General features: G+C 38.4%; 8 protein-coding genes and 1 non-coding gene across 10 annotated transcripts; 7 read left to right on the forward strand and 2 right to left on the reverse strand.

Moving 5' to 3' along the window:
- The first annotated feature begins 7,246 nt into the window (after nucleotides 1-7,246).
- Nucleotides 7,247-12,799, forward strand: LOC117391622 (rho GTPase-activating protein 8-like). The gene is made up of 13 exons (XM_033989472.2): nucleotides 7,247-7,298; nucleotides 7,693-7,737; nucleotides 9,400-9,534; nucleotides 9,623-9,710; nucleotides 9,786-9,917; nucleotides 10,063-10,149; nucleotides 10,213-10,311; nucleotides 10,392-10,502; nucleotides 10,582-10,655; nucleotides 10,764-10,841; nucleotides 10,907-11,035; nucleotides 11,276-11,379; nucleotides 11,457-12,799. Exons 2-13 carry the CDS (start codon nucleotides 7,695-7,697, stop codon nucleotides 11,652-11,654), a joined length of 1,278 nt encoding a protein of 425 aa, XP_033845363.1. The 5' UTR covers nucleotides 7,247-7,298; nucleotides 7,693-7,694; the 3' UTR covers nucleotides 11,655-12,799.
- A 1,743-nt stretch (nucleotides 12,800-14,542) lies between these two features.
- phf21b (PHD finger protein 21B) lies at nucleotides 14,543-53,593 on the reverse strand. Its single transcript, XM_055231856.1, has 14 exons — nucleotides 53,281-53,593; nucleotides 35,054-35,098; nucleotides 21,667-21,927; nucleotides 18,064-18,156; nucleotides 17,422-17,766; nucleotides 17,139-17,267; nucleotides 17,012-17,063; nucleotides 16,803-16,879; nucleotides 16,673-16,727; nucleotides 16,446-16,468; nucleotides 16,147-16,305; nucleotides 15,871-15,937; nucleotides 15,695-15,798; nucleotides 14,543-15,603 (listed from the first exon to the last, which is right to left on the reverse strand). The coding sequence occupies exons 1-14, from the start codon at nucleotides 53,332-53,334 to the stop codon at nucleotides 15,361-15,363; spliced, it is 1,707 nt and encodes a 568-aa protein (XP_055087831.1). The 5' UTR covers nucleotides 53,335-53,593; the 3' UTR covers nucleotides 14,543-15,360.
- Nucleotides 53,594-57,145: 3,552 nt separating this feature from the next.
- On the forward strand, nucleotides 57,146-60,855 carry nup50 (nucleoporin 50). 2 transcript variants are annotated; one of them, XM_033990379.2, is made up of 8 exons: nucleotides 57,146-57,298; nucleotides 57,817-57,887; nucleotides 58,083-58,166; nucleotides 58,296-58,494; nucleotides 58,645-59,259; nucleotides 59,378-59,462; nucleotides 59,547-59,665; nucleotides 59,967-60,855. In XM_033990379.2, the coding sequence occupies exons 2-8, from the start codon at nucleotides 57,819-57,821 to the stop codon at nucleotides 60,164-60,166; spliced, it is 1,371 nt and encodes a 456-aa protein (XP_033846270.1). In that variant the 5' UTR covers nucleotides 57,146-57,298; nucleotides 57,817-57,818; the 3' UTR covers nucleotides 60,167-60,855. The 2 variants fall into 2 exon arrangements, with proteins under 2 accessions (XP_033846270.1, XP_055087714.1); XM_055231739.1 differs by having other exon boundaries at nucleotides 57,153-57,298; nucleotides 58,083-58,177; nucleotides 58,313-58,494.
- A 338-nt stretch (nucleotides 60,856-61,193) lies between these two features.
- On the forward strand, nucleotides 61,194-73,296 carry xpot (exportin, tRNA (nuclear export receptor for tRNAs)). Its single transcript, XM_033990376.2, has 24 exons — nucleotides 61,194-61,339; nucleotides 62,581-62,734; nucleotides 63,559-63,641; nucleotides 63,714-63,770; nucleotides 65,174-65,243; nucleotides 65,604-65,822; nucleotides 66,317-66,501; nucleotides 66,578-66,746; nucleotides 67,753-67,989; nucleotides 68,201-68,243; nucleotides 68,322-68,505; nucleotides 68,800-68,944; nucleotides 69,029-69,148; nucleotides 69,212-69,306; nucleotides 69,388-69,457; nucleotides 69,549-69,787; nucleotides 69,860-70,145; nucleotides 70,224-70,413; nucleotides 70,644-70,760; nucleotides 70,839-70,954; nucleotides 71,023-71,070; nucleotides 71,144-71,215; nucleotides 71,310-71,366; nucleotides 71,453-73,296. The coding sequence occupies exons 2-24, from the start codon at nucleotides 62,648-62,650 to the stop codon at nucleotides 71,477-71,479; spliced, it is 2,916 nt and encodes a 971-aa protein (XP_033846267.1). The 5' UTR covers nucleotides 61,194-61,339; nucleotides 62,581-62,647; the 3' UTR covers nucleotides 71,480-73,296.
- Nucleotides 73,297-73,314: 18 nt separating this feature from the next.
- Nucleotides 73,315-77,584, reverse strand: rtcb (RNA 2',3'-cyclic phosphate and 5'-OH ligase). Its single transcript, XM_033989002.2, has 12 exons — nucleotides 77,391-77,584; nucleotides 77,190-77,268; nucleotides 76,828-76,895; nucleotides 76,562-76,661; nucleotides 76,256-76,412; nucleotides 76,018-76,174; nucleotides 75,788-75,947; nucleotides 75,524-75,699; nucleotides 75,256-75,444; nucleotides 75,074-75,184; nucleotides 73,723-73,842; nucleotides 73,315-73,638 (listed from the first exon to the last, which is right to left on the reverse strand). The coding sequence occupies exons 1-12, from the start codon at nucleotides 77,481-77,483 to the stop codon at nucleotides 73,531-73,533; spliced, it is 1,518 nt and encodes a 505-aa protein (XP_033844893.1). The 5' UTR covers nucleotides 77,484-77,584; the 3' UTR covers nucleotides 73,315-73,530.
- A 405-nt stretch (nucleotides 77,585-77,989) lies between these two features.
- fbxo7 (F-box protein 7) lies at nucleotides 77,990-80,878 on the forward strand. The gene is made up of 10 exons (XM_033989004.2): nucleotides 77,990-78,093; nucleotides 78,574-78,696; nucleotides 78,772-78,991; nucleotides 79,085-79,297; nucleotides 79,411-79,555; nucleotides 79,620-79,703; nucleotides 79,849-79,944; nucleotides 80,018-80,194; nucleotides 80,434-80,477; nucleotides 80,581-80,878. Exons 2-10 carry the CDS (start codon nucleotides 78,575-78,577, stop codon nucleotides 80,836-80,838), a joined length of 1,359 nt encoding a protein of 452 aa, XP_033844895.1. The 5' UTR covers nucleotides 77,990-78,093; nucleotide 78,574; the 3' UTR covers nucleotides 80,839-80,878.
- Nucleotides 80,879-81,866: 988 nt separating this feature from the next.
- kiaa0930 lies at nucleotides 81,867-92,406 on the forward strand. The gene is made up of 10 exons (XM_033989005.2): nucleotides 81,867-82,277; nucleotides 86,457-86,605; nucleotides 86,742-86,846; nucleotides 86,952-87,029; nucleotides 87,110-87,211; nucleotides 87,521-87,661; nucleotides 87,803-87,991; nucleotides 88,601-88,760; nucleotides 89,960-90,115; nucleotides 90,665-92,406. The coding sequence occupies exons 1-10, from the start codon at nucleotides 82,130-82,132 to the stop codon at nucleotides 90,703-90,705; spliced, it is 1,269 nt and encodes a 422-aa protein (XP_033844896.1). The 5' UTR covers nucleotides 81,867-82,129; the 3' UTR covers nucleotides 90,706-92,406.
- Nucleotides 92,407-92,759: 353 nt separating this feature from the next.
- On the forward strand, nucleotides 92,760-94,967 carry rpl18a (ribosomal protein L18a). Its single transcript, XM_033989998.2, has 5 exons — nucleotides 92,760-92,847; nucleotides 93,522-93,701; nucleotides 93,778-93,907; nucleotides 94,107-94,216; nucleotides 94,826-94,967. Exons 1-5 carry the CDS (start codon nucleotides 92,830-92,832, stop codon nucleotides 94,916-94,918), a joined length of 531 nt encoding a protein of 176 aa, XP_033845889.1. The 5' UTR covers nucleotides 92,760-92,829; the 3' UTR covers nucleotides 94,919-94,967.
- Nucleotides 93,317-93,451, forward strand: LOC117392346 (small nucleolar RNA SNORA68). Its single transcript, XR_004543047.1, has one exon. It is a non-coding gene; the product is annotated as a small nucleolar RNA SNORA68 (small nucleolar RNA).
- Nucleotides 94,968-144,179: the final 49,212 nt, after the last annotated feature.

Here is a 144,179-nt window from a genome sequence, read left to right on the forward strand (position 1 = left end):
GGTCAGATACTGAGCGTTTTAAATGGAGAATTGTCAGCAGAGCACAGGCTGCAGGGGGGAGATAAGGCACGATGGAAGCTGTCTTTTTAACATTTAGCGCATGTCATTTATCACGATGGAGGAGCAACACAAAGCATGGTGGTTCTTAAAATCAGTGCTCCCATGAGTACAACAAATAACACTGCCACTACTATCAGTAATACTGATGTAGTATGTTTTCTATAGGACTATTGTGCATGTCGCTGGATTTTTGTCACATTTATTTAATTTTTATACTACAGTTACCACTGTTCCACTATAATTGATACTGTATTATACAAAATAACAACCAAAGTTAAAACCACCAACCACCTAGTTCTAGTAATGATTCTACTGTGATTCTGTTAAAGATGCACTGACAACACCACCTGCTTGGGAGATTGCTTTGTCTTGAATATTCCCTAATGTGTCATTAAATGTATCTATCTCCTTGTAAACAGGTGGCACCTGGCTAACTTACAGGTCACAGGAGTGGAGAGGCAACAGTAATTTATATTAGTTCCTTTGCAATATAAGTGCAAAAGAACTAATGCAAGATAGATACTTTGAATGTTATAATGTGGAAAATTCCGGTAAAAGTAAAAACTCTCTATGATGAAAAGCATGTGGCAGACCCCTCAATAGAAAAGTGCACCTTTAATTAAAATTTGTTCATAATTTTCAGGAATTGCAGGGGCCTGAAGCCCAACAACAATGTATGTTATGGTAAGGTGTACCTGAAGCAACAGGCCAGAGGGGTTTTATTACAGCGGCATGTAGCGCCTCATGTGGCACAGGTATCCATCACTTCTTTAGAAGAAAAACATGGAATTATGGGTGGACTAAAACATGCTTGTGAATATCTTTTTGAGGTTTAGATATCACACAAAACACGAATAGGCTGTTCTTTTGTGTATCTTTACTAGCCAACACTTTGTGGAAGCTAAAGGGGTCTCAAATAAATGAATAAACAAACAAACACATTAAAGAATTAGTATCTACAAAACGACTTTCTGACAATGTGCATTTTTCAGTATAGTTCCCACTTCCACCCGTGATGCTCAAAACAGTTTGACCCCATTCAACCTGAACTTTCAACACAAGTGAGTCAGAAATTACTCAAAACTATTGTTGCTCCGATAAAAATCATAATGCCCTTTTTCTTGTTTTCTAGATGAAATAGTTTTGTATTTGTCACAACACAAGCTGCCCTACAGCCTCAAATAAAGTCATTTTGGTAGACTGTTCACAATGTCTTTAACAGAGACAGTGACCTTTTCAAGCGTCACAACAGAGACCAGAGTTTTTCACCAAAATAAATGAAGGTTAAAGAGGGATAACAGAATCAGGGGAAGTATCTAAATAACTCAATCTGACATAAATGTCCTAAAACATGTCTTGAAATGTAGAAGTTTAGTTTAAGTATCAGACAAATGTGAAATTACTCTAAAATACACACAAACGTGCAGCAACATCACTTTATATTCTATATTGGATGTTTTTATTTTAAACAATATACTCAATATTCAAAATGTTCATATAACAAAACAACATTCACAATATTCGTTTTTTGATAATCTGTGATTGTCCATCTGTAAACTGAATCACTCCATGTGGCTCGATGGCTAATGTTCCCACTGACATTCAGTACATTAAAATGCGGGTAAAGTCATGGATCATAGTGAGGAGAAGTAACCCCACCCATCTCATCACTGCTGGAGGGGACACCTAAAAAACTATCAGTGCCCACTCTCTATCAACACAATGTCTTTGCTATTCAGAGATGTCCCTGTCCCAATGCACCATTGAGCACATGCATCACAGTGGAAATGTGGGATTTACAACCGTCACATCTGCCCCTCACAATAAGCAGACATGCGTGCAGCAGACTTTAGTTGGTTATATTCAATGTCTCAAGGTTAGCAGACTGCTAGACCGGTCATGTGTGTCCTCTGGCTATTTTCGCTCTCTATGTTGGGGAAATACTTCTTTAATAGGACAAAATCATTTCCTCCAGCTACAAATTATAAACTATACCTCCTCTAATGCAGAGTTTCTTCCTGGCAGTATCACCTTGATGTCTGAGGGCACAGCTTGCATGATTAAACATATGGTGTCTACATGACAAAGAATCACCTTGTTGTAACAATAGCTATAGGTGTGAAAGACAATGCCCATAGGCTCCACTCAGTACACGACATTAAAACTGCATTACCTAAGTGACTCCACTGATAGTTTAATTCAATAAGAAGCAACCCATTGACTTAATATCAGATCTGAATGAGCAGATTAGGAGCATTAAAGGTGTTGTGTTTCCATTGATCCTTTTTGGTGATGCAGACTGCTGGCTCTTCTCGGGGTACACATTAAATATTTACATGGTCAGACCTGCTGCGACATTGACTAATGGATTTCAAGTTTCCACAAACATTGACCAGAGTTTATCTCCAAACAGAATCAGCCATTACTTAAGGCAAAGGTGTCCCAAGCCAATTTAGAAACTTTATTGTAGCAAGTAAAAGGTCAGAGGTGAAACAACGAATTTCCAGATTATACACTGCAGCATGTACAGTTCTTGGTGTAACTGGGAATTGGATAGTAGGTCTGTACAAAAATTAGCCTCGCTCATGTTACATTGGATAATTACAGGTCACAGTATAGGCTTCAATGCTGTTTTGATACAAAGAGGTAGGACAATCTTTTGCGTGTGTCTAAAACATGTAAAGGCTAACAAAGGTCCACCAAACATTGCATAAATACCTAGCTTTACCTGGAATGTTCCACAGTAGCATTAAATCTGTAGCATTGATTTCACTATGGGTATTTTTATTGCTTGCAAGACACACAAGCTTGCTGTGAATGGGCTCGCCTCTTCACAGATCAGACCTAAAACTTCACATTTTGGGCGCCAACCTGTGAAGCAGGTGACTTCTTCTCTGCATGGAAACAGATATGTTTAATGGCATACTGTGGAACATTCCAGGCAATGCAATAACATCTCCAAGAAAACAAGTCGTTGCCATACCAGCCATCAGAAAAGTTGCATAGTGCACCAAACCGTGTGCACCCTGACCAGTAAAGGACAAAGACACTAAGTAATAAATGTGGACCGAGAGAAACGCGCGAGGAGGGCTGTGTCTCAGTGCGGAATGTCATCAAGACCTTGAGATTTCAACAGAAAATCAATTAGGGCCGTAATGCGGAGCGGCGGGCCCGGTTCTAAATTGGCTGAGGGGCCAGCTGCTTGACTCTCTCCCTGATTGTCCCTGGCAGAGGTCAGAGGGGCTCTCCAAACATTTAATACCAAACAAAACAATATCCACTTAACGCAACTGATGATTGTTTCCAGTCAGTCAATGCCATCTGCTCAGAATCTCCTATGTGAAAAATGTTTGGCTATTTAAATATATCTTGAAAGAATAAAGAGACACCGTTTGACATTGGTCCATATAACAGTCCGTGCTGATTGTGACAGTGTCCAGTAGCCTCCTCGCGCTCGGATTTACGCGCCTGATGCAAAGCGCGTGCAGCAGCAGCCTCCTGTGTGTGAACCAGTCAAGCCAGACGATCCGCTGCAAGGATGACATCTACAGGCGGCACAGGTGAAGTGCAAGCCAGTGTGAGCCAAACAAAAACATTCACCAAGAGGAAAGAAAATAGGGATTAGTAATGGTTGCATGAAGAAGCGGGTGTGTAAATGCTGTGTAAGCCTGTGGTTAGATATTTGGGAAAACAACACATGCAAAAGGACTGGGCAGGTATAGGCTTATTACATCTTAAAAAGAGAAGTATAATCCCATAATTGGTGTGGAACTATATTGAAATTAAAGGGCTACCTAGATTTGAGGTGTTATTTTTCAAGCAGTAAATGAAAGAACAGTGTATGTTTCAGTCATTCAGTGAGTTTAACATATTCCTGTACTTTGTCCTTTTAGTTTTGACTGTTGCTGCCACCACTGCTTATAGCCTGCTCCTGCTTAATAGTTTTTTTTTCTGGTATTTTGAGTAGAATGCACTGAAAATAGATTATGTTCATTTCTCCACCAAATCCCACGATGATGTAAAATGTGTGTGTTGTTCCGTCTGGAAGTCTCCTGCAGTGTTTACTTTGAGTGAGTTTGGTTTTCCCTCTCAGACCCCCACTGACTCCCACATCTCTCCCCAATGTAGCTATTTATGGAACAGATTGGAAACAGGCAGTAATCAGCGTGAATCCCATCTCACCCATCTTATAGCTGCCTAAGCAGCATCAGCTACAATGAATACAGAACACAAAAGACTCCAAAACTGAAATATGTATGAACCAAAACCATGTTTTGTTTTGTTTTTCAAAAGTTGAAAGCTTTTCATCTTGCTGATTATTAAGTTTTGATTAAATTTTCATTCCCAGTCTCTTTTGACTGCTGACACATTATTATGAAGGAGCTTTTCAAACGGCAGCATGCAGGAACTAGAATGCTCCTTTAGCTCAAAGCCACCACTCTTTGAGTTATATTTTATAACCTAGCTTGATCCTGTACAAGGAATACATTCATAATAGGTTTGTAATTCTCTCTCAATAGTCACTGCCCATTTTACAGGTGCATATGCAAGTGAGGGGTTATGCAATGTTGTAATAACATGCCTCTACATGTTATTACATGTAAAATATAAAAAAAAATTCAGGAAAAACCTATTTTGCTGAGTTGAAATACAGAATACATTTGAACAGACAAGTAGCCTATCCAAATCTGGACCATTTCTTTTCGAACCCCCAGTGTATAATTAACTGTTATGTTATCATTTATTGGGTATGTATGTATTTATATTACATAAAATTGACTCCTGTGAGCTTTAAGACGAGCTATAGTGCTATAGAAGGTGCTAACCCTAAGAAGTGCTATAATGTTGTTACCTCATCAAAAACATACCTATGTTGTTTCATTCACACATGTTTATTCCTTTATTATTACTCTGTCTACATCTCTAAAGCTCAAAATGCTCTATTCCACCTTGCAATGTCATATAGTGGTAGTTTTTGGGGTAACAGCTACCTTTTATGTTTAGTTCAGTAGAGACTTCCAATTCCATGGCTAAAATCATCCAATGATTCTAGTGAAGGTGCATGGAGTTTAAGAACACAGTGCAGCACGTCCTGTATTACACATGACATCATGAGGTGGAAAAGAGTGTTTTCCATTTAAGAGAAGAACTCAGCCTAAATATACAGGATTTGTGTGTTAAATATGCTTGAATGAAACAAAACACAACTCCAGGTGTGTTTTTGATGAAGAAGAAATAACATTAAAACATAGATCAGAAAATAGCATAATATGGGACCTTTAATGGAGTACTGTATTCCTCCAAGCATACATACAAGGCAGTTAAATTCTATGACGTATACGTTTAAAAAAAAAAAAAAAAAAAATCCCACCGGCGCTATGGGATGGTGATATGAGTCCAATTAAAAAGCACCAGTTACGACAGATTCTATCGTTCTATCTATCGTTGTTGATCTAATCCTCTTTCTAATTTTTACACACGTTTCTCTCTTTTGTGTTGAGGGTTGTTTTTTTTTTACTGTGTTTGTTTAAAAAAAAGAATCCACAGTGTCAGAATCCAGAGCCTGTGATTAAACTCATCATTATTCTGCCCCATATTTGGGTCACATGGTCCCAGTGTTCTCCGCTCATTTGCATAATCTCAGAATACCATATCAGAACCCTGGTTGTTTCATTTCCTCAGCGCTCATTGCCTCTGCGCTCGAGTGAATGTTGTGTGTTCGGTGATGAGACCAGCATTTTCATTCATGAGTTGATCATTTTCCCAGTGCTCTTGTGTCACTTAAACAGAATACATAGTATAGTACAAGAGTGCTTTTAACTGGGAAAATATATTTACATTTTATTGTTTTAACTGTATTATGTGGCTGCGCATCTATATAATAATTAACAATAAACCTATATACCATGTACTGTTTAAGTACCAAATATGATTCAGTTTAAATATTTCCCATTATATTTGAGTCATCTCTTGAGTCTCTATCCCATATACAGCTGTTTGAATACATTTGGTATTTACATGACTGCGTAAACAAAGAGAACAGTACTGTGTAGAGCTGTAAATATGAGCTACATGAAGAATATCTGAATATCAAGCCAACTCCAGCAGCGCTTGGCATCTGCCTCAAGCTGCTGAAACAATTTACCATGCTGACAACCAGAAGAAGAACAGCCCAGTGGTATAGTCTAGGCCTAGAGGCAAATAAAAACAATTATTTATGTGTTAATTGAAGCTGATAACATTAATAATATGATTGTTATCTGAAAAGGATTCTGCTATGATGTGGAAATTATTAAAAAAAAAAAAAAAAGAGAGAGAGAGACAGAAAAGAAAAAAGAAAAATACTGCATCTTTTAAAGCCTCCTTAATTGAAGCAAGGCAAATAGTTTTTCCTTACATAGTTACATTCTGCCTTAATAATGTTGGGATACTGAATTTACATTATGGAAAGAAAAATCAGATTTAGCAAAAGTGACAATTTTTCAGTTTTAATTTTTGTTTTATGCTGCTGAATCTCTTCCAATTCCATTTTGTTTTTGTTTTTTTTAATCCTTTATCTTTTTTCCAGCCTCTGTGCAGCCACTGAGGCAAAAGACCAAGCGCTGCTGTTTTCACGGAGCCTGGGACAGCTTTGCATATTTGTCCATAAACCCCTCACAGCAAAATTCAGAACACCAGTAGAGCTTTGTTTATATTAAAACAACTTCATACCAAGGAGCAACATGACATTAAAAACTATTAAAAATGTTGGCACAGTAAATAACAAGTCATTCAAAATAATGGCCTGTCATTTTAATGTGGATCTATTTATTTGCCTGAAGTCTACTAACCTCAAACCTATTACTCTTTATTTCCAGCAGGGGACAGGCTTTCAACACTTTGAGGACAGCGTGACACGGCACACAGACGCCTAAGGACCAAAAGAAATGCATCTTCAAATTGAATGGCCAAGTTTATGTTATGTTGTATGATTTACGTATAAAGTTGTCAAAATGTGAACTGGGACCAAATATGTGTCTACAAACGAATAGCTCAATAATCACTCAAATACAGACTAACTCTATCAAAGTCGTAATTGCCAAAGTTGTCAAAAGTCGCAAGTTGAAACATGTTTTTTTTTTTTTTATTGTGCCCAAATAAAGATCTGAAGCTGTACTGAGCATGCGCAGTAGGTGCTCGTGCCATTGGTGGTACATTTGAGGAAGTCACTTTTGTACCTGAAAAGCGCCGTGCTACAGGTGAGTGTGGAGTATCAATAGTTTACATTTATTTACAATTATCGTGTAAATACGGCTTTACGTTTAGCAAGAGTGTCTTTTTGAATGAAACCTTTCCTGTTGGTAGCGTTTAATACCGTGTCCTCGTGATTGACTTTGAATAGGCGTGTATAACTTGAAAAACATCATAATATATCTTTTTCCATTCCTCATTCTATTAAAAATACATTTGCTTTCCTTATTTGGAAACAGTCAGTAGTCAATTTTTTATTTATTTATTTATTTATTTATTTTTGTAACCTCACATTTAATTCTATGTTTTGTTTATGTGCTTGGAATGGAACATTAATTGATTTGATTATAATTATATTTCAATCTAATGGTAATCCCATATGGTGTTTTGTGTTTGAAACAGAAATGACATCACTACCTCCGGACCTGGAGCAGCTGGCAGAGATAGGTGAGTTTATGACATGTATCTTCTGTATGATAGCTACTGACAGAGTGAAGAAACAATAACTAAAGCACTGAAATATTTCTATAAAGACACTTATCCTGATGTTGTGGGTTTACTCCGCAGGTCCAGTTTACTTTCTGGTCTATATTGAGCCTTTTGTACACCCCAGTTTCCTCCCTGTTATCAGAAACCGTGTGTTTACAGAAACTCCCCGCAGGGCAGCAGAATAAACTTCCACAGGACAGGCTCGTCTGCATCAGCATTTCCCTTGCACTGCACCGAACATCAAAACTAAAGCAGACACAGCCATGATTCAGGGAAAACTCACCACAGTTTGGCAGGCTGGTCATGCGCTGCTGTGGCTTTCACTTTTGTTCTCTGCCCAGACACAACTTTAACTCAAATTTGATTTCATCTAGTCAGGAAATAATTTGATTTGACATCAAATATATTTTTTTAACAAATACATTTTTAAGTAATCTTTCATTGTAAAATTTTTATATTCAGAGATGGGGAAGAAATTGTACTTTGAAAAATGTATTTAGTTACAGAATACTAGATTAAAATAGATTTTTTAAAGTATTCGATTACATGGTCCAATCAGAGTACTGTTTTCTGAATATTTAGAATACTTTCACCTTTGACTTAATTTCTGTGTAATCCCCAGTCAGCCAGGTATGATCCATAGTAAAAGAAAAAGAAAATCTGTCAACTGGACAAAAAGTTGTAGGAGTGAAGATGTTTTGCTGCTCAGGAGTGGCTTGGATGAGCAGCGAAACATCTACACTTCTACAAATTTTGTCCAGTTGACAGAATTGATATTACTTCTTTTACTGTCACGTTGAGTTGCATTAATATATAGTGTTTATGTAGTTTCATCTCTTTTTGCACCGTTTGTTATCACTAATTATAGAAGGAAAAATCACACGCACTCACACCACACAACAGTTGCGTTATCTTTTTTTCTGACTAATACTGATCATTTTGAGGCCTTACTTGTGTGATGCTACAGTGTTTCCTTTTGATTCTATGAAAATAACACCTCTGCATACCATTTAATAAAAGAGTAATTGTACAGTTACTCAAAATCAGTATTCTGAATACTAGTATCTTTCTCTAATTGTTTATAAACTCAAGTGGGATCTTGAAAAAAAAAAAAAATTGCCTTAAATGCTTATTCCAAATCTTTCCAAACCAAATGTGCAAAACTATAAATTGCCCACTAGGGGGCACAATATTTGTTATAGTAGTGTGGTGGTTGTCAAACACACAAAGTACCAAGTATGAAAATATTTAGCCTTCTCAGTACCACCAGACTTAAGCCAGGTCTGTAACAGGATATATCAGTCTATATATCAGGCTAAACTAGGGCTAAACCAAGTCTAAAATGGGGCTACAATTGCTACAGAAGTTTTAAATAAGGACTAACCTAAAGGAGAAGGAAATGTAAATTGATTCTAAAGTGGGTATTCACACTGGTCCATGTTTGCTTCTGGTTTGGGCCATGTTTATGGTCGAATGTAAATTTGGTTTCGTCCTGTTCTAGTTAGTCCTGGTCTAGTCTTGGTTAAGTCCCAGGTTTAATTCAACACAAGAACTGAACTGGTAGTAGTTTGAGATACCACTGCAGTGAATCAGTTTTCTTGAACTTGTTTTTATGTTCAGAGCTTCAACGGGAGGAGGAGGAGGATGAAGAGGATCCGGTGTCCAGCACAGATGGCCCTCCCAGCAGCAGATGCAGCGTTGACCTCTCTCACCCATACTACGACATCGCCCGACATGGGATCATTCAGGTCTCTGGTTAGTGGCTTGTAGCTCACAGAAACCGAAAATAGTTAATAGTGTTTAGAAATTAAATTAAATAAACTATACATATTTCTATTTCCAGGAGATGACAAATATGGAAGGAAGTTAATCATCTTTAGTAGTTGTTGTCTGCCTCCGGTCCACCAGCTGGATCACCGCCGACTTCTACAGTACTACAATTAACTAAGTCAAAGATATTACCTTTTAAACGATACCTGCCTAAAGTATTGTGTTGCCCTCTGTAGATACCTGAAGTACACACTGGATCAATATGTAGAGATGGACTATATCCTGGTGTATTTTCATTATGGCCTGAGAAGCACCAACAAACCCTCTCTGAAATGGTTAAGACAAGCCTACAACGAGTTTGACAGGAAGTAAGTTTTTATTTTGTGATTTTTAGATCAAAGATACTTCTTGTAAGTGCTTGGTTCCATGCACACTTTACAGACTTAATGTTAAAATAGCTATCCTGGCATATCTTCGCATACTTTCCATGACTCATTGAATCAATATTTTCAGATACAAAAAGAACTTGAAGGCGCTCTATGTGGTCCACCCAACAAACTTCATCAGAATAGTGTGGAACCTATTCAAACCTCTGATCAGGTAAACCAACCTGTCACATTTTGCCACTGAAATTTGCATTACTATGTTTTGTTTTTTCCCTAGTCACAAGTTTGGAAAGAAGCTTACGTATGTGAATTATCTGGCTGAGTTGAAAGATTATTTGAACTACGAGCAGTTAATGATTCCTCCGGATGTGATTAAGTAGGTTACGTGAAGAATTTTAAATCAAATTTCACTCACACAACTTGTTTCTGATACTTCTGCTGTGCATATTGTAACAGGCATGATGAGAAGTTGTGCGCAGCTCAGAAAGATGGACCACCCCCTTCAGTGAAAAAGCCCCCTCCTCGCCCCCCTCTGCCCACGCAGCAGTTTGGTGTCAGTCTGCAGTAGTAAGTCTTTGCTTCTTGCTATTTACTATAACCACTATGATCTTCTGTTATTAATATACACTGTATGTTTGTTTTCCAGTATACGAGAGAAGAATGCGGGGGCCATAATCCCACCAGTGATGTCTCAGACCATTGTATACTTGAAAGAGAAAGGTGACTGCTAATAATAATAGTGAGCAGTGCCATAGGAAACGTATTGTGTGTGTGTATGTGTGTGTATATCTATACAGTATATCGATATCTATTTACATTTATACAAAGGTTTAAAGACAGAGGGGATCTTCAGACGCTCTGCTCGTGTTCAGCTGATAAAGGACATCCAGAAACTCTATAATCTGGGTAAATAAACATTTCCTAAAGGGAACTGGAAAAGTATCTTGATAGTTTTTATGTTATTGTTCCAGGTAAACCTGTAAACTTTGAGCAGTACAATGATGTCCATGTTCCTGCTGTTATCCTAAAAACATTTATCCGAGAGCTGCCTGAACCATTGCTCACTTTCAGAGTCTACAATCAAGTGCTGGAGCTCATGAGTGAGTTTCAGTTGTTCTTTTATGTAGTTTATTATTAACAGTGTTATAAATTCAAACAAATGTACGCTGTGCACATTATGTGTTCTATTCCAAGTATATATTTAGATTTAATTAAATGAGATATTTGGTCTAAAACTTTTATCCCAAATTTCTAATATTCACAATTTCAATTACAGAATATTTGTTGTTGTTAACAGACAATGTCCATTAAATTACAATATGACCTGTTTTGTGTTGTAGAAGTTGAGAGCAGCCTCCGTGTGACTCGCTGTAAACAGATAATCGAGAGTCTTCCTGAGTATAATTTCATCGTGGTCAAATACCTGTTGTATTTTCTTCACATGGTAAATCTCCACCTGTTGCCTCTTATTTTAATATTTATCACTTTTCTATTAGTATATTTGAATGTGGTCTTTCACAGGTGTCTCAGGAGAGCATCAGTAACAAGATGAGCCCTTCAAACCTGGCATGTGTCTTTGGGGTGAACCTGGTCTGGCCTCGGCACGGCTCTGTCTCTCTCACCGCTCTGATGCCCATCAACATCTTCACCGAGATCCTCGTCGAACACTGCCACAGGGTGTTCAACTCGCACCATTGCACTAATGAAGTACTACCTTGAACTAGAGGCTGATACAGGGACACATCCTCCTGACTGAAGCTGTAGGCTGCTCCCTGGTACTCGGAAGAGGGGAAATCAAAAATTGTGTTTGAAGAGGCATCCCCAGATACCTTTCCACCAGCAAAAAGGGTAGATTAATAGGTCAATTAAAAGTTCACCATATAAATTTCTGGTGCAGGGTGGTACCGCCGACTTAACTCAGTGGAGATGGTATTACTTTACCTGGACTGTTCCATAATGTGGCATTAAACTTATCCATCTTTATAGAGACAAGCAGGTGATGCTACTAGGCCAAGGTCAGATCTGGGGAGTGGCAACCCTGCTTTTTCAAGGTGTTTTTGAGCAATAAAAACCCATAATTGAATAAATGTGAGATTTTAATGCCATTTTGTGTAGCTTGCTAAAACTTTGTCACGAGAGACAAGCAGGTGGTTAATACATCTACTGAATTTACTACTACGACTACTACTATAATCACAATTTATATGAGTAAAATGTTTCATATTTTGTATATATTGGTGTAATATCTACTGTGCGCTGTCTTTTATGCAAACTGAATAGTAACCAAACTGTTGAAACTATGACTTATTTTAACACTGGATAATATTTTTATCACATATCAATTTTATATGCAGTTTGTCTGTTATTATTAAACTTTAACCACACTGACTGATGAGAGGCTTCTTGACAACCTATTGTCAGTTATTTTTGTAATGTTCTTTTTAATAGTTTGAATTAAAACAAAGTGAATTGAACCAGTTGCTCTTTAAACCTGTTTATTATTATTGATTCATTTTTTAAGAACTTGGTACAAAACTTGATACTACTCTTTACCATTTATCAACTTCCATTGATCAACTTTCAATGCATCATAAAGAAGAAAAAACTACATTGGCATATGTAAGACAAACACTTTCCTATACACACTATCCACTGGACGGTTCCCTTAATGACAAAGAAAAAACTTACTACAGCCAAAAGACACTTTAAATTCCATCCAAACCTCTTTGTGTTGTCTTCTTATGGCAAAGTAATACATCAGACATTGCAAGCTAGAAGTCAGAATGCAGAATTGGCAAATCCATAAAAAAATCCTCGATGTTCTTGCTTCATTTTTTTTGCTTGATAAAAGAATATAAAATGTTCTACGTCTTTTTTATTTTATTTGTTCAAATGTTGTGTTGTGTATTAAAATATATCTGTTTAAGCACTGCACAGTTTCTCCCGGAGAAGATTGATAGAAACGAATGAAGAGGAGGTTTTGGGGATTTGATGGGTGGACAAAGATATGATCCATCTTATATTATTCTCGCACCTGGGTTCTCAGGTGAGACATTTGATATGCATCACATGGTACATTCTGACAGCTTTTTAACCCAAAAAATGATAATGATACTGTTTGTTTAAAGGCAAGTCGGGTGCAGTGTTAATGCATATGTCTATCCGGCAGATATATAGAGCCCTACTGTTTTGTTGATAAATAAAAACAGAGTGTGCTTAGGTTCAGCAGTGTCATAGAGATTGACGATCCACAAATAGTACTACAAAGTGATTTTAACTTGGAAACTAAGGTCAAATAAACTAAACAGCTTGATATTGCAGTGTTACAAGTTGATACAACAATGAAATAAGGCATGTTTCTAATTTTTGTTGTTCCGGTGGGGCGTCTACCAAAGTTGCTTTATACCTTGTTTTAGAATAAAGCATATTTTTATTTTAACATTGACTTGAATAAATGTCTTTGTAATAAAGGCAAATCTTGTGTACTAGAACTTCACCTGTTGATGATATGTTGAGTTTTAATACGGAAAATAATATGTTTGTTCTTCTGAATAATGTTTTATTGCAAGTGCAGCACAGGTTTTAAAAGCTGCCCAACACAATTTGATCACTTGCTCTTGCTAAATTAAATGTGTTATTTCTACTTAGATAATGTACACATGAGTTATATTAACAGCATTTTAAGAACGCAATCTATTGAAAGCCACGTTGCTTGATTTTGATTTGTGTTTGCAGCTGCTAACTGAAAAAAGTATATAACGGTGGTTCGAGGGTTTAATAATATTGCTTGTTGCGTATACCACTCTATTTTTTCCTCACTCGTTTTAAAGCCTTTGATGAAGAGCCTTACAAGCTGCACATTGAACAAAATACATCAAATGAATAATGTAAACAAAAATAAAATACATCTAGTGATTTCCATCCCATAAAGGCATTTTCTCAGAACTGAAAAAATCGTATTTGTACGTTTGTGCATTTTGTCTGATAGGTCTGGTATAGCTAGAAAATCACAAAAAAAAAATTATGCTGGACTAAGGAAGACTAGCAAGACGTAGATGAGCATGAGACAAAGGCGGCCCCTGGTTTAAACTTTGAGACAAACCAGGAAGTGACCGTCTGTGCCATGTGCATCCATCAAAAGCCAAAGGTCGCAGTTAAACAAGTTTGTCACATTTTGATTCACGTTTATAAAAGAATCAAAGGCAAACCGCTGCAGTACGGGTTTGCACTTGAGGCAGTGTTGATCTGTAACAAGCATGTCACTGGTAACGCTCAAAAAACACAAGTAAAAAATGTTTTGAATAGAAAAGGCAGGGAAAGAAAAAGCACTGTATGTATTATTGTACGATGACTCCAGTAAACAAAAGTTTTTGGCATATTTGATACTCGTTTAAGAACTGAAGTAATGCATGACACATCTGTTTGATGTGTTTGTGATGAGTTGAAAAAGGTTATGTTAATCCCTGCTGGTGAATGCTCCTTTCTCTGCACAAACAATAGGAATTTGGCATTATGACAAAGAACATATAGAAGAAGATATAAGAGTGAAGCTATCAATCTATAAATTCAATGGGGTGGTATTAGGATACAAAATAAATCATGTATATTGATGCCATTGGTTAAACATATACAGTAATCAAATTGGTGTTAAATACAAAATCCAAATGCTTTGACTAGTAAAGTATGTATATGTATGTTGCTCAACTTTTTTATTTCTTTGTCAGTACTTCCTATTTGCGTTTGTGTTTCATTTCAAGCAAACAGCCCAGCAGGGACCCTGTGACTTTATCGCCAGAAAAATCTCTGAAACAAAGCCCGATGACGATGTTTTAAAACATATGTACAGTGATCGCCTTGAATACTCCAAACATTTGTATCAATAGGCAAGCGTGAAAATGCTAACATTTTCACTAGAAATGCTAATTTATGTAGTCTTCTCTTAAATACTTTTCTTTAACTATATTTAATACTGAAAAAGTTATTTCTTTGTTTTGTTTGAAGGCTCATATGCATTTATAAACATAATGAAATCCTGAACTTGTATGGCAAAAACCTTCATAGGAGAATGAGAACATCTACTTGAATATAGCACTGTACAGTCCTTCATTGCTCCTTTGTTTCTGGCACTATAACTAACTCTACGGTTCTCTCTCACTATATTCAACAGTAACAGTAATTAGACCTGTGTTTTAAAAAAGGGACATATCTTTAGGCCGCGCAGAAGCCTCTCTAGAACTCTGCTGCAGCATTCAAATCTATCTTCTGATATTAATTACATTAAGGCCAAGAACATTAATAAATACAAAATAACTTAAAAAAGAAATCTCATAAGCACTGTAGGTGACTGTTTTAAAAAATACTTCGAATCCAAGCTATCGTCAGTTTTTGTCGCTTTTATGATCTGGACAAAGCTCCTCAGGAGGGGCTAGTTGTTGTCCTGGCTCTGAGCGTGGCTCTTCTGGGTAGCCAAAGGGCTGGTCATGGCGGTGCTGGTGGGTTTCATCCAGGCCTGGGACAGCAGCGAGGCTCCAAGGGTGGTGGTGGTTGTCATGGTGACCTGGATGACCTGGTCGCGCTGGATGAGTCTGAGGAGAGACTTGATGCGATCCAGAGAAGCCCGAGTGTCCCTCTGCTGCTCCAGCAGCCGCTCCCTCATGTCCATGCATTTCTGTAACACAAACAGGTTGTAGTGATGGAGTGTTATGACACAATGTGATCAAAAACACTGTGATTTCCACCTTTCTAGACAGGGGTCCTACCTCGAGGGTCTTGTTGAGCTTCTTGTCTTCCTCCTCCAGATGAGCACACTCTTTCTTCAGCTCATTGTTCCTCCTCAGCAGTCTCCTCTTCTCCTCCTGCCTCACTGTGAGCGCATAAATACAGTGTGAACACTAATATCCCTGTGAAACTCATTTTATTAGCACACATTACTCACCTGTTTTGTGTGTAACGTACGACTGGACAAAGTTTTGCGGCCATGATAAGTTTTCTTTGTTCAGTACCTGCGGTAAAGACACATGAAAAAAATATTTTAATATTCTGATTTATATGGAAAAATGCTCTATAGCAGTACTGTATATAGTATTACAGATTTAACCTACAGCTGTAAATTGAAAACTGGACTTTGGTCAGTAACACTATAGAAGAAAATCCACTTTAAACTGTGATCTATGTTGGTTAATAAGCAAGCAAACAAACTATAACCAGATACCTTCTTTTGGCACTTGGGGCAGTACCAGGGGCCTCTGGGAGGGGTTTTCAGTGGAGGGTGGAGACAGTTAGGGTGAAAAACTCGGGGGCAGTTATGGCAGGGCTGCATCTCGCCGTCTTCTTTACAGACAGCACACAGTTCATCATGCTCCAAGTCATCCTGCAACGCAAACAACAATAAATAAACACGATAAGATGTTTATGTTTCTGGCATTTCAGTGGTTTAATAAACAGTGACATAAAGCATTTAGGTTTGTCATATATGGTAGCAGTCATGTTTTTGTCAGTAATGTGACGTACCTTCCAGCAGAAGTCCTCAGAGTCTAGCGTGTGGATGGAAGCAAAGCACAGGTTAGTCACACACATGTGGATTAAAAGGGAAGCCATGCAACAGATGCAGTGTATCAGTGTAAGCATTAGTTATTTTAGGGGGTTGACAAAAATTCTAACAAATACAAGGACAATGGTCAGACAAAAGTAACAAGAAGCTGATGCCACATTTAATATTGTTAGTGCTCTTTTTTTACCTCGTGCCGTCAGGTAGAGAGAGCTGTTCAGGTAATGGGACGCCAGTCGCTTACGCTGCAATTATAAGAAGTTCAGAATTAGATGACAGCAGACGTTTGGGGCTCAAATGAATGGTGGAGTTTGTTTAACCTCTGGTTCAAACAAGCCACTGTATGCTGGGTTTGCTGTGCTTCGTCTCTTCCTCTCTTGCCTCTTCAACTGGATTTCTGCAAAACAATTAATGAAGAAGATGAATACACATAATGACATATTGTCGTACAATATATACTAGACAGAAATTGATATTTTAAATTAATAAAGAGATTTATAAAAAATTTAAACAAATCTATGGCAATTACCTTCCAGGTGATCTGTGGTAACAAGGCCAAGAGCCACCATGAAGGCAACTTTCTGTAAAACGAGTTTATTCATAAATGTTTCCAATGCAACAACTTTATTGCAATAATAGCACTGAATAATTCTTACTTCTGGATCCTCATCTTTCTTTTTGGAAGGGGACTTGGGGGAGGGCACATCGTCCTGTGAGGGAAACTCAGCTTGGTCTCTGGGGGACCCCTCAGTGCTGTTGGGCACCTGTGACTGTATTATTATGACCTGGTAAGACAAAAAAACAAAGGTAACTATTTGGTTACCATACTATTTTTACTAATCTATATGTGTGTCTCTCCTAATCCATCATATGAACATTTCTCTGACCACAGCAGTGGACACTAGCCTTGTTTTCGGCGCTGAAGATCAGTGGCTGCACTTTGACGGCCTCGTTGACACCTGACACTCCGTTGGTGGCGGCAGGAGATGCAGCTATGATGGCATACGCTACACCAGGACCTGCTGAAGCATGCTGCACAGGACTGCTGGACTCCAGTGCCCCGGTGAGGCAGTGGACAGTAGGCCGAGGGGGGGAGGCGGCCCCCTGCCTCTCTGGCTGCTGGTCTGGGCTCAGCGTGCTGTTGGCGGTGGGGAGTGTGGGGAGCGTAGGGCCCTGGCTCCTGGGACTGACCACTGCGGTTGCCTTCTGCAGGCTGAGTGGTTGTAGCTCCTGGCAGGGACCACTGTGAGGAAGGCTGTCTGGGATCTGGGTCTTTGGCCTGACCTGTAAGATCAACAAGTCAGAATCATCAGAATCATCACAAATTACAGCTACTAATCACAGTATGATGGAGTTGCAACATTATAGTTAGAGAAATCACTCTGATTCACATTCAGTCTCACCACATTCTTTTTGGTCACATTTAGGACAGTTAGTACAGTACAGTCCCTCCTTACATGTGCTGCCATCTTGTGTATGATACAGCTGTTTACACAGCCAAAGCAGATTAGTAATTCATCATTTAGTAAAACCACTAGATCAAAACTGTAATAAAAATGACAAACAGTAAGTGATATTTACCTGAGGTAACACTGTAGTGGCTTGTCCTGCCAGCCGATGCAAAGAGCTGACTTGAGGCACCTTGATAGGCACAGCAGTGAGAGTCCCCAACATCTGCACAAAAACAGTTGTCATAGTTACCACAAGCAAATGTTACTCACAACTGCACATGTGTATAGAGATTACACTCAATATGCATTTACAGAAAACATGGCTACTAATATCACAGTACATTTATTTAAACTTATTATAAATTAATAAGTAATAATAATAACTGTTTACAATATTTATTCCATGATTTAGAGGAAATGATGCTTCAGCTAGAATGTTATAATCTAAACAAAGACAACTTTAATCACTGATTTCCCATTTCCTTATCCTGCTGCGACTGCAAATATGACCATGCGAGCTCAACTGTTTACACTGTAAACTTTGTGTCTGTGTTTAAGTGGTCATCTCATTAAAGGATTGCCCTGCCACAGAATGCTGCACTTTCTCCTCTTGTTAGTCACAAAAATACCTCTCTCCCACTGTTCCTCAGCATTAAGTGGGAAAAGAGCAGCCGACTAACAAGGACCACAGCATCTGTCTGAATAAATATGGGACAACATGTTGTTAAGGAGCAGCCTCCTCGAAGCTGTGGACACAACTAACTATGTCATTCACAGATCTCACTTTAATTCATAGTTAAATAAATAGTCTAGCTGAGAGGTTCTCAAACTTTTCACACCAAGTACCATCTAAGATGATGTTTTCTTTTCCAAGTGCACCACCAGTTGAGAAAAAAAATGATTTTTCTTGTTTAGAACAGGCTCATAATAAATCGACTCAAACCCAAAAAATACGTGTGATTTGTGCACACATCTTTGGCACTTCCTGTTTCCTGCCAAATTCCAAGAAAAGGGAGAAAAAAGGAAACTTTTCACCTTCTTCCCCCACCCTCTCCTCCCCCCGTTCTTGTTCAGTGAAAATCTCTTCCTTGCTTTGTATTGTGCTGCAGAACAGGCTGCACGGCGAGGAGGGGGAGGAGGCAGCCAAGGCCTGTTCCTATGGCAACTGCAGAGATGAAAATTCTTGCAGTGCAAGGCTTTCATTTTCGTAATTGTTGCCTCTTTTCTCCAAAGCTAAGCACATTCGTTGAGGGGGGCTGCTCCCCTTTCTCTGAGCACAACCTTGGAAGAGACATTTTCTGTTTTTGAAATAATTTCCTTTTCTCAGAGCTGAGTGGAGCATAGCTAAGACAGATGACAGTCTGCAGTAAAGGCTGGCAGCCCACCTCCATCCTCATAAGTCTATAAAGCAGCACCCATAAATCAGGGTGTCACTGTGTCATCCAGAGGGGACTCAAACAGAGCGACCTGAGCTACACATGTCCAACTAAACATTTATATTTACTGCTAAAATGGATACAGATGACTCAACTCAAGTGGTTTGATGCAAGACCCGTCTAAACTAAGCTATAATATTCTCTACAAGTTACTTGCACAGCAAAATACTTTTAAGTTAAATATAAGTATAAAAGGTAAACTGGAGAGAATGTTTAACCAGGACATACACATAAGACGTCAATGTGGAATCAACAATATCTATCAAAGAAATATCGTAACACATTTACCTATAGTATACAGTAAATGTATAAATACTAATAAATCATGTTATATAAATAATGTTATGAATTATTCTGAACTTCCAGTATGTTAGAGAAGTGCAAACATCAGTCAAGACCATGTAGTTCAGATTGGAGTCATTAGAGGGTGCTGTCTTGAGTTTACTTTGCTCCATATAAGCATGTTGATGTTTCTATTGAGTCTCATTATCATATGGAACAGAACAACACACAGTATTCAAATTATTCAATTATTGCCTTATAGTCAATATCTTCATTGATTCTATTGAATTTTGACTTGTGCCAAGTCCATCCTCTAAGACTAAAATAACTCTCTCAATCACATGTCAATGATCAGAGCAAATGCCTGTGCTGAATTTGAAGGAAGAAGTATTTTCTAAATGAGGGGAAACTTCAGATGTACAGTATTCTCTGGCTGCCTCACTCAGACTGGACAAGGAACCACTTAAAGGAATATCCTTGGTCAGGACTTTGTTACTCTTGAATGATGAGAAGAATCACAAAAGAAGAAGATATTACGTACAACAATGATCCACTTCCATAATCCTCTGATCCATTTTAACATGGATCATTACATTTCTTGACTAAGTTTGGGATAAGTGACTAAGTGAAACGTGGCAGAGGATTGGGTGACATAATGAAAGCCCTCCTGAGCTGACTGAAACAATGTGGCTCTAACGTGTGCACTCATGCAATGCAGCAATCCCATTACATCTCATTATTGATCTTCAAATTAGTGGCCAGGTGGTCTGTGGGACACCCCCCCTCTTCAATGAACACTGCAGCCTTGCTGTTTGCTCTCTGATTGACTGGAGTATTATACAATTGTGGATGGATGGAGGAGTGTTTAAGTAGTGTATTATAAGTGCACAAAACACACAGTTGTCTGCTCTGACCCATCACCTCTGTGTGACTAGGGCTGAGTACCAGTAGCTGAATAGAATGTTTTGACAACTTATTCTGTATTAATCATTAACAAGAATAACACATTGTGTTCATAAATTCCATGTATATTTTTAATGAAAACTGTAGTTTTCATTTTTCATTTGTGGTCACACTGCCTAGCAACTTTATGTAGTGTTCTCCCACCACCCACCAGGCAAAACTAATTATCAAAAGAAAAAAAAAATCTGCATAATTTTTTTTAGCACTGTACTGGTACCTTAAAATGGTACCCATTTTTGCGTTACTAAGTAAGGCACAACGCAATTATTATTACTTTATTCTCAAACATATCAGTATGCAATATTGAGATACCGCTTTTTGATGACAGACAGGTGATGGACAGACAGTGGGGCTAATAGACAGTGTGATCATAAAAGTGGAGCCTGAGGCCTGAGGCTCGGCCCCTCTCTCTCTGAGGGGCTGTGCAATTACTGCAGGAGTGTGAGGCTGCCAGGCCCAGCCCAGCCTGCTCCTGCTGTGGTGCTGAATACAGAGTGGAGATGCTGCACTGTGCTATGAATCCTAACAGACTTCTTTAACAAGCCCAGCTCAAACTGCTCCTAATGTTTTAACAACAAAGTCTGTTCAGTCACTTCAATGGAGAAACATCTGGTCACAACATTAGGTCTACATTAGACTATGACCTTCATGTAGAATGTCATTCCTCTGTTTAGACAGAAGCACTGTGAGGTTGCATTTAAACGATGTACTACCAGTGCTGAAGGAGATTTCACTCTGCTTGGAGAGCTTCCCTCATGCTGGATTATTATGATTAACACTGACAATGAAACACTTATGAACTCAAGGCAAAGGACAATATACACCAACATTTCATCTATAATTGTTCTTTCTGAATTTGAAGTGGAAATAATAAAGTCAAGAAATTGTTTGGGATGTGGATGTGAACCTTTTTAACCTTTCCGTTGCCATAGAAACAACTTAAATCACTGCCATAGAAACTGGCCACATATACATGAGAGGATATTTATGGATCTAATGTAATGAATATAGTTGCTAATGCACCATCATATTTACATTTGCTGTATGGTTACCTGGGATGGAGGCAGCTCTGTGGCTCTCCTGCTGCTCAGCGAGTGGACACTTGCAGCCACCACTCGGCTACTGGTTTGGAGGTTGATGGGGGATGTCTGCAGTGATTCAGAACTTGGCACTTTTTGTCCGTTTATGTGTGCTGTAACCATAGAGACAGGGGTTTTGGCTGGCACCACAGAGATGGCGATGCCCTGGCCGGAGCTCTTGATGAGGGACAGGGGCTTGGTTGTCCCAACAGGACAGGTCCGGACCGCCAGCTTCTGTGAGGAGACAAAAGGCGAGCTATGTGACTTCAAGCACATATGAAAGTTTTGGTGATTCTCAAATTTTGACTTAATTTGGTGCAATAATACCTGTTATAACTATTAATGATAATTTTGCACTAATCAAGAGACAGTATTGCAAAGATATGTTTGAAAAAGGTCTGAAAAATATGTTTATAAATGACAGGAGGTAGAGTAGATACATATTGATGACTATCCAAAAGTTTGGCACAATTCTCATGTAAGAAACAACTCTTTTTACAACATTATTTCAACACAATAAAGGTGTTTTCTTGTATTTTAATCACCAAATAATACTGTCCGTGTACATTACAGGAGTTTCGGCCCAATATACTACATGGTTGCTAGGTAACAGTTATGGAATTCCCGAGCGTAATGTCAGGATTTCCAAACAGGAAATAAAATTTGAAACCTAAAAAGTGTCCAAACTGGCAAAAAAAAAAGCTAACATTTTTAGCTAAATCTTAAATATAATGGTCTTGACTGTGCTTTAGTAAAATGAGTAGTCTACCCTGTCATATGCACTTTAACTGAGCAGAGAGCCTGTGCTGTACAACAAAGTGACACTACTCATACATTATAGCTGGAAACTAGAGAAACTGGTTTCTCCTTAGCTTCTATATTGCAACCTTAGCTTCTATATTGCTTCTAGCACAGCGTCTAACGTCCTGGTTAAGCCCATACAGCTCTGAAAGCAGCTACCTTCTACAGCTGCACATCAAAATGATTATGTAAACAAGCAATAAAGGCTGATGTGTTGTGGAATTGTTTATTATAGTATACTATATACAGAATATTGTCCTCTGGTTACATGACTATAAAAGGAGCTGTGTGAGAAATGGCGCTTTAAAGTTGTATATTTTTGAAGAAAAACACTTAATTTAATAAGGGCTGTGTAAGAGTCAGCATTATAATTTGCTTAATATTATTTTATACTATATCTCTGTAAATAAAAATCATGACACTTTTGCTTTTTGCCACCTTTTATCATCTATTGATCACCTTTTATTAAACTGATGCATTTTGTCAACCAAAAACTCCCTGAAAAATGAATGAACAACTGATCGACCCAGTGTTGTGATGATGAAGTCATCAAGTAAGACATGCTCTGTGGAACCAATTCATCGACTAAAAGGGGTCACAGCGCAGCTCTCAAAATGATTAGGATCTTGTGCTAAAACTTATATGTACGCAGAGAAGTACTACAAAACAACCTCTTTAAGTGACTGTCCAGTCACTTCCAAAACTCCTGCTAACTCACTCCATATTTTCTCCTTTCTGCTGTGGTCCATAAAAATCTGTATAATCCCAATAAAATAATTAGTCGACCAATAAAACATTTGGTCATTTAAGACACTATCGACCACAAAATGGACTTAATGACTTTAAGAACTACAGCCTCATTCTCCCTGAATATTCAGAGTTTAATCAGAGTTCATTTGAACAGGACCCAGGTGTTTTGAGCTTTAGCATGTTTTGTGAGCAGAACAGGCCTGGCAGCAGATCACTTTAGTTCAGGGGCTCAGAGCTGCTACGGCAGACTGGCCTCACACCAACCACACTCTCCCCTCCCCCACATGTCCACTGCCTCCTCCTCTTTAGGACAAGAAAGACAAATACATCTTCCAAAGCACAGATAAGTACACGTCAGTGCCCCTCCGCTGCAACCGCACAACTGAACACAGTCAGTGTAAATATTTTATAGTGGCCCGAGCCCTGTATGCTTCACATCTGCACATATGCTTTGTGCTCTGCTTTGTGGGCGTGGGCAAGACAGACGTGAGGGATTTCTTATGCTCTGACAGCAGCAGGCTGCACTGTGTGATTTTGGTCCAAGCAACGCAGCTCACAGTTTGAAAGCTTTTGCAGGCCTGACTAGCTACACAGGATTCTGTAATTAGACAGAGAATGCATTTCGGTGAAGAGGAACAATAGCAAATGCCAAGAAAAATACAATTGTACCTGTCATTTGCACAGCTGATTTACTCAAAGTTTGAATTAGAAAACTGAAAAATCTTTTGTGTTTGGAAAATGCTGCTGTGTAAGGAAACAATACTGTTCAATAATGAAGACTTGAGGACAAAATAATGCAGTTCTTTAGGGAGGCTCCAGTAGCATCTGACATTTAGAGCGCTCCAGTAAAAACTTCAATAACCACATTTGCTACACTGTGCATATTCCACTAATCTCACACACTGAGACTGAGACATTGAGGTACAGCTGTATATATCAAATAGAATATTAATTCTTTGAACGCTGATTTAAGAACTGATTTTGGGAAAACTATTATTATTGTAATTAGACCAGAATATATCATATTTTGTAGGTGTGGTTATTTTTAAATGAAAATACGCAATGATTGTAGAAGGCCTCATTGTTTCATGTAATCAATGTTCTCCGTGGGGGGTAAGTAGTGGTGCCCGGGGGCCAGCGGAGTCCATTCATGGTTGTTCAGACCGGCCCACCTCTGATTGTATCAAAGGTCACACATTCAAAGCCCCGCAGCTAAGGAGCCAGAGGAGCCCCTCCTGTGGAGAGCTCACACAAACCTGAATGAGAGAGCAGTCAGCAGGTACCACTCACATGTACTTGCTGCATAAGCATCAGGGGCCTGTTCTCATGCAGCAACAATACAACAGGTGCAAGAACATGCCCTGTTTAGCAAATCTAGCCCAAAAGGTGATTACATTCACAGTCATTCTGTTCTAAATTTGATTATTGAATACGGGAACGTTAAAGTATTAAATATTCCCCACATGGGTTTTGATGACATATTGCATTAGGGCTGTCATGTGATTCTGTGTTAAGCATTGCTACTGTAACTTATTATAATTTAAAATCAGAATTGCGTTTAGAGGCACATTTTAACACATCGAGCAGAGTTTAATTATACAAAAATCCAATACAATTCAGAATAAGATTAGCAAGGAAATGTTGTTGTTCAATTGCGAGACTTGCAATAATGCTCTGTTGTTCTGCCCAGACTGTACATTTTGTATTCGTATATTAAAGTCTATTTTTTATTGACCTTATTTCAATGCAGGCCCTTATTTTTATTTGATCATAGCTTATATTATTATTCTTTGTTTAATGTGGCAACATGACCACAGTGAATTTTTCACTGACATTGGCAATAAAACAATTGTGATTCTGTAAAAACGTTCTATTTACTTTCTTTTTTTTTTTTTTTTTTGCCAAATTCATTACGGCCATGATTTCCTCATCCTTCTAACTGCACCGCACATTTAACCACAGAGCAGAGCCCAGAGCAGCAGGTGCAGAGTGTTGGGCTTTGTCTGGACTTTTCTAAACAATCTATTCTGCACTTGCATCACACACAGAGCTTCTGACTGAGGTAGTTCCATCAGCGAGGGTCCAGAGGGCAGAGCCACACTGACAGAGGAGCACTTTCCTGACACTTGTGGTGTTAAGTTACAGCTCACAGGACACAGCTGAGAGGGGCTGATGACACAGGTCTCTCTGCACTGGACTTTAGCCTCCCACATAATGTACAACCAGCACTAAAATAAAAACACATCATGTACAACAGGTGCTAAAGAAAACACCCAAGACAGAAAAGGTGTGTGTCTAATTGTGTGACATGCTTGTATTGACATTTGAAATGTGTTTTTTGTGGATTGAAATAAACAGTCCACATTTAGAGCGTAACTTGCGATTCCTCCTGAGAGCCATGTCTTACACCTCGAACAGAGAGAAGTGGTGTTGACAAATTGATCGGCAAAGTCAAGTACTTTAAATGACACAAAGACTGTTGGGAGAGCACTTTGCGTAACCCCAAAGTCATATAAAACGTGTGATGTGTTGTTTTACCGCAGTCCATATTAGGGAAGGGCTGTTTGTGAATGGTTCAGCTCAAAGAAAAAAATCTTTGTAGTGAATCCAAAGAGCCACTGAACTCAAACCACTCTGGTTCAGATCTGCTCAAACACTAGCAGAGCAGAATCAGTTTTAATAGGCACACCTGGTGGTCAATCGCATGTGAGGACATGATTTATAAAAACCTTTAAAATCATCATAAATAAGTGCAATGGGCTCTGAAGAGAGCAAGAGTGGATTAGGCCAGTGAACTAATGACAAAATCATGATGACTATATATTAGAAAACAATTATTTACAAACACAAAATATGAACAACATCGCTATTAAAAACAGGCCCTCTCATTACTGCAGACTGCATTTTTACTCCAACTACATATGAAGGTCTACTATTAAATATGAGCTAAAATTATGAGAACATTAGCAAAAGGCACAAAGTCACAGACTTGAAAATCTTAAGCCTTTTTTCCACTGGCACGGCTCACTTGGGGCCACCTTGGTGCAGGCCAGTTAGGGGAGGGAACCCCAACCAGGGGAGAGTTTCCATTAGAATTGTCCCAGGCCACGACACAGGTCCAGCAAGACACACCCAATGGCGTGATGTAGGCTTATGCTGACATGAAGCGCTGGACAGTTGTAAAAAGACAGGTGCTTAAGGAGCATCAACACTGATCGACAGCAGCACAACAATGAGCAGAGTTTATGCACAACATGCTTCAGTTCATGAACATCACCAACAGCAACAGAAGACGCTGTTTTCTGTCACTGAGTGCCAGAAGCTGTGGCAGCTACAAAGACACAAGCAAATGCGCAAAGTGTTCCTGCAAAGCAGCGATACACAAACATTACCGTAGAGGGACACTTTTGTCTGTTTTCCACTGGCAAAATCATATTTGAATTACACTTGTATTCATAAGGCCGATTTGAGCAATTCACAGAAAGACGTTTAGTTTGTGTCACTGTGAGACAAGAATAAAGCTAGCATAAACACAAAACCACTTTTGGTTTATCGTCAGTTTTTTTCTACACAGCATTTTACCCTCTCTGTGTAATACTGTGGGTTTTGACTCATGCTAGATGCATTATGCACTGGAAATATTATATTATATTATATATATAACATATACGCGAGTGCTGTACATGCATAAACAGGAAACAGCTGCTGCATCCGTCCTCTGTTTTGCAACACATATCTGCTCAACATATAAAGTTGCCATAACTAGAAATACGGCATCAAGTCAGTGCTTGGTGAGACATTGTTATTTTCTATTTATACCGGCTTTTTCAGCATGTGATGGTCATGGAAATGACAACTGTCAGACTCATATTTTATAACAAGTCATAGTTTACAGTTAATAGCAGCAGTTTCCCATCAATACCGAAGAGAAAGTGGTCAAATGTTAACTATCTGAGTTGAATTCTAACAGCTCTAGTAATAGCTCTAGAAATATGTGGTCCAAAAGAACCCAGCTCTGTGTCTGCATCATGATACGAGAGGCTTCTCTCAGCCGACGTTTAATTGTGGGACTGGCGCAGCTCTCTGGACATGGTTAAGGTCGTCCTTGTGTCCTGCGCGCACAGGATTATGCACACTCATTATGTACTCCAGTTTGATACTGTGTCTTTGTGATAACAGGCTGCTGAAAAGCACATTAGGAGCTGTTCAGATTCCCATCAGCACAGCTGCTCGACGTTTTCTTTGTTTACACTCCATTTACTCTCAGGCCTTCGGTCCTCAGAGGTAAGACACACAGCTCAGTCTGCCCTTTACTTGGAGAAAGATGCTCAGCTCCTTCACTTCAGAAACAAGCACAAATGCAATTATGTCATCAATTGCAAGTATAAAATAATTTATACAAACAGGTAAAACATGAGTTCAAAATTAAACTAACGTCCTTTATGTTTGCATTACGAAGCCTTGCGCAGTGAGCAGAGAAGTGGGGCCATGGGACTGGCAGTGAAGGAGCTTATCAACATGGACACACACAGAGTTTGGCACCAGGGACCAGGCGCCCACTGGTCCAGATGTGCAGGTCAAGCTTCAGCCAAAAACCAACACACCCAAGAGGCTCTAGATTATACTGGCCATTATGTCACATTGTAAGAAAAGATTAATAATGACACACAAGTGAAAGTAGTTATCAACCAAAATCCAAACTTAATCAAAGAGTCCCGGATCCTTTCATGAAATAAATTAATTTACCTCTTATGGCAGTTTTCTTAGTGGCAAAAGCAATGAAGTAACTATCAATTTTCTGAAGACTCTACCAAATACACCTGGGGCATTCAGTTCAACAGCATTAATGTCTGTTTGTGCAGCAGAATCCAATTTTCCTGCTTCTTTCACTCTGTAAAATCTGATCATGTGGTCAGACCCTGTACCACAATAACAGACAATAAATCTATTTAAATGCAAATGGTAGAGTCAATGTGGTTCATTTGACACAGACCTGTACTGAGTCTCTCACAAAAGCTGCTGCAGCCCAAGTATTTACAACCAGCTCGGAGATGGTCAGTCCTTCTATCGACCACTTCATGTGCTGGTAATTAAACTTTAGGGATGTTGAACAGGATATTTCTATGGGAGGAAGGTTTCTGTGCCATTGTGTGCTGTCTAGATGTGGTTTAACCAAGAATTTAACAACTCTGTCTTCAGTAATAGCAAAGATTCACGTACTGGAATAACAGTAACAAGATTGCTTCTTCCACAACTATAGCAAATAATAAAGATGATTTATTATTCTTTGGCAAATCACCCACTTCTAGTTTGCCCTCAGTGACCCAATACATCTATTTGGGTGAATTTAAAGCTTTTGTGACATCTATGTGCTTCATCTTATTCAATGTGACCCCCAAATCTTGTCTTCTATCAAATCTCAGTCTGTAAGCTGCAAGGACTTCAAAGTTATTTTTCTTCAAACTTTTCAGAAAGAAGGAAGAGAAAATGATTAGGCAGAAACTGTGCTGGCGGAAAGTGAATGCTTGAGCGACTGAGATGGACACAGCGCTTTGGAAAAACAGATCGAAGGAGAGCTGGCCCAAATGACTGTTTTTCTGTTTGTGAGAGAGGGGAATAACAAAGAGCTCACAGCATCGGCTTCAAAATCTGCTCTGAACATTTCATTTGAGTAGATAAACAAAACAAAAGATGCTGAGAAGATATTTGACGAAGTAAAAGCTAGAACTGAAAGAGAGGCCCTGCTGGCAGCTTCTGACTGTGGTCATTAGAGCGAGTGCTATTGCGGGTTTAACTGAAGTCATTTCACAAGTGACACATGAATAAAGTGTTGGCAAAGGACATTTGAAAAGACATGTTTGGAGGATATATTAGTCTGCTTCTGTTTATGCCAGCTCTCAAATGCCAATTCTACATAATAAATAAAGCAAAGAGTAAACTTATAGTCAAGAAAAATCTGTCATACAAATGTACTGCTGACTTCAGAGGCACAATGTAATGATAGATGGACTGGATTGTACACAAATGGTGGCATATTAGCTTTTATATGAGTGGTTGATGCACAAATAAGAGTGTTTTAGATTATGAAAATATAAACGACAGCTTGTATATAAGTAGTACTAATGTCTGTGCATGATGATCAGAAAACACAACATCATATGGTGATTAGGAGCTAATACTAAAAACATCAGAATAACTGCCGCCAGTTTCCTAGACCAGTGTTTTTCAACCACTGTGCCGTGGCACACTAGTGTGCCGTGAGATATTGTCTGGTGTGCCGTAGGAAATTATCCAATTACACCTAACTGGTCTAAAAAATATCAGGTTTCACACTGAGTGAGTAGAAATATTTTATTTTATTATAAAATGCTTTTTTTGTGTGTTTATTTGATTCCTGTTCAAAATAATCTGATGAGAATTACTTTATATTGTAAATATAGGATGCAGAGTTTCATTTTTTTTTTACATTTTCTGCTTATGGTGTGCCTCTTGATTTTTTCAATGAAAAAAATGTGCCTTGGCTCAAAAAAAGTTGAAATACACTGTCCTAGACTCTCATTGTTTGAAATGCAACAGTCCTGGCCAGATGAGGTGGGGTATATCCTGTTTTTGCCCCTTTAGTGTCAATTTCATCAACCTGCTCAGGCTGAATATGTTTAGATACAGCTTTTAGTATAGGCACAATTAAAGTAAACAGTCAGAAAACTGAAGTTGAGTCCGCCCTCGTATGTAACATTATAGCAGTGGAGGACATATGTTCAAATGATAGACATGTTGCTATAGAGACTCAATCAGCCCACACGGCAGGGGAGCTGCTATGTAAATGAAAACTATAATAAAAGATCAGAAGAAGAGTGGCACATGTGTGGGAATCCTCTGGGTGATTTACATTTCCTCTGTATTAAACATTGTTGGTATAGGACTACAGCACAAAATGAACTATTTAGAAACAAGAGGGAGAGAGCTGGGGACAGAAGAAGCCATTATTGACTTGAGGGTAACTCTTGATTTACAGAGTACATGAACAAAAAGCAGTTTTATCAACTCACAGAGAAGTATGTCAAATCCACACTGAGTTTGACGAAAGACTATGATTCTGTACTACTAATTAGTGCTGGGTACCCTGAAAAAGTACCTCTGTAGGTTAAAAGAAAATACTCTTACCAAAAAAAACAATACCTTAAGAATTGATGACAAGCTTTACTCTGTTTTCTGTTCAAGATAATGATAAATGATCTTTTATTATTTTATTATTATAAACAAGGTGTTGCAAGTGCTGGTACCATAAACTGAAATGGTTGCAGTTGTAAATAATCTCCTGGGCAAATATTGTGTGATAAATGTAGTAGAAATGTAATAAAAATTCAACATTAAAATGTATATTGGCTCTAAATTTCAAATTGTCATAAATAGCCTCACATATGTTATGGACACACAGACACTGCAGACGCTGAGGACACTATTTATTCCTTCTGGACTTGGCAGAGTGGTGACCAGAGGGGGTCCAGCAGCGAGTGTCCAACTGGCCTGTGGAAAGCTCCAATGCAGGTCTGGCCTAAGAAAACAACCGCTTCACATGCTGGATTAGCCAGGATTAAGGACATCTGTTGAGCTAAATGAGATGATTCTGTTGGTTTTATCTTTACTGAGCCTTTCTACCAAACAAACAAGTGAAAGTGATGGAAAATGAGGAGTCAAACGCCTGAATGTCACAAGCAGAAATATTACAGCTAGGGGGGATTTGGCGAGCACAGAAAACGGCTGTGTTTGTTGGACTTGTCGAAGCAAAAATAATACACATTGGCTTCATTTCAAAGTTTGAGAATTATGCACATATCATCAGAGTAAGCATTCAAGATGAAACCCCAAAAGAACCACAAAAGTCAGGTTCTTATTACAGTGGGCACTAGAGACAGTTAGGCTCGTGACTACATATCCAATATAAAGTTGGAAAATGCAACTTTGTCAAATATGTATTAAGATGTACAAAAAAACTAAATAAGGAATCATTAACCACAGCCCTGTCAGGTCATAAAGCTTTGGGCTAAAGAAAAGTTATTCCATTACATCACTATGCTACTGGTTTTAATAAATAATTATTTGTAAGTTTAAGTTATCAATGCTATGTCTTAGGTCATTTTAGTGTCCATTTAGAGAAGTAGAAATCAAGTCAGACTTACAGCTCGCCGAATGACTTTCAATACTTTCAGTTAATTCAAATGGAAATACTCCAAAACTGTGGCCTGAGAGAGGACTCAGGACTGAAACTAAGGCCGCAGGGACAGCTGGCTTTCCTACACAACTCCAAACCAGTGCGTGATTGGACGAAAGGAGGGGTCCGGGGAGGGAGGGGGGATCTATGGAGGGGGGAGGAGGCCAGCAGATGGACCCCTGCAGACAATAGAAGCAGACAGATGCAGCCACAAAGAGCAGCTAGTACACACAACGCACACAAGCACACTTGAGCGCACAAAAACTATCTTCAAAAGTGAGGATTAACTGACAGAGCTGCGATTCCTTCTGTGACCACCAGGGCTACAGTGAAAACAGGATAAAGAGGTTGAAAAAGTAGATTGTAGATTTTTAAGTCATGTTTTATCCATATCCAGTTTATGTATAAAGTGCCATTAACTACAAAGTTGATCAAAGTGCTATACGATAAAACAAAACAGAGTACAGTCAATAAATACAGAAGCCGTAAAGCCAAGGCCTCAAACTAGTTAAACCAAAGGGGAAAATGTGTGAGTATCTTATACTATACGACTGAATAACAATACTTCTCTACCATAACTGCTAAACAAATATTAACTTTCACTCAAAGTCATAATCAAATGTCTTCCTGGGCACAAAATACCGTAACTAAAATCCTACTGTCACTGTGGGCAATAATAGTCAGGGTATTTCCTGTCACCCACTGGGTCTGACGAGGGGACAAAAGAAGGTTTTCTGTACCCCACCCCCTCCTTCATGGGGTGAGACAAGCCTGGGGCAGAAAGGAGGCACATCCCAGCACACTCAGGAAGGGGGCAGGAGCCGGTGCACTACACTGGGGTTTAAATGATGTAACAGGGGGCTGGGGAGATGACGTTGCCATGGAAATGACACTCAATTAATAATAGTCAGCATGACCGAGACAAAGAGGGGTACACTGTGGGGTATAAATGGGGCTTTGGAGTGTTTGACAAAGTAGACATGTACAAGCAAATCACATCTTTAATGTAATCATTCTTTTTACTAGTTTTCTTTTACTTTAAAAGGGACCTGGTGTTTCAATGTATTGTTTAAGAAGCAAACTTAAAACTATGTATTTAAGCAAAATTTGTCTTGCTCCAGTACACATATATTGTGTAAACAGCTCTTGAGGTCAAAATATGTCTGATGTGTGATGTTTGTATGTAATCATAACACATTTTATTGTCCAATAATCAGGAATTGTGCTTTAGTGCTAGTTGTTAGTAGCATGACAACAAACCTCTGCTTTGGTATCTGAAAGTTGTGAAAAGTGCTTATAAATCCATTGCGGCGAGTTTTCATGTTTTCAAGACAGTAAAAATCTGACACATAACTTTTTTAACTAGTTTTAGTGCCATATACGGTAGTTCTTAAAAAGTAAACACATTTTAAATGTCTTTTTTTACAGATACCTAAAATATAAGATAAACTGACTTGAGACATGGGCCCTGCTGCTTTAAGTCGTGCTGTCAGCTCAGGGAGGAGGTGTGGTTCTCCATCCACACCTCGGCTTCTTTATCTGGCACATTCCTCCTTCTGCCTTTCCGAGTGTGACGCCTTTCAATATCTGTGTATTTGGCCTGAGCCAGTGGGCAAATATTGACACAGTGGATCGCAATGAAAGATGTTCCATTTCGGAGGCTCAGCACGCCGCTCTCCGATGAGGTTTGTCAGTGATGGCAAAGGGGAGTGATGCATCACAGCGGGGCTATTGAAGGACGATGGGGCAAACTCAGACACTCTGTGGGGGCTTAAAAGAAGACATATTTATTTTCCTTACACCTGTCCCAGACATGACCGCCATCTTGTCAGCAAGTTCACCTTTTCCTATTAGGTTGAGGGGCTTTTTCCACATTATAATACTCCCTACAATGGACGCATAGCTAGACTTGACAGGAAAAATAATGAATGAATAAACTTGTGCCTTAGACATCCAGAGGCCTGCCGCTCTTTACACTCTCAGGCTATATAATTTATTTTACAACACTTAGAACTCCATTTCTGTTAGCATAGCCACAGCTGATTTTTTTTACTTCCATATTTACATGGTCTGGCATCATCAGTAAATTTATAACCCTCGTTATCACCCATATTTTAATGTGTGGTGGACCTCTGTTGATCTCTGCGACTCAATGATTCACATCCAGCCAATTACAGCCGTCTTAACAACTGACCAGCAGCACCCCATTAAGCCCCCCCTCCCTCTTTTTCAGCACCATTACAGCCCATCCGCAATCACTTCAAATTAGATCTACAAGTCAATACCACAAGTCAATATTTAATTTGCTCATAGCAGGTGGTGATTTAGTTGGAGACATGGTGACTCCCAGTACGCGGCGCTGTCATACACACTGTGCCCTTCGTGTAAAACAGGAAGGGCAACAGGGACTGTAACAGATGGTAACTACAAACTAAGACAACTATATATTAAAGGTGCACTATGTAACATTTCTGGAGGTCTAACACTTGATTATCTCCATGGAGAGGATATTATTATTGCTTTACGTTGAATGTTCCACAGAATGGTATTAAGCTTATCTCCACGGAGACAAGCAAGTTACGCCACTAGCTCAAGTTACAGGTCATATCTGTGGAGAGGCAAACCCGCTCACAGTGAGAATGCATGTTTTTTCAAGGACGTCTAAAGCAATAAAAACACCTACAATTTGACAAATGCAAGATTAATGGAACATTGTATAAACAGCAATAATATCTCATATGGCATCTTTAAGTTACAACCTGTTATTAGTATTTTGTGTGGATGTTTCTCTGACTAATTCAGTTCCCCTTGATGTTGACAGTGTCCAACAGAGAAGAGGCATATAAACCTCGAGAGGATCACAGAACAGCTTGGCTCTGGTCGAATTATGATGTTACATTGATGTCCTTTCTCAGTCTAGTCTAATTACACCTCAGGGAGATACAGAGGAAGGTGAACTCTGCATACCTTCCATCCACAACCGATGGATTTAAACACGAAAAACTGCAAGAGGCGTGGATATTGATAAACTGTTCAGTGTTTATAGAAACTGCTATCTAAAGAGACATTGTTCAAAATAACCTTTTGAGAGCTTTTATCCATGTTTGAGTCATCTTTATTCAAGACTCTGAAATTTGACCTCCCCCAAAAATCCACTGCTCTTCACTTTTTTTTCCTTAAGTGGTGATACACAGAGGATGCAGTAGCATCTTGTAGCAATTTTGGGACCAATAAAGATAAAGGCATAATCAGTAATAATAAATGTGTAGTGCCCCCTGTAAACATAGACTTAGTTCAACATGTTAAACAAAGTAATTCTACAACACTTAATCACCTAATCTACTGCCATCATTAAGAGATGAATGCATTGCTGGCTCTGTTTTGCAGAAGAAATAAATACTGCAATGCAAATGCACTTCCTGATGGTAATAAATCACAGTTCTCACGGTGACAATGAACTTCTATCTGCTTAATTCTGCTCTGTTTTAGTAACAAGTAGACTGGCACTTTAAAAACACATCAAGATGGACTGGGTCCTGTTTACACCAAATCATAAAGTCAAGCTATGCACATAAGAGGATTGTAGCATCTGCTTACCTGTCCATTCTGGAGTTCATTGAGGCTTTTGCATATCGTCTGATTCTGTGAACAAAAACAAAGTTAGGACTGTAAATAATGTTGTGCATTAACACATCAGTCATACAATCAATAGTATTTGTCTTTTTGTTCTTTAAACCTTGATGGGGCTGCTTCTCTGTGCTGCAGAGTGGAGCCCTGCAGCGGTGGAATAAACAGCCGTAAACCTCAGGAGCAGCCTCTCAGAGCTGGGCTGCTCCATGTCGACACAGGAAGCTCTGAGCCTATTTGTCATCTGTAATCTAATGAATACATGTAGAAATGTCAGGGGAGAGCAAAAACTCCCATTTATAGTGATTTCCCTGAAGCAAAGCAGGTGGTTAGAAACAACCAATGTGGTGTGTGTGTGTGTGTGGGGGGGGGGGGGGGGGGGGTGTACGGGGGTGGGGGGGGTGGGTGTGTGGGGGGGGGGGGGGGGGTGCGTGTGCGTGCATGTGTCTGTATCTGCATGCCTGTGTGCCTGTGTGTGTGTGTGTAGCTAAGATTGTCAAATAGATAAATTCAGGTGTAGTCGAGGAGAATGCATGGGCTCTTCACACTGGGGAAATGTAGAGAAGCAGGGCTGATCAGTTTCCTGATGAGTCTGTTAAACCACAGGCAGATTACAGTTGTGTAAAACACCATTTTACATTGTGTCAAGTGTTTAGCTATTAGCAGCTAATGAATCATGACAACTGAGCCAAAACCTTAAACACTGAATGAATAAACAGATGTGAATCAAATGAAGACAAGAAAATACTTGAATATAAATGATACATGCGCCCTTCATAGTAATAGGCCAAGTGCTTGGACACAACAGACCTTTTTCAAAATAACCATAAGGGTATCTAGAATAAAGACCATTATCATATAAAACTCACACCACCCCGATCTGAATTAAAGAGAAAAAAGCATACATCTATACATTTCAAGAATCTAACCACCATCACCAAATGTGCACATGCTTAACAGGCTTTTCATTTCTAGCCAAATCTCCTGGAGAAGACAATCCCAGTTGCTCCTAAATGCGCTGAAATAAAAACAAACTGCAATTTCCTTCATATTTACAGCCAGAGCATCTGTTCAAAATGTACACAAACACAGCCAGCTTCTGCTTGTTAGCATTTGGACAACGAGGCTTTCTGGGGAAGGCATTAGCGCTGTTTGGCTAGCTCTGACAAGCTTCATCTTTCAGAGCTGCAACTGTGGACCCTCACGGGAGCCAGGGCCACCTAGCCAGCTGCCTCCAACTCTTTCCTCTAAACTACATTCTGCCCAACACAACTCTTTCAGTTTAAATGCATTTAACATTGTTCAATGTGCAATACTGAGCAACAATCGAAATGAGGACTTGTTTACGGAAAGACTGGACGAATACTTTGTGTAAGTAATGTACAGACTAATAATTACAATTCCATCTTTTAGAACACTTAGAACATATTTATTCTAGATGTATGCTAAATTATAATTATTTTCAGTCATTTGTCCTATTTCAACTTTTCTGGTTTGGTCTTTAGTGGTTAAGATTTATCCACAGTCTGTTCAATTAAAGGTAACCTTTATGTGAGCTTGAGGTGAGGTGTCTGCAGAGTGGGGGGTATGCCTCACAAAGATCCAGTCCTCTCTTTGCAGGTGTGGAGGTCGGGCAAGTACCGAGAGGCTGCACCCAGAGGTCTGCACCCAGAGGTCTGCACCCAGAGGCCAGCACCTAGTTGCCTGCACTCAGAGGTCTGGATCCAGAGGTCTGCCCCTAGAGGTCTGCACCCACGCGCCTTTACCCAGACGCCTGCCTTTGGTGTAGCAGCTGCTGATGCTGGAGCAGGGATATGCACAGGCATGCCAGAGTTCAATTAGAGGAATTGTGAGGCCCTCAAAGCCCCAGCAGGAGGTTACTGTCAAGTTATAAAACAGCACTGTTCAGGTCGATGCCAAGGGATACTATTTCTGCTTATTTTGAATTATATTGGCATTATGTGAAAATATGTGTTTATTCTCAATACACAATTAAAACTAAACAATGATATAATAAGTATGTTCTTTACATTGTTTTCCTCCACCTCCAGACCTGGCACCTCACCCACCACACATTTACACATTGAGGAGGAAAAATCTCCGGTGGAGCGGCACTGTCGTTTCCTCTGGGACATGAACACAACACATTTCCCTCCTCTGCTGTTGGGAGCCAGAGGCAGGATGACCCAGCCTGTGCCATCACGCCACAAACGGCCTTTTCATTACAGTCAGGTAAATGGAATTGTATGCGCCGCTGCAGCACGGCTCTATGTGGCCACAGCAGTTCATTACAGTGCAACGCATAGATCACACAGAGGAAACAGCTCTGGAAAGTGTCAGACACGAAGAATGGGATTTATGTGTCTTTTTAGGAAGGTGATGGCCATGTTTTTTGTTTAGAAGTGCACATTTTCACCTTACAAACTGAATACAAATGGAAACTCAACTCTACAGGCTAGCACATATGATATACGATATGGACAATAATGGCTGTGGCTCATGTCCTCTGCACTGAGGTATTCTGAGTTAAACGATGATTGCAGATCTATTACAGTTACTTCCAACAAGAGCTCTTCTTTTGGCTTTGATCCTCTCCATATAACCTTGCACACACCTTTTACATTGCAAGTCAAGTGGAAAAGCTATTCAGAAAAATGTACCTGTGCTTTATTGCACAAGACAATGCATTGGGTTTACACTGTAGAATTTGATGAAATGAAAGGGCATATGATGAGACTTCAAATTTTACTATGTATTTAATATAATTTGATTTCAAACTTAGGAAAAAAATCTAATCATTTGACCTAGTTTGACAACTTTAGAGAAGATGGTTTTACTTGCTGGTGGGACATGGATAAGTAGAGGTAATTCCATAACAGTTACCTTTATCAGAGTTTTTCAACCTTTTTTTAGTCACGGCATCTTTTTTGCCGAAAAGACATTGCTGTACAAAATCTACTAAAATATGACTGAATGACTTCATTGAGAAAAAAGAAGTGTAAATTATGCCCATGTCACTGCATCTGGTGTGAAGGGGATTTTGCATTAGTGGTTGTTTCTGTTTCTTTTTGGGTTCAGAAGTTTGAGAAAGTCATTCCAAAAAGCCAATTATTACATTAAATAACTGTGTGAATCATTTTCCCAAGACACACCTGGCAATCCCTCAAGGCACAGTATGCCCCAGCACAAAATCAATTACCTTTAGCAACCATACACCAAACAACAGCCAACACTCCATTAGGTATTATCTGAGGGAAAAAAACTGACATCTCTTCCCATTTCATCACAGAGCTCATCAACATTTTTTTTCCCCATTTTGGTAGGCCAAGTAATTACTAAAGTGGCATTAACCAAAAATAAACATTTGCATTTGACGGCAATTTTTACCATGGAGTTCAAGCCTGCTCTCGATCTCAATTTTAAACTGTAAGCCTTTTTGAATGATATTTCTGATGCGGTGCTTTAGTGAAAAGTTTGAGAATTACAGCTCAAGCACTGCACCTGGTCAAGAGCTTTATCTGTGCCAAAAATGGGACTTATCTGAGAGCTTTCCAAAACCACCAGCTATTAGCATGGGCACATCCAGTTGAGAAACCAGCCCCCAGAATAACTCCTGCAGTTTCCTTCTCCACACATAACATGCATCCACCTCTGTAAATGAAGTCCAATTAATATCCCATTATTGCCTCTGCAAATCGGATACCACACATTCATATAAACAAACATGCAAACAAAGACTATAAAACAATTAATAATAAATACGGTTTGGACAGAAGTGCCCGAGAGAAAGAAAGATAAATGCCGCAGTGACATGGAGGCTATTTGAAGTTACATCCATTCGTCACAACACAGAAATAACAAGCGACCCGAGCAGACGTTCGGGGGCAGGCCTGCGGCATCATTGGACTAAACGGCTAAATTAACCTAATTATTTGTTGGAGTTGGAGAGGCTGTTCTGTCTTTGGGCGCTGTTAGTGCTGTCGTTGTATATGTGCGCATTGTCTTATGGAAATGAACGTGGATTTATGTGCAATTGTGTTAGCTGCACATTACTCATCGGTCAGCCGAGTCTGTGCCTGGAAAAGCAGAGTGATTACCCTGCAACTTCGCTTAGTGAAAAATAATGAGCTGTTTTTGTGTAACGTGCAGAGTTCAGGGCCGGAAAAAGAATATGTGGAACAAACTGTTGTTGATTAAGTAATACTTTTTTTCATAGGTCGGCCCTGTATTCCAACAAAGCCATGTTTTTCTAATGCATTTATTTCAAGGTATAACTAACACAAATAACACTCACTTTGATAAATAAATAAATAAATAGAAATAATAACTGTATTTATATGGCATTTGTTAGACCAAATGCATTTATTTAGATCACTCAGCTATTATTATGATACTTGAATTATTAGAATATAAGATTGCGTTATCAAGGTCACATGAAATTATCTATTGTAGTTATCAGCCAAGTAGTCACTCAGTAAGTCATTTGTTTTTCACTTTTCCATTTGTTTACACCTGCTCTGTTCACTGTAGACTCCACAATGACAACACCAACTATAACTATAACTACAACCATTAGTTAACTTTTCAAAACTGCATAAATCCTTGTTTGGCCATTTTGAATCCATAAGATGTCCTTTTTTCTGTCTCTGCAATTCCACAGTCACCACTCCTTCTCCCGACTGCCCTTCATCTGTAAGTGATCAGCCGCCAAAGACACATCTCATTACAGCTTTTACAATCTAAACCACTGCTTCCTTATAATGCCTCACCAGTCCTGTTCCCCTTTCAAGGTTGATCCTGAGGCATTTTAACATTCTCCACCATTCGTTGATTCTTTTGTTTAAGAAATGTTATTCTTAAGTTCTATTCTATTTCCTTTGCCATTTAGTTACCAGGCAACTTGACTTCATCCTTAGAGGGAAACGTGATTAGGCGAGCGCATGTGAAGGCCAGATAAAACAGTTTTTTTGGGTTTGTAAGTCCCTGTTTTTGCTAGTTTTATTTCCTCACACGCAATTCTTCATCCTGTTCTTAAATGAATCCAATGCAAAAACCTCACAATGTCCTAAGCTTCTGATGTAAAACCTTGGTAATAAATGGTTTTCCGTGACTCATAACATTATGTTGGAGTAAAGGTGATGCTTTTACAGCTCATCTCTCTCTAAATCCCAGTTCATTCCAGGAAATCCCTTTCACTTTCCATTACTATCATCAGCCACTTACACAGCAATAAACTGTCACATAGCTTTCTGTGCACATCTGCGTTTGGGTTGTGCTTCACGGGCCCTGGTTCTCTGTGCTTCTGTTCCCTCTCATGAGTTTATTTACAGACTCGCACACATTCAAAAAGCATGCCAGGGCTATTAATAGCATAGCGGCCCTGATCTCCAGTGTGAGGCGAGAGCACATACGAACCATGCCATCTTCTGGCTGCAGCTGACACAAATAAAGACCCACTGAAGATGGTGGAGCAAAACGGACAGGTCAAGACTTCTATGTGCCAGAAATAATTTGTCATCAAAAAGCAATGAATAAGCTCAGCAGAGTAGATATGCCTGCCACATCTACAACAGTCATAAAAATGATTAAAAAGTGCCCAATACTGCTTTTAATTTAAGTCATTCATTCAGTTACTGGTGTTTTTATTGCCCGAAAGCACTTGTTTTGATGGAGTCACTGTCTTGTCTCCATGGAGATTACTACATTCTACGCTATCTTGTGGAATATTCCAGACAAAACAAAATCTCCATGGAGAAAAGAAGGTTTTCTCCATCAACAACCTGACAAAGTGCTCTGGAACACTGTTTAAGGACTTGTTTTGAACTTATAGAATATATGAATAAGTCCTCAAAACATCAATTGGTTTCCATATGGCCGGCACGTTCATAATAAATATCATTCATCGTTCATTTTTTTTTGGATGAGTTTAGAATTTACAAAAGACAAGGGGACCGGTAAGATGACATCATATGTGAGCTGTGGTACTCAAAATGACTGCTCTTACCTGCACACTCAATTGTTACATGTTTCATGTTGTTTCCTGGTACAGCTCTGAGTCACAGGTCAGCAGAAGCTCACAGAAAGATCCAAACAGCAGCAGATATTTTAGGGGAATGATTCAGTGTGACACACATAAGTTTTCCTTTTTTTCCAAGCTCCTCTTCCTCTTGACTTCACGTGTTGACAGAGTGTAATAAGCTACCACCGACATAGGATTTGCAGCAGGATCAAACGCCTGGCTTTCCTCTGGATGGTGTCTGTTCATAATGTGAAATACAAGTGGCCTCTACACTTCTCTGCGACACAGCGGGAAATTGCCGTGTACAAATCAGAATTAAATGACTATTAACTCACCTACAGGCTCCACGGCACCATGCGGTAACAAATAGGGCTTTGGCTGTACATTAAGCTCTTTCATACATAATAGTGAGCCGATTAATATAAGATTGCCAATGGTAAGAGCCAGAAGTGCATGTAATTGACAAAAATAAACCAATGACTATATAGCAGAGGAACTGAAAATTTCTTATTTTACAGATCTATTATCTATTATTATTCAAACATTTAAATTCTTGAAATTTATTTTTTCAACTGCAAATCACCAAGGCTGACAAATATTGCCAGATGCAAATTATCCAGACAGGGATTAGCATATCTTGCAATTTTCATTGTGGAAAAATTTCCACAAATGAGTTTGTGTTAACTCTTTGAGGCATTTAGTAGTGAATTCCAAAACATTAAATTGTGTGAGTAATTCTGAAGTTTCTGATTAGGGAATAAAACTGAAATGGCTTAGATGTGTTTTATGTGGTTGTTGTTGTTTTGATGGTGTTTTTAGTATTCTTTTGGGCCCTCTTTATACCTATGTGCTCTGGTGACAGTAAAATTACAGAATGGACTCTTTTAAATGCACTTTTATGGCTCTAAATCATCATAAATGCAAAGTAGACAGATTTGGAGGCAGAAAAAGAGAGTGCAACAGATCTGGATGAAGGCTCTAAGGCCCCAAAGACTTCTTCATGAGAAACAAAAAAAAAAAAAAAAACATGCGCCATTTCAAAGCACAAGATTATGCAGCCTTTGGAATCTGCTGCCTTCAAAGCACACACAAGAGTCCTCCACTCTCAAACAGGGTGTAGGTTAACAAAAATGGAAAAAATATAACGGAAAAATACCATGAGGGAACGCACCATAACTTTAAACAACATCTGCTCAAACATCTGGATCTATGCACTTTTTGGTAGAGGGTCCACTACCTTCTTGTTTCAGTGGAGATTTGCTTTGCTTTCAATGAATTAAATCTCCATCCATGGAGAGAAGGAGGTGATGACATCGAATTTAGTTAGAGATGTGATCTGTGGAGAGGTGACTTCCCTCACAGTAAAAATACATGTTTTTCAATGTATTTTTGTAATTGAATAAATAGATATGTTTATGTCATACTGTGTAACATTCTAGGGATGAGCTTACATCTCCATCCTTCCACCTGTATGATTGTGTGTGTGGGTGAGTGTTGGTGGTGGTCGCAGGGGCCAATGGCAGCCTGGCTTCTATCAGTCTGGCCCAGGACAGCTGTGGCTACAGTAGTAGCTGACCATCACCAAGTGTGGAGTGAATGAAGACTGCATTGTAAAGTGCTTTGGGTGTCTTGAAAGGCACTATATTAATCCAACAATTAATTAATTAATAACCAGATAAGTCAGATAGCAGTGCATCTTTAAATGTTGTACATCATTTTTCAAAACAAAGTCTGCTCATGGACTCAAATCAGTGACCTGCTATTTATTGAATTTTTACTTTTATTGCTTCCATTAAAAGGATTCCAAAAGATTATACTCCCCGTAAACCGGAAAGGCATTATCAGTATTAAAGCAGCCGCGGTGATGCCTTGAGCAGAGCTGGAGATGGAGAAAGAGATTTGGAAATTTGGATTAGGCACTGAGGCGCAGACCTGACAGCTCATCACAGATTAGCACAGCCATGATCCGTTAACCACCAATATCCTCCATCTTCAAATATTTGGAGCTAGAATCCTGCACGGTACTTCCACAATGCAACACAAACAGCACAAAGCAAAAGTTGGTGAGCACACACATGTGCACACGTTATAATTACATGCTGTTTGGGGACTTTACATTGACTTACATTCATTTCCTGGAATTTTCCTGGAAATTCATTTCCTAAACTCAAACATAGTCACTATTTTTCTAACCTTAACCTAAATCCTAACCTGAAAGTATTTTAGCCCATGTCTGAACTTCATGTTGTTGATCATGGTAAAGGATCTATGTTCTGGGGACCTGACCGACATAAGTGAGATAGGTCCCCATGATGTGAGTGCATTTTGCTCCCCACAATGTGATGAAAACCTGTCCAAATACAAAGAGATGGCAGGAGCAACACAAAGGGAGCCAGAGTAATTAAAAATCTCTCACATTGATACTGTGACAAACTTCTCTCTAAAAATGGAAGATATTTCACAAGTGAGTCAAACAAACCCTGAACACAGCACATTCAAGAGGCCTCTTTTTAAAAGGAACATCTGCAGAAACCATGGAAACACTAACACCCTAGATCAAAATAACTTATACAATCACTCAACCTGCTAGAAAAAATACATTATTCAAACTACGAAATACCACGTTGTCTGTGGCAAAAAATACACAATGCTTTAAAAAGCATCAGATGTGTGTTAGTGTTGTTGACAGGTTAGCAAAGTATGCCTTTTAAAAATGACTTAATTTCTAGCCTGACCTCCAAGTAGTTATATAGTTAACGTTAAATGCAATATGAATGGACTATTTTTGGAGATGTGAGCAGAGCAGCACCAGATGTCCCTTGCGTATAAATGATATAGTGACTCTATTGGCTGTTTGACCATTGTGGCTACAGCTGAACCCTCACAGTTCTTTGTTTCTGGCTCTCAGGAGGAGCGTATGAGGTGATTTGGTTTTATCATGTGGCTGATGTAATGAACCCTGTGACCCCGTGACCTTCGGCTCTGAAAGATGTGGCAGTTTCTTTGACTTTTATTGTCTGACACCAGAGCTGAGTCTCATACATCCAGCAAACAGGAAGAGCCTCTCGCAACTGCGCTCCTATTCCTCTGATTCTCTTTGATGTTTTAATGAGAAAAACATAAATAAAACAACTCTGGTTTGGGGTGCAACTATCATTTAATGATTACTCCAGCAGTGCTGTGTTACCATGGCAACCCTACATTCTATCGCTATTTTACTCCCAGTAATGAAGTCCAGCACACGCAGAAAGCTGTTTTTGTCCTCGGCAGCAGAGTGGTGACCTTTAGAAAGTCCCCAGGATGTCCTCCTCAGGACACAGGTCACACAGACAGTCTTAAACTGATGTTGGTCACTGTTCTGTGATGTAAAGGCTTCAGCCTCTTTAGCTATGAGCCCACCTGATCCATCTTTCAAAGACTCTTTGAAGTCACTCTTACGGAAGGAGTCTCACTTCCTTTTATGGACAATATTCTCTTCCCTTGTTGGAGGCTAACAGAACGGAAACACATGGCATTCACCTGAATACGTGCAGGTTTCAATATTTACAAGAACAGTTTGTTGTAACAGGAAGGATATGTTTTTAAACATTTTATTACTAAACTGTGAAGTTACTTAATTGTATAATTCATGTTTACCTACATTATTTTTAGCTGCAGAGCAAAGGGAAGAGATTTTTTAAAAGAGATTTTGTGATACTTTCCTCATGAATAGACTGTGATGGTGTTATAAACTGCAGTTATGTTTAATCTACACATTCCTTTTCTTCACAAGATATATCCAACACATGAAAGATGGTGATATTTTTGTTAAACTTATATTGCAAAAATAAACAACTTGGCTTGGTGTTGAACATAATTTTGCACATCAAAACATAACATATTTTAGTCATGGAAAAAATAAATCCAGCCTACGCATCCAAAAGATGCCACAAAGAGACTTAGTAATAGGTAAAAATCAGGGCACTGGCACAGAAGCATGAACGGAGAAACCAGCCTCCTCTGTCACACTCATGATAAATATACACTGCCTGGCCAAAATAAAAGTCGCCACTAAAAAAAATGTCACACACCCACTAATATTTTGTTGGACCGCCTTTAACTTTGATTACACGCATTCGCTGTGGCATTGTTTTTGATAAGCTGCACTGTCGCAAGATTAATTTCCTTCCAGTGTTGCATTAATTTTTCACCAAGATGTTGCATTGATGATGGTAGAGTCTGACCGCTGCACAAAGCTTCTCCAGCACATCCCAAAGATTCTCAATGGGGTTAAGGTCTGGACTTTGTGGTGGCCAGTCTGTGTGAAAATTATGTCTCATGCTCCCTGAACCACTCTTTCACAATTTGAGCCCGATGAATTCTGGCATTGTCATCTTGGAATATGCCCGTAACATCAGGGAAGAAAAAAATCCATTGATGGGTAGTCAGCTCATGTCATTCTTTGAGCACAGGCTGTTGCTGAACCTAGACTTGACCAACTGTAGGAGGCTCATACCTATTTGCTTTGTTAAATCCAGGTAGTGACTTTTTTGGGGGGCAGGAGTCTGAGTTGTTTGTGTGAAAGCAGGAAATATCCATAAAAAGTGCCACTTTATCAGGCCTGATGTAACCCTACAACAGCCACCATATTTATAACCATACAACTTTAGTAATGTCAGTTTTTTTCATAGTTAATGTTTTGAAAATCTTTGACAAATTAGCTCTTTCAGCTCCCCAGTGCACACAAAACAGTGAGGAGCAGTGAAAAACCTGGAGAGGGAGCAGAGGTCTGAGAATGAACCAGCCGCTCTGAAAAACAATGGCATTCCTTCTGTCTTTTCTGCTCCAGTGAACAAAGCACTCAGTATTGTTTCTGTTCCATAACTACTGTGGTCCAATGCAAAGACTTAGTCCTTGTTGAACTTAAAGGTTTGTAGGGTTGTAGTCCAGTAAAATTCTTGGTTAAATAAAAATGTGCTCTGTGTATGAATCACTATGTATGTACAGAGAAGTATCAGTAGACAGTATCACTGTCCAATCACTCTAAAAACTCGCTTCCATTCTGCTGTGGTTCATATAAATTGTTATAATTCAAATAAATTAGTAGTCAACTAATAAAAACAACTAAAGGTGAACAGTCTTAACAATTTTAAAGTTGAAATTTGAAATGTTGTTTACATTGGCGAGCGCTAATGTTTATTGTACTTTACATTTTCAGTGAGGAAGCAAACTTAACATATACATAACATTATCATTATGTACTTTTGTCCAATGAGACATCAGGGCGTTGGGACATGGCTGATTCAGCAGCTCTCCAGTTGGGCCCACGCGGCTGTCTGACAATAGGCCTGTGTTGGTGGTGGTATTAATAAACTGTAATTGTGAATGTAATTAATTATACCCCAGCTCCTCCACTGCACCTCCTCCTCTCCTCCTCCTCTGCTCCTCCACTGCTCGTCCACTGCTCCTGCTCTGTTCCTCCTCTGCTCCTCCACTGCTCCTCCTCGCACACTTAGAATTTACCCAGAATAAGAAGTTCACCGGAGCATGAGCCAGTTGTTTGTTTAAAAAAAAAAAAAGAGTCTAAACAGGAATAAAATATATTTTGAGGTTGCCGAGGCAATCACTTCTCGCAGCAGGAGAAGGTGAAGGTATGGACCAATGTTCAAGACACAAAACAAAAGTTTCTTTATGTTGCTGTCACTCTTTGCAAATGTTGAATGAACCTTGCTAGTGTTAACTTAGGTTCATCTTGAATTGTACTTTATTTAAAATGTCAAAAATGCCATTTCACCATTACTGGTAATGTCACCAGATTCACTATAATTATGCTTTCAAGTAGAAAGACAAAAAACATACAGTTGTTCAAGGGGAACTGAATAATTAGCTTAAGTGCAATAATTGTAGAGTTAGTGAATAAATACTGGCAGAAACAAAAATATATAAGTTACATTGCCAGTTGTTGTTTCTGTCAGTGAACAGGTTAAGGTGCTCTATCATCAGTTTCCTATAAGATGGATGAGGTATCCTGTGACTCTACTATGTACATACACAGGTGACGTTGGTGTCATGGTAACAGCGAGAAGGAACTATCTAAAAGCAGTGACGATAGTTGTGACTTGTTGCAGTCGTGCATTCAGGTCAGGTCTGTCTGCTGACAGTGCACTGTGGCATTGTGGGACAGTAGCCACTGACCACAGCCCTGGACAGCAACTGAACTCCAATAGGAAATGCTTATCAAGTCAAAGTCGATATAGTCACCTTTGAGACAGTGTGCTGTTCAACTCAGGATATGATTTTGAGTATAATTTGAAGTATTACTGACAGATAGACTGTGTTATGTATGAAAGGACATACACATTGTAGCCTCTGTGTCACTGGATTTCTCTAGTCTCATCCCTCTCTTCACAAAGACATTCTTCATGTTGTCAGTCAGCAGGACGGCAGCAGCAGTGCAGTACGAGCCCTGAATATGAACTATATGAATGGCTTATTCACAGCCTCTGTCACACTCACTTTTCAATTAGGACAGTTTAAATCCTGAAGCCAGAATGTGTTGACCCAGAGATGCACTTGGGAGATGTAGATAAAGTCAGGCGGAGGATTATAATGTGACAATAAGCTCTTATTTACAGCCAGCAAGTCATTTGAATGTAAAAATGGTTTGCTAAAAAGGATTTAGTGACATTGGCAATCTGTAACTGAAATATAGTCAGGAACTCAAATGCAAAAGCAGTAACTTTCTTTAGATAACTTCTCTATCGTAAGACTTTATATGTTAGAAACAATAAATGCAAGAGAATACATAATGAGACTGACTTCTGCTGAAAACATCACCTTGACAAAGTGCACTTGTGCGGCCTCAAAAGAAAAGCATGTCAATTACTCTAGCACTTGCCCTCCAACAGAGAACAACAGACTCTAAAACCATCTCAAAATAATCTACTTGCAATTTTAGTTATTAATACAATTTCCACACATCATCCAGACGCTATGTAACTCACTCCCAGAATATATGTGCATTTCTGTGTAGACTGCTGCTTTTTGTCTTGCTGTATTTGGGGTATTGTGTGAATCCTGTACTGAAGAAAGAGTAAGAAAAGTGCTGATGTGGCCACGCTGAGGCCACTGGACCAAAGAGGCTACAGTGAGTGAATCCATGTAACTGTCTCTCTGCTTCTGCCGAGGCTCTCAGCACCCTGTGCCCATCAGCAACACACATAAGAGAACACTGCCACTCATCTCCTGCACACCAATCCAGACAGGGATCCAAACCAAATGACTTGTACGACTGAAACAAGTTCAGCAACTAATCCCAACTAACTGATTATTGAGATTATTGTAACTAATTTAGAAATGTAGTAACTGTTATCTTCATGCTCCAAAACATGACATGTGCTGAGGCTTTAGGACAAAAATAATGATACAGAAAACATGTACAATTTTTTTTGATAGTTAACCAGTTCGGTGCATAAATATACCCAGGATTGCCTCAAGTGGCGTCACTTTAGCTTTTGGGTCAAATTTATTAAAAATCTCATAATTACAAAGGCATTCACAATTTAAACAACTAACTGATTCATTGAAAGAATAATTAGTAGATTCATAGATTAGTAAAATAATTGTTTGGTTCAGTCCTTGTCACTACACCTCAGTGCAGAACCATTTTCTTCAGAACTTGAAATAAAAACGCAAGTTAAAGTTTGGGTGAAAATAACTTTACACACACATAACAGCACAACTTTTCATCAAGCCAAATATTTTTGCCCCTAATATAAGCGCAGTTGTTTGGACAGACAAACTTGAGTTATTTGGCATTCCAGTCCAGTGCTCTTTCTTTGGCTGCAGAATCAGACTCCTCTTATGTTCACTGTGAATCCTGAGAGAAATAACAACACAGTTTAATCAGAGTGAGGATTGTGTGTCTGTGCAACACAAGCACCTGCTGCAGACTGTTTGGACCAGGACAACTTCACTATGAGGACTTTAGTTTGTCCTAAAGGGACTCCATAGCAGCTCAACTCACTCCTTCATGCACACATCATTTCACATGGTCCAGGCATGGCAAGAAATTTTCCAAAAACAAAATCAATTTGCCATTCATAGTTTTGATCACATTCAGGGAAAGTTGTGTCTATTGCAAAGGCTTGTTCATACAAATAAAACTCACAGCAATACAAATAGTCTCTGTTAAATTAACTAAACTATACATAAAAAATACAGCACATTAAGGCAGAGATTTGGCTGAACCTCAAAAAAAAAAAAAGATTTCAAATAAAATCATCACAGAAACAGTTGGCAAATAAATTAATACCCAGATACTAACTGATACTGAAATGGATATCACTCATTTTAGCAAGTGCCCAAACAGAACAACAATCACATACACAGGATGACTTTGGACCTTTCCTGCATAGGTTTAGTCTTGTGTATAAGTACTAGTATAAGATCACATTGTAATATGAAATAAACTACTGTTGTTTCATTTTTAACATGTTTTTATATTAGCATTTATTTTTGTTAAATTTAACACTAATCACAGCTCACTTCTAAAATTTGGGTTTTAGTTTATAACAAAACAATATAAATAATTAAATATTTGTTTAAAGAGCGGAATATTTCTTATGATAACTGTAAGCCCCAGGAGCGATGGGGTCCTGTTGTATAAGATCACAAGTTAGTCCCTCAGAATGTCCTAAACGTGGGCTGCTTTAATCAGCGCAGCAGGAGTGTGTAATGAGCCGCTCTGGGATTAGAGAATTTGGTGAGACTTGCTGCTGGGAAAGCTCTGCTCCACGGCCCCTGTACCTTCACTAGCAGCAGTCTACAAAACTTAAAATAATGAAAATCTCTCTAGAGTTGGTCAGTTGGTAAACAGGAAACAGAAAAAATTAAAAAAAATGTACACTACTATTAAAATGGCACCTGTTTTACAATACCAATAGGCCTACTTTTTTCTGATAACAGCTGCTTTAGATGTTATCTAGAGGCATAAAACTGAAAGGTAATTTTCATAGCCAAAGACATTTTAATAGCATATTTGTGCTGGGAGTGTATCAAAAGATACTGCTTTCATTATTATGAGGGTACATTAAAACATAATTAAAAGCTCAAAACAGTCAATTACTTTTGTTTATTTGACCTCTAAATATAGTAGACCACTATCCCAACTATTATTTGAGCTGTTACAAATGTTCTCTTACATGTCCTTACTGTATAAGGGCTTTTTTCATTCTGTTGACTAATAATAGGCTGAAGGCTTCTAGCTCAGTGCATTACAACACACGCACACGCGCACGCACGCACGCACACACACACACACCCACACACACACACACACACACACACACCCCCACACACACACACACACACACACACACAGATCCCTACACATACAACATACTGTACAAGATAACGCTACACTGATGCTACTTTAATGACAAGAAGTATACAGTCCCAATGCATTACTGTACTACTGTACTGTATCACAGTTATTTACGTGATACAGTAAACTACAAATGGCAGTTTTACTAATCATGCTCTTATTGAAATGGTAAAACTATGATTTCAGATACTGTTGAAATGCTTTTGCCTGAGAAAAGGGAACAAAAAACAAGAAACCATGATGCAACAGTGAGCAAGTTGAGCAAAAAAGACTCCAATTAGTAAAATCATAGCTTTCAAGGGCTGATCAGGGAGGGTGATTTCAATAATATATTGCAAGACGGTGACAAAAATGAACAGAAAAAAAATGGCCAAACATATTCCAGGTATCGGGTGTTACAGATGTGCATCTAGTGATTTTCTAACCATTCTTGATTTCCATTTCCATCCATCAGTTAAAGACAGCGGCCTGTGCTCCTGCTCTTACAATCAGTCTGCTATTAATCCTTCTCTACTCACAGAGACAAATTAAACTCCTAAGTTAAGTACTGCCTTAAACGCACACCCCATCTGTAAAGCATTTATCCATATTTTCTCTCTGGCAGTAAAACTTATCCATTCTTGTCAGCCTCAGGCCTGCTCAGTCTGTGACCATCAAATGACCTCCAGCTATCTCTTGCTGGAAGAAATGTTCACATATTCAATCAAACCAATAATGTTTTGTAATATGCAAACGATCACTCTTTTACAGCTTATTATGGGGATTACTGAAATGTTTACTCAATTTATTTCTACTTTGAATCAGCATATCTTTACAAGTTCACTGAATTCAAATAATTCTGTTCTTGTGTTTGAATTAATTTACATGAAAAGGGTTGCTATACATGCTGTGTAATGCATGGGTCACAATCAGCTGCTGAACAGAAACAAATCTGTGGTGATTAAAAACATTGCCATGCAGTGCTGACTGGGCTTTCTAGCTCTCTCTTTCCTGGACTCCCCTCCCCCTCCAACCAAAAACAGCATCAAAGCAATCAAAATGGTAATGTTAGGCATGAATGGGGCCCATCCCCCCTCCTTCTCCTCCTCCGGTATGAAACTCTGTAGACTTTTCCCTCTCCATGTTACAGGGTAGGGGAGAGGCCACCCCTTTATTCAAAATGGAAGCTTCCACTATAAAACTGAAAGAAGCAGGTTGACCAGAAACTAGGACACAAACAACTATGTAACAATTAAGAACTAACTACAGCAAGACTGAATAAAACAGATAATGTCCTATTGAATAAAATGTGTGTGTGTTTTTTTTAGCATTTCCTTTTCCCTTTTCTTTTTATTGCTGCACTACCCTGGGCTTTTTATCAACTAGCTCTACCCAAAAGAAACGGCGTTTTAATGGTTAATGCTTTTTGCAGTGTATTTGCCTATGACAATCCGACAAACACAAAGCAGCGGAGCTCGGAAGTTGAGAGCGGTGCTGTGGAGCTGGGGCGGTGGAGCTGGGGCGGTGGAGCTGAGGCGGTGGAGCTGCCGAGGAGCTGACCGAGGTCCTGAACTCCGCCGCTTCGCCTCTGTTTTCAGCAGAACAGCTCCAGACACGAGCCTCTGTTGCTTCCAAGTTAATGTAGGACACAAATGTTAAAAACGAGGTAGTAAAAAAGTGAAAGCGTGATCGTGGGCGAATCACAATCACCGACCAAATCACGTGGCCTCCAAGAAATAACGCTAGTCGACTAAGTATAAAGTAACAAAACCATCGTGAACGAGCGATGTAACACACTTAAACACACCTTGATGTCGACCATGACGCTTATTTCGACTGAAATGGTCAAATACGACTTTTAAAGTCTTGGGATAGTTAGCAAGAATGTTCCCTTTATAACCCAATCTAACGCTCCAGAAACATGTCGACCAACTCAAAATGGACGCTAAAAATGTTCAACATTACACAACTTTCAGAGCCTAGGACAGAGAGAAAACGGAGTTGGGAGCAAAGCTTTAAGAGCAACACGTCAAATACAAGGAATATGCGTCTCCTGTACCGAGTGAAATCTCTGATACGACAGTAGATAGAGTGGCTGAGATAGAGTTGTTTTTGACAGAAATAAGCATCTGCTTGAGCCTCCATCAATCTTCAAAAGCACAAGCAATGAAATGTCATCATGAAATGTCAGTTTAACACCACGAAGAAACTTACCAGGCCAAAAGAATGTAAAGTAACCCTGTGCAACTATTACCGCAAAATGAGCCTGAATGTGATATTTTAAAAGACACAAATAGAGAGGCTGAGGCTGAGCCAAAGAGGAGAGATTTCAGCTGATAAAGTTTCTCGCATACTCCCCAATTCAGTGGCCCGATGTTTGAAGCCTCGATGTAGGATAACAATCAAGAAAGGTGTAAGATTACTTCATTTGTTCAACTAGTAACACGATGCAGGAGTATACGGAGGTTAGAAAAGTGCATCAAGTTATAAGACTACGAAAGGCACGAACAAAGCGACGATATTAAAGCACAACGACTCAACGTTTCTAGCGCCTCATAAATATTCAGGTCGCGTCCCGATCGCTACACAGCCCCACCGCATCCTTCTGCCAAATATTGTTGCTCGAGAAAAGAGCAGCAATAATTAGACCAAGTACAGTGAAAAGTACACTTGATGAGACTTGGAGGGGGCGTCGTGTCACCGACAGACATTGTAAGCGGCATGTCGCATAGTTATTCAGTCGGAGTGTTAACCTTTCATCCCGTCAGATATCCCCAACTGCTCTCACTTGCTCACAACACCAATAAGGATAGAATAACACGATGTTTCATTTACCTGATGACACTGGATTTCTACTTTCAACGCCTCCTGTAGGCCCTGTAGTTCCATGTTCCGGATACAAAATCACTTTTCTCCCACTTTCGATGCGGTCGTAACAAAGTTTGAGTGAATTGAAGATTTTTAAAGCGACAATAACAATTGAAAGAAGAACTACTCCGACTGCAAGGCAAGTTCTCGCTTCTTTTACAAGCTAGGACGCATCACACACTTTCCGCCCGTCTCAAAAAGTGATCCAAACACAGCAAACAGATCTCGGCTCCAATGCGTATTCCTTCTTAATTACGTCTGAAAGCAGAGAAGTCCACTAGAAAAGTAGGTTAGCTTCTAATTTCATCATTTTAAGTTGAAAAACGGGAACTATATTTTGTCTGAGTGCGCGGCTTGATTTCACTTTGCCTGGAGAAAAGTAGCGCTTTGGCTGTCAATGGTAATTCTTAAGATCCCGGATGGAGCCCAGAGCTCTGAGTGTGCATGCGCAAAGAGACGGCCACAACTTAAAAAGTATCTAACGCTGTACAATGGATAAGAATTACGTGATAGATCTGTCATTGCATTTGGATCACACTGTGCATCATCATGTAAAATATATATATATATTTAACACAATACAGCTGTCACAAAACATTGTTGACAAAATAGGGCTTAGTCCACAGTTAATTACTCTACTTTGGGTTTATAAAGTTTTCATAGACGTATTATAAGGAGAGTAAGTTAGTTTTTACACTTTTATAATTATTGTTTTCTATGTAGCCACTTGTGTTTATTGTTCAATAAATTGCTAGATGGTGTCCAATATCATAATACATTCATACCAAATGAATAAACAAACAGACTGACAAAGCATAGCCTACATTGGTTATAATATTATTTATTTTAGCATTGACAGCAAAGAACCCTGACTAGTGACAGTGACAGTCATTCTCACTAAAGCTCTCCTCCCCCCCTTTGACAGCTTGACCCCCTGATAGCCCCCCCTTCGTGCACTGCCTACCTCTGTCCCCCCAGAGTCATTGTTATTGGACAGTCTTAACAGAGGGACAAGGGGACACAGCAATGTAGACCTATGAGGAGTAGAACAAGAGATGACGTAACTGAGTGACAGAAATAAAAGCCAATGCACAGAAGAAATAGACTCGTGAGGGAGGGGTTTTACGCAGCAGTATGTGATCTGAGAGTTGATGTGATAAAACAGTGCTGTGAATTTGAAAACAATGGCTAAAACCAGGCAACTATACTTTGTTCTTAATTCATATGACTGTAATAAAACTGTATATACAAATCGATTGCCATTTTCATTGCTAAACTTACAATACCATGCAGTGCCACCAAAGTAGCACCATGGACAGAGACAAAAGGAACCTTTTCTTGAAACTTTATGATACATCGTAACAAGTCACCATCAACAGATTGAAACCTGTGAACTAAGCCAAAAACCCTAAAAATAAAGTTACAGATGGGGGACAGCTTGCACCGCTGACAGAAAGTAGTCCCCCGCTCACCCACCCTCCTCTTTCTCTGCCTCTCTTTGCTCAGTGCCTGCCTGCTCCAACCCTCCCCCACACCAACCGGGTCTGCTACATCAGCTGCTACTTTTCATTTCACGGCTCAACGGTGAAACTCCTGAAGTCTTCTCTGTGGTGGCTTTTGGGTTCAAGCTGCTGAGTTTTTAAGCTGCACTTGTCCTAAATACACACATGTCAGATTTGTGCTCATACTACCTTTTTGATTATATTATGAAAAAATAGCCTTCAAGTTAATGGCTCAAAAACATCCCTAACTGTAACGTCATTGCTCTTTTTTTAAATTTTATTAATTGGTAACATTTGCTTATAAAGTTATGTTTGTTGCCTACTTTTAAATTATGAAATATCATTGCCATTTATGCAAATAATAACAGCCTAAAGAGAGAATTTTATTTTCAAATATCACAAATATAAAAATGAAGATGTTATCTAATGGAGAAACAAGGCCCTATCATACAGTGCTTTGTTCGCTGTGTGTTGTTGAGATCTTAATATCAGCCTAGGACTACATCAGTGATGCTGTGAGTTGGTCCTAAAAATGGAAACCAAGCATGTACTGCTGATGAAAAGATAGGATTTTCATATAATTCATAGTCCAGATTGGCAGTGACTTGGTTTCACTCATGTCCCTTATTTTTTCAAAAAAGTGTAAAACTAACCACTACCAGTCAATTTTGTACTTTGGGCCTCTTATTTCTCGCTATACTAATTGCTATTCACACGGCCTATCAATTAATTCATGTTAATTATAGCCCTATTTGTAAAAGCTTAATTGACATGTTGGCTGAGCCAGCAATTAGAGTAAATGTGCATGAAATTTCACATGCATCACTGAAAAGAGCACAAGTATAGTTTAAGGAAATGAAAAGATATATATATATATATATATATATATATATATATATATATATATATATATATATATATATATATATATATATATATATATATATATATATATAGTATTAAGAAAAAAATAAATAAATAAAAATAGATAAAACAATAATTATTATAGGGTGGGTGATACGCCAAAAAATTCATATTATGATTTTCCTGGAACCAGGCCACAATTTCAATTTAGCCTTTACGAGGTAAATAAAGTAAGTAGTATTTCTTCTACTTTGCTTCTCTGTGATTGCTTAAATCCACCTGTCACTCACTCAGAGTATGATGAAGGCTAAACAATAGAAGGAGTGGGGCACATAGGGCAGGATTTATAGTTTATTTGATGCATGCGAGTTGCCAAGTCCAAGAAGTGTGTGTTCTGGAACTCAGGCAAGGATGTGAGAATGAAACAAACATTTTTAAAACACAATCATGCTCTGTTGTCTGTTGTCTGAAAGTTCTATGTCAAAGTGGGCAGAAAGTAAAATGACGCAGAAACGCTTTTGCGTGCAATGCATGTTAAAATACAAATTGTTTTGAGGCATTTTGAGGATTTTAACAATGCATTGTCCAATTCATAGATTAGCACGAGGTTAAAAACTGCTACATTGATAAAATGCTGTGGTGCTGTATTCTCTTGTAGTGTCAAGAAAGGCTAACCTGTATAAATTAACCAATAAAGACAGACAGTATTCTGAGCTCCTAAAGATGCATTTTAACCAGATAAGATAGTTATGTATTATTTTAACTGTTGCTTCTTCACTGACAAATCATACCATATTTCTTTTGACAGCTGGTCAAGGGTCTCCTGTGGCCACTAAAGCCCACAGCTTGCTCCCTACTTTCTCGAGCACCTGTTTCTGTTTGGCAGTGCCAATTGGGATTCTGAAAGCTTGAGGAAAAGCCATGTAGCAGCCAATATTTTTATGACCAGAAATATCAAAATAACCTCATTTGCTACCTAATGACTAAAGTTATAAAAATAACTTCATTAAATAGGTTACATAGAGATGGAATCAAATGTTTAAATTAATCTTGGCTATATAACAAGACTACTGCAGGTCTAATCTTGAGCTAAACAAACCAAGTCTAAAAGTTAACTACTACTACTAACTACTTTCATTCGTAACAATACATTTTTCAAAGGAGAACAAAGAAGTGGATAAAATGGCAAACCCACAAACTGTTGTCCAGTTGTCCAAGTAACTACCTCCTGAAGAAGCTGACGCACCAGTTTGAGAAACATTGATCTAAGGGAAAAAAATGAAAGACTCTCAATAATACAATCAACTTGGTTAACAAACTTACTGTAAAAGAATGAGCACACGCGAACACATACTGCTGCTTACCCACCTGCCTAGGTGGATACAACAGGGGCAAACGGACTACAAACATGGACGTGCGACTACAACTCCCAAACCATAATTTTGTTTCGCGCATGCTCAGTGGACAGGCCGCGTAAACACATGCGGATATGCCGCGATGTAAAATGGCGGTGTGAAAGATACGAACAGTTATCTAAATACAGAGGATTTACCTCAGAGAGTCTTACTTCGCGTGAAGTAATATTTCTCAGATTACTGAAGTAAACCATTTATGAAAAGGTATGTGATCTTTGGGTCGATTTAAAGTTTAAATGTTTTACCTCATGTTCGCGTTCACCATAGGCTTTAGGAGCTAGCAGCGAAACAGGCTAACGTGAATCGGCTCAAATGTGCATAGCCGCGAGTGTAAATCAATGCTAGCACATATTTAAATATTTAATATTTGCGTTTGTGGTAATGTTACGTAGATTTTCCCGTTACTCAACCATATCAATTGGCTAACGTTATAAATTCAGACGTGATAAATGAGTTTAATCTATGCTGTTATTCATCGTAAATTAAACCTATAGCTCTGTTTTCAGTGGGAGACATTTCTGTTTGCTGTTGCGTTGCACTTTGTGCTCACTACCTTTTAAACCACATCATATTTCTTTAACTTGCCAAGATAAGAGGTGACGACAGGTGTCCACATGACAATCATTGACGTTATATCGATGGGAACAATTTCCTCAAATGCCTATTGTTTCTGCCAGTCTAATGCGAAATCAAAGTAAAACGTTGTTATGACAACATTGTAGGTATGGCCAAGAGGATTGCAGACAAAGAGCTAACTGACCGAAACTGGGATCAGGAAGAAGAGGGAGAAGAGGTTAGTAATTGAAAAAAAAAAAAACACTCCCTCCTGTAATTTTTGAAACGCATTATATGTATTAGTCTATTGCATGAATCATGTGGCATTAATATTTTCATTTGATAAGAGCGCACAATGATCTCAGGCCTTTGTTATTTAACTTGTTGTAGCTACTTATCGAAAAATTTTAAACTTGCCTGTTTTATTTTCTAGGCTGGGACGTTTTCTATGGCAAGTGATGATGTTTTAAAGAATCGTCCTATTAAAAAGGCCAAGCGTAGAAATCTTGGATCAGAGGTAAGTATTGCCTTTTATATGTTTAAGTCTTATCATCCAGAGTTGTAGACATAAAATTGTTGGTCTTACTATTAATTTGTGTTCCCCAAATGGAACATTCAACTGATTTATGAATATGTTTTTTGGTAGGCTGATGGTGGTGGAACCTTCAAAGGTTTTAAGGGATTCTCTCTGACGCCATCCACAACAAGCGCAGGGCCAACTTCAGCATCTTTTTCAGGTTTTGGCAATGGTGGCAGTTTCAAAGGTTTTGGAGGTTTGAGCAATGGAAATGGTGTCCCTTCTTTTGGAACTTTCACAGCACCTCCCACATCCACAAGTGCAACGGGTACGAGTTTAGCAATATGTAGATAAATACACTATATGTGCTTTATCAGTGCTAATCTGTAGAAGGGAAGGTGTTAACATTTTGTGAAATTAAACTAAGGGAGCAGAATTGGTTGCAAAATTGCACTGACATCCCTCTTTTTGTGTTCAGCATTCAACGGCTCCGCCTCCTCTAGCGTCAGTGCTGACATCACTACAAAACAGACCAATGGCGCTTCCCTGAGCCCAGCTCAAAGCGCAGGCTCCAGCAGCAGCACCAGTTATAAGGAGTACAGTCGGCAACTGACTGCACTTAACTGCTCCGTGCGGGACTGGATCACCAAGCATGTCAATGACAACCCATTGTGTGATCTGAACCCCATCTTCCGGGATTATGAACGACACCTGACCAGCATTGAGAAGAAATATGGGGCTGGAGCATCTGATGTCAGCTCTGGGGAGAAGCCAGCAGTCCCAGCAAATACAGCTCCTCCTCCTGCTGCTTCCTTCAGTTCTTGCAGCAGCAGTCCAACTCCAGCTTTGTTCTCATTTGGGAAAGGGCCTGATGAGTCGACTCAAAACAAAACCACCACATCAGTACCCGCCGGTGTTTCTTTTAACTTTGGCCAGAAGGTGGACAGTACAGTTTTAAGCTCATTTGGACCAAAGTCCACAGCTCCAAGTTTTTCTTTCTCTTCTGGCAATGCTTCAACTCAGAGCCCCCTCTTTGGAGCAGCAAGCTCCCAGTCCTTTGCAGCACCTAAAAGTGAAAACACACCACAAACAGGTATGTGTTTTTACTTGCCCGAACCTAATAATTGTAGTTGCAGGCAGAGATATGAACTTGTTTGTCAAGTTGTTTATTTTACACATGAATTAATCAAGATGTTAATTCTGTCCCATAGATGAAAATGGAGATGAGGAAACCGAAGATCCGCCCAAACCTGAAATCAAGGAAGTAAAAGAGGAAGATGCTTTTTATTCCAAGAAGTATGTCACACTATTCGTGAGAGGACATTACATTATATAATGCTTCTAATTAGTGCATTGACGACAGTGTTTTTGTAACTTTAGGTGTAAAATGTTTTACAAAAAGGATACTGAATTTAAGGAAAAAGGAGTGGGAACTTTGCACTTGAAACAAAGTGGAGAAGACAAAACTCAAATGATAATTCGAGCAGACACCAATCTGGGTAGGTTTTTTTGTTTTTACATTGTTAGGACTCTTGTAAACATGTTTACAAACCTTGCATGTTTTATTTTAACCACAATGGTGTGATTTCTAATCATTTTAGATTTTTTTTTTTTTTTTAATTAAGGAGCAAGTTTGATGATTGTATGTGAGAATAGCTCCATCTGGTGGTGGTACCACCTTTCTGCATCTTAGACTAGTTAATGATCAAACCTGTGAAACCGTATTTATTGGTTTATTTTTAAATTATGTTGTGAACATAATTTTTATCACGATATGCTGTGTATCATTTTTTTTCACAGGAAACATCCTACTGAACATCATTCTACAGTCATCCTTACCATGTTCCAGGGTCGGCAAGAACAATGTTATGCTTGTGTGTGTTCCCAATCCAACCATTGATGACAAAAACCCAAATACTCCTATCCCACTTCTCATACGTGTCAAGACAGAGGAAGACGCCAATGAGCTCCTTAAAATTTTGGAGGAGAAAAAAGGCTAAAACTTTCTCAATCACTTTTTAGTACATCTCACCCCCTTTGCCCATATCCTCCACTAGTTAAACCCCGCCGGTCTCACATTATTGACCATACCACAGTCGTTTTTTTATAATACATGCTTATTTGAACTGAACTCATCTCCAGTAATTTGATGGTTATACTGTGAAATATGTTTTTGATACATCACATATTCTCAAGTAGGCTCTGATATTCACAGCTACATTCCACTTGCTGCTGTTTTATTAGAAAGTGTATCTTTTTTTGCTTCTTGTATTAATTTTACTTTTTTGGAGGAAGAGGTATCTTGAGAGTAAGTGTATATCCATACAAATTATTGTACAGTGTTGCAGATTTTGACTTTTGGAGAAGTCTCCAAGTAATAGGCCGTTCAATTTGGTTTTACAAATTAAACACTTGCAGTGACAGTAAATTTTATAATGACAGAGGATTTAGTTTAGTTTCTTTTGGAGTGTCTTTTGAATGTTTTTGCTCTGGGAACTATTTATTGCAACAGGTTTTTGTTTGTTTCTCAGCGATTGAACCCTGGATGTATGTTTCCCCATTTAGCTTCTTAAATTTATGTGGAAGCCAACATTTTTATGTAAACATGCAATCTGCTTTTCCAAGTGTCCTTTGTGTGGATATCATTCTGGCCTTTAAGTAGAGGTGTGCTGTCATTGTCAAAGAACAATTGTGAAGACATTTATTGGGGAATAAAAAGGAAATATCAATCATTCTATCTATTTTTATTTCTAGTAAAAAAAATGCAATTGCATCGTGTAAATAAAAACAAGATGAAATTTGACGTAAACATTTTACACGCATTTGTTCAATCCCCTTGGTTAGCATTAGTAATATGCGTATGTTCACATCAAAACATCTAAAGATTTTGGACCACCTTTTCCTTAAGCATAAATATAGTAACTTTTTTGCCCATGTTTTCTTGAAAATAATCGATAAAACAAAGTATAGTTTATAATATAAACAAAATAACGACGTTTTAACGTACGAGCTGTGATACTACTTCCTGTGCCGGGTGTGCCCGACCCGGATGCTAAATGAATGGACACGCCGCACCGTGATTTCTGCCGTGTGCGTGAGTTAAAAAGCGATTTACCACACACTACTTCTCCATGATATAGATTAAAAACAAAGGCCCCTGATGTTTCGTTAAGGTGGGTATATAAGAACACGCGTTTTTACTGTGAGAAAGTGCTAAGCGATGGTAGAGTGTCTGGCATCGTGTGATTTTTTTTTCCTTTTTTTCTAAGCGGTGATGTGAATGAAGCAACGTAGTAAATGATGCTAGTTGTGATCCACGCGGGCTGAAAAATAAGGTTTCTTCATCAAATGTTAGCCCAATGTTATTGAGTCTTTTCTGATTGCCCTATTGCCTTATGAACTGGAAAGTATTATTTATTTTACCATGTAGAAAACTAACCTTTTAGCATGACTTAGCCGTAGCTTGCGTTAGCTTCCGATGCCTACGGCTTGTAGCGCTGAGTTGTCAACTTTTTAGGAGTAGCCTCTGTGTCATCTTTGCCCAACCGTCAGTACTGTCTACCCCATGTTTACGTTAGCAACGGACTGCTCTTCCATCAAAGGTGTTTTCGAGCATTAGTGCCATGTTGCATCTCCGGTAAGAGACGAGTCAGTCAAATGTGCAGATGCCGTCATAAGCTTTAATGTTCGCCCTCAGTAGTTCTTGCCATAGCCATAGAAGTAGACCGTGTTGACATATATACAAGTTGCTATTATGAGCCTGTTGTATGCTGTAATTCTCAGACACACAACTGCTGCTGCGTGCTGCACCACGTTGAGCCTCGAGTGGTTCTCGGTAAAACCGGTCTGAACGAGGTTTTGCGACCCTGCTACGGTCTTTGATTTCAATTAAAAGGTCATATTTGTCAGCAGAGTTCTGTATTGGTTTTTACAAACTTTCCATGTGCAATATCTCGAGTTGTGTACAATTAATCGACTGTTAATCGCGGTCGAGATTCAGTCTCTAATCGTATATGATATGATTGCTTGAGTCTTTTTTAATTCAGAGGTCTACTGCCAGTTTTGTCAGTTAATTCTGTCAGTTTAGACTTTGGAGGACGTTTTTAAATGGCAATTAATAAAAGTTTGTATTGTTGAGATTCTGGAGACTAAAGATATTGTATTTGTCAAGTTTTGATAAATCAATGGCCAGTCCTTTACGTTCTTTTTTTTAATGGAGAAAACCAAAACGTCTACTCTAAAGACTCACCTGAACCAAAAGTGTGTTTAAGTTTAAATCTAGAGCTTTTTTTTAAATGTATTTTGGATTTATTAAGGTACATATTCTACAGCAATTCGAAAAAGAGATGAGTCATTGTATTGTGATTAGCTGGACTTGATGTGCTGATCTTAACCAACTGATCTGTGTCAACAGATGAGAGAGTTTCGCCTGTCACCTGAAGAGAGGAGTGAATTTTCCACAGACCACAGCTAACACACTAATGGCCTGCCAGTCTGTCACTGTAGTCATGGACGAGCAGGCCCTCCTGGGGCTCAACCCCAATGCTGACGCCCGCTACAGGCAGAGGGTACGCATCCTTATTTACTCTCATTTCTGTGGTTTACTTGACACGGCATGATTATGGTTGTTTTCACACGTTTGTGCGCTAGTGGGACCGACTCCAGTGCACACAAGATTTGGTTCTGTTTATTTTACTTTTGGGATCGTTTATGTTCACGCACAAACACACACCGCCTGTCATTCACCCTAAACACTATGAGACATCAGCTGATCACCAAACTTATTTCTATGACAAAGCAAGTTGTGGTTTTTTCTTTCACCTGTGGCTAAATACACCATGAAAACTGTACACGCTGGTGGCGGAGGACTATTGCCTTTTTGAATGATACAGGCTTACCTGCACAGAAAGACGTAGGAGAAGACTGTTGCTGATATTACGTTGATCCAAATTGCCTCGTGAGACAAACATGTCAAACAGCAGCTTTGCAGCACCCATTCATACAAATATACATGATCTCAGCATTTTTTTTGTTTTGTTTTTTTAACCCAATTCCAAACACTTTTACTGTCACAGCGGACTACGTTGGTCAGCCCAAGGTTGGTCGCATTAACACCGCACTTGCCCCACTCCAGAGTGAGAGTGAAGCCGCTCAGAGACATCCTGTTTCAAGCACTCTGAGACTGGCCGTTTACTGTGGTCCAGAGAGCAACTGGACCTCTCTTGGAGCAAATGCTCTTTTATGTCTATCTAACTAGAGGCAGTGTGAAAACGATCTTAGCCTAAACGAGTGTTAGAAAAGTTGCTCAAAATCGAATGTATATAAGCAGTATCAGAAAATGTACCGTAAATTGTATACTTTAGATACAATGTTTTGTTTCATTACATGTCAGGCAATGGCATATTTTGAGCAGCTGAAGGAGTCTCAGGATGCTTGGGAGGTGTGTGCAGAAGCCCTTGCGAAAGGAATTTATAAGTGAGTAAAGACAAACACAAATTTTTCAACATTATAGTGATGCCATAAAATATATATTTAATATTTTTTCAGTGATGACCATGTGAAGTTTTTCTGTTTTCAAGTTTTGGAACATCAAATTAAGTTCAGGTAAGTTGTTCATAATAATTAATTTCTAAGATCAAATGCAACATTAAATCGTGTCTTACGAGTTATGTCCTTTTGTTAAAGGAAAACTGAAGCTTTTTATTATTCACAACCCTTGTCAACCATGCAGACACAAAAAAACAAAACATTATTTTATGTTGACCAAAGGCAATTGATAAAGACAAATTAAAGAAAAGTATCCCTAGAGGCTGTACTCTGTAGAACCATATAATGAATTAAACAAAGTATTGACTCATTCATCCATGATTTTACTACCTCTATAATGTTTTTTGAATTGCATGTTTAGAAATTCATCCATGTTTCAGTCATCAAACATTGTGCATTTGAGGCCTAAGAGCTCAGATAATGTCTGTTTTCACATATCCTTATCTCCACCCCCCTAGCCTTACTTGCTTGCGTTTTAGACTCCTGGGCCCTGTGTCGAGAAGCAGGTTTAGTCCAAACTCAGTTTGAGTTAACTTTGTTAACCCAGAAAAGAGGTTTTCAGTTTCACAGAGGGAGTGAACTAAACCTTGAGTCTCCATGGGAACTCATTCTGTGAACCCAACCTGGTCCCAAGCAGCTTTTAGTCCTCTAACTCTGAGTTTAACAAGTGTCTGCTCCTGAAGGAGAGCTCTGATAGGTCAGTCACAGATGGACCAGGTGTACTGAATAAGGCTTGACAAGAGTTTAATTATTTGATTGATTTTTACTTTACACTTATTTTATTCAAATACTTCTTTCATATGCACTAAAGTGTGTTGAAGTGGAAATCCACATTTCTTTTATATTAAACCTGACTGCCTAAAGCATGTTCTAGTCACATGACTTCCTGTTCCTCTAAGATGTTTACCGTCGCCATGGTGAATCTTTTTCCTCTTTTCTGAGATCTATTAAGTAAGTTTTGTGTCCTCTGCTAAACTCAGTATTTACTATCGGAGTTTTCTAACTCTTCTCCAAACATGCTTTGTGAAACAGAAAACTCGGGGTTACTTTCCCCCGCCAAGGTCACGTAGCTATTGTTGGGGAAAAAAATTTGTAAAAGACATTCAAGTGCTTGCTTCAGTGAAATGCTAATGCAAAAAGGTGGGTCAGTAGCAGAGAATCAGTTCTGCCATTCTGTCATTAACTGGAATGGCGTGAAAAACTAAATGAGATTTGGGTCGACAGGACAATATTTTGACATAACATTTTTATTGCTCAATACCAGAGAACGTTTCAAGGATGTCCAATGTCAAAATTTTGATATTTTTCAGTTGTCATGAAGATCGACACATGGACAAATAAACTTTCATTCACTTGATATAATAGATAATTGACCAGCTTTATACAATCTGTTTCACCTGTAATATGCTAATTACACCCAGATCACTTAATTATGTTTCATGTTCTATTTGTTTGTTTAGGCATGCTGGTCTGAGTGCTCCTCAACAGCAGCTCATTAGGGAGTGTTTGATGAAGTGGCTCCAGTGTCAGGTACAGTGATGGTACTATTAAGAGGCTGTTTCTGTATTTCTTTACATGCTCACCTGTTTCACACAGTGCTACATATTTTCAAGCCTTGTTTTGTACGTACAGAGGCTTTGTAAAATATGAGTATCAGCAGCCTGAGAGTTACATTATTCTTTTCTAGTGTCTTATTGACCCCTCTCTGTCTTTGACTGTTGATTAATTTTATCGCCCGGTGACCCATGTACGGTGTATATGTTTATTATAAAAATGTGCATTAATGAAATCTCATTAAAAATGTAAAAAAAAAAAAAAAAAAAAAAAACATGGAAAAATAAGCTGGTATGACTGGTGGAGCTGAATATCTGTGTCTTTTCTTCTGTGCAGTTAATCATCCCTCAGCCTGAGAAATCTTTCATCAGAAACAAGGCTGCTCAAGTGCTGGCCCTCACGTTTGTCATGGAGTACCTAACTCTGTGGCCCAAATTCTTCTTTGATATTCTGTCACTTGTCGGCTCAAATCCTCACGGTGTTGACATTTACCTGCGAACACTCATGGCCATTGACGCGGAGGTGGTGGACCGTGACATCATGCACTCACCTGAGGCAAGTCTGCTGATAAACTCATTATCAGTGTATATTGTTAATGAGCATTTCCACCAGGAATGTTACAGCATCAGTATCTTTCACACTAATATTACAGTATTTATAATATTTATTGCAATATTCTGTGAAGGCTAACGGTTTTGCAGAAATTTCCCGTATGAACACATTATGTTGATCCTTATTGTCATATTCCAAAGAATTAAAATGAAAAGGTCCTTAATAAAGGTTGATCTTAGACTTAGATTTATTGAAGTTTAACTTGGCAGGAGACAACATCGCATGCTAACTTTGCATGGGCCAATCACAACATCAGAAACAAAATAAAACACTCCTGTAATAAGTTAGAAATATAAGTATACAATTGGTTGGTCTGTGTAGCTATTTCTTTCTTACTGTTCACCTTTGCTGCCTTTCTTTTTATTTACCACAAAGCTGTTAAGCTTCTGTTAAAGTACTGTGCTGAAATGATGTTGATCATAAGCCTTTTGGTTTAGGAGACGCGCCGAAATACTTTAATCAAAGACTCAATGCGTGAGCAGTGCATCCCGAGTTTAGTGGAGTCGTGGTTCCAGATTCTGCAGACGTACCAGCAGTCACACCCAGAGCTCACATGTCTGTGTCTGGAGGTGGTGGGGGCTTACGTGTCTTGGATTGACCTCAACCTCATCGCCAATGATCGGTTAGTTGTACATTAACATTACAGAGACTGGGATTAATGGGTATATTGGATGAACATAGTTCTGACTTCTGATTAGGTTTGTGAATTTGCTGCTGAGTCAAATGTCCATGGAGGAGCTCAGAGAGGAAGCATGTGACTGCTTGTTTGAAATAGTCAATAAAGGAATGGATCCTGTGGACAAAACTAAACTGGTGGAGTCTTTGTGCCAAGTATTGCAAACTGCAGGCTTCTTCAATGTGGAACAGGTAAGCCATTCATTTAAAAATATAAATTATTTTTTTATGTATTTTACAACAAAGCAGTTTTTTTGCAAATCTAGCACAAAAACAGACAATTATTTCATCCACATTTTTGTAGATTTAAGCCTGCCACACACTACAAGATTTTTCAGTCATAAATGTTTTTTAAACGTGTGAAAAAGTGCAGACCAGACATTGAATGGAAGTTGTGAGCTATGAGTCTAAAATGTTCCAAATATTGGTGCATTGCATTTCTATTTAATAACAACAGTTTTGACTTGCACTACAGTTCACAAATAAGATGCAATAGTTCAGTTAAATGCTTTTAATGCAAAGAAGGCTGGTGATGAACTACACAGGAAGTAGTCGTATTTACTGTAGTAGCAACTGCACCCCGAGCCTCCCTGTGGATTTATAGAGGGACACATGAGGAACTACTCTCACCTTTTTACTTTTTAAAGAATACTTCAAACTGTTTTGTGGCTTGGGTGTCATTATTTGCAGAGGACAAGTGTTAAGGGTTAATATAGATGCGAATGCTGCAGTTTATCTGAACAACTTTAGAATTGAATAATAAATTATTTTTGCTATTTTGTGATTATTTTTTAGTTTGTATCTTGTGCCACTGTATTCGCCACTCCGTCTGCACCTAATGCTTTGTTTTATTGGCTGCTGTAGTGGTGGTGATGTTTTGTGGTTACAATATGAAAGAGGAGCTCAGAGTCTCACTGACACAACACACATGAGGGACACAGTGGATTAAAAATCGCATATGAAATCCAAAGTCAGGGAGAAGCAAATTGGGTCCTAAATCTTACAAATTATCCTGCTGTGTGTGTGGCAGGCATTTTATTGATTCACAAGGGAAATTACCTGGACATTGTAGCTCACACATTACAATAACAAGGGCAAAAATGGAAATGGTAATGAAATTCAAAATAAGTACCAAATGGCAAGAGACAAACATTTGCAAGAGAATTTTAAAACATTCTTGTGACTTTTGTTTCACTAGGAGGAGGATGTAGACTTTCTGGCCAAGTTTTCTCGGTTGATAAACGGTATGGGGCTGAGTTTGGTGCAGAGCTGGACCAAGTTGGCAAAAGCTGGAAATGTTAAAGAGGCAGCTGACACCCTCCAGGCTCTGGAGGCCAAAGTGCCGCTGTTGCTGCAATTGTTGGTGCATGAAGATGATGATATCTCAGCAAACATAGTGGGCTTCTGCTATGACTACCTGCATGTCCTTAAACAGGTGGGCTCACCTTTTGTGTTTCATAAAATACAAGCAATGCTCACCAAATAATCTTGTTGGAGGTATAGATAAAATTTACAAAGCAGCGCTGCACATTACACACAAGTTGCAGGGTTTTTTACATTATCCTTCTTTGAATGTAAAAAAAATTAAAAGAAAATTGTCATCTTTTTTTTTTTTAATGACTCATGATTTGTGTGCATTCTTGTAGCTTCCTCAGCTGACAGATCAGCAGAAGGGAAATATTGAGGCAAGTTTTTTTTGTTTTTTTTCATTGAACACACATTCTTTACTTTCTTCAAATACATAATTAATACATGTTTTACAGGCAGTAATGCTTGCAGTTATGAAAAAGTTGACCTATGATGATGAGTACAACTTTGAGAATGAAGGTGAAGACGAGGCGATGTTTGTGGAATACCGGAAACAGCTGAAGATGCTGTTGGATCGGTTGGCTCAGGTGTCCCCCGAGCTGCTGCTGGAAGCTGTTCGTAGAGTCTTTACCAACACCATGCAGTGAGACATTTCTCCTTTTATTTGTGTATATATATATGTGTGTGTGTGTGTGTGTGTGTATATATATATATATGTATATATATATATATATATATATATGTATGTGTGTGTATATATATATGTGTGTGTGTGTGTGTGTGTGTATATATATATATATATATATATATATATATATTATTATTATTATTATTATTATTATTATTATTATTATTATTATTATTATTATTTTTTTTTTTTTTTTTTTTACTCAAATTCAAAACATGAACACATCTGTCTACTTTTTTTTATTCATAGAAATTGGCAGACCGCTCCATTTATGGAGGTTGAAGTAGCTATAAGGCTGGTGTACATGCTTGGAGAGGCACTGCCTGCATCTCATGGTGCTCATTTCTCTGGAGACACAGCAAAGACGAATGCACTTCAGGAAATGATGAGAACAGTACGTTTTTTTTAGGCTTCAATATAAAGTTTAAATAATTTAAATATTTTATGATTATCAACATTATTCTTTAATATCTTTCAGCTGGTGTCCTGTGGTGTGATCAGTTACCAGCACAGCTCAGTGGCTTTAGAGTTCTTTGAAACTGTAGTGCGATATGATAAATTCTTCATAGTGGAGCCTCAGCACATTCCGAATGTTTTGGTAAGTGAACACTGTATGGCCACTGACTTGTGTTTTCCCATTTTTAAGACTTTGTTTCCGCAGATGGCATTTCTGGACCAAAGAGGACTGAGACACAGCAGCCCTAAAGTCCGCAGCCGAGTGGCTTACCTTTTTTCCAGATTCATCAAAACTCTGCAGTAAGTCTTTACTTTAGCTTTTGTTTTATATAACATGCTTTTTAATTGATTTTAATTGTTTTATCCCTTTTTCAAAAACAGTAAACACATGAATGCCTTTATTGAGGACATTTTGACTAGGATCCAGGACCTGCTTGCACTTGCTCCACCTGTATGTCATTAGGGTCCATTTTACTGCAAGGAATTCTCAAATGTAAAATATAGGAAAAAAAATCTGAAACCCCCTTTCTTACATGATTTAGGAAAATGGTTTCCCAGCACTTTTGACAAGTGATGATCAGCTGTTTATGTTTGAGACTGCTGGCATTCTGATTGTCAATGGTGAAAGTCCTGTGGAACGAAAACAGGCTATGATGAGGAGCCTATTGACACCATTGATGGAGGCTTTTGGGTTGCTTCTTGCCAAACTGCTGCAGGAGACAGACGAGGAGAGACAGGTAGCCCTCGCAGACTGCCTGAGCCATGCTGTGGGCTTTGCAAGGTATGAATTAAGTGTATCATATCAGCAGTTCTATATTTCAGTCTTTAATGAGCATGTTGGGTTTTTTTCTAGTCGCACCAGTAAAGCATTCAGCAACAAACAGACGGTGAAGCAGTGTGGATGCACTGAGGTCTACAGAGACTGTCTCCAGACCTTTCTTCCTGCCCTGAGCTGTCCTGTACAAAGAGGAGTGCTGCGCAGCTCTGTGCGCTCCTTCCTCCATCGAATGATCATCTGCCTGGAAGAGGAGGTGCTGCCCTTTATTCCATCTGCTTCTGAACACATGCTCAAAGACTGTGAGGCAAAGGACCTACAAGAATTTATCCCACTCATCAGCCAAATCACTGCAAAGTTTAAGGTAAACCTACATGTTGTAAAACCTTCTGTCACCACAGGCTCATGTAATTACTGACCCATGTTTGTGTCACCATGACAGAGGCAGGTGTCACCCTTCCTACAGCAGATCTTCATGCCACTCGTACTTGCCATTTTCGAGGTGTTAGCCCGACCAGCTGAGGACAATGACCAAGCCGCTGCCTTGGAGAAGCAGATGCTGAGGAGAAGCTACTTCAGCTTCATTCAAACTGTAACAGGGAGTGGAATGAATGAAGTGATGGCCAATCAGGGTGCGTTACATTGACACTATACAGTGGCTAAATTGACAGAAATATATTAACTGTGAAAAATGCTAATGCATTCAGTACCAATCTATGCATGCTGAGAAATCAAACCATAGTTGTCATTTCATACAGCACATAGATTGCTGAAGCATCTGATATCAAATCTGTTTTTATAATATACACCAACTAACACGTGTTTTGTTTTTGTTTGTTTTTTTTGTTTTTTTTTTTGTTAGGTGCAGAAAACATTGAACAGGTTGTGTTCACAATCATCCAGGGCGCTGTTGACTTCCCTGACCCAATTGCTCAAAAAACTTGCTTTATTATCCTTGCCAAATTAGTGGAGCTGTGGGGTAATGAAATATTATAATGAAAGAAAAAAGTCTTTCTATGGCATTTCCTATTAAGTCATGTTCTCATTATACTCTCAGGGGGGAAAGATGGCATGGTGGGCTTCCCTGACTTTATCTACAAAAACATAGTCCCTGCTTGTTTCATGGCTCCTCTTAAACCGACCTTTGACCTCTCTGATGCACAGACAGTGCTAGTAAGTGAGCTTTGAATACTACTCAAAAAGTTGTCTCCTGTGCCTTTTTTAAAATGTTTTTTTTGTAGACGCTGTCTGAGTGTGCTGTTACCCTGAAAATGATTCATCTCAAACGGGTAAAATAAGCTAATGGTGTTTTTTCAGTGGCCGATGTATTGAACTGGTTTATTATTGTCATGTCTGTTTCAGGGACCAGAGTTTATCCAGTTCCTTCAACAGGAGTATTTGCCCTCTCTTCAAGTGTCTCCAGAAATATCACAGGTACCACTGGACTGACAAATCACTTAGTTAAAAAGTTTGTGAGGTGAATTGTTTTAGGTATTGTTTTTACACTTGCTTTTAATCCCATTCCTAGGAATTGTGTCATGTGTTGCAAGAACCAGATGTCAAAGTTTTGAAAACCTATTTGAAGGTCAGAATTGCTTTGCTCCATTTAAGTAAAAGCTTTGTTGCACTAGATGTATTTACACATTGTCTTCTGTTGTTTTATTTTAACAGGCCTTTTTTCAACAAGCCAGGCTGTAGAATATTAAGGCTCATTGTGACTAAAGGAACACTTCACATGTGTTTTTTCTTGCCACTCAACTCATAAGGATCTGCATTTAAAACACGTCACATGGTCCAGTCTGTTAGGGTGACAGAAGAACAAGAGGAGAGCACCCTCTAGTGAGACGAGCTGTCCGCCATTCAGACGTCTGAGAGAGGCTCTGGTGCAGGCAAATGTGGAAAGTGAAGTTTGTTTTGAAGATACTTGTAGAAGTAAACCTGGGAGAACACTTATCCTAACATTTTAGGATTTATCAAATATAGCTTTATTCTAGTCCAAACTTTAAGAACTACAATACAACACATTAGGGGGCTGTTGTAATGTTTGCCGCAAAAGTGGACAAAAACAAGGGCTGGAAATGTATTATTTAAAACATATCTGAGTTGTTTTTCTTTGGGAAAAAGAATTATTAATTTTAAGTTTGAAGTGAAACAAGTGCTTAAAGCTTAAATGATTTATTGGGAACATCAGAATTCCCAGTTTAAATGTTTACTAAGATACTTTGTTAATCGCCATTCAGAGTCGTTGCGTCTCAAAACTCTGTGATTAGCTTGCCTTTCCGAAATGTTAATATGAGAGTTTGGACTGATTGATTTCAAGACAACAGATGTGAAATAAAATACAATGTAAATAAGAGTAAGATGTCAGAAAATGTACATAAGGTTCCCAGGTTTATTTTTTTAATATTTTTATGGAAGCTCATTTGTGCCAGAAAATGGAAAGAAATGTTCAAATTGATATTCATAGTACAATTATCACAATCTTGGCCTTTGACTGTCAGATTTAACTAATATGTACAACGGCAAATGTATTTTACTACTTATCACTTCCCAGACTCAAATGGGCTTCCTGAAATATACAGATCTAATCTCAGTTATGATCAGATGTACAGCTCATGTAACTTGTACAGAAAGAAGAAATTAACTTCAAGAAGTTTTTTGTGACAATTCAAGATACTTCATTATGCAACTCTGCATGATATATACTGTGAAGGAGCACTCTTAACATTTAAGGCAACAAATTAATAATGGCTGCCAATTGGCAGCTGAAACGTCTTGATTTCAAAAACATTTTCCAGATGACCTTTGAAACTGTTTCAGCCACAATGCCACTATGTTGATAATTGCATTGTTCTTAATGCTAGGAAAATACACATTTTAGTGTTGTTCCCCCCGTCGCTCATTTTCAAGCTTATGCATAACTAAATTTAGTTATTGGCATCACTTTTTTCTGAAACAAACGGTTTTAAAATGGTGATCAATTAATTTAGTTTGTACTGTTTGAAGCTATTAATAATCTTAATAAAACCTGGTTTATGTTCTCCATTATTTATTCCATTAACGTTAACACAAGGTGAGCAGCAAAACTAACTTGTCAATGCCATGTGTTTGCGAGTGAAAATCAACTGCTATACCAAATGCTTTTTGACAATGTGGCTGTATTGCTCACTTCAGCTAAACGCTGTCCCTAATGACGCTTCAAATTATATGCATGCACATCTCTGTTACTGCTCTTCATGAAAACTCACTCATTTCCCAAAGTTACATATAATTACATAAAATTAATCACCACACAAAGTCAGATGTGATTGTTTTTCACTATACCATTGCGATCAATTTTTAGACTGATGGTAAGTTATAATTGGAACTGTGGTACATTTCTTTTGTTCAGTAATATTTTTGGCTAATTTGATTAGAAAAAGATAGTGCTCCCACTTTTGTTCTATTAAGATGTGTCCTTGGTCCACTTGAACTTCAAACTCCTGTTAGAACCAATAAAGTGTTTAATCATGAAATTGTGCTCTTTAGATTTGTAATTTCCACATGTTTTTTTATTTCATTTCACTGGTGATAAATGCCAGAAACAATTGTTATAAAAAAAAAAGGAAATTATTTTTGTGATATTTTTAGCCACATTTATACAACACAAAAAAGCTAGGCCAGACATATAAATTAATATCTTAAGTTTTTCTAGTGATGTGGCTTTTGTCTTAAGTTTTTTTACTGTCTTAAGTGTTAATCTGTATTGTTTATCCTTTAATCACAGCTATAGGTCGTAATTTGATTGCCTTTTTGCTGATTCCGGCGTCGTGGCATGTGTTAACAACATCGGTCACATTTTTGTATGATTCAGGAGCCTGTAACAAAAAATTCATTGAAAAAGAAAAAAAAAAAAAGTATATTAATATATTTGTAGAAATATAAATCAACCTGCTACCCACCTCTTCCATCACTAGCTTGGGTGAAGCCACTCTGATAGCAATACCCATATCAGCAAGTTTGTCCAGGACATCCTGGAAGTCCAAGTTTCTGCGTGACTTTGCTCTAGAGAGAGCTCGGCCCTGGACCATGTAAGTATAACAATTACACACTGATTTTATATTGTGCATTTGAGACAAGGCATTCCATTTACATTGTATTATTCAAAATATGTCTGTAATCCCTCAGTCATCCAGGTATGACCCATAGTAAAAGAAAAATTCAAATGTGTCAACTGGACAAAAAGTTGTAGGAGTGAAGACGTTTATCTGCTTGTCCAAGCTGCTTCAGTTCTGGTCAGATTACTGGTGGACACTACCTTATATCTATCTGAAGGGAGGAGCTAACTGCACTGAAAACTAACACCTATTGTTTACAATTTCTGTTTGTAGGCTAGGTTTAATGAGCTACACTGAGTGAAATATGCCAGAGTCATACTTAGCATAATCATTTAAACCCCTAATGGGTACTCTCACACCTATTAGCATACTGGCTATTGTTTTCTTTGTTTTGATTTGGGTCTGAGAATGGAGTTATAAATAGGAGATAGATGCTGTCTAAGGCCCCCATCCTTTTCAAAAATGGATTGTCTTTCCTAAGAAAATATGCTTCTTTAACTCCTCTCTCAAACCATATCTTTTCTTTGGCTAAGATCTGTATCTTACTATCTTCATAAAAGTGGTTAATGGCTTTGAGATTGAAATGTATAGCAGACTGGGGTCTAGAGGAGTTCTTGCGACAGTGTTGATACATAGAGAATGTGCAAACACAGTCGAAGTAATTAAAGATGCATTTTTTTGAGTAAAGAAAATGCATCTGTGAACAGGAATGGGGGCCGTACACATCATCTATCTCCCATTTATAACTCCATTCTCAGACCCAAATCAAAACAAATAGGTCCGAGAGCACCCATTAGGGGCCTGAATGACTATGCTAAGTATGACACAGGCACAGTTCACACTTAGTGTTGCTCATTACACCTAGCCTACAAACAAACTGTAAACAATAGGTGTGTTAGTTTCAGTGTAGCTAGCTCCTCACTTCAGATAAGGCAGTTTCCACCAGTAATCTGACCAGAACTGAAGAAGTGTCTTAGATGAGTAGCAAAACGTCTTCACTTGATAGATTTGAATTTTTCTATTACTATGTTGCATTATTCACTCACAACACACTGGTGGAAAGGGGCTTGTGCACCGGTAATCACAGCTGCCCAAGCCCAGACCAACAAACATACCCACCAATCAGTACCAATCACTGACAATATATTGTACATGCGTAGAGCCAGAGCCAAGCTAAAAGTTCAAAATTACGTACCGCTCCATGACATGTTGTGCCAAATGTTTCAGTCATCCCTTGCTCTGTGCCAGTTAAGACATAACTGCATGTTCCCATGGTTCCACCAATTAACACTGGCTGACCTGTGAGCTATACAGAAAAGGCTGTATTTACATTTTATGTAATAGGTCACTTAAGGGATTAATATATGTTATACGGACCTGATAGTCGACAGGAATAAGAGGGTGGTGAGGAGGAAAGGCCCTAGTGGAGCCTTTGCGATGGACTAACAGTGTTTTTTGTTTGCCATCAACAATGTGCTCCTCAACTTTAGCAATATTGTGGGAAACATCATAGATAACATGCATATCCAAGTCATCAGGTGTAGTCCCAAAAACTTTAGAAAAGGCCTAGTACAAAAATTGAAATGCATTAAATCAAATCCACTGCTTGTGAATTGAACATGAATCTTGTAGATGCAGTTCTCACTTGTCTAGTAAGGAAGGTCATGGATGAGCGGTTGACCCAGGCATAGTTCCCAGCTGCAGCCATGCCTTTTAGATAGTCTTGTCCTTCCTGTGAAAAGATTCGGGCACATGCCAGCTGACGGTCATTCACTATGATTTTGTCTCTTTTCATTGCCTTCTCCATGGCAACTAAGGCATCTGTAACAGGGCCAATTAAAAACATGATTGAGTGATGCATGTGGTATTTGATCAGCAGAGTGATGATTCAATAAATATTTATATATACCTGTGGCAACCTGGTGGCCAAGTCCTCTGCTTCCACTGTGGATCATCACACACACCTGGCCTTTATGGTCAATGCCCATTTTTTTAGCAGCATAGTCATTATATATTTCATCCACAACCTGGATTTCACAATAATGATTTCCGGCCCCAAGAGTTCCCAGCTGCAGTACAAGAACACAATTACTTTTCAATTAAATAGTTTTCCAAAATATTATTCCTTCCTGTGGCTACCTGTGGCAGCCCTCTCTTCTTGGCCTTGGATGACACTTTGTTGGGATCTGCTTGCAACATCCTGCCATACTCCTCGCAGTGCTCTTTATCCTCAGCCCAGGCATAGCCCTCTCTGAGAGACCAATCCACGCCCATCTCTAGAGCTTCCTCCAGGTCTCTATCAACAAAAATCAAACCAATAGAATAGGAGGAGACCCTGCCCTTTATGGTGTTTTTACTATGTATAATTTGTACCTACTTGGCACTCATGGGAATAACTCCTTTGGACCCCACTCCCACTGGGATATGGTCAAACAGAGATTGAGCCAACTGCTCTTTCACTGGTTGAACGTCACGCTCATCGAGATTTGTTCGTAGCAGACGTACTCCACAGTTTATATCAAAACCGACTCCACCTGCAGACGTATAATTGCTTTTACATCATAACTTGGCCACAAAGTAAATTTTTAAATGTACAATATATTCTTCAATTGCAATAATACACTGCTTGTATTTGATTACGATACTATACGATACTTGATCAGAAATAGTAATATGGACATACCTGGGGAAACCACAGCTTCAGGGTCATTCATGTCAAAAGCTGCCATGTTTCCAATTGCAAAACCATATCCAGAGTGGACATCAGGGAGACCAATGGATCTCTGGGATATTGTGATATGACAAATTTTTCTGTTTAAAAATCATATATCATGTGGCAATGTATGTGTAATTGTATAGATGTATAGATGTATGTATAGATGTATAGATAGATGTATAGATGTATAGATAGATGTATAGATGTATAGATAGATAGATTTTCAAGCTCACATGCACAATTCCAGGGAGTGCAGCCACATTTCCAATCTGTTTCATGGCTGGGAGGAATCCACCAACACCTAAACAATAAGTGTATGGTTAGTAATATATTTTACGGTTAAATTTGTAAAAACTATACCTATACTATACTATTCCTATACTAATCCTAATGTGCGCCTCTTTGGGTAAAACACTCATCAAACTTGACTTGTGTGTTTGTGTGTGTGAATATGATTAGTTGTGGTCAAGTGGTGGTGCAGACTGACAGCCACGATTCATCCATTCGGCCACAGGGTATCTGAAGCTACAGAAGTTGCATCACGTTTAGAATTTTAAGTTTTGGAGTAAACCCACAATAAGAGAAATGTACAAACCTCCCCCTCGACTGGCATTACGAAGCTCTTCAAAAATCAATTTTTCCAGGGAATCGTTCACGTAGAAGTTTCCTTCAACCTAAAATGACACATTATTTAGTCAAGTCAATAATCATATATTCATCGTATTCGTACTCTGTGAAGTAGTGAGTGAACCAAACGCGAAGAAGCTAGCCACGTTCAAGTCCTGCTATGTCTTACCTGCATGTTGGGCACAAAGCCCTTTTTAATTCGCCAGCAATTACTGCTGATCTTGTCCAAGTACTGCAGTTCATCGTTGTAACTTCGGCTCATGGCTGTGACAATGAGAATAAAACTCCAGAAATAATTTTGTTGCACAGCTTTGTGAATGGTGTGTGCCTGTTATCAACGCAGTACGGAAGCCCATCAGCAACGTCACGTCACGTATAAAGAAGACGAATTTGAATATAAGAATAAAGATATAACTGAGTAACGACTTGCTATTATTGCTATTATTTATTTATTATTTATTTATTTATTTTACTTAACTGTAAATGTTTTTGGATCAAATGGTAAAACTTCATTGAGCTGCCAAGTCTCCATAGTTAAAGAGCGGAATGAGCCGAGGAAGCGAAAGTCCTTCAAAATAAAACATATTTTGAAGCATATTTTGATCTTTGGCTTTTGGTGTTTACTTAAACAATCATGGAATATACTAAGCTTAATATAACATGTCGTGTTTTGGTAATTTAGACAAAGAGCTCTACACAGGAAATACAATATTTTTGGTAGATTTTATGTTGACGCTTCAAAGTCCGCGGCGGAAGTGATCTGACGCTGCATTACTTGTGTTTATACATTGACTGTCATTTTAGGAGCAAAAATGAAACTCTTCACATGGGAATAACACTGTACCTTACTAATTGTCAAATACGTGCTAAAAGTAAGTAGGCCTGCCGAGCGTTCTCACCACAGTCATTTATCAATTGTGTTTTGCCAAATAACGTTAACTGTTGTTGCCAATATGTTTAGTTAGCAGATTTTTGTTGGATCTCATCAAATAGTGTTGCTAGCAAAACCGAAACTTATCAAATGTACTTGTTGTAGCTGTATAACGTTTGTTATTATGTAATGTGGAAATATGTTAACGCTAGAAGCCATTTTGAGGGAACTGTTTTTGTGGTTTGTGAAAATGGGACATTAACGGTCATTGTGCATTATTTGACACGAAAGTGATTCAGCAAAATATCAAAGATCTGAGATAGGAAATAATGTTCTTTGTGACGCATTATTTTTTAACACGCTATTCTTCAAGCTCTCTGTTAAACTTTTACTGTAAGTATATTGCAGTCTTTCGCCTCACGTTAACGTTATATAAATCAACCCGTCAACAAATAATGTCTGACTAACTACGCCTTTGCAGCATGAAGCTTCGAGTTCGTCTCAACAGGCTGACCAGCCGTGTGGAGCTACCTGGGGAAGAGCCTACTTTATCAGAACTTACCGATCATATCAGACAGACACTGCTGCCTTCACAGGGCCTGAGGTCAGACATTGACTTGATTAAAGCCTTATGAAGGTGCAAAACAATCAGACGAATCTGAAAGTTGTTTTTTTACAGTGCCAACACAGAGTTCAGCCTGTCCTTGAATGGCACAGAGCCTCTTTCAGAAGACGGGCAGACTCTATCTTCCTACAGCATCGTCTCTGGAGATTTGATTTGTGTCATTCTGCCTGCCCAAGTTGTTGCTGTTTCATCCTCTGGTTCCACTGAGCAGACACCTAATAATGCTGTTAGTCAGATTCAGACCCAGCATACGACATCAGTGTCCTATGATGAAGTGAGTGTCCGTTACCTTTATTGCTGATAGTACTAAAGTAGTGACTGTAGTTTTGTTTCTTTTTTTAAAACTTTATTTCTTCATCTGTTATAGTCTAGCAACAGTAGCTCTCCAATTCACAGTGAGAGCTTGGAATCTGAACACACAGTCACCAGTTGGGAGCCCATGTTATGCAGTGAGGCAGAGGATGGCCAGGCACCTCTTTCACTTGAGCTCCTCTATCATGGAGCCCACAGCACAAGTCCCAGTGATGCCATCATTGTAGTTGGACACCAGCTTATGCTTGAAACAGGATTTACTCATGAGGTTTACAAAAATATGTTTTTAGAAGATATATCCAAACATTGTCAAAATAAAATATTTGCATAACAATTATTAGAAAATATGATAATAACAGTTTGTCTTGACTGTCTCCCCAGGGATATGAGCTCCAGTCAGTGGACATGCCTACTGAGTGGAGAGGAGCAGCAGGAGTTTATAAGCTAAAGTACAGCCATGTTCTATGTGAGAACAGCCTAGCAGTTCTGGCAGCTGTGTGCACTGGCCCCACACTTGTGATTAATGGTAATTTTTGATACATGTAAAGAATCTCTTTCATGTGTTTTTAACAGCCTTCTCTCTCCAATAGCAACCTTGAAAGTTAATGAAAAAGCATATGCAGTTGGTAAACTATGTTTGAACCCATCCAGCTATGTGACCAATGAGTGGCCAGGTAGGCAACTTGAACTTGGACCTAGAACAATTTGTGTTCAGTGTAAACTTGAACACTTGAAAGTGTTTCACTTTTACTTCACTTTCAAGAGGCCATCACGGTGGGTTTGTCACTTTTATTTCTCACCTTTTTCTTTTTTATTTAGGGGAGCATGCTGCTGCAGCTTTTAAAGATCTGAAGAAACTATCCAGATTATTCAAAGACGCACTGGCATATCCTCTGATTGCTGCCGCTAGAGAAGGTGCAAACTCAGCCCTTCTGAATGTATGTCTCTTAATGTTGTTTACGGTTTTTGTTCTGTTTTACCTCTCCAGCCATGGCTTTGCCTGTAGCCTTTGGTTTACCAGCTCTTCCACCGGAGCTCCTGCTCAGGGTGCTTCGGCTACTGGATGTGCACTCTCTAACAAGGCTGTCCATGATCAGCAAACACTTTCACAACACCACATCTGACTCTACACTGTGGAAGCATCTTTTTCTAAGGGACTTCAGAGGTGAGACCAATATGGAGGAATATAGATCAGTTTCTTAAAGAGCTTAAAACAAAGTGCAAATGGCTTTATATTTTACATTTAGAAAACCTATTTGTCATTTTAAGGCAACAGAGGACTTCAGTAATCAAATATAGTTGTAATAATAGGTTAATGTTCTGCAAAATTGTGATGATTTGTTGCAAGGTTTAAGGTTATGAACAGTGTGCCTGAAGGTCTAAGAATTGCTTGTTTTTCATTAGACTCTGGTGTCAGGAGCTGTTCCCGAGACACAAACTGGAAAGAGGTGAGTGAAAAAACAACTTCAAATCAATGTCATATAGTTCAGGACAATACTTAAAGAATACTTTGGATGTCAAGTTGTTAAAATTATAAGACCTCTTTTTCAGCTTTATAAAATGCACTACAAGATTCGCAAGGAACGTCAGAGGCGGAGACAGACTCTTTCTTTACCTCCATATGCAAGCGTTGATCCATTTCACATTGGGCCACATTTTGAACCCCTTGTCCCAGGGATTATTGGTGGCGTATATGATCAGCGCCCAGCTCTCCCACGTGTTATGTTACCCCGCCCCCGCCGTGACCCTCTTGGTCTAATTCGAAGCTACACGCCAAGATCAGGAGGCAGAGACAAAGGTTTCATCTGACATTGTTGTCCACTATTCAAATAAACCCAGATCTGAGTTACATTTTATTTGTCCATAGTACACTGACCAAATAGACCGAAGGCCACATATGGACAATAATTATTGATATTTATGAGTTGTATGTTAGCTATGTTAACAAAATTTACTGAATTTAAATCACACAAATGTTTATTATAAAATATGTTATGTTTAAATATTGGCTAAATAATGCCACAATGGTTTTAACCAATACAAAATGAATACTATTTCCAACAATTTTATTGATTATTTTTTATATTTTATTTTTGTTTTTTTCTTTTTTTTTTTCTTCTAAAGTTCTATTTCCACCTATGTTGTTGTTGTTTTTTGATAAAACACATAAGTAAGACAATATGAACAAAAGGGGCATACCTGTAAACTTAAGTTGATGCAAATAATAATACAGAAAATTCAAAGAAAGTGGTTAGAGAGAATCCTAATTCTTCTATGATGAAATTTTGTAGATTTATTATTAGAAAATGGTTGTCTTTGAAGGAAATTCTGGATTTATAAATGTGGTATTTTTCCAGCAGAACACACAGCTTTACTAAATATTACATTTTTATTGTTAGTGACGGAAATAGATAGATTGTTTGAATCGTCCACGTGAATTCTAACGGATGTTTTTAAGTGTTTCAAGAATAGACCAGAGTTCCTTGGAGTATTTACAATGATAAAGTGATGGGGGTTATTTCCTCATATGTTGCATTTTTCATATATTTTTTTAAATGACGTCATCCTTTGTCTTATAACATGGAGTGCACATGATTAAACCGCCGGCTCTGTGGGGGTGGGCGGAGTTTACGACTCGGCAGAATTTGGTACGTAAAATTGCTCAGAATTGCCTTTACTTGACTAACTTTTGTGTTGATTAAACGTCATCGATCAGTTGTTCTCTTACGTGAAAGCCCATAAAGCTATGGCTAAATGAGGTAATTAAAAACACTGGAAAATTGTTGATTCTCAGTTTCTGGTGTAGTGTCCCTTTAAGAGCTTAGTGTTACCGGAAGTGTTAGGGGTGTTTCCAGCTGATCTACACAACAGAGGAACTCGTCTCCCCGTGTGCCCAGTGTCTCCTGTCTGTTCTCTTCTCCGTCCAAAGATCACGCAGAGCGGCCTTGGAGTCTCACTTCGTGCACCGTTAAACTGAGGCTCTCATTTTTTGTACACAACACGAAACGCTCCGGGAGCTTCTGGGCACTCCATCCACTGCTCCGCTCTGTAGCCGCTGTCGGTGGTTGTTAGCTTGGACTGTCATGATCCCAGCGCGGAGATGGCGTCTGTACCCGGTTTGTGCAAAGCTGTCGGGCCCGCTGTTGAGGAGGACAACGGAGACCTGGACCACTCTTTGGGGCAGATGCTGAAGGCCATCGCCGACGAACGGAACCGCCTCAACATCCGACAGGAGCTCAGCGGACTCGGTGAGCGTGCGTCCAGTCGCTTTTATCTGGTTTACAAACCTAAAGTGAGAACATTCTTCTGGCTCCGATCACCTATTTGTTACTCCCCAACAACACGTCTTGTTTCAATTAACGTCAACGTGACCCATTCTTTTTACGAGTTCGTCAAATACAATGCCTTTTAGCCTACGCTGATATTTTTTGAGAATGTTTTATTCTATATGTCGACTTGGCAAGAATAATATTCTTGTCACATGGGAAAGTGGTAGTGGTAGCCGCAATACTGGTACTCAGTGTATTAGATAGACAGAAAAAGAACAGGACTAGAAGAGGATGAAACAAGTCTACATCAGGAATAAACCTGGACCAAATCAGAACCAAGTGTGAACACACTCTTTTTGACCCTCCTTAATATTGCAGATTCAGCTTTCCAAGACTTACTGAACTGATTCCACTAGTGCACACCTTATGGAAATTTGTGAAATAAGACTGGGCTGTGATTTGGCCATTTTGCTTCATCCTTTCCACTGTCTCTAGAGTAGACTGGAGATGCCATACCAGAGTCGGCTGTATCTGAGGACTATTGTGAAGCTTGTTTTTTTAGGTCAATTGTTCTGACAGTGAAGTCAATAGAGCTTTGTCCATGATTTCATCACTGCACTTGTGCTTGTGTTGGCCATGCTTACAGCTTACTGTTGCTGAGAGCAACACCTAGGTGAACAGCTCCTTATCTTTATTTTAGGTGATAGTTTGAGGTTAAATTCCATTGTTTAATATTAATAACAAATCAATGTGCATACTTTATGCACATTGATGTGCTCCTAAATGATGACGTATTCAAGTAAAATCACATGGCTTTCAATCACCTACTCAAATGATGCAGGCTGTGCTACTATAGTCAAACAGTGGTCCCTTTAGTGTTAAACTAGCTCAGAGTCATGTGATGTCTCATGGGCAAATTGTTGTATGTCATCAATTCCTTGTCATGTAGAGATAATCACATGACATGACATTGGTTCAGCTGAAGACTCGACCTTGCCTCACTCTTTACCATGTGTTTTACATAGTGGTGTTGGTGTCGTAGAAGTATAAGTAGAAATGGAAAAACAAACTTAAATCTGAAAGTTTTAAGTTTTCTACTAATGTGGCACAGTTCTTGGATAGAAAAACATGGACATGCACATTACACGAGGACAGGAAACCTTTAGTTAATACTAGGCTTTTCTTGTACAATTAAAGTAAACAGCATTGTTGGCCATGAGAATTTCATGTCTATGAAAAACAAGTTGTTAAATTTGAAAGAGAAATAAAATTAGAAGCAGTTGAGTTTTAAACACAACTGATGTATTTTTTTAAACTGGATGTGCAGCTATAAATAGTCTCACACTTTTTTCAGAGATCATCAGCAGTAGCTAAAAATGAGACATGCAAGATAACCTGAAAAGCAAACCTCCTCAGATGCACAGGAATTTTAGCTTGGTAAATGAGTAGCTACCATGACATCCGCATGATTTTGTTGCCAGTGGGCCATTTTCAAAATCTTTCAAATCTGCATTGTATTAATGTTAGTTAAAGTCATTTAGAAAGGTGCTGGTAACATTTCAAGTGGACAACATCTGCTCGTTTCCATGGAGTTTTTATTGCCTTCCCTATAATGATCCGTAGTATCACATTAAACATATCTATTTCCATAAAGGCAAGCAGGTGATTACGGGTCAGATCTTTAGAAAGGTACTCACACATACTTTTCATGGTATTTTTGAGCAAGAAAAACACTTGGAATCCAACAAGTGTATGTTTATATACAGTTGAAACCAGAAGTTCACATACATTATATAAACTTCTGTCAGCCTAAACGTTTCCTGTTTTAGCTTAATTAGGTTTACTAAAATTATTTCTATTTGATAAATGCTGGAATAATGAGAGTAGGATTTTTAAGACAATTTTTCATTACTTTCTTCAAAGTCAGATGTTTACATACTGTAAGATTGCTATGCATTTAAACAATTTGGGACATGTCATGTCTTCTGATAGGTTTATTGACAACATTTGAGTTAATTAGAGACACACCTGTGGTTGTATATGAAGTCATACCTGAAGCACACTGCTTCTATATGTAACATCATGAGAAAGTCAAAAGAAATCAGTCAAGATATCAGGAGGAGAACTGTGGACTTGCATATGTCTGGTTCATCTGAAGGTGCCATGTTCATCTGTTCAAACAAGTAATAATGGCTTACACTTGTAATGCGCCTTACAGACTTGTCAAAGGCACTCAAAGCACTACACTATTCACTATTCATTTCCACACTTGGTGATGGTTGTAGCCACAGCCACCAATCATTTCATACTGGTGGGTGAATTGTCTTGCCTAAGGCAACAGTACTTGGACCGAGCAGGACTCGATCCTCCGACCTTCGGGTTGGGGGACCAACACTCGAACCACTGAGCCACTGTCAGCCCGATATATACTGTACTTGCGTATATGCAAGTATAAATACCATGTTGATGTCCAGCCATCATACCACTCAGGAAGGAGACAGGTTCTGAGCTGAGTGTGCTTTGGTCCGAAATGAGCATATCAACCCAAGAACAAAAGCAAAAGACCTTGTGAAGATGCTGCTGAAGCTGGTAAGAGTGTATCATTATCCACAGTGAAACAAGTACTGTAGCAACATGGGCTGAAAGGCCACTCTGCCAGGAAGAAGCCATTACTCCAAAAGAAACATTAAAAAAAGCCAGATTACAGTGTGCAAATGCACACAGGGACAAAGACCTTGATTATTGGAGACAGAAACTAAAACTAACTGTTTTGCTGCAGGAGGGGCTGGTGCACTTCACAAAAGAAATGGTATTATGAAGAAAGAAAATTATGTGGAAATACTGAAGCAACATCTCAAGACATCTGCCAGGAAGTTGAAGCTTGGGCACAAGTGGGTCTTGTGAACGGACAATGACCTGAAGCATACTGCCAAACTGGTTACAAAGTGACTTAAGGATAACAAAGTCCATGTTTTGGAGTGGCCATCACAAAGCCCTGATCTCAGTCATACTGAAAATTTATAGGCAGACCTGAAAAGGCATGTCCTAAGGCGCCTTACAAACTTTGCTCAGTTACACCAGTTCTGTCAGGAGGAATGGCCTAAAATTCCTGCCAGCTATTGTGAGAAGCTTGTGGAAGGATATCCAACATGTTTGACCCAAGTCTTACAGTTTTAAGACAATGGTACCAAATACTAATGAAATGTGTGTAAACTTTGCAGAAAGCAATGGAAAAAATGTCTACAAAGTCCCTATCTCATCATTCTGGCATTTAGCAAATAGAAATTATTTGGTAAACCTAACTGACATGGAATCAGACTAAACTGTTCTTGTTTTAGGTCAGACTGAGAAAAAAGTATGTAAACGTCTGGTTTCAACTGTAAGTTTAATACCATGCTGTGGAAATTCCAGCCAATGCAATAACATCTCCATGGTGGCAGATACCCAAAAAGTTGCATGGTGCACCTCTAAGTAGGTTTAATTGAAATCATAGTTCAGAATGGTTAGATTGACCACAGATCTACATCCTTGTTACATTAGACCTATGGGTGATAAATATTTCAATATTTTTTGGAGTATCCCAATAATGATATTCAGAAGATATGTCAGTCCAACAGAAATGTGCTAAAACTGTAAAACGCATCTTAAATGTATGGAAGATCAATTTGAAATTACTGTAAAAATAACCACAGAAGTGCAGAAATATGATTTGCATAAAGCATAAGGTTTTGGGGTTTTTTTTTTGTTTTGTTTTTTATTAGCATTTTTTAAGAGTAAGTGATATGCTCAAAAGTCAACATTTGCAAATCTGCAAAACAACATTTAAAATATTATTGATATTTGTATAATCTGTCCAGTCCTAATTAGAACATATAGATAAAGGGTAATGGCAGCAGTATTTTCAGGTTTCCTCTTGAAGCAGTTTTAGCACGATGTTGAACTTAATGCCATGTCATCCCTGGAATGGTTGCTTGGCAATAGTTGCTAGGTGGCAGGTGCCTGATAGTAGAGCACCCTCAGGGCTGTGTGGGGATGATAATCTGGCACTGTGGTACTATTACAAGTGTCCATTCATTGTTCTTTGACTGAATGTATCCTTGGTCTGTTCTCATCTACAGCCTAATGATGCTGATGAAAACTAACATTGTTATTTTTCAGGTTGCTTTAAGGATGACCGCATTGTGTTTTGGACATGGATGTTTTCCACATACTTCATGGAGAAGTGGGCTCCACGACAAGACGACATGCTCTTCTATGTTCGGCGGAAGTTGTCCTATGTCAACACTGACAACGCAGAGGGCAAAAAGGTGAGAAGTCCTCCTGCTGACTTGTGGTAAATATTGACTTGTGGTTAATTTGTAGACAGACATACCTGTGTTTTATAATATTAAATAAATACTTTTGGTTTCATAATTAATTATGACATTCGGTCTGTACTGCTAGGTGGAGGTTGAGGTGTTCAGGAGAGACTCTAAAAAACTGCCAGGTCTCGGAGATCCTGACATCGACTGGGAAGAGAGTGTTTACCTGAATCTTATTCTACAGAAGGTAATAAAGACACAGTTGACATTAAATATATGTATCTGTGTAGTGGATTCAAATTAGTTTTAGTGTAATGTTGTGCATCTTTCCCAAAATTCTCTTTATCTCCAGTTGGATTATGTAGTGACATGTGCAGTGTGCACACGCTCCGATGCAGGGGATATCCACATTCATAAAAAGAAGTGTCAGGTGAGGGAGGACTGTATCAATGCAACTGCAGCTCTTTTGTATTTTTCAAATCTTTACCTATGTTTTTATACTTCATTCAGGAGGTGTTTGCTTCACCCAGCAAACATGCAATGGACAGCAAAGGAGAAGAGTCCAAGATGAGTTACCCAAACATCTTCTTCATGATTGATAACTTTGAGGAGGTAAGAAAACATCCAAAAATGCCTGTTATTAACTGCACTTGAGAAGCAGTGGTGGTGTTTGCTTTCTTAGCAGGTAAAGTGGCTGGGGTAATGATCTGTAACCTTGTGCTTTGTCGCTCTCATTTTCACCTTCAAACCCAAGTGTGTGTGTTTTCTGGTGGTCAGCTGGCGAAAAGCATATATCAGCAGTTTCTGGCAGTTTGAAATCAATGGGACAGTTTGGGTTTTCAACAATGAAAATATTTGTAATTCAAATATTTTTTTGTTTTGATATAAAAGGTGAGACTTTGGTGTGTTGTATTTATTTAGGTGTTCAGCGATATGACAGTAGGGGAGGGAGAGATGGTGTGTGTGGAGCTGGTGGCGAGTGACAAAAGCAACACTTTCCAGGGAGTCATCTTCCAGGGATCCATTCGCTACGAAGCACTGAGAAAGGTCTATGACAACCGGGTGAGAGCCACACATACGAACTGTGCCTCATCAATATGATTATTTCATTATTTCTGAAAACTGAACTAATCATGTTTTTACCCATACTTCACACATTGTAATATTTTGCCCTTGTTCATGTTGCGTTAATGATTATTGTAGGTGAGTGTTGCTGCTAAAATGGCCCAACGGATGTCATTTGGCTTCTATAAATACAACAACATGGAGTTTGTGAGAATGAAAGGTCCCCAAGGCAAAGGGCACGCAGAGATGGCTGTTAGCAGAGTCCCAACGGGTGACACATCTCCTTGTAATACAGAGGAAGACCAGATGTCTCCGATGCATGAAAAGGTAAGGCCAATTTAATTTATTCTCCTTTATTTCAAACTTGCATACCCAAGTAACAAGCCTCATTTTGTAGAGCAGGGGTTTCCAAACTTTTCAGACTGGGACTCCCAAAAACCCATGTGAATAACCCAAGACCTCACTGCAAAATTTAATAAATGCAAATTATAATTTCCATTTAAAAATGGCATTTATTTGAATTGTTTATATTTTAGTAGAATTAGGACAAATGACAAAAAAGCTTTCAATTAAAATACCCATCATTATAGTGTATAAAGTTAAAGGGTTTTTGTTTTGTTTTTTTTATCCTTTTTTTAAAATCTTGATATCATCACGCAACCACCAGCCCAATGCCCAACACCCCCCACTTTTGGAACCAATGCTGTGTAGAGCACAACTGAAATGAGGTCGTAATCAATAATAAATGGGATTCAGTCATGCTGCTTAGATTATGGATGTGTACAGCCTAGATAAATTGGGTAGTATATTAATTTAAAATAAGTCAGTGTTCACTTTACTGTGAGAGGCTTGGAAGAAGAAAATCAGAAGAAAGAAAACAGGTAGTGTAATAACAAGCATTCATATCTAACTGTGAATGTGGGTGGCTTGTTGTAGGTAACATCGTTCAGCACTCCCCCGACTCCAGAAAGAAACAGACCCTCCTTCTTCTCACCATCACTACGCCGTAAAGTACCTCGTAACCGAATTGCTGAAATGAAGAAGTCCCACTCTGCCAATGACAGCGAGGAGTTTTTCAGGGAGGAGGATGATGAAGGTAAGCTAAATATCAAATGTTTTGGGTTCAAAAACTTTCTCCATCAAGGAAATTACTTCCAATGTGTACATTAATATAGATATAATGCAAGCAGTAATAACTGCTTGCATTATATCTATAACTATCTTGTACAAATGTATGAAGAATTTTAATTTTTTTTTTTTTTATTGTTAGGGCTGTAGTTGTTTAGTCATTTTGTCAATTAATCGGCCAATGGAGTCTTAGTAGAGCAGTTTGTATTTGTCAGCTAATCATTGTATTTCAATTATAACGGTTTATAGAACACCCGAAAGGAGAAGTTGATGGGTGATTTTATATGGGACAAAAGTAGAAAGGAGAAGTCGGTGAGTTGGCTGAAGATCTGGTATATTTTTGTATTTATATGTAAGAAGGCAAATTAAACTCACGATTCACAAATGTAATCTGTCTGCAGAAAAAAGTACTAGGAAACTATGTATTTGTATAAATAGTTGTTTTTGCATGAACTCCTGTGCAGGTGCAGTCTTATGAGTGGAGTTTGGATCAGATACATAGATAATTTTGAGAGCTTTTGCCATGACCCCTTTTTAGTCCATTAATCGATCAGCAGGATATGTCGTTAGTCGACTACAGCCCTAGAACACGTTCAACTAAAGCAGGGGTCTTCAACCTGTAGGTCGGCAGCTACCATTAGCTCTCCAACCCCTTCCAAGTAGCTTGCCAAGGCATGGAAGTGTATCACTTTGTTGCCTGCTGCACTAATAAATGGATAATGGTTCAGGCATCTAACTACCTGATCTAAGACTATATATTTAATTTCTTGCGACCGCTAAAAGTAGTAGCTCTCTCGTATTTTTGTCTTGTAAAAGTAGCAGAGGAAAAAGTGTTCCTTTAATTCAGGGGTCTCCAACCTCTATCATTTCTGGTGGAGAGTACCCCTCCTGTTTGTCTCTGTGTTATTGTATTGCTTGAATATTCCACAGCATGGCATTCAACTTTTTTATCTAGCATTTAGTGTTTTTAATTGCCTACCTATGTAGTCAACCGAACTACCTACCAATAAGTAAATAAGTGGATAAACACATACTGCATTTCCTACTAAAGCTAGCAAGTCTTACACATTCAGCACATCATTGGAGTATATATTTTATTTATTCATATTTTAATGTAAAAACTCCCTCCAAATAATCACCTACCTTTTTGATATTTTTTATATTTAGATATCCACACAGCCACCAACTTGCGCTCTCGCTCTTTGTCGGGAACGGGGCGCTCCCTCGTTGGCTCTTGGCTCAAACTGAATCGAACAGAGGACTATTTCCTGCTCTACTCCCACCTGACCTACATCACTCTGCCTCTGCATCGCATCACTACAGGTCAGAGGTCACTGACAGAACTGTTTTAAAATATAGTCAGTTAAACATCATGAGACCCGTTTAGACCTTTTTAACCCTGTTTTTTAGGTAGTTTACACCCGGTCTTCTCAAATTCTCTGATACTTCTTTTTGTAAATATTGCATCTAAAAACATTCATAACCTGTATGTTGTGTACGGTCATTGTTTTTGAAATAATACAGGTTGATGAACTGATTGACAAGTAATGTTTTCAAATCAAGACGAAGTTAACAGTGCACAGTTTAAAAATAATGTTATAATAATGTTAATGCTCCTGGGTGAGTTTAAAAACATGAACTGCAAAACTAAAACAAGAATCAGATGCATTTCAGAACATGTTTGACAAGGTTGAAACTATGGGATTAAATTTGGTAATTGCGCCCGTTTAAACTGTGATTTTGATTTGATTGCGATATATTGTGCTGTCCTACTTGCCTGGAATCTGGAGTACACATTTGCCAGGCAACATCCCTACTGTATTATGCGTTTTTTACTTATTGAAACTTTATTTTTGTGTGCTTTGACCCTAGACATCCTGGAGGTGCGGCAGAAGCCTATTCTAATGACATAGCATAATGTCTCCCAGAGCATCATTACCAAGTGCCTCCCTGCGGTAGGCCACTGAGACAACAGCGCCACCTGAAGTCAAACTGTTGCAAACATCTGACATCTGGGACGATCAAAACCAGCCATTCAAGAAGTGCCTCTCCTTTCTTTTAATTTCCTGCCATATGGACAGGAAGGTCGTCTCTATGGAAACAGCTATGGGGAGGAGCACATAACCACGTGTAAATGGCACTGGCTGAACTCAGACCATGAGAATAAAAGAATGTCAGTTTTCCTGTAAATATCCTGCTGCTTTACTCATCATTGACACTATGCGAGTTGGATCGTTTATGTTTTTATCCACTGCAGCAGGTGCTTTTTAAGTTTTACATTTTATGAAATGCTTAGGGAAAAAACTGTTGATGATGAAATGAGAAGGGTCAAGTGAATTGCATCCAGGGGTGGATTAAAAAACATTATCAAACTATTATAGCTAATTAACAATTCACAGGTCATCTAGTCTTTCCTTTGTTTTACCTTTTTATTCTGCTTAAAGTTTATGACTTCCCCATTATTTGACTGATACTATCAAATAGTGAATTTCATTGTTTTTACTCATGTCAAGTGTTTTTAGCTTTATCTTTGTTTATTTATTGCATTTTTATTTTTTACTAAAAAGGGATGTGAGCAGATTCAAGGGAGATGTTTTATGAAGATGCTTACATGCTTTAAGAAACTTTGTAAAACAATGAAGATACTGGACTGTTGTGGATATAGAACAATTTTTCTCACTACTGCTGCTTATGTTGTTGTTTTGTTTGTTTTTTGTGTTGTTTAGTTTTTTGGCTTTGTTTTGACCCTGTATCAAAAAACAAACTGAACAGAACCAGATTTACAAAGGGAACAGTATTGCGTGTTTACACTGTCAGAAAAGATTGGACGGATTGGGGGATATTCAAATCAACAGATATGATATTCTCATATCTTTTATATACATGTACTTTCTGCCCAAGTGTGCTCCTGAAGCCTTAAAATTTTGCCCCAATGTATTTGTATTTATTTATTTTCATTTTAATGTACATCTTTATCTCACAAACCAGCCGAGGCTTCCAAAGATCCAGCAACCATAACGCTATTCTCTTCACAAATGTCACTGTTATATCACTGCATATGTGTATTTTTTATATGTGAAGCAAACACTTCCCTGGATGTATAACTTTTTTCAAAAAATACCAGTAACAATAATTCAGCCACATGGTGCAGACCAAATTCAAAGGAAAGTCATTATCAGTGGTCATTATCTGATACAGATAAAGTTAAGATGTTAACGTTTGCACCAGTTTGCACTCAGAGATGAAGCCATTGATCAAAATCAGATGTGTGTATGTGCGTGCGTGTGTGTGTGTGCGTGCATTTCACTAAAGCAGGGCACCTTCCAGTGTTGTATGATAAAACAGTTAAGTTCCTCCAACTGAATGTAGGCTACTGCTTGATAACAAACATTGCTTTTACTATTTGATACTACAAGCTAAATCCAAGTGTGCACTGTAAATGCTACTTACTAGAACCTTTTTTAATTCTGACTATTAAGCTTTTGCTGTCATTGTCAGCTTTTGTACACATATCCAACAATGTGCATGTTAGTTCACTTTGCTGTTTTTGTTTCCAAAATTGTTGCCTGTACATTTTCCTGTACTAATTTATTAAATTGTACCTTAAAACTGAAGAGGTAATTAATAGTCCAGGCTCACACAGGACAAGCATATCCAAGGTAGTCACTCTCAACATAAGTAGGGAAAGCGTAATATATTCTACTGTACTGCTGTAGTAGTAATAATAATAATTAATAATAACTACTTCCATTGAGTACTGTTACTTTATAGCTAATTGATCCATTGTGTATATTTATTAGAACACGCATAGCTCGATGAGAAGGTTGTTATAGGAATTAAAATTAGTTTAAATGTTATGCAGTGCTATGTTAGGGTTATTATAATTCCATGGTGTAGAGGTGAAAAATTTCTGGATGAAAGAAAAGAAACGATAAAGAAAGAGCCACGTGACATCCAGTACTTCCGGCGTGTGTTTGACGTACGGTCGCTCCGCCCTCCAACTTCCTCTTTTACTGTGGCAGTGAGTGAGAGGCACCATGAAGGCGTCCGGCACAGTACGTAAAACCTTATTTTAGTGTCTAATTACAAGCATCACAACCGTGTAGGGCTCCAATGAATCCATTTAGAACCGTTTCAACCATTATAGGTTTATATGACGAAGTAGAAGTGCATCCTGAGATCAATATGATGTTTTACTCACGGAGCGTTAGCGGCTACAACATGGCGTCGATAGCACCATGTGGACGATGGGGTTTGTAATGGGGTTCAGTGTGTTCAATTCATGCCCCTTTTCTAATGCTTTAAACACACCTTAAATATCTAATGACCCTTGCCTTTATTCATGGGGTAATTAAAGTGGTACATAAAGCCGATGATGCTAATGTCAGCGTTGTCATACGGATTATTAATTATTCAAATCAGATGTTGTCAATTTTTGTCATTATCAATTGTGGTCTTAGCTCTTATCAGTAGTGATTTATTTATTTACTTATTTAATAGGTACTGAGAGATATATTCTTAAAACATGCAACCAAACCCAAAGTTCATATCTTAATAATGGTATGATCTTGTCTGGTGTGCAAATAGTAAATTGTTCCTTGTCGCCTTTCTCTGTTGCTACACATGTGCCTTTGAAAGTGAATTCAAGGATCAATATCTTCAATATATGCCAACAAATTGTTTGTCAAACTTGATAAGCATACTTATTTTTTTTTCTTTTTATTGCCAGCTTAGGGAGTATAAAGTCATTGGGCGTCTGCTGCCCTCTGCCAAGAACCCTGCACCTCCTCTCTATCGGATGAGGATTTTTGCCCCTAACCATGTTGTGGCCAAGTCTCGCTTCTGGTACTTTGTGTCTCAACTGAGAAAAATGAAGAAGGCATCTGGAGAAACTGTCTACTGTGGACTGGTAAGCTTTAAAACATTTGCCCATTTAACTTATAATGCTTGATAGTTTAATTTTACAATATGTTTTGCCATTTCAGGTTCATGAGAAGACCCCACTGAAGGTGAAAAACTTTGGTATCTGGCTGCGTTATGACTCTCGTAGTGGCACCCACAACATGTACAGAGAGTACAGGGATCTGACAACCTCTGGAGCAGTCACTCAGTGCTGTAAGTGACATTAACCAGAATCATCCTAGAAAATTAAATGTTTTATTCTGTTTTGCTCAGTTAGTAGGTGCTTTGCTATCATGTTATATATGAAATTTCACGTTGTAATAAGATCTAGGGGAAAACATGGTATGTCTTAGTGATAACTTAATTCTGTAAAAAAAAATGTTGCCTTATTATTCTGTTTATCTCTGTGCAGATCGTGATATGGGAGCTCGCCACCGTGCTCGTGCTCATGCCATCCAGATTATGAAAGTCCAGATTATCCCTGCCAACAAATGCCGCAGACCTGCCATCAAGCAGTTCCATGTGAGTATCCCCTCTAATGATGCACAAAAAGCGGGTCTCTCTCTGGCCTGTCTATAATTGTCAGAGCCAGTAAATAAACCCGCTAAAGTACTGGCCAGATTCCTCTTCCAGTTTTTTAGTCTTCACCAAAAAAATCTGGTGGTTAGAAACTGGCAACATAATACATTTAGTGGTTTTCTTGAATGCATTGAGGAAACCAGCTATTAATTACACTACCTTCAAATTTCCTTCCTATCCACAATCATAAGTTGGTTGTGCTATTTAATTAATGACACAATTTGAATTTATCTCCTTAAAAACCACAATAACTTGTCAGTTTATTCTTTTGTGGAGCAATAAAGTTTCTATGCATGCCAAAATACAAATTTCTACAGAAATCTTTTCTTTGACGAAAACCTTGATATATTATGGCCATGTTCAAAGAATGGAGCAGACTTGAGGTTGGTCATGCTATTGGTTGATATATAATCATATATACTGATTATATAATTCACCTTGACAAAATGATTAAAAGAAAATGTTTGAAAAAATGTTTTATTTTGTCTACCTTTGTTTTCGCTGCAAATTAGTCAAATCTTCTACTCACTGAACTTTTTTTTTTTCTTTTAGGATTCAAAGATCAAGTTCCCCCTGCCCCACAGGGTCCTGCGCCGTCAGCACAAACCACGTTTCACCACCAAGAGACCAAATACCTTCTTCTAAATATATGTATGTGGTTTTGTGCAGAAATAAAAATTACAAAAGTACAAATCAGGAGTGTCTTGTTTCCAATAAATTGGTACAAATGAAAGGACAGTGAGAGTGAAGTTTAGACTATGAATGTAGCCTAGTTTTTAGCTGAACTTATTGTAGGATACTTTCTGAAGAGTTGGCATCAGAGAAGACTTGATGTACATGGGTCCACCTGTGGCTTTGTGTGCACTGAATATCAACCGGGCACTGATCTGACTGACTGAAGTGCAATGTTGAAATGAAAAATTTACAGCATAATAACTGGACAGGTACTTATGACAATGGGGGAACTAAAATCTATTTGTGCACAACGTACAGGGTAAAAAAAACATCTTAAAATAAAAAGTAGAAATGCATGCAACATTGAAGTTGCCTTGTGAAAGTGCATTTAATACAATCCTGCTATAAAACTGGACATGATGGCTTTGGATTTAGTTTTCGACTGCAGTACTTGCGCATTTTGCCCAAAGGATGGCAGTGTAGTTTCATAATTGTTGTATGCCAATACCACCTGTGTTCAGAGTTGTAATTTGGCAAATGTACAAGATTTGCCTTGTATAAAGAGGAAATTCAGGTGTTCAGTACAATCCTCTCAAAAAAGATGGGCAATATGTAGGCAAAAAGTAGCCTCAAACTTACCATTAAAAATCTCAAATTGACATTTGAATGTGATGGCTCAGTAAATAGGATACCGCAGCCTCACAGTCTCACTGGTCTGTATTAAAGAATAAGAAATTCAACCACGGTCATAGCCTCTAATGCTCAGGGGTCAAAGTCAGTGTAATAAGATCAACAGTAGCTTAAAGGGAAGGAAACTTATATTTTGAAGGACAAGAAGCTCTGAGTAATATTTGCTGCATAGGGACCAAATTCGTCAGAATAACCCAAAGCATGATGATGCTTATGTTATGTCTTCTTTGGTCAGTAGGCAGAGCTCTGGGAGGTAATGCCGAGAGGCTGGTGTAGATGTGAGGTTTGACTGGGTGTGAGTGCAAGCAACAGGGAAGACCTCACTTGGTGATGGAAAACTTTCGTTTGAATGCGTCACAGCCATAAACATGTAAAATCATACAGATCCCCCAAAACGACGAATAACTGACTTCACCACTTTGGGAGGTATGGAAGTTACACCCCAACACAAACAGATGAAAACGTGTGTTTTAACTGGTGATTTTGATGGTTAATTAAATTCTCATATAGAACCCCATATTTATGTGCACACTTACCAGCAACATTTTCCATTATTTGTAAGCAGCCTTTAAACTGCCTCTGGTTATTGCCTCAAACAGAGCTGCACAAAGAGGCTCAGTATACAGCAAGTTTATTGTTGAAATAAAAAAATACTTTAGCCAATAATAACTATAGAAATGTGTAGACATTTATTTATAGGTTTGGTATGACTCTGTAGGATGTTTAATTTAGTAAAGAATTTGGGTCATTAAATATAATAGTCAATATGTTTTGCCCTTCATAAAATACAGCAAAATTATGTAGCCTGCTAATATAGAGCTGGACAGCTCTATATGGACAGCTAGCCTGTTTATTAATGACAACTAAAATAAACTTCTCTCTGTGTGTGCGCACTTTGTATTTTCTCTGTCACATTTCAAATTTAGTTTTAAGATTTTCCCTTTTAGCGATTATGTTTATTGATTCATGATGAGCGTCTAATATGCAGACACAAGGGTCTAACTGAGGTGCAGAGGTTTGGGGCTGACCACAGTCTGGTCTTGCTCTCTGCCAGGTTTACCCTCCTGAGGTCTGGGCTACAGGCTGAGGATGAGGTGGCAGCGAGTCTCTGTGGCAAAACTTCAAGCCACAGAATCCACAGGGCATAAAGGCGCTTAGTGTGGAGCAGCTCCGGGCGGCTGGCACCTCCCAATGACTGACAACTGGCACAACAGGAGCTGGAGCGCAAAGTGTATTGTCAGGGTTTCACATTAATAGAAGTGGTCCCCCATAGTTTACTACTTAGGACTATACATTGGCATCACTAAATCACACTTGTTGCCAATTGTTTTCTCATTTAAAAGGAACTATTCTGGACAAATAAGACAAAAAATTATGCCATTCATTCCACGTTTGTGATATTCTCTCCATTGTTTTTGATTTAGTTAGAAAACATATTAAGCAGATGCTTACATATATGTAAGTCAAAATGATACAAATTCACCCTAATTATAGACTATAAATGACATATATAAGCTTCTCCACAGATTATATGGGATTCAACTATTCAAATGAAAATTATTTGTGCCACCATATTTTCCCCGGAATCTGTGAGAAACATTGGCGAGTGTTGAGTGTTGTCTATAAAGCCTTGAGCATTTCAAGCTTTGAGGATGTCTTGGACCTGTTGTTCATATACATAATAATATGTGTGGTGTCTCCAGCTAACTCGGCAATTTATGCTCCAATTGGCAAAAGTAGAAAAAAGTGGCCCACTCAAGATACACATCAACCAATCATAATGTAACATAAAGTTGCTGTTGATAGACTGCTGAATTGTTGCTAAGTATCTGTAATTGTTTACACCAGAAAATGAAGTGCAGACAGACTTGCCATAAAAAACTCTGAAAACTGAACCACAATTTGAATCACTATCCACAAAAACGAATAATGTCATCATGAATTTGTACCAATCATTTGTAATTTTACAGTAAGTGCAGTCAAACATTGCTATTCTGCCAGAAGACATGGAGAATACAGTATCTTTTCTCATTTTATTGGAATAAAAGTGTTTGCCGGCTCAGCAGAATCTACAACCTGTGGACTCAGGCCTAATGCCTCTGATTGACAGACTGTAAACCTGCCCAGAGTTCAGAGCCCAGCTCAGATCAGGACTTAAGTGTGAAGGCTGCAGAGGAATGTGATCCAACCCTGCTCTGTTCTGTCTGAGGAGAGATGCTCCGTCCAATGTCAAGAACACATCCCAGCCAATTCCCCATGCTTAACTCTGGTTTACCATTTCACGAGGGAACACAAAAATGCAGTAAAACACAGGCCCACAGGAGCAGAATTAGTAAATTCATATGTAGTATGGATGTTCTTTCAAACTCATATAATTTTGTAAAAATCATAATTGTCATGAATTCTTCATTCCCATTGTTAATCTGATATTGTTTGAATGAGGGTGGGAAAATTGTGGAACAATTCTCCCAGCTTACTCTGCATGCATACAGTACATCACCTGAGTGATACTGTATCACCTCAGTAATCTGTTGGTGTCTTTGGTGAAGTACGTAATATTATCAGAAACAAAACACCTGAATTATTGTATTTATTTATTTATTTTATCTTTCAGGGAGCTCTACAGACCTAATTCAAGCCTGGTTCATCAAATGCATAATACAAGACCCTGGCACACTGGCTATGTGTACATTTATGTCATTTATGGAGTTATTTATTATTTGATATCTCATGCAAACAGTTAAATCTGATTGGGTTTTGATTCTTTACACCTGTGCAGGTTGTTCTCTTGGGCATGTAAACACTGAACCCTAAAAATTTGTTAATTATTGGGTTATCCGATTACTCTATTTAGCAGATTTTTTTATTGGCCATGTAAATGCACTCACTGGGGCCACAAAACACTAGGGAACAGGTCCATCTTTATGGGCCTGGAGGCACTGGTGTTGTTCAGGTCTGAGGACACTTCCACCTCCGCTGGACAGGTGTTCTTCGCTGGAAAGCTAAAGAGCTGCTCGTTAATCCTATTAAAGTGCGTGAAAGTGTGTGTTTTTTCAGCCTTAATTGCCTGAATTATTCAATTTGTCTGCTTGTGAGTAATGTTTAGACAGCTAATTTGTGGGAGACAGTTTCCATAAGAAGAAGAAAGGCAGAGCGGCAGTCTGACTTTTCAATTTAGGCAAAATAGAGCTTTTTACACTTTTGTTCAGACACAGCTCTAGCAACAAGCCACTTAGTTCAAATGTCAATTGGTTTAATTTTTGTATATCCCATAATCAAAGCAGTCACCTTCCGGAAAAAAATACTTACATAAATAATATTTTATATTACTTTTTTCTTTTTTTCTTTTTTTTATAAAGCATCCATTGATGAGTTAGACAGTCAGCATCCTGTAGCCAGAGCTGTGGCCCACTCCCCTTTAAATCATAACAAGGAAGAGCAGTTTTAAGTGACTCCTACACACCCGACAGAGGGTAATTCAAGCTGGGGTGGATCACACGTCCTGAGTCCTGGAGGATGGGTGGATGAGCGCCTTGGACTTCCTTACACCTCCACTGCAAAAATGGACAAAAAGATAAGAGTTAATTCACCATGCAGCCATGCCTGTAATGAGGTCATCCTTTCTGAAGTTGTCAATTGTCGGACAAGTACTATAAAAATAATTGTATATCCAACTAGACTTTATCCTCAAGTTCTAAAAGCAAACTTTTTTTTTTTATTATTGGGACGCCACTATACAATAGAAAATAAAATACCATTTATTTATCTTTATTTATACAGGGGGACCCAATGAGAGCACTTACTTGGGTGCCCTGTTTAAAATACAATACAAGCAGAAAAAAAAAAAAAAAAAACAAGTATACGAGTCTATATAAAAGTTTGTTATCACATTATTAAACTGCGATTGTGCCATCAACCAGTTTTGGAAGAAAAATTTTATTTGTGTATTTTATTTTTGTGAAGTAAAACAGCTAAAAGCCTCTTTCCCACCTCAATTTTGGTGCGGCTAGTTCTTAGCCTTTTGCAGTCATGTGATCTGATATTAAATGCTCCGGTATCAATGATTAACACGTGAGGTATTCTGGCAGATTTTGAAGTACTCCCTTATAGATAATCCAGATGCAAAAGTTGTGTCCCACTGCCATTTAGAAGGATAGGATAAAGAGGTGTTGGCTTTTCACTTACCAGACCAGTCAGAGCCACACGCTTTGACAAAACTTGACAAAGTCATGTTGGTTTGGAACTGTATCCTGGCTCCCCGTTTTGAGTTGGAGCCTGATTAACAGGCGAATTATGCATAATTTTTTTTTAGAAAATAATACAGAAGACTAGCAGAGTTGATTTCCACAGAAAGGTCAACCAGTGGTCAACACAGCGAGTTATTCAGACGGTGCATTTTACATAACGTTGAAAGAGCCACTGTACCTTTGATAAGGCTGAAACTTCAGTCTTAAGTCTGTGTCACAATGCAATGTGATGTTATTGAGATTTTAATGGCAGAATTATTTAAATATCCAGTAAAAAGTACTGGGCCAAAAAAATTGCTCTGAGGGCCACATTTTTTGGACCTCCCTGCACTAGACTGGTACTTTTCTCAGGTAAAATAAGTTATATATTTTTTTCTGAATGTTACGAGAATTTTCATGAGGACTGGAGATGTTTTCCACAATTGAAAGACACATGATACAAATTAGTAGCGGTGATTGGACCATCCCAAGTTAGTATGGACGTTAGTCATGATTCAAGACCTTTCTGGATTTTAACAGAATGTAAAAGGGAATGGCTAGTCATGCAAGCATTTTACCGTGCATGTTTGAGCTGTAATACCAGCTCTGTCACAGTCATGACCTCATCTTTTCAGAAAAAAAGGCTTTAACTAGCATGCACCTTTATGCTTGATCAACTGACATGTGTCCTCCCTCTCAATATAAACCAAGATATAATATGAAGCCTTTGAAGTCATTAGTTATATTTGATGAATCTGAGCGAAAGGAGGAGACAATAGTAAGATAGATATCAGTGCTCACGATGACAGATTTTTGGCTGGATATCTCATTGTTAAAAATAGAAGACGGACTCAACTGGAACACAGTTTAAGTAGATGTTGCATAAAATGGGACAATGGAGTGCACACTGCTCTACAAATTGCTCCCTCTCCTCACAGCTTTTTATCATCAAATCAGTTTTCTAGTAAAACCCCAGGCACATGACAAAAGACTAAACAGTCTGGAAACAGATTGGATGATTTAAGGGACAATTACATAGTGTGATTTGAGGTTGATGACAGAATAACAGCAAATAGGACATCTTATCAGGAGCTGACAGATCTCAGGCTCAGATCCAAGCTCTGTTTATACATTGTTGCTGTTTGCAAGCGTACTGTCTAATTAATTTTAATATAAAATTTTATATTAATAATTATGTGTATAACTGTCTATCTTAATGATTGATGATAACTTAAGTCTAGATTCAAAAATTGTACAAAGCCATATTTAACTTTATTAATTGTAATAAAAATACATGATAAAATAAATCTAAATATTAATTCTGTTATTTATTTTTTCCACACACTGCAGTCAATATATTGAATGTAACACATATAATACACACATTTCCTTACATATAAAACTAAGATATACCCTGGAAAAACATCTCACATCTCCACAGATCCTGTAACTTAATAAGTTTGATGCCCTTTTATCAAACATTCAAGGAAAAGCAATAACATTAGCATGAAACAAGCAGGCGGCAGACCCTCCATTATTAAGTTATTCTGTAATTAGTCAATAGATTGTTGTTTTCTATCTACACTTTTATAGGCTTTTCATAAGGCTGTGCTTTTTGTCCATTTCAACTTCTAATTTCTGCTAATCTTTGACATAAACATACATTATAAACACCACCATAATGGTTTGAAAATGCTTTGTAATAACAATTTGATTCATCAGTTACAGTAAGTTCTTAATTTAGAAAAGAACTCTATGAACTTGAGCAAGCAGAGTGCAGTCAACTTTGACCTGGTCAGTCGCACTGCGGTACGTGCCTCATGGACATCACTTGGCTGGGCGTGCGATCCAAGCTGTCAACACCAATAGCACAATAGGCGGGCTAAACAGAGGCAGCGCTCGGGCAGTTATAAATGGGTGTCTTATCACATTGAGCAATCAAATGTGCTTGTTAATGTTGAATGCAGTGTCATATTGGGACATGGCAAATTAGGCAAAAGTGAAACAAAAATTCAATCTTCTGCGAAATGTACTTACGTAACTTTCGAAGTTCAAACATAAACCACACGTAGTTGTTTGAAGAATTGAAGTTGTATATTCATTTATGCAATTAAAATGAACAGAGTTGTATGCAGTGTGCTAGAATAGTTTGAGATGTATTCAAATATTGTAATTGTTAATAAAAGTATTGATGTGCTTCATCCAAAAAGGAGTTAAAGTTAAGAGACTAGGTACTATTCCATCCCAACACTTAAAAGCACCAGTAGAGTGGAGTATGCAATAATATGGAGTGTAAAACAATGTACATTTGTATGCCCAGTTCCTTCAGCCATCAGCTAAATCCCAGTGTGTTTTCATCCATATTGTATCATGTCTGTCCATTAACATGCACTGTCCCAACCAAATAAATAGTCCCCAAAACAAATAAATTCTTAGTGTCATCCTTGCCACTCAAAAAGCATCTTAATTTGATTTAAAATAAGTATTTTGAGTTAAAAAGTTAAATGAAGAGTGGTTCAAGTTTAAAAAACCCAAACATAATGTAGTGTCTTTGTCTAAAAGGCTCAGAGGATCCCCCATTCTGCAGCTTCTCTGAATCTTATGAATGAACAAGTGTTTCATGTGGAAATTGTTATTCTAACCACATACATAAGTGTTTCAGGGCTGTTATGGAAAAGTAATTACCGAGGAGGGGGACATCTGTCAGAGCACTGGGGGTTTCCCATAATGCGAACTCTCTTTTAGGGAGCTGATTAAAAACAACATGGAAACAAACACCTTGGTCTTAAGCATGAACTGCAGCTAAAGTAAATAATGCACTTAGCAAAAGAGTTTGGTAATTTAACCCACTAACTAAAACCTGGTCATCTTTACATTCACCAACATGAGTGTAATAATACGCTTGGGTTGGTGATAGCAGGGTATAAAATGTTTATAACTCAACCACCCGAGATCCTTACAATGAATCTACAATGAACAATGAACCACAAAGTGTACACTTCAAAACATGCATTTACTCTGTGACTCTAACTAACTGATTCATTTTCCAGTTTTCTATTTTTGGAACCTATGTGTAAGCCTCGTGAGGTGACCTTTGACCTAGCTGCATTCTAAAAATAAACCAACACCTTAAGGAAACATCTCTGCTGCGGGTCCGGATCTGGAAAAGAGTCGATGGTGGGAACCAGAAGAAGATCAGGACATTGACTGATGAGAGGAGCAAAGGGTTTCCTCGTTCACGGAAACAACATCAAAGTATATGGCGAGTGGTGGAAAGAGTACTCAAACTCTGTACCTAAGTAAAAGTACAGTCACAGTATTTTCTAAACATATACTCAAATACATGTGCTGCGGCCAAGATTTGGAAAAGTACTAAGTATGCATAAAAACATAGCTCAAACTACTAGTTAGTTACAATTAGAATAACTTTAGACCACATTTTTATACAAAACTTGATTAATTAAACTCGGCTCTGACCTATCACAGTAGGCGATGTAGTGCCATTTGTGTTTGTATGTACGTACAGAAAGGAAATAGCCTTTGATTGGCCTGTTTGGGCCTCGGTACTAGTGCTGTACACACAAAATTATTTCTATTTGATCATTTATATTTCTGTATTTATTTATCTATTGGTCCTAACTCATAAGTAGTTTTTTCCCACAATAATTGTAACACTAAAATTTGATATTGTGTCAGGATTCCAGTTGTTCCATGTGTTTCTGTGCTGTTTTTCCCCCTCCCTTCTGTGTCTGTGCCTGGAGCTGGGCGGAGAATCTGGCACCACCCACTACTCACCTGCAGCCGATCAGCAATCAAGCTACAACCTCTGGAGTACAAAGACCCTGCTCATTTCTACACGGGCGGCCAGATTGTCAAGTCATCTTTGAGTTTATCCACCAGTCCATCATCTGTGATCCCACCAATCAGCTCAGCCTCTGACCCAGCTCTCAACACCCAGCCTTTTCTATTTTTTTTAAATAAAACCTGTTCATTTTTTGAATCCCAAGCCTGCATCTTGGATCCACCAGTCATTACCACATATTATCACATCCCTTTTGTAGATGAGTGTTTTTCATATGGTCTAAAGACTCAGTATGGCCTCCAAAAACAATATTGATGTAATATGTATTTTACAGGGTAGTTGGTTTGTGTATTTCATGTTTATTAATACAAATGCATAATTACATTGATTTTATTTATGTTACATCTTAATAACCAGCCCATATCGACCTAGACATTCATGAAACTGTTCTTTGCGGGGGACTCTACTAATGAGCCACATAAAAGCAGTTCTTTTCTGGGAGTTTTAGCTACATGGGAGAGCATTAAGAGTACATTGTCAAACAAGGAGTTATTCTGCTCTGCTCATATTGGTTTACACCTTAACTGCCAGATGTGGGGGCCCTCTTTTTATCCACGTTTTATCTTTGATAACTGTAATTGGCACTGAGGCCCAGTAGAACACAGCAAGTCCCAAAACCCAGGAGGCCATGTAAAAAGTACCCACTCGCCAAAGCCATTAACCCTGTCATAACAAGGGACTATGGGAGGGGGGCTCCACTGTGCTTAGCTTTAAAGACAACTTCCAATTAATGCAGAAAAGCCTGGTGGCCCACTCCCTTAAATCCAGTGGACGGACAAGGCTCATAATGGTATCCGTAAAGTAAAAGGCTCATAATGGTATCCGTAAAGTAAAAGTAGGAGCAGTCACTGGCCAATGAAAACAGTTTGCCTCATGTTCAAATCAGAACCACATGACGATGGAAAAGAAACAAGTGGAGCTGTAATAATGAGGAGGCTCTACTTCCTGTTGGCTGATTGGAGCGTTCGCCTCTGGGAATTTGAGTAGTTGGAGGTCTTACTGCCAATGAGCATGGTGTTAAAGTCACACTAACCAGCCAAATACATGTACTTCAAAACTGTGATCCATGCTATGAGAGAACGCGGGTGACCTGCCTAAAGGGGCTGCAGTTTAAATGTGTGCGGTGGAGTGAGTTTATATTACATGTGCAATACTTCAACATTTTCTAGTTAACGTTCAATAATAGTTATATTCATGTTTTTTAATAAGATGTATAATGCTTTTTAGTATCATGTAGACTATATACGTACATAGATCATTATTTGATATTTCTTTAAAATGACAACTGTAATATTGATCTTGAAATAAGTCCAATGGGTCAAAACTACAAAAGAGAACTTTTCTGCATAATGTTTCATAGCATTTTAGTGTAGCAAGCAGCAGATTTTCATTTACGTATTTTTATTTTTGAAAAATGGTAATGCAAACCCTACATATGTGACCCAGAATCAGAGTGTTTTAAATAATACAGAGCAGTGGGCAGAGACGGACAATTGGTGGACCATGATGGACAATTAAGGATTACTCAAACATGCATGAATCAATTGAAATACAACTTTGAGTAAGATATGAGGATACACTATATATTATAATCTGGTTAAAAATGTGTTTATAAATTACATGTATGAATTAACACATATTTTTTAAAATCAAAATTAAACACCCATCCAGACAGTCCCCAGATGAGACATTGCTCAGTCATGTCTGGAAATGCATATTGACTTGAGGTCAGCCCCAGACCAGGTGTTCATTTTTATAATCTATTTGAAGGACTCTGACCAGGAAAACTGCAGGTCCACTGAGAAAAATATCCGTCTGATGTACAGCATGTGGCAGCCAGAGGGTTAGCCCATCATGGTCATCCCCAGACCACCTTTCAGCACTGTGGAGCAAAAACAGTCCATTTTAAAACAACCCAGTCCCATTGCTCCAGCTCAAGACAAAACATCTGAAATAGTTTTATGTTTAGTGAGGATTGGAAAGTACCATTATAGTACCAGTATTAAAAGTACCTTGAGTGTCAGGAACGTCAGTGATAGATGGTTCATGTTCTTGTCTATGTGTTTGTGTTTGTGTGATTGGTGGTGGGCAGAGGGGCTGAAGATTGATTGTTCTTAAGCGAACTACAGTGTTAAATTTAGTCTAGTTTTAGTCGATGAAGATGACATGCAAATTCAGTTAACTAAATCCATAACAGTTTTAGTCAACAAGATCTTTAAAAATGTACTTCATTTTAAGTGATGATAAACTGCTTTATGAGCCATGTACAGACACATGTGTTTAGGGTCTACTCTGGGATTGTAAAGTGGATCTTGGATCTTGTCTCCATCTCTTTAGTTTATGTTTAGTTTTTATTATTCCATAAAAATATCAGTACTTTTATCGATGAAAAAATATATATATATGTATGTCATTTTAGTCACTATAATGGCATATGACTATGATTATATTTAGTTTCAGTCAGCAAAAATATGGCATGGACAAAAATTATGACAAAAATATTTTAGTCAATGAAATGAACACTGCTGAATAAGAAGCAGAATATCCTTTGCAAAGTCTCACAGTTACATAATATATTTAATTTACCTTTGGGCTATGCTTTATGTCCTGCTCAGCCCTGCACGCTCTCTTTGTGTGGGACAGTGTGTCCAGAGCATCAGAGGAGGAAGAGACTAATGTAAAAAACAGAAGTGTGGGTGGATTTTGGACGTCCGTAGCAGCAGATCAAAATTAAAGGGGACCAACAGATCATCAGTGTTTCTGCACAATGTCCCATACTACCACTCACTCACTCAGAGGTATCACTGACAGCAAAGACACTGGGCGTTTCTCATTATTTTGACCCTTTTCACATACCATAGGCCTACTCACTGTATTATTGTGAATAGAACAGCTCCGGCTCCTGAAGCTTGGCTCTAAACATTGGCTAAGAGCTGAAGATTGATCGGTACAGCGGTTGGGCAGACTCTGAATGCTGTCATCTCTTCTCACGGTGCATATTACTTCTCGTATTGGGTCACTGAAAAATAAATTACTAAAAAAAACCTAGTGAAGTCGAGCATATGGAGTTTGCGTACAGTCATGAAATGTGAGCTTTTAATTTCAACAGGTCTAGAACCAATAAAGTGGCAGACTAAAGTAAAAGGTGATTTTGACACCACTACTGGTCATCATGGTGATATTTCACCTCTCTGGCCTGGAGCACATGTTTTTTCCAGTGTTAAACTCTGTCCAGAAGTGCGTTTGATCTTGTTCATCTGCGCGTGTCGAAGTCGGCCCACACTTTCCCTTGCCACTGTCCAAGCAGCTGTCTCATGGTGCTTCACAGAGAGGACTCAGTGACTTAAACCAGATGAGGTGAACCACTGCTACAATCAGCATGACCATATTTATATACAATGGGTTTTTTTTATCAGCTGCTAAATATATGTCCACAACAATACCAGACCTAATCTTAAGTATGGTTCTCAATGAGTCTGCTCGTGGCTCTATGGTTCTCAGTGAGTCTGTTCATGGCTCCATGGTTCTCAGTGAGTCTGCTTATGGCTTCATGGTTTTCAGCGAGTCTGCTTAGGGCACTAGGGTTTTCAGTTGGCTTTTGGAGATGAAAAAAGCAGAGCTCAGCTGAGATTTATTGGTCCTGGTGGAGACATTGTCTTTTCCATTGGCTTCTATAATCAGGTAATCTTTCACAGGGAGCTTTCACATTAATTTATACAGTTCAAAAATACTTAAAAGCCAAAGGTTTTGGACCCAATTGTTACATAATATATAATGGAATCAACATTAAACAGACCTTGGCGCTGACTAGTGCCTTCTCTTATTGGGCAAGACAATCTGGCATGTTGACCAGCATGTGTGTGTGCATGTATGTGGATTAAGGTTGCTTTCACACTGCGACTAGTTGGGTTGACGTACAAGAGTATTCGCTCCCAGAGTTGTGCACTTAGGAGTGAACCCATCAGTCGCTCTCTGGACTGCGGTAAATGGCCGGTCAGAGAGTGCTTGAAACAGGAGATCTCGGAGCGGCTCCACCGTCACTCTGGAGTGGGGCGAGTGTAGTGTGAATGCAGCTGACCTCAGGCCGACTTATGCAGTCTACTGTAAAAGTAAAAGTGCTTGGAATTGGGCAAAAACGCATTTGGATCATCTATATTTCTATGAATGGGCACTGCAAAGCTGCTGTTTGACACGTTCAGTCTGACAAGGCAATTTGGATCAACTTATTATCAGTCTCCAGAAGGAGACTGGTCACCTGCTGCCACTGTCAGTGCAGATAAGCTTGGGTCTGTTTCTGTGTTGTTCCAAAATCTTTTTCTCCTCTGCCACCACGCCTCCTCTGCGTATAGTCGTTACGTTATTTATTCACAGGTGAAAGAAAAGACCACCGCTTACGCATATTCATGGGGCCTTGTCTGCTTGAAGCGCATTATCATAGAAATAAGTTTGGTGGTCAGCTGATGGTCTCCCTCATGGCTCATGCACGATGTGTGTGAACAAGGCCGACCCAAAAGTAAAGTAAACAGAACTAAATGTAGTGCACACTGCGGTCTGTCCACAGAGCCACTAACATGAGTGGAAACGACCTAAAACACATCACCTCCACCAAATAAACAAATAATAATATAATTTTGTTGAAGACTTTGTGGACACATCACGTGCACGCCAGGCTGATAAGAATCACACTGACTCTGTCTTGACCTTATGCTCGAGGAAATTTACTACTGGATTTACTGTAAACAAGTGCAGCCACTTGATTAGTGTGCAGCACCTCATTTCCTGAGCAGCTTTTATTTAAATAGAATGAGAAGTGGTGGCACAGGGTCCCTTCATGTTGTCCCAATCAGAGATGACAGCAGCTGCACTTACTGCCACGAGTCCAAGTCTAATGGAGCCACAGTGAAAAGAGCAGTGTTTTCTGCCTTTGACAGAGGCTCCTGTCCTTCTGCTGACCTGAAGTGAACACATTTACTCAAACCAAATGTGGTAAATGCGTAGATATTAAGCATTTACCACAAATAACACTTTAACAATAACTGTAAATAACTGTAGAATAAGACAGTGACAGAACCCACACTGGGATTTTTCTCTGCTTTTGACACCATCAGCAGGTGTTAATGTGATGTCAGAATAAACATATCACTTCATGACAGTGGAGTTCACAGAGAGGGGCATCTGACAAACTATAACTGCTCACACCTTTGGAAGTGTGGTTCCCCTGTGGCTGTTTAATTGGACAGAATCAAACTATATTGAGAAGACACAATTAATCTATTTTGAGAAACTTTTGATTAATATCACAAAACATGACTGAGCAGCAAAGTGAAGTTACACTCCACGGATGACGCATTTCTAAAGAAAATCTGTATTCCATATTTATCTGATTTTGGTGAAGAGCTGTGCAAGAGAAAGACTGGAATGAAGTTGGTGACTGTGTCTAACCTCATCAGTGCATATTTATTTTTCTAGATAGTCATATATATTCATATATAGTTATAAGTGTTGATTGGGTGGCCCAGGTTCAAGCTTTTGCTCACATATGAGCTCCCAGATGCTGAAATTCAACTGAGAGTAATCAGCAATAATGTGATCTCAATTCTCTTTGAAGCTGTCTTATCTGATTATTTGTTGTCAAAGGCTTGATTCAAGGCTCTCTGCACCTGTGTCTGTTCCGTTATTGGACCTAAGACCCGTGGGAGGTGCGCCCGATCCCACCCAGGCCCCTTCCCGTAGCACTGATCCACATGTCAGCGCATACCAGCACACAGCCTTCAATCCCCCGACCTGTTGACAAAAGCTGCCAGCACGACTGTGGGAACATGCTTTGTGGGCTGACCCTTCACCCTCTGCAGACTCTTCGCTCAGGTTCAAATTTATCATGCAGAGGATGTTCTTTCATTTAATTCACTTTATTTTCTCTGTGTTTTAGCCTTATTTAACCTGTCAATGGAGCTTAACAATGTTTTCCATGACTTGGCCAAGAGGCAGCACAAGCTTAGACCTTCTACTGTTATGAAAAAGGCATTCGACAAATTGCAATTTTAGTTTTTACAGTTCACTTTTGTGCTGTCTCCACTACTGTGCAGTTTGAAGTTGAAAGAACTACTGTTGATGTGTAAACAGTTTCTTGCTGTTTAAAAAGTTAAGTCTAAGTTACAGTTTTATATCCTGGTAGGAAAAATAATAGGGATGCAACTATCCAACTTTTTCAGATCCAATACATATTTTGATTCTATGGCTTTAAGTACCTGCTGATACTCAATATCAACCGATACCAGTGCAGAGACTGAAAACAGCATTTTTTTTCTTTAAACAAAAATAAAATAAACCAAAACTGATCCAAAATTTTTATGTACCTGTTATCTGTTTCTCAAGTAACTACAGAATGCCTTTGTATAAATAAAAATTTAAATATAATGAGACTTTCTGGGCCAGCTTCAACCAGTAAATAGTCCCATTAAATCAATTTATATGTCAAACTAGAATAACGGCAGAATTGATATTTGGAGGCCAATCATTTATGGAATCGGTGCAACTCTAGAAATTTGTCCTCAGCTTTTGGCTCATCTTTTATTGTTACTGGGGCAAAACAAATGTAATGTTCCAAATGTATCAGAAGATGTACTCTATGTAATTAAATATTCTACAAAATCAATACGTAAATTCATCTATAATTGTAACTCTCAAAGAATTTTTAGTGAAGTACGTCTTTTTTACGGAGGAACTATAGGTCAACTTATCTATCATTCATTTACCTAGACACAGACGTTTTTATGGCTCAAAGTACCTAGAAAAACACACACACTGAACTGTAACTTGGCCTGGTAGCTGCTTGACTCCATGGAGATATATACATTTAATGCTATACTGTGGAGCATTCCATGCAAAGCAATAACATCTCTGTGGAGCAGGTGGCAGATTCTCCACTAGAAAGGTTACATAGCACACCTTTAAATAAATAAACTAAAAAAAAACAAAAACTCACGGGCTATGGGAAGGTTTGTACTCTGTGATACTGTAATGAGAAAGGAACTGAGCCGCAATCGAGGGGCTTTAGGGCTTAGCTGCGGTAATGTGCTCCAGACCTGACGCTGGCCGTGCCCCGCAGATGTGAAGTCCACCTTTATCTGCCTCCTCAGCACAAAGGCACCTGGCTTCTCTCCAGCTCCTCCACTCTCCCCAAACTCCAATTATTTGGACAAGAAGACGATCATTCAGAGCGGTGCATCTGCTGAAGCTTGGTTAGATCAATACACTATATCACTTACGTAGAGCTGCTAATTGAATTCAAGACACACTCAGACAAAACATAACAAAAACCTGTTTATGATGCTGATATGACATTTGCGTAGACCAGTGGAGGAAGAAGTACTCAGTGTTGTTACTTAAGTAAAAGTACACATAAAAGCATCACATGAAAAAAAATCAATGTAAGTAAAGGTATTTAAGTACCTGTTTACAAATGTACATTCAGAGTAAAAGTAAAAGTCACACAAGTGTTGTTAATTTATTAAAGTGTTACACAAAATCAATTTTCTCATGAATATATTTATATCTGTTTGCTCAAAACCGAAGCTTGAACTTGAAAACTTTGCGATGATGATATACTTGTAGATATACATTAGTACCTAAGGCTGCTTAAAGGTGGCTTTTATAATATTTGTTCTTACTTGTTTTATACTATTTAAGTTATAGTTATAAGTTCTGCATAAGTTCTGCTTCAGCTCCTCAAATCTTATCTCTTTTATTGTTCATTTTATACACAGCTTCTATGGTCTGTGTTTTAGTAACTGTCTGCCTCCCCTCACAACTGAGAGGAAAATCAACTGCAGTAAATGTGCAATTATATCACAATGCCATCTCCATATATTATGACCTATCACCAGCTCAGCCTTACATTAGTGTTCACAATTAATGCAACCAGTGAACTGCAAAGAAATCTCACATTTCCTGTTGTCTGCTCTAAAATGTTAATTCAGACAATAACAAACTGCTAATTGCCTTAGGGGGATTTTTACAGCTGTGACAGATGACTCACCACTCAAAACAATTAATTTAGTCTTAATTTAAGTAGATAAATTTATATTTAATTGAATTCACAAATTGTCACTAAGGATTCAATGTCTGACCACGATGGGTTTGTCCAAAAAGTCCCCAAGAACATTTTAATATGGCATAAATGTTTTCCAAAAATAACTAATGGTTATGTTACTGTGCAAAATTGTACTTGCATTTACATGTGGGCAGAGACCGGAGATGGACTGTGGAGGCACCCACTCAGACACAAAGTGGTTTTGGTTAGAAATAATTTCACATTGCTGGTTAACCACAGCATGAAAACTACAGATGTATAATTTACTCAAGGCAAACAAATTGAGTTTTACAGCATTTTCATGACAGCCCAGAAACCGCAATTACTAAGGGCTAGTGTGACCGTAGTGAGGTGTGTAACAACAGTGTTAATCTGGGCCATAACAACTGGCTGCACTTAACATTACAGGCTATTTGGCCCATCAGACTAAAAATAACTGTTATAAATGAAGTTGTTGCCTCACAGAAAAGTCTGGAATTTGCTTGTTCTTCCTGTGTCTGTATTCCAAATTATGGACCTATACATATATATATATATATATATATATATATATATATATATATATATATATATATATATATATATATATATATATATATATATATATATATATATATATATATATATATATATATTTATATTTATATATTTATATTTATATTGAGTATATTTTATATTTGCATTTAGTAATCTCAATTTACCAGGCAAAGCTGTTAAAAGTTTCTAATAATGTTCTGACAGCTGCTGGCTCATGTTAGTATTATGTGCTGGTTGAATTAGATTTAACTTCTACGTTTCACAGTGGACTCTATAAACGTATTGTATAAATCTGCAAAATGAGATTGGGGTCAGTGGGTCAGTCTATTTTGAGTTAATTCCCTTCGTATTGGTGTAAAATGTGGTTCCCTTACAGTGTAAAACCTGCCCCTCTCCTTGTCTGACAGTCTCTTTGATTAAGTATAACAGATGATAAATACATTGTACTGTGAGTGCTATGTGAACTAGGAATAAAGTGTGAATCAAGTACAGAATTATGAACTGCGCCAATTGTATGCAAACATGTTAATGTCTTTGAAAATGAAGGCCAACAGAGAAAAACAGCAATCTAATGTTTTAAAGGGAGAGCAGAAACCCCACACTGTTGGCTTGTTATATTATGTGGGCAGGCAAGGTGGGCATTGATATGTTTGTTTATATTACTTATAAACACTGACCATGTGGTCTTGCATTATGTTAATTCACAGGTACATCTAATGAGGCTGCTTTGGACAATGTGCTAACAGTAAGTGTGGTAATTGAAGAGGAAGGTCAGAGCAGCTCAGAGGGGTTGGGTGCGGACCACGAGCTAAGTCCTCACCCTATCAGCCTGATGAACACTTGGAGCGCTCTCTTCTGAACAGGTTTGTTTATTGGTTTTGGAGAACCACCCTGTAGTCCTTGAAGCAGCTCCATGCTTTAGCTGCTCTGACAGTGTAACAGAGCCGAGCTGCAAGCGTTAGGCAAAACTGATGACACAGCGCACCCACCACCAATTCTTGGAGGGGAATGGATAATAAGTGGACAGTTGACATACAGCACTGACACTTATACTACACACCGATTTTACCCATTTTACACTGCCAACTTTGCCTTTTGGCTAGGATCTAAAAAGAAAAGGCCCAAAGTGACTCCAATAACCACACATCTGTTGTTTCCCTTTTTGTTAAACCCTGGGAGAGTGGTACAGCTCCTGAAGTTTCAGATCTTTCATCAATCCCTGTGACCTAGACAGTAGCTCTTTAAAGATATTATATTCTTCAGTGAAGATCATGTTTGTTTTGGCCTTTGTAAAAAGGTGGATGCCTTCTTCCTTCTCTGACAAACTCCTAAAGAATGTCATGGTTTGCATGACACAAGCAGAGATCAGCTTGTAAAGGGGTGGTTTGTTGAGGAGTAGAAGGAGGTCGACATTATAAATCGGATACTGAGAAATGTTCCTCTCTGCATGGAAAGAGCGCTTCAAAGAGCAATTTATGTGAGGAGTATTGTACACTGTGGAGAAAATGGCCACACGCAGCAGAGCTGACCCCAGAACTGCTGAGCAAACATGAAATAGAGAGAAGAAGCAAAGCATTACTTAATTCTACACTTAAATGTAAACCATGAATGGATTATTACCCCCAGAGAAAAGTATCAGGTCGCCTCAGTATTTTCACACACCTCCAGTGTTTCTGTATGATTACGCAGAGCTGCCGCTTCAGCAGCTATCTGAACATTTACCCATGTTTTACACGTATATTTACACTGTATATGTTTCTTTATAATGGTTCCCATGCAGCTGCACTCAAAGAGACACTTGTGGAGTGATCCAAAACTATGTGTTTTACATTTCAACAAAGTGTTCATCTACGTACAACACTTGAGGCCTTATCTGGGATCCGGTGAAAAACTGGAACACTGCTCCAGGTAATTTACCACAAAATAATTGAGTAACTATTCTTCAAAAATGTAATGACATATCAATGTGCACTGCAGCCAAGAATCACTTTCCCAAGCACGCTGTCTCTTACCTAGAAAATCAAGAATGATATCTCTCAGTATTTATTTTACAGAAACAAAGGGGCTCATTGGTCACCCATCATTTTGAATAATATTTAGTGCTCTGCTCATTGATCCACAATGTTTTTCAGTCCCCTGTGATATTTTTTTCCTTTATGTTTTCTTTGTATTTGTTTTGATATGGACAGACCATGTGTTTCCGTGGCTAATACATCTGTCCATCACACTCATCTGAACTTGGGGAGATTCACTGGTGACCAGGAAATATTGTAGAAGTTTGTACTCACGTGGTTATATGATAAAATACAAGATCACACCTTCATAGAAACACTGTTGCTTGACAAATATAGATATAGGCTATAGGCTATAGCAGCTATAGGCTATTGCTTTGCATTCCTGTGTGTACTCTGTACTGTATGCTGAAGTACGACATTCTGAAAGAGATGAACATGCTGATGATTCTGACCTGATTTGACTTTTTTCACGCTAAATGCATTTGACTCGTAAATACAAACCTTTAATTTTGACTTATATCTCAACAGCAAAAACAAAACAAAAAAAATGTAAGGAATTTAGAACGAAGGTTGATTTGGATGAAGTAGAAAGTTGTCTCATTATTATGAAGACGTATGTGTATACTTGTGCAGGCAATGTTGTCTTATGTAAGTTTGGATTGGCAAGGCCAATTTACTGACATCACATCTAAATAATACCACTTATGAGAATATAAGCCCCACCCTAAAGTGGAACCCCAACTTTTCTGAGCTTAATTTAGCACTGACCCTCTTCTGAATCACTGCACTATTCATGCTTACTCCCCTCGAGAGGGTTACCTCGTTTTTTCCATAGCTCCCCTCTGACTATAGTGCACTGCCTTCACACTATTGCCAACAACAGTCGCCTGCAGGGGCCCAACCAGTCCTACAAACCATAACTGGGAGAACACAACAGAGTGTACATATATTCATGTCTTTTAGACAGTCTAGCTTAATATTGCCTCTTAAAGATATACCTGAGGAAAATATTCTAGTCAAACATGTTGTGACAAACCATCAGAAATTAACTAATCTCACAGAATGACATTTGGGTTCAGTATTTCACACAGAGGAACACATGGCCCTAATGGACCACATACAGGAGCCTGTTTAAAAAGCAGGTCAAACATCACATCAGGAAAGACCCTGTGTCCTGCCGCACCGAGAGTGAGTCAGTCAGTCAGAGGAAACTGAAGCTGAGCAAACAAAGCATTTAAACTACTGTATTCTCGATAGAGCCAGTGACTCTTAATCTCCACTCCCACCAGTGCAAACTGATGTGTCGTGTATGTGTGGTGTGTGAGGGCCTGACTGATGCTCTGAGAGGCTGGGCTCTGTCAGGGCAGCCGTGACTTCAGAAGTAGCATCCCACAGAGCATGGCCAGGGAATGGATAACAGTCCACTGTGGCCCTTCCTGGTTATTTTACTGAAACATTATATGACAAATTCAAATGACACACTTGTACTGACTTGAAGTCTAGGAGGTTTACATTGTTCTGTCATGAAAACTGCTTTTTTCTATGGCAAGGCCAAAACTTCAAACATGATTTAGATGTGTAAATGTTATTTACAATTGATTTATCATTTGAATAGTAAATTGCATTACATTTTCAGTGAACATGTACCATATGCAAAATGTAGCAGTGAGAGGCTTTGAGGATGGAGAGGGGATACACTTACATCTTCTACAGCTCATAATTTGTTGGTCTTTCATTGCAATAATCCAGACTCTTTCTTCATCTCTAATCCTTACAACAACACAGGTGATGAAAGCTAATAAATGAAAGGCTTTGATTTCCGTTGGCGATGCCAAAGACCACAGGCTCACCTTGGCGGCTCTCGGGTCAAACAGGATTGTATAGAACTGGGGGGATGTTTTCCCACAGGGTGTAGCCTATTGATCTTATATATCAGTGTAGTGAAGGTGCTGCCAACAGGGTGCGGAACAATACAAAATAAGCACTGTCCAAATGTTCCTATCAAAGCCGCTGAATTTGATTTTTAAAATCCACGAGAACAGACTGTGGGAAATTTGCCTTTTTCTTGATTTTTGAAAATGGCTGAAAGAGATACCTGTGTGTACTGAAAATGTGCTAAATGCATCTTTAATAATTAATATTTATCTCAAAGTTTTAAGCCAAATGTAACATTCAACTGTACTTTAGTTGAACCTAATAATTTGGCCAATCAATTGTGAAACATCAGCAGGGCCTGGAGCAAAAGACCGGTCCTGGTTATAATCAAAGGTTCCCACACAACTTAACACTCAAACTTTCACTTGCACTGAAATATAAAAATAAGTCATCATTACCTATAAGATGTGCAGTCTTTCCCTGGTTAGATGGGGATGTTGGACTCTTTGTTTGTTTCACTGACTGTCTCAAATAGTTTGTGGATTATATGGCTTGAAGTTTTATGCACTGGCACAGGAAGGGAATGTTTAACAGCTGGCAAATGAATTGAATGTTAATGTGTCATTTATCTTTTTACATGTCAAGCTCAGCTAGAAGACGGCAGTATATTTAGACCTTGAGCTACTATTTTACATTTATTTACCCAACATATATTATGAGCTTTCATTAAAGTAGCAATTTGAATATTTTCTATATACAGAAGATATATATCCATCTGCTCTTATAGAGATAGCCCCATAATACTCCCTGTCTTAGGGCCTCCTTTTCCTGAACTATATGAGTCCGGAACCATGAGTTCTGCACCATCTAATTCAATCATGAATTCCCTTCACATGCGCTCTATTAAGTGTCAAACTGTCTCCGGCTAAAGCATTTTCCTATTCTCTTTAGTCCAGGTGTCCTATGCTGTTTTCCACAGAAGCATAGTCCAAACAAGGGCCAGGGATTGTAAATCTAAATGTGGTTCTTTGTGGTCCGGGCTACCTGCCCTGTCAGGAAGGGAATTCAGACAGAGGTTTATGTCGGATGAGTGTCTATTTAAGGTCAACAACAGACTTCAAAGTACATATGAAGATGTTTCTGTGTTTACTGTGCCACCCAGAAGACACTGTAAACAGCTAAGTCCTAACAGCATCTGGAAATGCACTTTTAAACCATAGCTGAGAAAAGTATTACAGTATACAGTATCACATTAAATTATTACATCTGATCATAAAATACATAAAAGCAAAACCTGATGTTTCAGTGATTGCCCCTGCCTGCTCACATCAGTAGTTCAGTCACTGTACAACATAAAATAACATAAAAAAAATAATAAAATGAGGTTATTTTCTATCTGGGCAGTTAATAAATACATAAATTATGGTATGACGCCAGGCATCTGCTGTAAGATATTCTTGCCTTCTTCTTACAGAGTATGTCAATGTAAAAGAGGAAAGACAATGGCCATAGTCAAGATATTAAACAGATAAAGACATTAGGCATTATTCTGATAATTGGGCTAAACTAAAAATATGTCATATTTATTATATTATCACCTCTCCATAAGCCTGTCTCCTGAATACCTCTCATAGTTTTCCTGTAATCACCTTGCCTCGTTTAACTTTTCAAACATGTTACAGACATATAACTGTATGTGAAGCAGCAGGACGCACACATTCCTCCAGACACTGACTATTTTTAGGTCTCTGTCCTTCTCAACATGTGGAAGTACAGGGTCATCTGCCGCTGCCACACAGATGTGTTTTCCACTGCTCAGACAGATCCTGAGCCATGCAGTCCTCTGAGAGACGCAGGCTATTTATAGCAAGGTCTACAATGTGAATGGTGAACACAACCCACATGTGGAGACAGCTGTTGGCCTCACTTTGCATGTACAGTATTTATTTAAAAAGAAATCATATTAATAATAATGATAAAATAATAATAATTAAACACTAGTTCCCATTGTCAGACTCTAGAGCATGGTCTAACAATGTTGTCATTATCATCATCATTATGGATCAATATAGAATGTATTTTTTATTTATATTTAACAGTATTTTACCAGGCCTGGATGAGTGACTGAACATATTTACTTTGTGATATTATTATTTAGGAAGTGGTTTAGCAAGTCCAGAATGATATCTCTCTGGTCCCCATGTCCTGCATTGCTCCTCGAGACAGATTCAGATAATACTGCACAGATTAATTTATTTCAGCGAGGCATATGAAATAAGTGAGCTCACCTGTCATTTAGAGAAGAATCAAAGTTCTCTCACCACAGTTTGACAGAATTTAGTGCTTTTGCAGAAATCTGATGCAATATTTTTCAGTCCCCTGTGATATTATTTTCCTTTCTTTTCCCCTTGTAAGCAGCATTTCTTTTTATATGAAAGGATCATACATGTCCCTGATTGTGATTGGCTCAATCACACCAATCTGAACTCACGGAGATTCACCGGTGACCAAACTCACAAAGTTGACGTTGTTAATACACCTCATTTTGAAGACATAAAACAGCATGTTTCTTTATGATTCTTTTAAATGTCTATAGCAGTTTCTCATCTGGTCCCTAACTTAGGACTCAGGTAATAATTCAGTAAACCAGAACAACTTTTTTGTTAAAATTATATTTCAAAATGTGGCTCAATGTATAAATATAAAAAAGGAATAATCAGGTTACTGGAGCATCCACAAAAGTGTGCAGTGGCAGGTTTGTTTCAATTGTCCATTTCAATCTGCAGTTGCCTCTTTGAAAACCACAAGTCTAAACACACTTAGCCCCAGAGCCAACCATAAAATCCGCCTGTCCACCTCTCGTCTGACCAGCATGCGGCCATCACATTTAGAAATACCCCTGTGGTCCAAAACACACAGGCCACTTCACCACTGAAATAAATCTCAATTTCCCTTCAGCCACTTTCTTCATTTAACAGTTATGTAATGGATTATAAATCAAAGGCTCTCCGAGACAGACAATTTTACATGATTCAACAAGGACAGAAAGCAAATTTACATCGCTCCTAATAATATTTAAAAACCTGTAGACCTTAGTGACATCCCTGGGTTCAAATGTGGAATGGGGTGGCACACAGGTCAGTATTTCTTCTCACAGCACACCCACGTCAAATTTAATGGGGCTGTCAGAAGAGGCTAAGGTGTGGTCACCAGCCAGTTTCCAAATAATTACCTCTTACAACAGAGACTTTATTGTGTGGAACTGTAGGCTTGAAAATGTAGTTGAAGTACATGCGAGAGAGGAGGAACTGAGCAATGTACTTACCCTGTGACATTCACTACATAAATGGGTCATTTCCCCAAAAAAGACTAGAGTTTTGTTTGTCAATTTGAGAACTATTGATGACTGATTTGACACCTGCTCTCTTATACTTCTCGAGAAATGATCAAATTATTTCTACAGTGTAAACATGGTCACATAGTACTCAGCAAGGTCAAGATCTTCACCTGGAACTGCTGCTGTCACTTAAAAGTTATTGGTAAGTTATTGGTTTGCCTGAAATATTCCACAATAAGGCCTAAAATCTATCTGTCTAGCATTTATTCGGTTTGGTGTTTTTATTGCTCAAAAATACCTTGAGAACTGTATATTCTTAGTGAGAGAATGGCCGCCGCTCTCTCGATATTACCAGTAACTTTGCCTGGTCACCTGCTTGTCTCTCTGGAAATAGACAAGTTCAAAGCCATATTGTGAAACTTTCTAGAGACAAAAACATGCAGATGTCAGAGAGTTCACCAGAAAAGTTACATAAACAAATATTTGGAAGTTAAATATTTGTAAATGTAGGTCTGAAGTTGGGCCCCAGGTTTAACAGGGTCGACTGGAGCAGCTGTTTATTAAGAACTCCAAGGGTTTATACTGGGCAAAATATTCTTTTTACGTAGATGAATTTAGGTTCAAACTCATGTCTGTCGCCACAATGCAATCATACACCCAGTCAAACATCTGCACTTTCCATCTTAAGCCCATAAGCACCAGAGGCTTTGAAGGCTGAGCAATAGGTCTGTAACGGAAATGTTGCTAGTTTGAAGACAGCACAACTTTGAGTACGCCAATGATGAGGGAACACTGTTATAACTTGGCAAAAAAAAACTAAAATTGATTTTACATAATATGTCCCCTTTAATATGGTAACATCAAATGAGCATCATTCTTGTTGGAGTAGTAAAATTATTATTATTATTATTATTATTATTTTGCATTTTATTTATAATGCTCTTCACATTTTCACAAAAATCTCAAAGTACTACACAAATGAAAAAAAAAACTGTATAAAACTGAGCATGTTCAAATGTACTATTTGAGTACTTTGATGGTACTCTTAGGGCACAATTTCTGCCTTATGTGTAATCGTTATTAGTAAATGCCTTATTTTTCCTATCTCTGGTTGATGAGAAATAATCTGTAATAATGAATTCAACAATTAGCGCATATGTCTGAATGATCTAACACTTATTTTGTTGTTTTTTTCAAGCAAAGCTATGACAGCCCTATTACAGATGAATGAAATGGCTAATGGTTTAAGATTGAAAGTGCAGATGTTTTGACTTGTTGTATGATTGCATTGTGGTGACAGACATGAGTGGAGCCTAAATTCATCTATGTAAGAGAGTATTTTCTAGAAGACCAGAAAAATGCTTTAACTTGACCAAAGAAGCAGTGGCGTGAACTAGCAAAAGCACAAAACATTTCAGTATGCATCATTCTGTATGATCTGGGCATGTATCTGACCTCAAACTGCACTCACAAGACTACGGCCACACAGGACTTCAAAAACAACTACGTACACAGAAAAGTACTGGGAAACTGTGTGTTTATATGTAAAAAGGAAAATTAATCTTGTGATCTTGTGACTCACTGTGTACCTTCTCCTTTCTGTTGTCAAATACTTATACTTATAAATACTTATAATCTAAATTTTAAAAAGTTGACAAATTCAGATGTTGGTCAACTTAAACACACTGTCCCTAGTATTTGATCAGTATAATCCTGGGAGTTCTTCAATTGACCCCGCAAAGCCCTGAGTCCACCTTCAGACCCACAGGTGCCTTGGTGCAAATGGGCAAATTAGTTTCAGTGGGTAAAAAATTAAACAGTAAACATTTCCAAATTTTGAGCTTCCAACCACTTGAGACCACAACAAAAATATGACTACACTTGAGTAAGATTTGAGTGCAATTTGTGCATTTGTCCAAGAGGGGGCAGTGCATCAAGGTGAGTCAGTCAGACACAGAATTTGGCTGTTTATACAGAATTGCATAATTCTGTGGAAAGTTTGGTTCACTGCTGATGTGGAAATAATAATTACAGTTGCCACTTTGTATCACAAGTAAAACCCAATGAATTAAAATATATATCATTGAGTTTAAGGACAGTTGGTATTGTTTTTTATATGAATGAATAATACACAACTGTAAGCATCTTCAACAAAAAATTAGTTTAGTTTAGATTAGTTTAGTTTAGTCATAATTTTGAAGGAATGTATACATACATACATACATACATACATACATATATACATACATACATACATAGACATATTAAATTTGTCAAAACACATATTCTGCCCCAGATTTCCACCAGCAGTCCCAGGATCTAACAGTATCTAACTACCGCTGACATCACAGCAACACATTTCCTCACAGCCCTTCTTCCAGCCCACCAGTAACAGCATCACTACAGTCCTACAGTCAAAGCATTTTTTATAAGTTACTAAAGTTACTGAGACATGTTTTGTTGCCACTTAGCCTCGCTGGTGCATAGGTCAAAATGATCATTGGCAATTCCTCAAACAATAATAACCTCAAACACTACATGTGATACAGACCTGAGCTAAAAGTTACAAGTCTTATTCAAACCTATGTTGCATGCACCAATCTGAATGATTTAATGTATTATCCACCAGTCTGTGGCTTTGTATATGTTTATGCAAATCTCAATGAAAAAACTTTTACTCATGACTAACATACAAGCCATGACGTAATACACCCAGTTTGACTTTGACCCACTGGTAAATCCTCAGGATGAGTAGAGATGGAAGATGTTCTTAAACGTCACACCATCTGTTCACACCATTATCGTCTGATACTGTTAGGATCACATGTTAACACAAGCTTCAATGTTAAAAAGAATCCATCAGCAGAGTCCTGTGGATTCGCGTGTCCAAACCTCACAAACCTGCTCCATCAGGTCCAGGAGCAGAGGGAAAATTGTATATGTCCGTCCTCCTCAGCTGAAGGCTTATTCATCACTGCATTAACAGAGGAGTCATGCACAAGACTCCTGTCATGGAAAAAGTGAAAAACTAGAAAAGGTGAATACCACTGGACACGTAAGACTTACATTGTTTAAGTTAGGTTTATTTTATTATCATTAAAAACACTTGATGACAGCATATTTTGTTGCTTAAATTTATTTTGTTCTAAAATGAACTGATTATGTGCATCTGGTGCATCTGTACCAAAATTACTCCACAACGCTGCCAAATCCTATGTGTAACACCGATTAAGAAAATAAAATTGGAGAACGAAGTAAGTACAGAACAGTGGGTGTGTGCCAGTGAAAACGGGGGTTTATCACCAATATGGCGTCTTGAAAATCAGCAATTAAAGATTGCTTGTGAGTGTACATGTGCACCAACTTTCAACACAAGTGTCTAAAAATAACTCGCTTTTAGCAACAAGTCAATGTTTGTAGCTTTGCGTCATTTAACCAAACAGGGAGCTAGTTTCAGGGATAGTTTGTGTGAATGGCAGGATCCGGATGGAGCAGTGGAATGACAGTGGCTGGGGCAGCTGGGAGCCCGTCTGGTCTGTGACCTGAGTGTTTATGAAGCAAAAGCGGTAAAGGAATAATGGGACTTTTACACATGTGTGGAAAAAAATGTGGCCTTTCTGGACCAACTTCAGGGAAATACAGAATGTTTCTTCAGGAAAGATGTGGTTTACATTTGTGAGAGGTGAGTGTCAGTGCACTGTTCTAACGCAGAGTGACAGCTAAGGCTGTGTTATAAGAGCATCCATCACCTACATTTGAAACCAGAAGTTTACATACACTATATAAAAATACACATATACTTTTTTCCTCACTTCACAAAATAGATGTGAAGTGCTTGCCTATTTTTATGAGAAACAACATTATGTGGAAATACTAAAGCAACATCTCAAGACATCTGAAGTAATGAAAAATTTTCCAAAAAAACTCCATGTCAGACAGTGAGAAAAAAAAAAGCATACGTATCTTTTTATAGTGTATGTAAATGTCCAGTTTCAGCTGTATCTGACCAGTGCACCTGCCTGACCAGTACCATTGTTGTTAGTATCTTTTCATTAATGTACGTTCTGTGTTGTAAGTGCATTACACAATTTAGCGCTGTCATATGTCACTCATATGGTTTCTAGATGCATAATAATAATAATAACATAGACAACAATCATACTGAAGCCTCAGCTGCATAAATGAGGAGTAGGAGTAGGACAAATTTGTGAAGTAATAAATATCTCACTGACTAGTCCTGTTTGTACAAAAGGGCATCAAACACAGTTCAATATACACAAATATAAAACAAAAGGTGCTTCTCTAATTTTACTCCAAAATGGCTCAGTATATATGCAATAATATACTGCAATAATAATATATTGCATAATAATATGCAATTAATATGTAAATACACTAATCTGCAATTAGTTTGTAAAAAGTGGCATTATTAAATCATTATCGACTAAATATTGATGACCATCCCAAGTCTGTCTGCCTATTTTTAAAAGTATCCTTGTTCCACTTTAAATCTTTAATTACAATTCTTCAACCTTGGTCAACCTTGTTCTTGTTACTGCCATTTTAAAAGCATTTTAGTTCTTCCTTCAGTTCCCTTGATCCTAAGCCACATATAAACTCCTTTTCTACAATGCCATCAGTAAATTTTATTTACAACAAAGGTGGAAATCAATGTTGTTTTGGGTATGATATAATGCCAGGGCTCTCCTTTTAGTTTTAGTAATGTCTATGTAGCAGACTTCACATGAGAAATCCATTCTGGATCCCCATTAGTTATTGCAGTGCTATAATGCAAATTTGACAAGTGTGTCCATATATTTAAGCCACTGTTATGACATAAACACTTATTTGATCATCCCTAGTTACTGTGGTGTCACTGTCAGACATCTTCAGACACCCAAAACACACATTACATTACGCAGCGCAGTCCCAAGCCCTGATTGGTGAATGTGGCATGCAGATACAGTATTGTGTCTAGACCACACAAAACTCTGCAGTTTCCTCTAGTAAATATTTGGATATGTTGGCATTGAGGCTTGTCTATGCAGAAGAGCCTCTGGGCATACATTTAATGACTGTTGTAAGTAAAAGCCAACTCTGATGTGGCACATACATGGAACTTTATAAAACACTGTTTTATGTCAGTGCATTTATAACAGTGAGATGAATAAAGTTGCATCTTAGATTTATCACAATGACAATAACTCTTTAATTTCTTACTTTGGATGATTTTTTATATACTATTCTAAAACTTCTATCAACATCTACCGACTAAATGAGTTACATATAAAGTAAGACTTGGATAACAGGCTGTAGTCTTTGTGTCTTTTACAGAGAAAAGACATCGTGATGGCCATGCAGCAGGTCAATAATAACATTTTCTGCTTGTCTCCATGGAGATGTTATGGAGATGCCTAGAGAAAAGCAAGTGACAATGCCAGGCCAATTTACAAGTCAGATCTGTGGAGAGGCACCCACTCACAGTAAAAATTCACGCTTTTCAACATGTTTTGAGCAATAAAAAAACATGTTTTTAATGCACTGGGGAACATGGACACAAGCAGGTGGTTGCACTAGAAATGTTACACAATGCACCTTTAAGCTCAGACTAATGCTTATTGTTGCTTCTCCAATGTAAATGACTGTGAGCTGAATCAGGATCTCATGTCTGGTCCGCCTGCGACATCACATGAACACATGAGGTTATGGGAAGTATGACTCCCATCCATTGATCAAAAATGACTAAAACATTTTCTACTACAACACTGGCATTTTACAAATGTACTATATTTAACACAGCAACAGGAAATGCTGCTTGGTAATGACAAAATATTTGTATCCTCATCTAACTTTTAGCAATGTATTCAGACGATTACTCAGAGAGAGATGAACAACACAATGTAATGGTAGTTTCTGCCAAACCATTTGATGCAAACATTTCTTAGTATTTTACATTTGGTCTGGGATCAGGGGAGATGTTTAGGTCCAATATTTATGGTTGATAAAAGAACATGTAAACCCACATTGATGCACAGTTAACAGGCTGCTGTTAAACAAGATAAACAGCCACATCATTCTACAACAGTGAGTTCAGGGAAAGACAAGTCATTTCATCTGAAGATTAAGTTTTTGGTGCTATCAAAATGATTTTAATTTAATGTTTGAAATCAAATTGTTTCAAGAATTTCAAGAAGTTATTGAAGGTGTAAAAACACTGGTGCAAGTTTGAATATATGACTCAAAATTTCAACAAGGTCATTCAGAAGTCACCTGTGTATTAAACATCATCCAATTAAAAAGTGTCACTTAATTTGATTAATTTCTTTGACTGGGCTGTAGCTCAGACGTCGATAATTATGATAATGTGTCCTCTGTGAGTGCTGTCAGGCCTAAGGGAATACCAGATTCAATTAGTCCCACACATACGTTTGCTACGTGCGCCTGGACGTCATCTAATCAGCTGCTTAGTAATCAACAGCACATTTCTCTGTAAGTCAGAGAAGGGAAATCCCCAGTTTACTGGCATTTCATGTTATGTATGACTAACAGTGCAGTAACAGTAACACTTTTATTTTGTATTATTATTCATTTCTAAAATTGTAATTGTAATTTATTGAACAAAATTATGCACTGTATAGTTGTAACTTTTAAATCACACTTTGTATTTTGTGTTGTATAAAAAGTCAAAATGATTGACATCAAAATGTAAAACACCATTCTTAAATTGTATGTTTTCAAATGTTTGTACATGCTCAGTGTTCTTTTAACCAGCCAAAAAGCTCATTCATACATTTTACAGCTTGTGTTATGGGTCTAGACTTTTGACTGCAGTTGCCAACAGTAAGTTGTTATATGTAGTATAAAAAGATGTGTATATAAGAATATAAAACTGTGGCAGTAGTTAGATCTACTCAAGCTAAATCTGTTTGTGATGTTTCTAACCTCAAGGTCTTAGTATTAGAAGAGGTGTGGCCAGCACTGTCTCCTCCATAAGTACAGTCTTGTCCTGTCTCTGGATAATAAAGTTCTGGTGACATGACAGCCCACACAATTAGAGGACACAGAGCCAAAGGCATACATAAAATGTTTTGAGTTTCATGCCCTACAAACATCAATAACTTACTCATTAAGAGCTCTTTACACATAGTTACAGCATGTGCAATGGGGCATATTTGTGTTTTACGATAGTTACATCCTTTGGGGTTTCTTTGATGTATGGTGAAGGGACTACAAAAATATTTTTATACATTAACTTTTAAAATCAACATTTATGACACCCTGCAGTTACATAAATGTGTAGTAGTAAATACTGATTCAGAGTAATGTAATAATTAATTATAGGAGTAATTTTAACAAGACATAAAACTTAAGTAATGTGTACAAGAAAAACAAATGGTATCAACACAAAGTCATGGCTAATAAATCCTGTTGACCACAAAAAGTCGGATCCACTCGGTGGTGGCTGCGGCCAAAGCCCGGCCCGTCGTCTCCAAGCTCTGGGAAATTTGGATGAAGTTTCCCAGTAAACTGCGTCAACTCGTGTTGGACACACCCATCTCTTTCACAGTTGCATCACCTTGTGTCAGACTCAACATCAAACAACCCACATGAAGAACTATATTTTACATTTCTCAGTGCAGGAAGAAAAGTTCTTTTTAACAGACACGAGGCAACTATTGTCATACATCACATGTTCGTCTGGACGCTCCTCAGGTCCTCACAGGAACCATTGCATGTGCACCTCCTCGTCATCATCAAAAGGCAGACCGGAGGGACTGCTCTGCTCTCAGCGCTGCAGGAGCCACTTCCACTGCAATTCAGACTCAGGCAACCACAAGGTAATGGGCATTCCTCGGCATGCTGCCAACAGCCGTGCTTTGAAGGGGCCCAAACCACAACAGAGCCAAGCCTAGGGCTTGATCCAATCACACCAACAAGGAGGTAAAATGACCCACATTTCCTCACAGAGAACAGGAACAACACCTTCATAACAAAAGAGATCAAAATTTTCACAACACACTCTGAGTCCTGTATTTGCATTTTGCTATAGACAGTCCAAGTAAAAAGAGGATGAAATTTGTGACATTGATCCAGTGATCAGACAGATGTACGAGTTCACTGTCTGCCTCAGCATTACATGGCCCACATGTATCTGTGGACCCAGTCAAAAAGGTGAAGGGCCGTACCTGTTTGGATTGTCTGGCAACACTGTGTAACTGCCTGGACCACTCATCAGCCTTCATTAGCCGGTCATTCACAAATATATATATATTTTTTGTAAACAAAGACTGTAAACTGGCCAATTAAACATTTCTTCAAAGATTGCTGAATTTTTTTCAGGTGCTACTTTACTAAACTGACGTGTTGAGGTCTTCTGAGATAGCGACACTGTTTCTTTCTTTTGCTCTTTGGATTTTAAAGTAAATTATTTTTTATGCTTTGGAACTGCTGTGCGTCAGAGAAAGCACAACGCCTATGTAATTTGTCATCCCAATTTGTTGTAAGGCGGCTAAGCTGTGTCTTTTGGTTCGCCTCAGTAAAGCTGTTAACACATAGCACATTTTTAGATGCTGTCATTAAGCCACACTCCAAAACCCCACATTTATTTTTAGGTCCTCGTCTCTGCTAAAAAAGGGGAAAAAGAATAAAATATTTGCAGTGTTTGTGATGCCAGTTTTTATGCTGAGGTGGTGCCCACTGAAGTACCCCCTTCACAGGTTTGAAGAAGATATTTGTAAACTAAAAGCAGATGAATGTATTATAGGCTGCCAAAAATGCAAAATCTCAATTTGAATATACACATATGAAATACACTTGCACACACTGTCTACTCCTTATCTCATATGGTCAATTATTTCAACTCCAGAGTGAACATTTGCTCATGCTGGCATGCAACATGTTATTAAGTTCCTTTATAAAGACAAATTAAAAATCTCCCTCATACTTACACACTGAATCCTGCAGAGACAATGGCCCATTTATTGATGGAAATGGATAAACAAGGTCTGTCTGTAATAATACTTGAGCTTGGATTGCAGCATTGAGCACTTTGTGTGACTCATGGAAATAGCCTGCACATGTACAGAAAAACACACAACAAAGTGAGTAATTCACAATAGAATGAAGTAGGGAAAATAGTACAATCGTGAGGAAACACACAACAGATGGAAGCAGTAATCAATACTCCAGCCGCACATCACATCTGCAACAGCCTGCGGAAGCACCTTCCCTTCAGAGCACAGGAACACATGTCCCTATAAAATATAATATTCAATACCACCAAAATTTATATATAACAATAATAGCAATAATGTACTATTCTTTGAACACTGTAAAAACAAGCGCTTGGGCCCCCTGTGGTGGAGGGTCGCTCACCTCATTTTTTTCCATAGCAATTTTATTGCTTTGCCTGAAATGTTCCACAGGGGCAACTCATCTGTCTTGTATTAATTCAATTGTATTGAATTAATGGTGTGTGGTGTTTGTATTCTCATGAAAAACATGGCTTTTTACTGTGAGAAGGGTGGCCTCCCCACAGCTCAGATGTGTAACTTGGCCTTGTGGTGTTACCTTTTTGTTTATGTTTAATGCCATACTGCAGCACATTGTGGACAAAGCAACAAAATCTCCATGGAGACACCAGAAAAGTTATATAGTGCACCTCTAAGGAACTTCTTTAGACATGAAATACAGAAATGTAATTTTCATATAAAGACAGGATGGGCCAGTGAACACATTTCTGTAGGAAGTATCAGTTCAGTATCAGGTCTTTGATCCTCAGAGTTAGAAATCAAATGCAGAAGAAGAAGGAACATTTCACATTTCTACACATACTTAATTCTGTAAGTCGCGATCTACACATACCAAGTCAAGTTCAGCCAAAAGTATATATTCAAAAGTTAATCTTTTTTCAGAGATAATTTATGTTTTCACATAAATAAGGAAAGAACAAAATACTTACTCACCCTCATAAGAGGTATACAGAATACTAAAAAAACAACTTCACATCATTGGAAATGCTCAGTAGTAAAAAAAAAAAAAAAAAACCATAAAAAATATTTATATTTTATTATCCGTTTATATCATTGCTGCGTTCATGTGGTCCTCGGGAACTCGTGAAAATGTTTTTCCCCCCCGAGTTGAAAATTGCACATGAATGTTCACACAAGTCCGAAAAACTACTCGGAACTTGAACAAAAATCTGCTGATTTATCACTTTATCTTACACATTTGAGCTCTTTGACTAAAAGTTATTACATTTTGAGGGCAACTGTCAGTTATGCAAAGCATAAGAGCAACATATCTACAACTGTTAGCTTAAATTAGGTTCATTTTGGTTTGAACTTCTAGATGTTTAGTGATGTCACTGTGATTAGGAGTGGAGAATGGTTTGAGGATCTTTAGAATACTTTCTGTTGGGAAAGAAAAGTCCTGCACTTGGGTTTAGTCTCATTAGGTCCATAGATATAATGTATTTCCTCTTTTTTGTATCCAAATTGTTACCAAATTATGCATTTGTTCATGTTTCCTTGTGTCCAGTTTCTTAACAGATGAGCGATTTAGAAGCATTCATCCCAAATTTTCTATAAAATGGCATATGGCTTTCAGTGATAACTGTGCCATTTCAACGTTAGCCGCTGCATGCACCAGACTTTCAGTAAAAACACTGTAGTCTCGAGCAGAGACAATGCTCTATGCTGACGTACTAAGGTATCACCTCCTCTAACCTTCTGTAAAAGTACCATACCTGTAAATAAACATGGGGAATTATTGTGTTACAACTGCTTTAACTTTAAACAAGGATTTTCTTGGCAACTGAGCCCATCCAACTTTTTTTAGCCAAAGAAAATCCTCAGCAGTCCTGCTTTGACAGGACATTGTGACCAGTAGCCCGCCATGACATCAAGCTGTCTCTGGGCTGGAGCTTTTAAGATTACAAAGCACTGGTGTTTTTTCAGAGGTTCTTACAGATGCAATATATATAATGAATGAGTCTTTATGAGGCAAGCAAGTGAATATTACTGAATATTTTCACTTTATGAGAGCGTTTACATCATACCAAAAAAATGCATTTTTCATTTTCTTTTAAAAGAAAAGTTCATGCACACTGTGTCTATGTATGATGTACGTGACAGATTAGACAGTGAAGCGAAGCTCGCTGTCTCTGCTGTAAAGAGCTTTTTACAGGATTTTCCCTGCATGCATTGCCCTCAAGAGGAGCTGTGGGGATTTCTCTATGTTTGGCGCCAGCGTCTGCCTGTCAACACGCCCCATCAACATGGCTCAGTTTCCATAGATACCTCAAAAATAGGGGAAAAAGGCATGTGAACAGCCTTGGCCAAATTGCATTTTCTTCTCTTTTCAAGTGAATTGGTATGAACAAGGGAGTTAGGCTGAAGGAGCTGATACTTTAAAGATGTCATGTGGAGTTAAAGAGAGTAAAGCATTATTTTTGCACTCAGACTTTGTTGAAGAATCAAGTGGAACAGTAGATTACTGCCTCACAGATGGTTAAACTATCATGAAAATCACACCAATTGTTCAGAAAGTTCTACTCAGCTCATGGAGGCTCCAAGACACCATTTTAATTTCCACTGATGACATAAATCCCTTTCTATTTGTAATATCTTGTTTAGCAGTTATAGTTTTTATGTATGTTGGTGTTTTATGTGGAAGTTAACCCACATCCTACGAATATGCACCTGGTACAAATTGAAGTTTAATTTCTATTTTATAACTAAGAGAAGCATATTAAAGGTTCAAAGAAAACATCCGCACAAACTCATTTCCCGCTGACATAGTAACACAGTATACTTTATATGTGGTTATTTAAACAAAACACCCACTTCACAAGCTTTCAATATTAGTTTAATGAAGTGGCAAAGTGTTTTAGTCGTAGTGCACCGGACATGAGTATCTATGAACACAAACAGAAACATTTTTAAAAGAACGTCCAGTCATTTTAAAACACGATTTTATAAATGTCTGAAAATTAACTACTGATCACCAATCACCAAGAGTCTAATTTTGGTCTCCTGGATGAACAACAAAACAACCACTACATACAGACTGTCACTGATGATGCCACACAGAGGGATAAAACCACTTATATTTAAATTTTTTATGGGCTATGACATGTTTCTTCTGTTTGGTATGGATCATATATGGTTTATACGTGATTATGCAAAGGACCACCAACATCAAAAGAGTGTGCTATCACTTCTCTATTACATTACATAGGAGACAGTGCAGTTCAGGCATTTTTCTAGATCAGATCTTGAGCAGAGTTGTGTTTGTGAGGCCTGAAGTGACTAATGTCTTCCAGGGCGCAGACATTAACACCACAGTCTTGTGGGCTGACGGCTGCTCTGCTGTGGAGCGCTTCATTTGTGTGTATGTTTTGTTGACGCTCCACTCACAAATGAGCCATCCATACCCTGTCGCCACCAGACCACCGCCTTTGGGAGACGATTAACTTCTTTTTTCTTTTTACTGTGAGGTTGGGTAATTTGATCCAAACCTCAGCAACATGGCAACAGCTCGTAGTGGTGCGGCGTGTACAGTAGCACCTACTGTAGTACATTTACAAGCAAGCCCCACTCTGTCCCACATCCAGATGTTTGGTGCAGTCTGGGTAAATATAGACACTGTCGGAGTCTGTAAAGGTAGGGCTGCGTTTGCAAAACATTTTCTTTACCCTCATTTTAATTTTATGATAACAGGGCAATAAAAAGTAATAAACAAAACAGTGAAGACGGCAGAGCAGCAGTGAGGCTTTGAAAACTCCAAATTAAAGTCCCCCACTGAGACATGGCTAAAAAAGAAAACACAATTATGTTTAATCTGGATTTTTGGTAAACAATGATTATATAATTTTGAAGAATTTGACAAAAGACGGTTTATACATTTATTTTATATGTGTTACTTGTGTGCATTATATTTTGAAAGTACCTTGAAGTTTTTGGGTTTTTTTGTTTTTTTTTATGGCAAGTTAAACTAACCTGACACAAGTAGGGTAAAGAGCTTCAAACCGAAATATAGAAACATTTTCCTACATGGATTTGTGGTTGGCCCTAACAATAAGGGCTTATTTAATCGCTTCTGGACACAGAAAGTGTTTCCCCTTCTGCGTTTAAGAGCTGTCTGACATTTACAACTAAGAACCATGTGCCTGGACTTGCACAGAACAGTGGCTCAGTGGAAAAAGGAGGAGAGGGGAGGCCACATTATTAAAATCAACTCCACTACTGCTTATTATCTTCTGTCAGCCGATGTTATTCAGAGATGTGGACATAGCAACTTTTATGAGCTCTTTTTTACACAGTGTCCTTTTTATGCTCAAACAAATTGTAGTTATTATCCACACTGGAAAATGTAGCAACAACTATGATCTAATGAAAAACTGATTAATCTGTATTTTATTTTTCATTTTTCTCCTCTCCCAAGCCTAATCCATAAAGCTTGCCTGGCAAATCCAGAATCTCTGTATTTTTTTATACAGAGGGATATCAGCCTGGTCACCACACCCTCTGTAGTGTCTCAAGCCAAAACCAAACATAATCGTGCAATCAGATTTTTTTTTTTCAGTGACGCACATTAAACAAAGGAGCTCATTGATCACCTATCATTTACAAACATTCATTCTTCAGAAATCAGAAATGTTTTATCTTGTGATATTTTTTCCTCTTTCTTTTTTCCTCTTAAGCAGCCATATTTGTTTTGATACAGACCATGTGTGTTCCTGATTGGCTAATCCACCTGTCAGTGACTCACCAATAACCAGACTCACATCTTTGTAAAGTACTGGAAGTGTGTATTATGGATCCCACGCAACCATAGAGCATTAGGGCTAAAACATACAGTTTATCATTGTTCATTCTAAACACTGCTATTTTAAATTATGAAGCTCCAACTGACAGTGCTGTTGTTATTATTATTATTATTATTATTATTATTATTATTATTATTATTATTATTATTATTATTATTAGTAGTAGTAGTAGTAGTAGTAGTAGTAGTAGTAGTAGTAGTAGTAGTAGTATTATTGTAAAACTATAAATCTCAATAAAGAAAGTTCAAAAAGAGAAACTGTAAATGACTATCACTTTAGTGAGTGACTACATGACATTTGTTGAGTGACTACATGACATTGTCAACACAAACTCACAAATGGGCCAGATTAAGATAGATAGATAAAGTATTTTGTTATTTTAATTGAGCATATATTCATGAACTCAGTGAGGGAGTCTTGCAGCCAGAGTAATAATTACACAAATTAAAAGATATAATGTGTGTGGTACCTTGGCTGTGCACAGCAGGGGTGGCCAGGCTGCTGGTGCAGTTATGACGTGACATGTCAAATAAATGTCCACACACAGCTGGGTCCACACTAAACTGTACTTGTGTTTCACTGAAGCACAAGGACAAGTTTATCATTCTTCTCATCTGTTTTTGACTGTTCAGTTAACTGAAGCGTCCACTCTGTGCCTCTTAGCAGAGAGGACACTTTAGTTTACTGAATACCCGATGCTAGATCCCCTGTGTCTGAAACAGGCCTCCAGGACGTACAGTCCACCTATCGTCAGAACAGGTGACCAAGTGATATCTCTTAAGTGCTCAGAGCAAACATGCAGAGCAGACTCTGGCTCTTTTTTTGTAACTACCCATCTGTCAGTGACTCTGTGCATCCCTCAGTTGCTTATGAAGGAGACCACAGACAAACACCTGGAGCTTCTTGACCTTACAAGACAAGACAGGTGTATGCATGAGAGGAGAGGGCATATATGCTGCGGCGTGGACTACTAGACTACTGTGCAGTAGTTTAAACAGCACTTTGTTAATGTGTCTTAGAAAGTGGTCTATAAACCAGAAATGCTGTCCTGTTAAACCACAGGATTTTGGTAGTCACATGTTCCTCACTCACTTTCCTCACTTTGTGCCAGAACCTGCTCCTGCCACCAGACTCAGTTGATGTCATTGGTGACGACTCTTTATGGATAAATATGAACATTTACGTTTGCCAATTGTGAAGTTGACATTTTTTCCTTAAATTTATTTTCATAGGCTAAAATTGAAACTTCAGGTTCATGTTTGCCAATTCTTGAGCAGGTCCTCTTGATGTTATTTCTGGCTCTGATGCCTTCCTCCAAAACATGTTAGTAGTTGCAACGGTGGAGGATAATCTGTGATTATCTGTGTAATAAAATTAGTTCAAGAACGCCTGTTTTTAAAATGATATATATGGAAATTATATATATATATATATATATATATATATATATATATATATATATATATATATATATATATATATATATATATATATATATATATATATATATATATATATATATATATACATACACACACACACACACACACACACACACACACACACACACACACACACACATACATACATACACGCATATATACACATACCTTTGTGTTGGAATGTTGGAGCTATCTAAAGGTCTTGTCCACCACAAGAAGAAGTTTCATTCTTGACATCTCACTTTTTCCCTCCAAACGCTTAGAAACAGGTATAATTATTGAATGGCTGAGGAGCAATGACGGCCTTCCTCTGAAATCGTGCAAATCCACAGTATTAGTTTGACTCAGGGTCGGACAGGGCCTCTTGAACAGTTGACCCACGCACATTCATATGTCCCAGACGATAAACAACAACTTGCCAAGGTCTACCTGAGTCTGAGTGCCCACGGCCTGTTAAAATCAACAGCTTTAATGACACCTTTATTAGTCAATGGTCAGTCGCCCCTGGTGGCATAGCTCTCCCATTGAGCTGTGGAAAGTCTGCATCACTGGCTCCTCCTTACTAACGTGCTGTTTACATACCACACAGGGCCAAACTGAGGATGAGGGATGCAGTTAGGAGTTGTACAAATGTTTCATGTTAAGTTGCCATAAAACTAATGTAGGGCCCCTGTCTCGTCGTGCAGACGGCACAATGCTAAGCTATGCTACGGCCCTGGCCAAGCTCATTAACCCTTTTAAGTCATTTCAATGTGATTCATCATTCACTTTATCAAGTCCCTAGCCACAAAAGTATTTTACTTAATATCAAGAACCATTTGGTCTGGCATAATAGCAAAAAATATTAGTAATATACACAACGTAAAAGCAAAAAGTAAAATCTGTCAACTGGAAAAAAGTTGTCAAAGTGAAAACATTTCATTCCACAAACAAACTCGTACAACTTTTTGTCCAGTTGATAGATTTTACTTTTCGCTTTTACCATGGATCAAACCTGGATGACTGAAAAATAATACAGACAGTAATATACATCCAACATATCTATTAATTTATTTTTCAGTCCAATAGCACATAGCCTACAGTTTCTCCAACAATCACAGTTTAGTTACAATAACTGTGTAAGATTGCTGAGTTTATAACCATAGAACTAAAGAGTTTCAGCGTAGCCCCACCCCCAAGATTAGAGAGGTCTGACCTGGACAACAAGACTAAGCATATAATGAGCATCCGTTACTGCACCCATACAGTACCCACCCATACTATATACTGTATATAACTGTGTCTTGCTCAAGGTGACAGACCTCACTGCCAGAAACAAGAATCGAACCAACAACTGTACAGTTAAATCTCTCTAGAGCAGAGAAACCACCCACCCCACATACTGAATTTAACAAATATTTTTACGGCACACTGTTACAAGGGTGTTTTAAATGACAGACTCAGACACCCTTACAGGCTGCAGTGGTTTGCTGCTATAGCCCTCGTTTAGTGTTTTACACACTCGTTTAAATGAGTGTGAGCCGGGCTGGTTTCCTACAGGCACTCAAACACACCCATGAAGGCGACATCTTAGCACTGTGTCTGCAACCACAACAGCTAAATGAGTCACCATGATGCCTTCAGTATGGGCACAACAGGAGCATCCTACCAACTGGCTCTTGCACTGCCCATATTACATTTACAGAAGCATTTTTCAACAAAAAAAAGTGACATAAGATAATAGATTCAAAATTATATCACCTTATTGCTGTGATTGTTAGTCCCGTGAGAAGCTGCTTATGTTTGTGATGCCATTTGGGGATTATTGTTTAGGTCATCAATACTCATGTATCTATTTGTATCTGTGCTGAAAGCACCTGTATTATAGACAGTCAGGTTGTTCTGAGGGCTTTATATAATCTCCATCCTTTAAGTGTTTGCTCCTGTCATCTTGGTCCTGAGTTTAGCAGGTGCAAAGGCTGTGTGTGCTGGTGTTTGTTTCAAATGGGCTGCATGGGGAAATGCCCCATTTGTAAAGTGACCATCAGTCATAATGACAGGTCCAGGATGATGGCAGAGCCAACAGAGAGCAGGCATTCAGGGCACCGTGAGAAGAGACACACACCACAAGCTCTGTCCACAGCAGTTATGGATAAACAAGTGTGAGCTCTCTGTGGGCTGCTCGCTCACCACTTAAGACCTCACACATTAAACCAGAAAACCCAGAGTCACTGACCAAGCTCACTTTTTCACTGCCTCATGAACCAACACTCTTCAAGACGAGGGACGCAGTGAGAATTTACTTTCCATGTCAGACCTTATGCAGAAGCCTCTGTTCTGCCAAAACACAACTGTGTTGTTTAATGTAGTCATTTCTCAACACATAAACTATAGAGTGGAGTTTCTGCTGCAAATAACCCACTGGATGAAGTTCACTGATTGATAACAATAATAAACTAATTTGGCATAATTTAAAATGTTTAAGAGCTGAACTGTAAAGTAGAGTCTCTTCAGTGGCTGCAGCAAAGCACTATGATAAGCTCATTACATACCAACACATACTGCAATCATCTTTTACAAGACTATCAGTAAGTGTCACTAATTGTTTTAGTCTGACTTGTTCTGATCTTTATGATATCCTAAAGTAAGTCATCAAAGCAGCTCTCTGACCGCTAGCCCGGGAGGAGCACAGGTCTGTCCTGAATCATGTTGAAGCCCATTAACCTGTCAGCTCTGATGAGTCTGGCTACACTGAGCATGCTTACACCCGCTGTGGCCACAGAGAAAACTGCTGGTGGTCCGCAGAGTAAGACCCCAAACCACTGTGGTTTTCACCCCTCCTCCTCATCCCCAGCTGACGGGAATCCTGCAGCACCTGCCGCGGGGTCCTCCAGATAGAAACAGGCATCTCTATACGCACAAATAAATACATGGAAACACACAAGCAAACATTTACAGATGGATGAAGCCTGTGCACTTGGGATTTCACATTTATCAACCACAATGAGGGTGGCATTCAGTATCTAATTTTGTGTAAATATTGTGTTACTGCCTAAAGCATATTCACTATTCAGCCACGCTGTAGACGACTAAAGAAATGATTGATCAACTAAAGACATGCACTGTGCATCAATTAATCAAAGAAAGTGCAGAACAGGCAGAAGCTCTCCAAACTATTAAGATCTTGTGAAAACTATAATTTAGTGCTAGTTTAGTCAAATAATGAACTGAAGCTTATATAAACATTGTTCAATACTATAATCAAAAAGCTGAATTGAGCCACCTAAATTGATATAAAGGTACAGCATAGACTTTTCACAGAGAAAATTCTAGCTTCTGAATGATGAGAGGAACTTATTTTTCTACAAAAAACTGATTTCTGAACACTTTACAGTAAAAACACTTGAGTGTAATAAACACATTCTGCCTTCTGAGCCACCCATTGTATAAATGTTTCCGGACAAAGTAATGAAACATTCATGTTCACACTTTGTGTGGTTTAGATAAAGGCTTCCCAAAACCATTCCAGTGTTATCTCGTGTTCTGGGGCCAAACAGAAGGTTATCATGTTTATGTCAGGCTTTGATGTGGGGATGGACGATATATCAACGCTAATATTGGGATCTGCGATATCAGTTTTGCTTCTTTCTATTCCGATAAGCACACAGAACAGCATCTCATTGCCAGTATTTAGAGCCCAAACAATTTAAAAAATGGTTTCATTAAATTGTTAAATTTTTTTGTTTTATTATGAAAAAGTCTACTTGTGCTTTTGGTAGTCATTTTCATGTGTGCAAATTTGTCAGCAGAGTTTGTTCTTATAATTGAGTACACTTTTTAAACTGTAGGACTACTTTTACTTGAGTACAAATGTTCAGTAGACTACGCTTTCCAAAAGTACACAACGTGTATTTTTTCATAACATCTCTGTGTTATGTGGTCTCATCATCAACAACTTAATAAAAGAGGAGTCTACTGGCTACTATAACCTCCTGAGACCCGGTGTCCTCATCTGTGGACAACACATTTTTTGGATTGTTTAGGCCACAGTGCAAATTTTTAGAAGAACAGCAACAAGAACATGTTCAATTTTGAATATTTCTAGGAGTTTAGAATATTTATTTATTTATTCATTTATTTTTTATCTATTTTTATTTGATTTGATTTTTTTAAAAATGTTTTTTAAAAATTTTTTTATTTGATTTGACTTTTTTTTATTGTTTTTTTATTTTTTATTTATTTTTATTTTATTTTAGTATTTATGTTTTATTTGATTTTATATTTTTGTATTTTTATTTGTTTCATTATTTTTTATTGTATTTAAATTTGTATTGATTTATTTTATTTTTATTTTTATTTAAAGGCATACATCTTCCTGCACCTGTCAGCAGCACAAATGAGACACATTGATCCTAGAAGCACATTTGTTTCTAATTTTGTTTTTTACAATGTATGTGTTCAAGCTCTTAATAGTTTTTGCAAATAAAGTCCTGCAAGAGCTCGGGTCTCAGGAGGATAATAAATATATCAGAGCCAAACAAAATCTAAACCTAGTTTGTTTAGCCTTTAGCTCAGATACCAGCAGAGGGTCCACACTCAACAATCACTTTTAACGAGACTTTGTGGTAATGTAAGTTGCCTAGCACTTGGAGCAACATTTAGTGGCCATGTTTTATTTCCCAAATATATATTTTTTTACATGAATGAAAAGTTTAGTTGTGAACATTATTACAACTTCACTGCAATTTGCTGTTTTATTTTAAAAAATCTTTATATCAATATTGGTTATTAGCCAACAGCAAGACAAAAATCCATTTTCTACAAAAAACCCCTCATGCTTTTATAACACTTCAGTAGAGATAGACGGGTGATGTTTTTATGGGGTTTTCTAGTGTGTGTCAGGTATATTTTTATCTCATCTCTTTTTCTAAATGTCAATAATAACAGTAAGAGCCTCATTTTAGAGAGGGGTTGATTTATGTTCTGTATCAGAAAGCCTATCTTGGGAATTAAAATGTATTTGAGTGTCTTTTTTGGCTGAACAATCCCAGTGCTAATAGCATCCTGCGCTGACAAAGACTGAAAACAGAACACTGGCTGTAGATCAATGGAAACATCATTCATTGACAACTGAGTGCTGAAAGAAGGAGAATGTGTGGTTTGTAGCTCTCCTTTTAAGATAAGCAATTCAAACATTAGACCAAATGGCTGCAGTGTCTATTACCCTCATTTTCAGGAATCTGAGCAGTACCACACACACTTGCACGCACCATTGTTAGCATTCACATTTGAGATAGAGGGGCAACCTTGAGATTTTTCCAAATCTCTGGAATGCATTATTTTCAAATACTGGACAAAGCTGGCTTCAATAGAACGTGACATTTAACCAAGCTATTCATGTACACACATAAAACGTATCTTCATATTTTTACTACGCTCAAAAGAATGAGGTCAAAGGCACAATGTGGGATTTATTCAGTATGCAGATAGTTTTGTGTAAATTTTGTCTTTATTAATCTGAAATTAAAATACATTTAATTGCCTTATTATTTAATTGTAGTATTTCACAGCGTTAGAGTCAGGAGTGTGGGAATGTGACAGAAAGCTTCTTCCTAATTCTCAGTATTTCTTCCTCAGGTTCCACCCTGAACTATAAATTATTTGTTAGGCCAAGTGAAGATTTTAATTTGCTTATTATATTTCTCAGATCCAGTTATGTCTAGTGTTAACATTGTCCAGCTGTAAAATCGGAGATCAACAGTATGTAGTGGGGAGTAACGCTTTTGTTGTAGCAACAAATTAAAGTAAATACAAATAGATTTGAGAGTAACACCAGTCTTATACTCATATATCATGAATCACACATATTTGATGTTTTTAGTGTGCATATTAAGATTTATCTTTTGATTTTTTTTGCACGTTTTAACTATGTTTTGCAAAATACAAGTAATACATGGGTATTAAGATGTGCTCAGTGCACAAAGTTATATTTGGAGTTATATCTTGAGCCATACCTTATACACATAACATTAATAGATTAAAGGCAATTAACACCATGCCAGATCAGGGGCCACATTCAGCATCAATTATTAAATAGTTTGAATACAGGAAAATGATCCTACAGATGAAGCTCCAGGTGGGAACATGTAATGCACTTGTGTCCCTAGCCATGCAGTGGACTGAGCTCTCTCTCAGTGCTGTCTGAGGTGTCAGCTCACAGACCTCCAGAGGGGCTGCTCTTGGCTCCAGCTGGCACCCGTCCCAGCAGCCCCTCCTCCGGCCTGTCTGTGGGGTCCAGATGCTGCTCAAATACTCAGGCACTTTGACAAACCCCTCTGAAAGAGCAAACCAAAGCTCATTTAAAATTCACTGGATTAGAGTCCAAACAGCTGAATCATTATGATCAAGCTCCCAGTGAACTTCTGTGGCGCCATCTACACACTGCGTTTTACTGCAAAATCAAAGGCAAATTAACTTCATATGTGACATGGCTCTGGGAACAAATTTGTGCTGACAGTGCAAAAATGAGGCTCAATAACAACAGCGAGTATACTGGCACTGAACCACAACAGTGTTTAATGATACACTTGTTAATTATTCTTGACAAACACAACTGGTAACAGACTTTAGGTACAGATGCACTGCATCAACAAGTAGTCTGTAGTCTGGATAGTAGCTTTTAGAATTATGCAAATGACCCGCTGTTGTACTGTATTCCTCATTCTGTCTCCAGGATGCATGTCAGCCTACAGTTGATGGGAGGAGGGGATCTCTTCTTAAATATGGTTTTGCTTTTTAACTTCTCACTTTTCTTTTCCCATGCTGGTTTCATTGTTTACTTTTGATCATTAAATGTATTTGCTTGCTTTGCATCTTTTCTTAGTGTGTCTGTTTCACAATTTAAGTTTGTCTGTTGGAGAAAATCAGCAGTTTTTGTAAAGCACTATGAGGTGACAGTGGTTGTGATATTGGGTCGTACTCAGAAACTGTATAAAGAAGTGGACTAAGTGAGTGTGATGTCACCCATAGTGTTCGGCTCCACTCATATGAAGCTCATTGGGCGATTTCGTAGCCAGGCTCCAGATTTGGAATTCTGACCACAAGTATCATAGCAACCAAAGAGCCAGTCTGGAGCGAAGCTGTGGCAGGTAACGCCCCTTCCCGCCCGCACTGCAGGTTTAGCAGGGGGCAGGCATTTAGCAATGCTGTCAAATAAAAACCTGTTGCTAACATTAGCGGGAGCGACCTCGGGGAAAGAAGGCGGCTGATTTGTCTGTTATTAATGTTCATATCTTGAGTTACGGACACAACAGCAAAATAAAACACAAGGATCACGTAGAATCGGGTCAATACAAACATTTAAGACCAAAATGACAAGCCCGACAGCAGCATTTATGGAGATAGGGGTGACAGTTTTCTAATGTAAAGTGAATTGGAGGCAGTGTCAATGGAGCTGGAAAAGCAGCCCATGATCACTTCCTATTTGGAACGCGGCGCCTAACAGGTTAGCAATGTCCATTTATATAGTCATATATTATATAGTTTATACAGTCTATAATTGTACTACAAAATTGAACTGTATGGCTAGTTCAAGGTAGAAACGTTCTGAAAAGAGGTCATCTAGACAGTTTTGTTTTTCAGCAGTGTCCAGATCACTACACTTGAAACCTTTTCCACATAGGAAAAGTCTGATATTTGGTAATGGTGATAGCACTGGGGTAATAGGTCTAATGACAGCTGATGTTTGGAGACAATAGAGCAGCATTGGCAGACCCTGTGATAAAGAAGCCAAGCTCTCTATCCTCTTTATTCTTTTCAGTCGCAGGCTGACGTGTTGTTATTCTCCTTTGGAATCATAACAAGAGAGACCACTAGTTTTAGACATACTACAGACATAAGCCCAAACACCCACAACGCCCACTGATGTTTTTAATAGCATACTTGTCAGATGGAGATGCCCCAAACTAAAACCCCATTCAACACCACCATGAACATCCAGTCAGACAGGCAAAGTTAATGTGATCTAAGACTAAGAATAAGTCAAGCTAAATGAGAAACAAATGTACCAAATATAACATTTTCAGGGAACTGCTGAGGTGAACCAAGATGTAAATAAATATATCAAACGTCATCCACCCACACTAGTGACGGCCTGTTGTCTTTCTCTGCTCTGAGGCAAAGGCACACATGACATCACAGCTCCAAACAAAAACTGTGTCTTTATTTAGCTACCAGTGGAATCCCGCCTCGCCATCGCCCACCTCCACTGGTGTTACTGTGGGCATGTGTTTACCCCTTGTACAGGCCAAGCACCCTGCAGACTGCAATTTTTACTGCTCTGTATTCATTGGCAACAGTGTAAGCCATTTGTGGTGATGCCTGAGGTTTAAGGAGCTGTGAGGCAGCTGAGAGCAGAAACAGAGAGAGTAGACTGTGTGGGCCTCCACACGCGGCAAGAGTGCCCATCCAGACCCTTAGGGACACAGGCCAGCTACCTGAGGAGCAGAGCTACACAGTGAAGTGAACCATCTGACGCAGCTGGACCACAACCAAGCCACACACCAAAGAAGAAAATAGAAATGAAGCCTAAAAATACTTTTTTTCTTTTCATGAGTGATGTGCGTTAACATGCTCCGGCTGTAGATAGTGCAGCCTCTGGTTTCCCACAGTAAAGTCTCTGTATGTGAACATTTAGACCAGCAGTAAAGTTTCAAAGGATTCAATCTTCCCAAGAAACTAATTGTTGTGTATTGTCTAAGGAAATGAGTCCTTTGTCTTTATATTTATGACTCTGTTACTTTCCTCAGGGTACAATGACAAATTATGGTTGTCATATTGTATTTGTTAAGCCACCCAGTTTTTATGTAGCTGATAGAGTTTCATTATTATTTATTATTAAATAATAATTTTCTTTGTGGTTTCTGATTTCATCACAAGAGATTATCTATTGATGATGAGCTGAGAATACTCAAGTAGGCAACAGTATGAATAAATGAACAGAGACGTGGACAAATTATGAGCATAAACATTTATCATCAGAAGGCAAATGAAGTTGTTATGATGTAAAGGTCATTATCAGAGATACTCTGATATCGATACTGGTATCACATATTGACACAAATACTGAAAAATTTGCTGGTTCCATGATATCGGCTAAACCGATATCCTGGTTAGGCTATTTAAAGGATGATTTTGACCCAGAACGTCTCATAATGGTTGCGTTTTTATTCATACAAAGCTGTTAAGTAGTTATTTGAAGGATAAATAACAGTGGCATAACACAATTGGATCTGTAGTGTAATAAGTTAACGGTGTTTTAAGGAAGTAAGTACCACTTTTCATCCC

The sequence above is a fragment of the Periophthalmus magnuspinnatus genome, chromosome 23, assembly GCF_009829125.3.
Source record: "Periophthalmus magnuspinnatus isolate fPerMag1 chromosome 23, fPerMag1.2.pri, whole genome shotgun sequence".
Classification (NCBI taxonomy): domain Eukaryota; kingdom Metazoa; phylum Chordata; class Actinopteri; order Gobiiformes; family Gobiidae; genus Periophthalmus; species Periophthalmus magnuspinnatus.

Excerpts from the sequence above, each read along its gene's own strand:
- LOC117391622 (XM_033989472.2), top strand. The coding sequence starts at position 7,695 with ATGACATCACTACCTCCGGACCTGGAGCAGCTGGCAGAGATAG. Across the intron at positions 10,842-10,906 it reads CCAGAAACTCTATAATCTGG|GTAAACCTGTAAACTTTGAG; the intron begins GTAAATAAACAT and ends TTATTGTTCCAG. Across the intron at positions 11,036-11,275 it reads TCAAGTGCTGGAGCTCATGA|AAGTTGAGAGCAGCCTCCGT; the intron begins GTGAGTTTCAGT and ends TTTGTGTTGTAG.
- phf21b (XM_055231856.1), bottom strand. The coding sequence starts at position 53,334 with ATGGAACTACAGGGCCTACAGGAGGCGTTGAAAGTAGAAATCCAGTGT. Across the intron at positions 18,157-21,666 it reads CAGAGCTGCCTCCATCCCAG|ATGTTGGGGACTCTCACTGC; the intron begins GTAACCATACAG and ends GTTTTTGTGCAG. Across the intron at positions 16,306-16,445 it reads CTGAGGACTTCTGCTGGAAG|GATGACTTGGAGCATGATGA; the intron begins GTACGTCACATT and ends TTTGCGTTGCAG.
- nup50 (XM_033990379.2), top strand. The coding sequence starts at position 57,819 with ATGGCCAAGAGGATTGCAGACAAAGAGCTAACTGACCGAAACTGGGAT. Across the intron at positions 57,888-58,082 it reads AGGAAGAAGAGGGAGAAGAG|GCTGGGACGTTTTCTATGGC; the intron begins GTTAGTAATTGA and ends TTTATTTTCTAG. Across the intron at positions 59,666-59,966 it reads TCGAGCAGACACCAATCTGG|GAAACATCCTACTGAACATC; the intron begins GTAGGTTTTTTT and ends TTTTTTTCACAG.
- xpot (XM_033990376.2), top strand. The coding sequence starts at position 62,648 with ATGGCCTGCCAGTCTGTCACTGTAGTCATGGACGAGCAGGCCCTCCTG. Across the intron at positions 65,823-66,316 it reads ACATCATGCACTCACCTGAG|GAGACGCGCCGAAATACTTT; the intron begins GCAAGTCTGCTG and ends CTTTTGGTTTAG. Across the intron at positions 71,071-71,143 it reads AAATGATTCATCTCAAACGG|GGACCAGAGTTTATCCAGTT; the intron begins GTAAAATAAGCT and ends TGTCTGTTTCAG.
- rtcb (XM_033989002.2), bottom strand. The coding sequence starts at position 77,483 with ATGAGCCGAAGTTACAACGATGAACTGCAGTACTTGGACAAGATCAGC. Across the intron at positions 76,662-76,827 it reads CACTCCCTGGAATTGTGCAT|AGATCCATTGGTCTCCCTGA; the intron begins GTGAGCTTGAAA and ends ACAATATCCCAG. Across the intron at positions 76,175-76,255 it reads GTTATTCCCATGAGTGCCAA|AGACCTGGAGGAAGCTCTAG; the intron begins GTAGGTACAAAT and ends TTTTGTTGATAG.
- fbxo7 (XM_033989004.2), top strand. The coding sequence starts at position 78,575 with ATGAAGCTTCGAGTTCGTCTCAACAGGCTGACCAGCCGTGTGGAGCTA. Across the intron at positions 78,697-78,771 it reads CTGCCTTCACAGGGCCTGAG|TGCCAACACAGAGTTCAGCC; the intron begins GTCAGACATTGA and ends GTTTTTTTACAG. Across the intron at positions 78,992-79,084 it reads CATCAGTGTCCTATGATGAA|TCTAGCAACAGTAGCTCTCC; the intron begins GTGAGTGTCCGT and ends CATCTGTTATAG.
- kiaa0930 (XM_033989005.2), top strand. The coding sequence starts at position 82,130 with ATGGCGTCTGTACCCGGTTTGTGCAAAGCTGTCGGGCCCGCTGTTGAG. Across the intron at positions 82,278-86,456 it reads ACAGGAGCTCAGCGGACTCG|GTTGCTTTAAGGATGACCGC; the intron begins GTGAGCGTGCGT and ends GTTATTTTTCAG. Across the intron at positions 87,030-87,109 it reads TTCATAAAAAGAAGTGTCAG|GAGGTGTTTGCTTCACCCAG; the intron begins GTGAGGGAGGAC and ends TACTTCATTCAG.
- rpl18a (XM_033989998.2), top strand. Across the intron at positions 93,702-93,777 it reads AAACTGTCTACTGTGGACTG|GTTCATGAGAAGACCCCACT; the intron begins GTAAGCTTTAAA and ends TTGCCATTTCAG. Across the intron at positions 94,217-94,825 it reads CTGCCATCAAGCAGTTCCAT|GATTCAAAGATCAAGTTCCC; the intron begins GTGAGTATCCCC and ends TTTTTCTTTTAG.